Raw genomic sequence first — 129,877 nt, forward strand, 5'->3', positions numbered from 1 at the left:
CAGTGTCACAGGGCCACCCAGGGGAGGTTGCAGTGTCACTAGGCAACCCAGGGGAGGTGGCAGTGTCACGGGGCCACCCAGGAGACCCCTCTGGCTCTGCTCCCAGTGCAGGCAGGAGAGCTGCTGTGGGGTGACAGTGACATCAGCCAGTGACAGCGGGTGCTCTGGCTATGGGAGCAGAGAGCACAGGCCAAGCCAAGAGTGCCAAGCTGGGCCCTGTTGGACCTGCCCCCCCTGACAGAGCTGCTGTGACCCCCAACAGCCACAGTCTGGGATGTCCCCATGAGCCAGCAGCACAGGGCCACCACCCTCTAGCTGGCACACAGAGCCAAGCTGGGCCCTGTTGGATCTGCCCCCTGACAGAGCTGCTGTGACCCCCAACAGCCACAGTCTGGGATGTCCCCATGAGCCAGCAGCACAGGGCCACCACCCTCTGCTGGCACACAGGGCGTGGCTCTGTCCCCCTGAACGCTGTCATTGTCCTGCCACGTGCCAAAGCCACTCAGGGCCTGGATCCTTCACCCTGGCAGGGTCCTGCAGAGGCTGGGGGCGTTAATCTGGCTGACGGACACAAAGCAAAGGCCAGGCCGTGCCCCCATCACCTGATGGCAGAGCCCCTGTGACACCCACCCCAGTCCTTGGCTGGCACCAGGGGACCCTGCAGTGACACAGAGCTGAGTTAGTCTCACGCTGCCAGCAGCAGCTTCCACATGCACCAGGCACAAGAGAAACTGTGGAGAGACACAGGGGGTGAAGAGAGGAGCCCAGGAGCACCAACGCTGGGAGCAGCATGAGAACATTGCCCATGACAGGTGACCTGGGGCCTCAGGAGAGCCCCGAGCTCAGGCTCACGGCAATGGCTTTGCTCTGTGGCTGAATCTCTCTGCAAACTGGGTTTGCTGGGCCTCTACAGCCACTTCCAGTCATTATTAATGGGTTTGTGCTGTCCTGTTGCCACTCAGCCACTTTTCCTCATTGTGCCACGTGAAATTTTTTGGAAAATGGGCCAAGAGCGAAAAATTCAAAGTGCCCCAGGCTGAGCATCGTCTTTCCCACGGTACCCAACGGGAGCCAGGGATGCTCAGCAGCACGGAAAATGGAGTGCTGCAGGTGAGTAAGTCCAGGAGGAGCCACTGTCACTTGTCATGGCAAACAGCACCCGAGAGGCAAAGTGCAAAGAGAGTTGTTAGTAGCAAGAGAGAAACAGGGAGGATTAGTACAGTGGGAACAAAGTACAGGTTAGTAACAGAAGCAGGGCACTGGTCTGCCTTAGAGGACACACACACTGCAAGAGAAATGAAGAGAAAAGCAGCAATGGTTAGTTTGTTTAATTCAGTTCAGGAATGTGTTAGTAACAGAGATCTACTGGCTTAAAAAGGAACTGAAAAGCTTCTGCTGATAAAACCGTTTTAGGCTCCTAGTCAGCAACAGGCTCCACAGGCAGAGCTGGGCAGGGCGTGTGGGGAGAAACCCTCTCCTCGTGTCCTGGAGGCAGGGGCTGCTGTCCCCTCTCCTGACCAGGACAGAGACTGCTGTCCCCTCTCCTGCCCAGGGACCAGCATTCCCCTCTCCTGCCCTGGACAGGAGCTGCCTGCAGGGGCAGGAGCTGCCCAACACCACTCCTGCCCAGTGCTGGGCAGCCAGTCCTCTCTCTCTCTGCCTGTGCCTGCCTATCCCTGCCTGTGCAGCCTGGCACTGATGCCTGGCACTTCCAAAGCCTTTTTCCAGCTTTTCTGTTCCCCTTTAAAGGCAGCGCTGCTGCCGTGGTTAGTGGGCAGGAGGCAGGGCTGCTGTGGGTTAGTAGGGCATGCGCTGGGCTGGTTAGTGGGTTAGTCCGTGTGCCAGGGGCCGTGGCAGCCCCGGGGAGGGCACAGGGGTCCCAGCAGGTTAGTAGGTTAATGTTGGCAGCATGCAGAGCCAGGCCCAGCAGCAGCAGGGCTCTGGCTCACAAGAGCAGGAGGCGTTTTTGGGCTTTGGCATTTGGGGAGGTGTTAGTGGAGGGTTTAGCTGGTGTAACAGAACCTGTCTGAAAGAGATGCTCAGCAGGCATCTGCCCCTCTGATCCTGCCAGGGAGGTACCGGAGGCCCCTCACAACATGTACTTCCCACCCCTGGTGCTGGGAAAGGTGAGAGACAGGATGCATGGAGGACACAGCCCCAGCAGTGCCTAAAGGACTCTGAAGGAGCTGGAAGAAGCAGAGAAGGGGGTTGGGGGGTGAAAGAATCACTGGCAGTGTCTGGGGCAAGGCTCCAGCACAGACCACAGCAGCTGCTCCAGGACTGACCAAGCTCCCACTACACATGCAGGGAGGAGGAGATCCAGCAGGGAAAACCACCGTGGAGCAGAGGAAAGGTGACCCACAGCTTATCCCATCCCCTTTGGAAGCTGCCTCTCCATGGGGCTGAGCACTGCTCCAAGGGCTGCAGGAGCACTGTGCCCCGAGAAACAGGGCTGGGATGGGGCACCCAGGAAAGCCTCTGCCCCGAGTCCCTCTGGGTCACCTCCTCCCATGGCAGGAGCTCCTCTGGTCCCCAAGAGACACTTTTCCAGCTTGGACTTCAAGGCTGTAACACCTGCCATGAGCTGTGCCTGCCCCCAGCCCACTGCACCCCCGTCCTTCTGCCTGGGTGGGGACAAGGGCCCGAGTGGCTGCATGGTGAGGACAAGGTCCCACCCGCTTACAGGGCCACTGCAGGGGCCAGGGCAGGAGGATTCACTGCCCTTGCTCCTCCCCAAGCTCCAGGGTGCTCCAGAAACCAGGTGTTTCAGCAAGCATCAGCCAGAGGGAAGGGCAGGATCAGTGGGGACAAAGAGAGCCCCTTTGGGCTCTGGCCATCGTGTCACCTTGAGGAGCTGGCACTGCTCTGCCCCCACTCCCTGCTCCTACTCTGTGCTCAGGGAAGGGGACAGGCCTGGGGGGAGCAGAGGGAAGCAAGGACAGCCCAGCACCTTGCAGGAGAACCATGTGCACACGCAGCCCCGTGTCCTCAGGTGTCACCACCGCAGGCTCCTGGGCCGTGTCCCCCGCAGTGGCCGGGCTGGTGGCTCCACGCCATGGCAGAGGGTGCCAGGGTGCTCTGCTGGGGCCAGCCCGGCTCTGGCATCATGTTCTGGTGGTGATGGCAGCTCCTGGGCCTGGCTCCCCTCTGGGCACGGTCAGGGCAGGAGCTGGGCCGTGCCCCTGGGGTGGTGGCACTGAGGAGCAGAGATGCTGTGAGACCCTGGGCTGTGGCAACCACCCCCTCCCCACTGCTGGGCACACCTGGGGGGGACATCCTCTCATGCAGGTGGCCCTGGGGATGGTGTGAGCCCCTGCACCCTGCTGGGGCCTGGGGAGAACCCTCCAGGAGATGGGGCCCTGAGAAGGAAGGATGATCCCAACTTCCCAGCACCTCCCTGCACACGAGGGGTGGAAGAGCATGGGGCTGGCACTGCCTGTGTCCCCTCCCCAGAGTCCTACCTGTGGTCACCAGCTACGGGAGTGCTGTGCAATGTCCCCTGTTCCACGTGGCTCTGTGCCATGGAGGCAGCGAGGGGACTGTGTGAACAGACCTCAGGTCAGTCATTAGCAGCTGCAAAAGAAACAACCAGCGCAGCAAGGGGGACAAACAGGGCACCATCCTGAGGCACAGCCCAGCCAGGAGCCTGGCAGGAGGGTTGGGCACGCACCCCCCTGTCCCTGTCCCCTTGCAGGGTGAAGGAGCTGAACCAGGCACAGGGGGGCATCGGAACCACAACACCAGAAATGGTGGCAATGCCCCAAACTGCCCCTACCTCACTGGAGGCAGGGACTGATTGCCAAAGCCACTGCCACTTTTGCTGCCACCTCTACCCCTGCCGTGGGGTAAAGCTGAGTCTGGGAGCCTGGGTTCCACAGGCACTGGTTAAACTGGGGCAACTGGAGGTCACAGCCGCGCTGCAGAGGGTGCTGCTCCATCTCCTCGGGGATTTGGGGGCACGTGGCCGGTGCCAGCAGCCAGCCCATGTCTGTGCCCTGCCCTGCCCTGCCCTGCCCAGGACAGCAGCAGGTCCCGGGGCAGCGGGGCCGTGGTGACACCGCAGTTCAGCTGTGGAGCCGCTCCTGCTCCCCAGGGCTCATTGTCACCACAGCCACCGGCGCTGCGGGCAGGACAGTCCCTGCCCTGGGGACAGCGCTTGCAGCCCAGCTGCGGGAATGTGGAATGGCACCGAGCATCTGGCACACGGATCCCCGGCTGGATCCGAGCACAGGGAGGTGCCTGTGCTGGGGCAGGGTGGCCTCTGTGGCCTGGGAATGAAGCACATCCCAGGGGACAGGGAGGGAAAACAATTTTGTGCAGACGGGGCTGGCTTAAACGCTCATCTTGGGTGTGAGCTTGAGCTGCCTCTGCCACACTCGTGGGTGGCACATACAGCGGCCCTGGGGGCTGGACGCCCGAATTAAATGGGGCTAAACCCCCTCCTCGAGTGAGGAGAGAGGGAGGAAGAGGAGCACAAGCTCCACTGCGGGCAGGAGCAGGGAGATGAGGGCACAACAGGCCAGAGATCCCAGAGAGATGATCTGTGGGATGTGGCATCCGGGCACCCTGACCCCCCAGATCCCGGCAGGGTGGGCAGACACCCCGGCCCTGTGCCCTGCCAGCTCTGCCCGAGCCTTGCTGCCATCCAGCAGAGCCCAGGCTCTGGCACTGCCCAGGCTCCGGTGCTGCTGCAGGGGTGCCAGGCAATGCTGCCTTTGTCTGCAGCTCTGGGGCTGGGCAGCCCGGCAGAAAAGGGGGGTGAAAGGCTCCTTGCAAGCCCACAACCCCTGAAAATCTGATTATTTCTGGGCTCCTCCTGGCTCCCAGGGCAGGACCAACCCACACACACAAAAGGCTGGGAGACAATGAGGGAGAGAAAATGGCTCCGCAAGAAGAGCATCTGCCAGGTTAAGGCTGAGGAGGAGGAAGGGCTGGGCTGTGCCTGAGGCTGCCGGCCCCAGCCTCGCCTCTAACCCCGCCTGGGATCATCAGCTTTAGGAGAAAACGGGGGCTTCGAGACAAAGCAGTAAAACAGCATTTTGGCTACAAATCCTCCCAGGAGCATTGAAAATCAGGCAAGAATCCATTTACCTGGCAGGAGCCCTATTCTTGATGAGGATTCTGGAAAAAAAAAAAATACAAACAAGCAGTGCAGCAGTTAGTTCTGATTTGAGGGGGGGGCTGCAGGCAGTGTCCGGGGTGGGTGCCAGGCTGCCCAGGACCGGGATCACCGGGATGCGGCCGGGAACACGCTGCGGGATGCGCGGCTGCTCCTGCCCGAACAAAGGGAGGGGGCCCTGGCTGCTCCCCCCGGGGAAGGAGGGGGTCCTGCCGAGGGGGGCCTCTAGTGGGGTTATTTATAACCAGGGAATAATACATTGAGAAGGAGGGTGTTTTTTGGGCATGGAGAGGAGGGAGCGGCCGGCTCCGCACCTCCGGGAGCGGTGCCCGCAGGACCCCCCCGAATCCCGGCGCGACATCGCCCCCCGCTCCCGCCGGAGGTGGGGGCGGCCCCCGGGGCTCCCCGCGCCCCCAGACCCCACCGGCGCCCCATCCCGGCCCGCAGGGAGCGGAGCCATGCCCGCGGTGCGTTACCTGCTCCCGGGGGCCGGGCTGGGGCTGGGGGGCGCCGGTTCCGCTCGCTCCTGCCCGCCGCGCCGCTCCTTTGTGCTGGAGCTTTCCCAGAGCATCCCCGAGGAAGAGGCGGCCGAGCAAACTCCTCCTCCAGCAGCCCCCGGCCCCCCCGGCCCTACCTACGGCGCAGGAGGATGCTGCAACTCGCATTAAATTTTAATGCTGGAAATGCGGCCGAGTCACCTTTTCCCCGCACCGCTCCCGCTGCGGGAGACCCTGGGGACCCCTTTACCACGACAGCCGCTGCCAAGGCCACTGTCACCCTCTGCCAAGCATCGCTCACCGTGAAATCACGGGCTCCCCACAGCCATGGGTGTGACGCAGGGGACGCGGGACAAGCGGGGCAGGGGCTGTCGGGCACATCCCTGGGGACATGGTGGCACAGATGGGGTGGGGACGGATGGCAGACAGGCCAGCCCGGCCTGGGGACACATCCCTGTCCAAGGACAGCTCCCCTCCCGCGCGGGGGTGGTGACAGCCCCTCCGCAGCGCCGAGCAGCTGCTGGGCTCCCGCATTGTTCTCCGAGTCCCCGCCGGCTCCCCGGGGACCCCTGGTGTCGCCGCCAGCTGCCCACCGTGCCTGGCCATGTGCTGGCCCCGCTCCCGGCCCCCGCGTCCCCCCAGGGCTCTGGAGCTGCGCAGGGACAGGGGTACCCAGGGCAGGGGTGACAGGATCCGCTCCTCGGGTCTCTCTGGCTGCCGGCCCCGGATGGGTTTGCCCTGGGGCGCAGGAGGGTTTCATTCAGCCCATCCCACAACTTTTTGTTTCTGCTTCTATTTAGCCTTTTTAATTGTGATTTCCTGCGGAGTGAATCCCTTGCTGGGCAGCATTCCCTCCCCTGGTGGCCTTGCTGCTGCAAATGTCATGGATGGGACATTTTCACCACATAAAACATTTCCTCCAGAGCTCTTCTGAAATGAGGAATTTTTCCAGACCGGCCCTTCCCGGCTGCATTTCCAGCTTTGGCTGCACACTGGGTGTGCGGGAGTGAGGGATGGGTGCCGGGATGGGTGCAGGGGTGTGTACAGCTGGGTGAGAGTGCTGGGATGGGTACAGGGTGTGCATAGACACGGGGATAGGTGCACACTGCTTGATCCTGCAGCTCCTCTCAGCCCCTGGCAGGTGCTGGAGGAGCAGATGGTGTCTGTGTGGTGGTGGGGTGTGGGGGTCCTGCAGAACCCCTGCACCTCCGGGCAGAAAAATTCCCCTCCACCTCATCTCTGCCGGGCAGAAAAATTCCCCTCCGCCTCATCCCTGCCGCTGCAGAGCCCCTCTCTGCCTCCGGCAGTGTCACCACTCCCGGCCACGCACCCCCATGGCCCTTGTCCCCAACTGCCAGCGCCGCCTTGGACAACTGAGCCTTTATTGAGCTTTGTCCCCGCGGCTCACACGGCACCGCGCTCACTGCTGCACCCTGCGGATGGACTGGACCTGGCCCGTCTGCGCGTGGGACCCCCACTCCCGCACGTGTTTGTACTCGCCCGCGGGGCTGTCGCTCTCCAGGAGGTACTGAAAGCCCCGGTAGCCCGGGTACTGCGAGCAGACCCACCTGCGACAGAGCAGAGAGCGGCGCTGGCCCGGGGCTGGCGGCGCCGCGGAGCCCCCGCGGCTGCCAGAGCATCCCCGGCCCCGCTGCCCGAGCATCCTCAGCTCTCTGCCAGAGCATCCTCAGCTCTCTGCCAGAGCATCCTCAGCCCTGCAGCCCGAGCATCCCCGGCCCTGCTGCAAGAACATCCCCGGCCCTGCTGCCAGAGCATCTTCAGCTCTGTGCCCGAGCATCCCCGGCCCCGCTGCCCGAGCATCCTCATCCCTGCTGCCCGAGCATCCTCAGCTCTCTGCCAGAGCATCCCCAGCCCTGCTGCAAGCCCCGGGTACTCACGCGCCGGAGCGGACAAGGAAGGAGCCCACGGTGCTGCTGCCCCAGCCCAGGGCGGGCAGCGAGGGGCAGTCGTCGCTCATCTCCGCCCGCTTGCCCTGGAAGTTCTCCTCCTCAAAGAGCATCAGCCTGCTCCGTCCGTGGTCCTGCGGCCGAGACGGGCACGGCTTTGGCGCTGCCACCCTGGCCAGCGGTGGGCTCCGGGGGATGCCCCGCGGGGGGAGCCGGGGCGGGGGCACTCACGGCGCAGGCGATGGGGCGGAAGGAGCACATCCTCTCCACGTGGTAGGCGTTGCTGCCGCTCCACGCCTCCCAGCACGGGTACTCGCCGCGCTCCAGCACGAACTGCTGCCCCTGGAAGCCGCAGTGCTCGAAGCCTGCCCACCTGCCGGGGCGGGAGGGGTGAGACCCCCGGCGCGCCCACCGCCCCGCTGGCAGCCGGGCTGTGCTCGCTGCACCCAGCGCTGCCCACAGGAGGCAGCTCGGGTAGCAAAAGGCTCTGGAGGCCTCCATCCTCCAACCCCCCTGCTAGCCGGGGGTCCCGCAGCAGCGTGGGGTGGCCGTGCCCCGGGACCCCCCACTCACGCCCCGCTCTCGATCTTGCAGGAGCGGACGGTGCTGAAGCCGTGCTCCGGGGTGCTGTAGCAGTCGGTGGTGAACTCGTGCTTCTTGCCCTGGAAGAAAGGCTCATCCCACACCACCATCTGTGGGGGAATGGGGGGAGTCAGGGGCTCTGGGGGTGCAGAGGTTACAGCCCCATTCCCGGGTGTTCACAGGGCAGGGTGCTGGTCCTGCGGGGCTCCTGTACCTTCCAGAGACCAGAGGATTTCTTGCAGCGGTGCGTCATGGTGGCTCTGCCAGAGCACAGGGGAAGGGACAGTTAAAGCTGTCTCTCTGCCCAGATGAAAATGACCTCAGGAGCCCTTATTGTCACCCTTCACCAGCAGTTGGGGGACAACAAGGGGTTTGCTCCATGCTGGAGCGGATGAAGAGCTCTGTGGCTCTCCCTGCCCGGCTGCAGCTGCCACCAGGGCCATGTGGAGCAGCGGGCACCTGGCCCAGTGGGCACCTGGCCCTGGCAGACATCCCTGCCCGTGCCTGGGGAAACTCCTCCTCCCACTGGCAGCTCCCTGAGCCAAAGCCCCGGTGCTGGCAGGGCAGTGCTGAGCGGGGAGCACTGCAGAGTCAGCTGTGTGCCCACACTGACCATCAACACCTGCCCCTGCCACAGCCAGGGACAGCCCCCAACCCCCAGCCCCACCACAGCTCCTGGTGCCAAGGAGAGATCTAACCCTGGATCTTGGGTGTTCCCACAGCTGCTTGCTCCCAGGCCCTGCCGTGGGCATGGGGCAGCTGCCCCAGGCTCCAGCGCTTACCTGGGGTGAGGCACTGGTGCCCAGTGAGGTGACATGTCCAGCAGCCTCTGGCTGGGTTTTTATAGCCTCCAGATAGAGACAGAGCCCAGGGGAGCATTACTGAAACCCCTAACTCAGCACATGGCGGGGAGGAGGGACCGGCCGGAACAAAGGCGCCGTGTCAGAGACGCTGATGAGCCGGGACATGGAGCTGGCCCACCGGGCACAGGCTCTGACCCCCTCCCCACAGCTCCAGGGCTGGGGTATCAGCCCTGGGTACTGTCAGTGCTCCTGCCATGTGCCCTCCCTGGTGCAGGGCTGGGCTGGGCCATGTCCCAGCTCTGGCAGTGCTGCCTGCTCGGGGGCACAGAGAGGTTTCCTCACCCCTTTCTGGGAAGTGGGAGGAATGACACGTCTCCACTTGCTCTCCCTGCAAGGGCAGAGCAGCTCTACCCTAAATCCAGGGTGGCTCCTTGCAGGCTGGGCACACAACAACCATGGGCACCATAAGAACTGGGCACCAGGGGCATGGAAAGTGGTGGTGGGGGGTATAAAAGGCACGGGAAGGACTGGAGGTGCAGATCATGACTAGGGAAGAGCTGCAGCCACCTCCTGCCTCTTTGTGCTGGAAAGACTCTGCTGTCACCACATTTTGGGGACCTAAACACCTTCCAGCTTTGCTCACAGTGACCCACACACCTCACAAATCATCCCGGGGTAGTGCCAGGGCTCCACAAAGGCTGGGCAGAGGCACCCACCCAGCCTGCCCCTCGGAGCGGGCAGCAGGCAATGGAGGCTCTTGAGCCCAATGGGAAAACCCGTGTCCACAGGGAGTGCTGTGTTTTGGGACAGAACTTGCTAGAAAACTGCCAGGAGGCTGAGCCAGAGTCCCCCTGATGCAGCTGCAGCAGCCCTGTAAGCCCCGGGCACTCTGGGGGAGGCAGAGCAGGGCAGCTGGGGAGGCTCAGCACAACGGGTGCCCCAGGGCACAGCAGGGCTGCACGGGACCTGCAAGCCCAGCAAAAGCCCTCTTGGCACTGGCACAATTTGTCCCTGGCCTCTCGCTGTGGCCTGAGCTAAACCCAGCTTGCATGGCCACCAGCACAGTGACCACCACTCGCTCACTGTCCACGCCGTGTCCTGGCAGTGTGACACGGTCACTGGAGCCTGTGCCCCCACGGTGCCACTCATGCCTGGCAGGGATGCAGCAGCAGGAGATCCACGGGCAGCAGGACTCACCAGGGCAGAGCAAACCCTCGTGCCTGTGCCCTCCGTGCCCACACTGTGCCAGCTCTGGCCATCTGCTGCCAGGGCAGCTCTTTGCTGTGCTGGAATTGTGCATCTCTGTGCCAGGGAGGGATGGTGCAGTGAGGGCACAGGGTCCATGGCAGGGCTGAAATTTTGTGTCTGGGGGGCTCAGGGATGGCCAAGGATCAATCCCTACTGTCAGCCCTGCCACAGCACTGGCTCAGGGAAGCACACGGGGATGCTGGGTGCTCAGTAAGGAGCAAAGCACCATCAGGAGCAGGGCTCGGCCCCTCCGAGCTGCTTTTCCAATGCCCAGGTTCAAAGGTGCTGGAGATTGGGAGGGGAAGCAGAGTCAGGAGCAGGGGGTGGGGAGACCTGGTGATTAATGCCCAGGAGACAGCACAGGGAGAGCACCCATGCTGGTTCTAGGAGGAAGAGAGGGCAGGTTAAATTAGAAATCTGGGTAAAAACCATGGAAACGAGCGCAAATTGAGATCATGAATCATAAAACACTGCTCAGTGCCAAGGTGAGAACCAGACTGAGCCAGTGCCCAGGGTGATGGGGCAGCATACCTCACACCCAGCCACGTCACGGGCACAGCACACCCCCTGAAAAACCTCGGGAAAAGAAGGGATCAATCCATTCTTTTTGCTGGGGATTTTGCGCAGTGGCCCAGAGGGTGCAGCTGGACCCCACCACTGCTGGGTGACACATGAGAGGAACAAAAGAGGATGGCAGCACACGGGGCTCTGAGCCCTGTGCCCGCACAGCCCGGCTGAGGCACTGCTGGTGCTGGATGCTGCGGGAAGCTGGACAGGGGTGTGGAGATGCAGAAAAGCTGATCAGGGGCTCAGAAGGACCCAGGGGAAGGTCCCCCTGAGGTGCCATGGGGTGGGGGAGATGTGGCACCAGAGGCTGTGGTGCTGCAGGGACTGGTGCCAGTGTGTCCCCAACCAGCCACCCCACGACCCTCCTGCACCAGTCGGACAGAGCTGATGCCCCAAAACCATGAGTGTGGTGGTGGCAGAACCAGGGGTGGTACAGGGTGACCACAGCACGGGGAAAATGAGCTAAAAAGCAAAGGAAGAACCCTGCCAGTGAGCGGGGACGTTCCCAAGGGAGAACAAACACTGTTTTCAGGCACTCAGGTGGTTCGCAAAGTGTCAGCTTCCATTACACATCGTTTGGAAAACACCGGCTCCTGAAGCACTTCAGAACACTCAGGTCTCGCTCTCTGGCATCTCCAGGGCAGCGCTGCCGACACTCGCGGGCACGGGGCGATGTTCCAAGCGGGAGGTTCCGTGTTTGGAGGGGAGGAACGGGCACGGCGGGGCTGCGAGGACAGCGCGGTGTCGCCGCGGGCCCGGGCCCGGCTCGCTGGGCAGGGGAGCTGTTCCGTGCCGGTGCCGGCGCCGGCCGGGCCGTGCCAGGGCTATATATGCCCTGGCGGGGCGGCCGCACGCGGGGTGCCGGGCGCGCTGCAAAGTGGCACGGTCAGGTCTTCTGTTGTGCCGGGGGCACAAAGGAAAGTGCTGGGTTCAGCGGCTGGGCACGGGGCCGGGGAGAGGCTTCCAGCTCGCCCAGCGCTTTGCAGGATGTGATGACTGGGCGGCCGCGCAGACACTGATGAGCTGGCAGTTCCTTTGTGAGCCCGCCCGGGGGTCTGCCCTTGCCAGGCTATAAAGTGGGGGCCTCGCGGCGCCCCGAAACACAAGCCCGCTCACTCCAACAAGAAGCAGCAGCTGCCCAGGTAAGAGGACAAAGTCCCCGGACACCGGGCTGCAGCCGGACCCGAGGTGGGGAGAGGGAAACTCAGGGTCTAAGCCGTGGCCACCGCTGTGGTGGTCACGTCTGGGAGCACCTCTGTGCTCAGCATCCCACCGCCCTCCTCTCCCCGGGGAGCTGCTGCTGGCACTCACCTGCGGGGCCACAGCAGGGTGCCAGCTGCAGGGCCTCAGCAGACCAGGGCTGTCCCCTTCCCACCCCTCACACGCTGCCCGGTGCCCCCCGGGCTCCCAGGTGCACCCCGTGTGGGATGGCCCCAGTGCCTGGCACAGCATCAGGCCCCATCCCTGGGCACTCCTAAAGGGCTAGGACCATGCTCAGGGCTCTCCTGACCACAGAAGGAGAGTATGGACTTCAGGACATCCTGTGATCCCCCTGATGAAGGCAGGATCCTTGCTGGAGAACCTTCCAGCAGCTCCTCCCCTGGCCCTGCCCACCCACCCCACTGAGAGCCCCCATCCAGATGTCACCACTCCTGGGGTATGTTGTGGGTGCCCACATCCATTTCTCCCTCTAACCTGCTGCTGGTGCCCTGTGACAGACTTGAGCCCACCACCGCGATGTCTGAGACCACAAAACCCGCTGCTCCCGGCCAGGCTGTGGATGACAAGGAGAAGGCAGCTCCTGCTCCAACTCCATCCCTCGACCCTGCTCCTGTCGCAAACAGCAAGGGCGAGGAGCCCTCCCCAGAAGCCTTCAGGGTAAGCCCTGTGGCTCCCTGTGTCCCTCCGGGCTGAGGGACAAGGGCAGGAGGAGATTGTTCCAGGGGGAAGGACTGTGGAAGTGTGGGTGATGCCACCCCTGCTCTGCCCCTCTGACAGCAGGCACAGGATTTGGGCAGCAGGAGGAACAGTCTGAAGGTGCCTTGGCCAGGACAGCTTGTTGGGCACCACGGGCTTTGGAAGTGCTCTCCCCTGGGTTGTGGTGTCAGGGCTGGCTGCTATCACCTGCTCTCTCTGGTCACCCCCTGCATGCAGGGGTCCCGTGGGGAGGTGGAGGGGACACTAGGGGTGACAGGGCCACCACTGAAATGCCACAGTGATGCCAGCATGCCACTGAGGCACTGCAGCAGGGCTGGCATGGGGGGTGAGTGATGAGAGGGCTCCGGTGACACCGTGCCAGGCTGAGAAGGCCAAGGCAGACAGAGCACTGGAGAAGCAGCTCCTTCCCACCACTGTGGGCACCAGCAGCAGCACAACCAGGTGCAGGATGAGGCCATCCTGGAGCAGGAACAGCTGCTGGGGGGAGCCTTCCTGTGCTCAGCCCGTGCTGGGCATGCCCGTGCACAGAGCCCAGCTCAGCACGGGCGGGCACCAGGTCCGAGAAGCTGCAGGAAGGCTTGGAGAGCCGAGGGGGACACGTGGAGCAGTGAGCTCAGGCATGTTGGGTCACCCAGCACAAGCACACCCGTCCTCATCCAACCCTTTCCTTGCACCCCCAGATTGTTGTCTTCGACCAGGAGAACTTCCAGGGCAGGCAGATGGAGTTCACCGCCGAATGCCTGAACCTGGCTGACCGCGGCTTCGACCGGGTGCGCAGCGTCATTGTCACCTCCGGACCGTAAGTGACCCCAGCCACGGAGGGGGCTGTGACCCTGGGGATGTTCCTGGTGGGTGGGGACACGGCCCTGGAGGCACCCCGGGCACAGTGTGATGTTCAGGGACAGCAGGGACAACACAGGAGCAGAGCAGGCATCCGGGATCTCCTTCAAGGAGGACAAGAGGGCCAGGATGGGTGGGAGGGATGCCAGGGCCACACGCAAAGGGCACCAGAGGCAAAGCTAAGGGTTGAAGAAACGTGTCCATCATTTCAGGCACCTGGAGCTGTCCATGGAATACAAGGGACCTGCAGATTTTAGAGGAGCCAAGGTGAAATGAAGTGGGATCCTTGGGCCAGGCTGGAGCAGGCAGGGACGGGCAGGGACAAGCACCCGCCTGCACCCAGGCAGCAGAGCAGCAACAAGGGGGCTGGGCAGGTCTCGAAGCCGTGGGAACAGTTGACACAGGCAGGGACAAAAACGATCCCCAAAGCAGATAACTGAGCAGACAGATGATCTCCATGTTGAAAGAGCATCCCACCGTGCTGTGCTCGGCTGGAAACAGCGTGCCCAGGAATGCAGGGGGGCTGATAGAGCTGTGGGGAGGATGCACAGGACATGGCTTGTCCTGACAGCATCCCTGAGGAACCTGGAGGGCGACCTGGAATGACACCATGCAGCACCAATGACTTTTGTATTAGGAGCCTAGAATACCCAACTCCTCTTGAAACAAATGGGGGATGGAGCAGCCTGGGAGAAGCTCAGATATGATACCTGGGAAGCTGCACTAGACATAGAAAGGGTGAAATTGGGAGGAGAGGACTTGGGTGGCATTGTGGTCCTTAAAAGCTTCTTGAGAGCCACTGATGGAACTCTGCACCCAAAAATATGCTTAGAGGAAGATGAAAGCAAAACAACCAAGCTGAGCTTTAGCAGCCAGCTTGAGGCTGTGCAGCCTGGGGTACCTGAACACATCTCCTGCCAGAGGAAAACCCCTGCTGGCATCTGCAGGAAGAGCTGTTCTGCAGGGAAAGGAGAAGCAGCAAACGCAGGACTGTTGTGGCGCCGGGGGCTTCTGGAGCCCCACACCCATGACATTCCCAGCACCTCAACACCTTGTGGCTCTGCTGAGGGGGTGACACTGCAGCTGAGTGAGCCCCACTCCCAGCACTGGGATGGATGCCAGGCTGGGCTGGCGCTGGAGCAGTGAGGCGTGCGGGCATGCCAGGATTACACAGCCCAGGCAGGAGGGACAACAGAGCCCTGAGCTGACTCTGCAGTGTCACCAGCTGTGCGGGGGTCCTGCTGCTCCCCAGCTGAGGAAGAGGAGCACTGTGAGTGCTGGTGCCTGCTGCAGGTTTGGACACTACAACATTAGTGAGCTTCCAGCCCATGGATCAGCGCTGGCTCTGCACAGACCACAGTGCCTGGGCTGGGAGAAAGGTGGCAGCAGGGTGGTGGGGCCACAGCCTTTTTGGAGACCCCCTCCACTGTCCTGCAAGCTGGCTGAGCAGGAGGGGAACTTCTGCGTGGCACCTGACCCTCTCTTTGCCCATCTCTCTCCCCAGCTGGGTGGCCTACGAGCAGGCCAACATGCGTGGGGAGATGTTCATCCTGGAGAAGGGCGAGTACCCTCGCTGGGACACCTGGTCCAGCAGCTACCGGAGCGACTGCTTCATGTCCATGCGTCCCATCAAAATGGTGAGTGCTCGGGAGCAGAGAGCCCGGTGAGGTCTGCCCAGGGCTGCGTGCTCGATGCCTCGCTGCAGCACAGCTCCAGGGCTTCGGCCACACTGCCCAGCACCCTCCCTCTCGCTTCCCCAGGAGGCTGAGGACCACAAAATCTCCCTCTACGAGTCTGCTGACTTCAAGGGCAACAAGATGGAAATCCAGGAGGACGACGTGCCCAGCCTCTGGGCTTATGGCTTCTGCGACCGCGTGGGCAGCGTGCAGGTGCCCAGTGGAACGTAAGCTGGGCTGCAGTGGTGGCTGCCTCGTGCCAGGCTCCCTGTCCTTCCCAAATGGCTGCTGCGGGTTCTTAGGCAGCCAAAAAATGCTGCATGGCTGTTTCTGTTGGCATGGCAGTTTCTGGTGGCATGGCAGTTTTGGGTGGCATGGTTGTTTCTGTTGGCATGGCTATTTCTGGTGGCATGGCAGTTTTGGGTGCCAGGGCAGTTTTGGGTGGCGTGGCCTGTTCCCCAGAGGTTGGTGGCCAGCACAGGCAGGCCCTGCCGGCCCCCTGAGCACCCACCAGCCATGTGGCTGCTGCCTGGAGCTGCCAACCCCGCTCAGGTGCCCTGTGTTTGCTTTCCCCACAGCTGGGTCGGGTACCAGTACCCTGGCTACAGAGGCTACCAGTACCTCTTTGAGACCGGAGACTTCCGACACTGGAATGAGTGGTCTGCCTTCCAGCCCCAGATCCAGTCCATCCGCCGCATCCGGGACATGCAGTGGGACCAGAAGGGCACCTTTGTCACCCCCGACGCGCCCTCCGACTGAGCGTGCTGCCTGCTAGCTACGAGTCCCGGGCCCCGTGGGGCACCCCCGCCTCCCCTCGCGCTCGCCTGCCCAGCACTTTCCTTGTACATTGCACATTCCCTGGATGTACTCTACCTTGTGAGGCAAATTAAAAAAAAACCAGAAGATTAGAACCGCTCGGGGGTCGGTGGTGCGTGAACGCGGCTCGGCTTGCCCGGGATGTGCCAGCCTTGCGCTGGAGCCGGGTGGGACACGGGGAGGGGGGCTTTGCCGGGGAATTGGTCTCATGCAGGAGCTCCCCGCGCTGGGGCTGGGACACAGGAGACCCTCGGGGTGGGGAAAGGGGGTGGCAAAGGTCCTGCAGCCTGACCCCACCAGCGCCGGTGGGGACCCTCTCAGCTGGGGGACTCGGGGTGCCCTGGGAGCCGCGGAATCAGGGCGGGCTCCTGGATCCGTCCATGGAGTCAGGGAGGACTCCTGGCTCTGTCCATGGAGTCAGGGAGGGCTCCTGGCTCTGTCCACGGAATCCACGGTGGGCTCCTGGCTCCGTTCACTCCTGCGGGACCGGGGTGCTGCGAGGGGTCCAGGGTCCCTGACCGCGTGATCCACCTGGCCAATAATAGCCGAAATTGCAGTCAGTCAAAGACCGATTCACTTTCAAGGAGTTTTTTTTCCCCCCTCGGATGCTGTCCCTCCCCACCGGGCACTCCTTTGCGGCCTCATCCCCCTTCCCATCCCGCTGCCTCCCGGTGGGGCACCTCGGGTGGCATTCCCCTGCGCTCCCACGCCGCTAATTAGCGACGGCGGTGATTAACTACAGCGACAGCAGCGACGGCAGGGCGCTGCACAGAGGCAGCACCGGCAGCGGGGCGGGGACCGGGGGTAACGGCGAGGCCGCGGCGGCGCGGTGCGGAGCGCTGCCGGCAGCCCGCGGGGACGGTACCGGCACGGGCACGGGCGGGGACACGGGCTCGCTCCCCGGGGGGAGCGACCCGGCCCGGCCCCCGCGGCTGCCCTGCCGTTTGTCCCCACAGCCGCGCCGGCTGGCAGGTGACAGCGGCCGGGCTGCGCGGCGGGCGGTGCCCGGTACCGGCTCGGGGCTCGGTGGGCGGCGCGGGCGAAGCGAACGGGGCGCGGAGCGGCGGGGGATGCTCGGTGCGCAGTGCGGGGAGTGCGCGGTGCGCGGTGCTGGGGACACCGGGAGGTGATGCGTGATCGGAACGGTGCTGGGTGTTCGGTGCTGGGGACACCGGGAGGTGATGCGTGATCGGAACGGTGCTGCGGACACAGAGCGGTGCTAGGGACACCGGGAGGTGCTGGGTGTGCGGTGCTGGGGGCACAGGGCAGTCCTCGGTGCTCGGTGCAGGGTGCTCAGAGCAGCGCTGGGTGCCCAGGACAGGATGCTCGATGCAGGGTGCTTAGCACAGGATGCTCAGTGCTCGGTTCAGAGCGGTGCTGGGTGCAGGATGCTCAGGGCAGTGTGGGTGTGCTGAGGTGCCCACAGGGTGCTCAGTGCACAGAACACAGTGCAGGATGCACGGCAGGTGGGACAAGGTGCCCAGGGGTTCTCCTTGTACCTTTATCCTCTCATTCTGCTCTTTGGCTCATGGTCCCCTTTCCCGTGGCACCCCTCTGGCAGCCCAGCACCAACCTGTGCCCCCGTAACCTGACCAGTGCCATACACAGAGGCACCCATGGGTTGGGGCTGTCTGTCTGTCCAGGTGTCCAGAGCTCAGCCAGGGCTGGGACTGCCCTCCTGTACCAGGATGAGCCTGGTGGCCTGGGCAGGGTGGGTGCCCAGTGAGGGGCTGCACCTGCGGGTCTTGGGCAGCATCAGCCCCTGCTGAGGTTTGGGAGGTGTTGGCAGCACCGAGGTTGGGGTGGCTGTGGGATGTGGGTCCCTTGGCAGGGGGTGCAGATGGGCTCCTGAGCAGCTGCGTTGGCACCTTGCAGCCCACGCAAAGCACTGGCACTCTCCTGGCAGTGCCCATCTGTTACTGTGCCCTGCGTGGCAGGGATGTGACACCCACGCTTTGTCCAGCTCAAGTTCCTTGGGACCCATGGCTGGAGGTGCTGGCACTGGGGCCAGCAGCATGAGCTGGGCTGCCCTCCTCGGCAGGCAGGGGATGGTTTGCATCACAGAGGCCTTTGCTCTGTCCCTCTCTGTGTTTGTTTGCATGCTCAGGCTCTGTCCAAAAGTCATCCCACAGCTTGAAACCCCTTCAGACACCTCCCTGTTCCAGGCCCCGCTGGCTGCTTGGACTCGGTTTCGGGAGGGGAGTCCCCCCTGGGCACAGCCCTGCTGCTCCCTCCTGCTCAGGCACCGAGCAACGGTGAGTGGGGAGACCCGAATGATTGGTGCCAACAGGTTTCCAGCTTTGCTGTGTGTTTTGTGGGGGTGCTGCAGGGTGCTCGTGGGGAGCTGTCAAGTGCCAACGCGGGCGCCTGCGAGCGGGGTTTGCCATCTCGTGCAGTGGCAGCTGGTGCCCCAAGGCTGCTGCATGTGGCACCACAGGAGCAGCTGTGCTGCAGAGTCTGGGGGGAGCCCAGGGTCTGTGTGGAGTCACACGAGGGGGGCAGCCTGGAATTTGGGGGGCAGCAGCTGAACTGGGCACTGTGGCAGCACTGTGGGGGGGGATGTGGCAGGCTGAGGCCTGGACTCTCTGCAGGACACTGGTGGGCACACCAGCATGGGCAGGCTCATGCCACTGCTGTCCTCTGCCTGGAGGCTTTACAAAGTGTATTAGTAATTTCTGTCGCTATTTTAAGGAGATTTTTCCAAAGGCAGTTGGCATTACGGGTACGCTGAGCCTTTGGGGATGTGTGGGATGGCAGGAGCGCTGTTAAAATGCGGGGACTGTCAAGAAGATTTTTGGAGAGAGAAAACAAACCCCCAGCAGGTGGTTTTATTTGGCACTGTGCAGATGTGCCTTGTGATGATTTTGTGATGCCTTGAGGAACCTCAGCCTCACGCCTTGGCTGAGCACATTTCCCTCCAGATTCCACAGGCAGTGGGCACACGGAACCTGGGAGAAGCTTGCCCTGGTGCTGGCTGCCTGCTTTGGTTCACTCTGTTTTCCAAGCCTTTAGTGCCCTGTCTGCCTCCAGAATTCCTGCAGGAATTCTCTCAAAGATTTCCCCTCTCAAGGTGAACGATGGCTTTGTGCCCCCTTTTTGGCCCCAGTCCATGCTGTGGTGCCTCACGGTGTGGGTGCTGGCAGGAGGGTGACCAAGGCTGCCACAGGAGCCCCTTGTCCCCTCCCAGGGACATCAAACAAGGGCAGCAACAGGGGTTGCTCAACACACAGCACTCGGAAGTGAAGCAAGCGGCTGCTTCCCACCGTGCATTCCCAGGCAGTGACCCCAGACCGAGACTGGGGGCTCTGAAGGGGCTGAAGCATGCAGGTGCTTCTCCACGGAGGAATGGCCACGGGCATGTTGGCTCTGGAGCTGCAGGCTGGGGAAGCTTTTCCAACCCTCCTGTTCCTGCTCGGTGCTGGGAGGGATCCTGTGGTGCGAGCAGCTGTTGCCAGCAGTGGCTGAGCTGCAAGGAGGGTGGGAAAGCAGCCATCCCCCCTCAGGCAGCTGTGCTCACCGCTGGCCGTGAGCCAGCGTGGCCGGGTGGCACTCAGGGCATGGGCACAGGCCTTGGTGGCCCAGCGTTTGCAGATGCAAGTGGCAGCAGAGGAGGAGCAGGGCTCCAGCTGGGCTCGAGCAGACAGGAAGGCGCTCGGATGTGCTGTGCAGGCTGCTTTGGCTGACGAGGCAGCGGCAGCAGCGTAGGCTCGGAAGGACCCGGTTCCGTTTCTTCCTCCGGTGGTTTCACAAAGGTTTCAACCATGCCAGGGCTTGGGGATGGTCACTGCCTGTCCTTGCTGGGGCTGGGAGTGAGAGGCCACAAACACACATTGCTGAAGTGGGTGCTGGTGCTTCCCAATGTTTCTGGCTTTGTGGAGATGCCAAATGCTTGTCTTTATGGCATCCATTGTGCAGAGCATGGCTGGGCACTGCTGGAGATCCTGGGGCTGGGCTGTGCTTGGGTCTGTGCTCCTGAGGGAGCTGCAGGAAACAGGACAAGAATGAGCAGAGGAGCTGGGGAAGATGGGGAGCGGTGTCTCCTCTCCCCTCCCTGCCTGCAGGGTGAGCAGTGGCACCTCCATCCTTGCTGCCCTGCCCTGCCCTGCCCTGCCCTCAGGCAGTGCTTCCAGGACTGCTGCTGCTGCTGCTGCATGGAGAAATAAAACACTTTGATTTTGTTTCTTAAGCAAATTTGAGGTTTTGGGGTTTGTCTTGCAGAAACAATTTTTTATTTGCAGATCCTGATCTTTGTGCGTGCAAGAATGGAGCTTGTTGAGACTTAGGGTTTGGCGTGTGGATTGGGAAAATATTTTTTGAAGATACTTGGTGTTTTTTCTAGCAGTTCCTCTGACTTCTCTTCCTCCCTGTTGTATGGCAGGCTCTGACCACCCACATTCCTGCAAGGGAATATTTGTGCAGTTTTGTGAGGGAAGAGCTGTGTTTGCATCAAACGAGGTGAGTGAACAGGGGGCTGCAAACCTCGGTTCCCCTCGCCCAGTGCCCCTCTCCCATGGGGATCCCCAGGACATACCCTGGATGAGGGCTCAGAGTTGGAGGGACCTGATCAGAGTCATGGAGAGGAATCATAGAATTGTCACAGAATCATGGAATGGTTTGGGTTGGAAGGGATCTTAAAGATCTTCTAGTTCCAACCCCCTTCCATGGGCAGGGATGCCTTCCACTAGACTGGGTTGCTCAAAGCTCCATCCAGCCTGGCCTTGGACACTTCAGAAATGGGGCAGCCACAGCTCCCCTGGGCAAGAGGAGCTGGGGGAGAGCACAAAGCCAGTGCTTTCCCAGAGCTCCTTCCTCCAGCAGGAAAATGGAGTCACTGGTCAGGGCACAAGGGGAGCCAACATGGGATTGTCACCGTCAGTGGACCTGTGCTGGCTTTGCCTTTGGCCCCCTGAGGCAGCAACTGCAGAGTAATTAAGGAAGGCTGAAGCTCTGTGGGTTAATTAAAAGTCAGGAGCTCCCTCTGAAGTGCAGAGCTCGTGTCCCATTTCAGCACAAGCGTGTCTGACGTGCCTGAGCCTTGCTGTGGTGTGGGCACACAGTGCCAGGTGCTGGGGAGTGGGTAGGTGCCTCCATCCCTGTGTCCTGCCAGCAGCTTGCCCTTTGGGCATTCCATAATTAATCTGCCACTCTGAGCTGAAGGCCGTGTCCCTGTGAGCTTGGCAGGGTGAGTGCTGAGGTTTTCCATCTCCTGATGATAAAATGCTGTCGCCGTGCTCGGAACAAGGGATGGGTGAAGGGGACTTACTGTAAATTGTTGGGATTTGTATTGTTTGAGGAACACTGTACCACTGAGCAGGATAATAAAATGTTTTGCTAATCATAACAGCCTTGAGGCGATAAACCAGCAGTCTGTTTGTGCTGTGAAATGTCTGGGGATTCTCTGCTGATGTGATTTAGAGCCTGTTGGAGCTGGCTGGCACACAGTGCCCCTATCCCTGGCTGGGCTCTTTGGGATGCTCAGCTGGGATGATTGGTGTGGCTCAGGGCTCTCACCTTGCAGGCTCTTCTGAGCCAGAAAGTGTTTGAATCTGGCACACGCTGCCTTAACCCTTGGGACAGCAGGTTCTGCTGGTTTATTTTTCTAGCTGCTCAGCAGTGAGAATAAATTCCCCTTTGCCCCCTGAGCCTGTTGGGTGCTAAGACGCAGCTGGAGCAGCCTCTGTGTGGTTTGGGTGCTGAGGTGGCTGCTTGAACACTCATCTCTGAACTCTTTTGACTGTTATTTTTCCCTGGGATGATGGCGGAGGTGCAAGTGTAAACCACAGTGCTGTTTGGGGATTTTCCAAGCGACACAGAACTCCAAAGTGCTCCAGACCCCAGGTGTTTTTCTTGGGATTGGTTGTGTTTTCACTGCAGTTGGCCTCTGTTCCAGTGGATGCCTGGGTTCATGACCTGCAGTGCAGCTTCAGTTTTAGTCGCCAAACCCGTCCTGCTCTCGGTGGTGCCGCTCTCGCCACGTGGTGGCTGACAGCAGCTTCTTTTTTGTTGTGGGGTTTTTTTGGAGTGCTGCAGCTTCATTTTCATATCTTGTCTCCAAGGCTCAGGGCCGTGGCACACCTGCAGCAGAGCTGGGTGCAGAGTTCCTGTCCCACCGCTGGGGTGGGGGGGTTGGACTCTGTTCCCAGTGTCCCGTGGGATCAATCCTGGTCTGTGCAGTGCCGGGGTGGAGGAGCACAAGCTGCGGTTGTGCAACAGGGCTGACGCTGCACTGGTGACCACAGCCACCCCCGTGGTGCCTCTGTGTGCTCCTGGTGGAGACTGGGGCTGGCCCTATGCTCCGTGCTTGCTGCATTCCGGTCCTGCTGAGAGAGATACTTGGGAAGTTTTTGGAAATGTGCTGTACAAGTTGCCAGCAGGAGCATCCAGGAGGAGCAGAGCTGCCATCAGCAGTGCCAGTGCTGGACTGAGCTCAGGTTGGGATGAAGCAGTGGCCCTCAGGCAAGCTGTGTTTATTTTTGTAAATGAACTGGAGACTATCAATTCAGTAATTAAATATTGCTGATTTGTAAAGATGTGAGCTGGATATGTTGGGACATTTCTTGCTGACCACAGCTTCTGCTGCTGTTCTGCCACAAGGGTGCCTGCAGATCCTCATCCTTTTATTAAGCACCAGCAAATTGAGCTCAAATTTTCCAGGCCACACCTATGTGTTTTGGGGAGGCTGCTCTTAATGACACTCATTTCTGGGAATGGTTTAAAGAAAAAATGCAGCTTTTGATGATATGGGGCTTCTCATAGAAGCTGTTTCTGTGGTTGTTTGTAACACTTTAACAAATGGTGTTTCCTCACTGCTGAGGGTGCTGTGCCGGCTCTGGGGCTGTTCTGGGGTTTGTTTTTTACCCGTTCCCAGCACAGGTGCCAGGTTCAGGGGCTGTACTCAGTGCTTTTGGTTGGGGTTTCGGTCAGGACTGTTGGAGCCCAGCTGGTGGTGACGCCCTGCACAGCATCAGGAAGGAAGTCACAAACAAGTGTGTGTCTGTGTGTCTGTCCGTGTTTCTGTGCCCGGGCAGGAGCTGGAGCTGTTTCCGGAGCAGGGTGAGTCGGGTGGGCTGTTGAACCACCTCTGTCCCTGCCCCTCGGTGCTCGGGGCACTGCAGAAGCACATCCAGGGATGTGGGTGCTGCTTTGTGGAGCTGCAGCCTGGTCTGGAGCGGGAAGCCTGTAGTCCATGGAGGCCAGGCTGAGCAGGAAGCCTCGCAGGGAAGCGCCTGCGCTGCGGATAAGCCCTTGCAGAGCTCCTGCTGGGTGGAGTTTCCCTCTGGTTTCTCCTTAGTGCTGAGGCGGAGGGGCCGGTGACATTCGATGGCAGGAGGGGAGACCGGAATAGCCATTAGTGTCACTGCTGGAAGTGTTCTCAGGAACATCCTGCAAGGCCAGGACCTGCTGCACAGCCAGGGGGAGCTGACTGGGAATGTCCCATGATGTTCCCATGTCCATTCTGTGATCCTGGGAGCAGAGTGACATCTGGTGATCTGCCAGGTCCTGACCCCTCAGGGTGCTCTGCTGCAGCTCCGTGTCCCAGACTGTCCCCAGGAAGCTCTGTGCTTGCAGGAGGGCTTCAGCCAAGGCTGCTGGGCTCCCTGGCATGGAGCAGTCCTTGTGGGAAACCCAGTGTCCAAGGTTTGGTTCCCAGCCTGGAGGGATTTCCATGCTGTGCAGGGCTGGTGCTGCCTTGGCAGGTGGTGAGACTGGAGAGAGCTTTGTTCCTTGGGATGGAGCCAGGAGGTTCTGCCAGGCCTGCAGGTCCTCTGGGCTCTGTCTCCTTTCACTGTCACTGATGTGGGGGCTCTGGTCATTGTCTGAGGTGTGCAGATTTCAGCATTTCCAGCAGGCGAGTCTGGAGCTGCTTCCTCTGGTCAAGGCTGTTGTGCTGGTCAGTGTGTGCTGGAATTGTGCCCAGCTGGATTGTCATCCCCTGGGCTTTAAACATCCAGGCTGCTCGGGTCCCCCTGAGGCCTCTCCCTTCCAGGAGGCTTCATTTCCTAAAAGAGCAGCTGCCCTGCTGCTTCCCTCTGTGTGTCCTGGCTTGGTGTGCCCTGTGAACAGTGCTGGTGTCTCAGGGCGGGTGTGCCAAGTCCAGCTGCCAGCGCTGACCATCAGCTGGGGCTGAGGGCAAGTCCAGCTCCAGCAGGAACACCTTTCCCTGGGGTCAGAGGAGGCTGTGGGGAGGAGGGGAAGGTGCTGAGGAGGAGAGCAGATGCGTGTGCTAAATAAATAAATCAACGCTGTGGCTTCTCTTCCCCATCAGGTGTTTTGGTGGCCATGAGTTCACCATGAAGCTCAACTAGCAGCACAATGGCTGTACAGGGAAAAGGTAAGAGCAGCTGGATGTGTGGCTCCCCTGGGATGCTGGGTGGCTGCTGCACATCTGTCTGATCATGTTGCACATCTGTCCACACCACCACTGCTGCCCCATTGATCCTGTGTTGCTTCCACAAGCTGGCACGACACAGTGTTAGCCTTGCTCATGCTCAAGTCCCGTCTGCATGGGAATAGGGAAGACTTACTGCCTGTAGGACCTCTTGTCACTCTGCTGTCACATCCCCACTGGTTCCCATCCTCTGCCACGCTCTGGGTGCCAGCCTCACAAGGATGCTTTCACTGCCTAGGGTTAGGGTGCTGAAAACCACAAAGCCCAGAGCTCCAGGCACGCTGCAGCTGCAAAAGGCATCCCAAGAGAAACACAAAACTGCCACAACGTGGCTGCCTCCACAGCTTTATCCTTGGAACCAGCCTTAGCCCCCTGATGCTGGCCACGGTCAGAGCCCCTGGCCATGTGTCACATCCCTGTCCTGCCATGTCCAAGCTGCAATCAGGGGCTTCAAGCCCTGGATTGCTGCTGACATTTTGCTTTCTGCTCCCATGTCACCATTCCCTGCCAGAGTAGCCTCTGAGAGCTCCCTGATTCCTGGAGTGGGAAGCTCTCGGAGCCAGCTTGGGCATCTGAAAGGGTGTTGTCTCTGGAAGGGCTGTCTCTGCTCAGACAGCCCTGCACCTAATTACACCCTGATTCCAGCACAGTGTCTGCTGGGGAGGAAATGACCCATCCTTCTTCCCTCACAGACTAATGAGGCCCATAAATTTTAGGAAATTCTTGGTGGAGAATTGCACAAAAGAGCTGAGAACCAGCTGAGCCATTTGTGGTTGTCCCGGCCCGCAGCCAGACACGCTCTGGGTGTTGTTCAGCCCTCCCAGCACATTGGGGTGATCCCAGGATGATCCCAATGGAGAGGTTTGTCCCATTCCAGCCCTCCCAGGGGCTGCCATGCAGGGGCAGAGCCAGAATCCAGAGCTCAGCAGTGGGGAGAGGCCACGCTGCTGTGGGCACCTCACCCACGCAAGAGTGAGAGCTTCCCATGTTGGTGGCGTTGGGTAGGAGCAGTGAGGGCTCAGCTCCTGCCTGCTGGACAGGCAGGGTAGTCCCCAGGGACTCCCAGAATCCCAGGATCATTCAGATTGGAAAAGCCCTCGCAGACCATCCAGACTGAGTCCAACCTGTGCCCAGTCCCCACCTTGTCACCAGCTCAGAGCACTGAGTGCCACATCCAGGCATTCCATGGACACCTCCAGGGATGGGGACTCCACCACCTCCCTGGGCAGCCCCTCCCAAGGCCTGACCTCTCTTTCCATGAGGAAATTCCCCCTGATGTCAGACCTGAACCTCCCCTGGCACAGCTGGCAGCCCCTTCAAACACAATATGAGAGTCCCTTTGTTCCCTCCGGAGGTGCTGGAGCATCTCGGTGGGAACTGCTCTCTGTGAGCTGGTTCTCCTGGAGAACAGAGCACTTCTGTGCTCCAGCCTCCTTTCACGATGCAGCCTTTGCTGCTAATTAGCCTGTCTTGGTCTGCATCGCCCTAATTATTCCAGTTGGCCCTAAATCCTGCCTGCTCCTCTGCCATCCATTGAAATGGGTCTTGTGGCATTTGCAATTATTTTGGGGTGAATATTTGAATATATTTACATGACAGAAACAGATGAAGAGAGCAGGAAGCAGCAGCACTTGTCTTGTTAATGGCTCTGACTCTGCTTGGCTCTGCAAAAATGCCAGAACTGTTGGGTGTCCCTCTGATCTACATCCCAACAAATCCACCCACTTTATCTCATACCTGGGGATGCAGTTGGGGCTGTTTAGCTTCAGGTATGTTAGCAAGCAGCTGGTAAGGGTGGACCAGGGAGTAAAGAGCCACAAGAATACTTTTGGTGGTGATGTTGCTGTGCTGCTGGGATGTGGGAGGGCATCCCTGGGCTGGCAGAGAGGAGTGGATAAAAGCCAATGGGTGGAGTCCAGGATGGTGGAGTGGGCTGTCAGGGCCTGGAAGTGGGGAGCAGAGCGAGTCCCTAAGTGCCTGGCAGGAGGAGCAGGAAAGCTGCCCAGCTCCAGGCTCTGTCCTGCCTGTCCCTGCTCCGCATGTGCTGCTGCACAATGTATTCCTTCGTTGTGGGGGAAGCAATTTTCTGGAGCAGCTCTTTGGCCTGTCAGCAAAACAGAATCCATGGACAGCCCGTTCCTTCCACTCCATTCAGCTCCTGCCCCAGCCACATAATCACAAAGAACTGGAAATCCTGGGGTGAGCCCAGGGGAGGATTGCAAAACCTGCAACTGGGGCGGACTGGGGGAGGGGGTGGGAAGCGGTGCCAGCATTCCCGGGAGTCCCTCCGGGCACGCAGCTGAGCTGGGCACTTGCAGAGGCTGCAGCCTTCCTGCTGGATGTCCTGCCGAGCCGTGGAAAACCCCGAAAAGTCTCAGTGCCAGATGAAGTTTCACGGATTTCTCCGTCAGGTCAGTTCCCGAGGCAGGGCAGGGTGGTGAACGCTGCGTGTGGCTGTTCACTCTCAGGTGGTTGAATCTCTCAGTGTTTCATTCTAACGGTTTCTCCTGACTCAGACTCTTAAAGCTGGCATGAGAGGCTTTTGTTTTTCTCTTATTTCAGCTTCCCCCTCCCCTGTGGCCGCAGGGTTAAACTAAACAAAGTGTAGGGAGGATGCAGGTGGCTGGGAGGTGAGCAGTGCTGGAGTACTGACTTGGGTTTGGGAGGAAAAACCTCAGCTTGGGTCTGGGCTTCATCTGGGATGGAGCAGGCTCTCTGTAAAGATTTTGTTTTAAGGAGTCCCTGAGTATACAGTGCTCCTCCTCTCCAAAACGTTCCTGGAGCTTTGCTCCAGCTGTAAACCTGTGTTTCTGGGAGCACAATGCAGAAATTCTCTCTTTGGGTGTGCGCTGAGGCAGACTTTAATTACCTGCTGGGTGTAGGGCACCAAGCCTGGGAGGTGCTGATAAATGAATGAGGTGCTGATAAGTGAAGGAGGTGATGAAATCTGGAATGGTGTCAGCATCCCATCGCCGCTCTGACAGTGCTGTTCTCTTGCAGATGCCCATGGGGTTGGACACTCGCTAGCAGAGAGCTGAAGCCCCCAGCCTGTGCCCAGGAGAGCAGGATGCGGGTCACCACGCGCAGGGTGCTGCTGCTGGTGGGCTCGGTGGCGGCCCTGATGGTGACCCTGCACCTCGGGCAGCAGGTCCTGGAGTGCCAGCAGGTCCTGAGCGAGAGGAGGCACAGGCTGATGAGGCCGGAGAACGAGGAGCTGGTGATGGTGGACGCCAACCACGTGGAGTACCGCTACAGCAAGGACATGCCCCTGATCTTCATCGGCGGCGTCCCCCGCAGCGGCACCACGCTGATGAGGGCCATGCTGGACGCCCACCCCGAGGTGCGCTGCGGGGAGGAGACCCGCATCATCCCCCGCGTGCTGGCCATGCGCCAGGCCTGGTCCAAGTCCGGCCGCGAGAAGATGCGCCTGGACGAGGCGGGGGTGACGGACCAGGTGCTGGACGCGGCCATGCAGGCCTTCATCCTGGAGGTGATCGCCAAGCACGGCGAGCCCGCCAGGTACCTGTGCAACAAGGACCCCTTCACGCTCAAGTCCTCGGTGTACCTGTCCCGGCTGTTCCCCAACTCCAAGTTCCTGCTGATGGTGCGGGACGGGCGCGCCTCGGTGCACTCCATGATCACGCGCAAGGTGACGATCGCCGGCTTCGACCTGAACAGCTACCGGGACTGCCTGACCAAGTGGAACAAGGCCATCGAGGTGATGTATTCCCAGTGCCTGGAGATCGGCCGCGCCCGCTGCCTGCCCGTCTACTACGAGCAGCTGGTGCTGCACCCCGAGCAGTCCATGCACAACATCATGAGGTTCCTGGACATCTCCTGGAGCGACACGGTGCTGCACCACGAGGAGCTCATCGGGAAGCCCGGCGGGGTGTCGCTTTCCAAGTGAGTGTCGGCTCTTTCCTCAGCTGTTCACTGCACAAAGCAAGCTAGAATGGGACAGAGCCACGTTGCTGCTGTTTGTATGTGGTTTTGGGGAGGAGGGACAGCACGTTGTACTGCAGTGGGGTTTGTGTTCCTGAGTAAGAGATGGCTTTAATGTTCCCAATCTGTTGTACTCCCCAGAACAGCTTGTCAAGCGAGGATTTCAGGAGCAGGTGACTGTTTAATCTCTCTTGACACTGCAGAAATTATTTCAGTCTCTAATTTGCAAAGAATTGCTTGCTCTGAAACGTGAGCTCTTTAATGCTTCTTTCTCCACCCGTCCTCAGATGCCTCCTTGGTGTGATTAGTTGGCTGCTAATGATGATGAACTGCAGTTCAGCTGCCAGGTCTGGGGTTGGTATTGCAGAATAAAAGCAAAACCTGCTCAGTGGAGGCACACCCAGCACTCCCTCCTGCCCTCTGTGTGTGTAGGGGGTGTTTGCCTTCTCCCACTTTCTTTTCCTCTTCTAATGCTGTTTCTTTTCTAAATGGAGGCTTAAGTCAGGCTTAGCAAAATTTAATCAGCCGTGTAAGGGAATTATCCAAGTCTGTCTCAGTTGCTGGTGCCCTGGTGGTGAGGGCACAGGAGCCACGGGGGGATGTGCAGCTGCTCCAGTTTTCCAGGATGCCCTGGGAGAGCAGCCAGCTCTACTTCCCTGTTTGCTTAGTGTAAATTGGTGCAGCTTGCTTAGATCAGGTTTTGAATATTCATTGGGGTCACCTGGTGTATTTGTGCTACAGCCCACACATCTTACATTGTTTTCCTCTGATAAGCAGAGGTGTCCTGGTGAAACCCCCTGTCCCAGAGCAGGATGGATCCCTCCTGTGCAGGATAGATCCCTCCTCTAGGAAAAAAGGAAGCAGCCTCAAGTTGTGCCAGAGGAGGTTTAGGTTGGATAAAACAGCAAATTCCTTCCCTGACAGGGTAGTTAAGCATTGGAACAGAACAGTGGTAGAGTCACCATCCCTGAAGAAATTTAAAAGCTGTGTGGATGTGGCAGCTGGGGACATGGGTCATTGGTGGCCTTAGCAGTGCTGGGGGAATGGTTGGACTCACTGATCTTAGATGGTTTTTCCAGCCTTAATGATTCCATGATTCTAAACAGGAGAACCCAGCCACTGGGGCTGTGGAACCCCCTGCCAGGGTCTGCTTCCCCAGAGCAGGGCTGTGAGGGACAGAAACTCTGGCTGCCCCATCCAAGGAAGTGCCCAAGGCAAGATGGGACAGGATTTGGAGCAGCCTGGGATAGTGGAAGGTGTCCGTGCCCATGGCAGAGAGTGGGATGGGATGGGATGGGATGGAAGTCCTTGTCCTGTGGTTCTCTGTGGAGGTGACAGTGAGCTGTGTGTGAGCCCAGCACATGCGTGAAATCCAGCCATTTTACGTTTTGTTTTTTCCTTTGTTTTCCCCAGGATAGAGAGGTCGACAGACCAGGTGATCAAGCCGGTGAACATGGAGGCATTATCCAAGTGGATCGGGCACATCCCGGGGGATGTGCTGCAGGACATGGCCCACATCGCCCCCATGCTCGCCAGGCTGGGCTACGACCCCTACGCCAACCCCCCCAACTACGGCCAGCCCGACCCCCTGGTTGTCAACAACACGCACAGAGTGAGTGGCACTGCCACGGAGGGGACGGGCCAGGGGCTCGCCCAGCCCTCCGGAGCATGGGAAGCTCCTGAGCTGGATCAGGATGGAGCCGGGGGGAAACAGAAGCACAGAATTCCAGAGTCATTCAGGTTGGGAAAGGCCTCCCAGAACCATCGAGTCCAACCTGTGCCCGATCCCCAGCAGAGCACTGAGTGCCACATGGAACACTTTCCTTGGACCCCTCCAGGGAGGGGAATCCAAACCTCCCTGGGCAGCCCCTTCCAAGGCCTGAGGACCTTTTGCATGAGGAAATTCCTCCTGCTGTCCAACCTGACCCTCCCCTGGCACTGTTTGATGCAGTTTCCTCTCCTCCTGTCCCTGTTCCCTGGGAGCAGAGCCTGACCCTCTCCAGGCTGTCCCCTCCTGTCAGGAGCTGTGCAGAGCCACAAGGTCCCCCCTGAGCCTCCTTTTCTCCAGGCTGAGCCCCTTTCCCATCTCCCTCAGCTGCTTCTTGTGCTCCAGCCCCTTCCCCAACTCTGTTCCCTTCTCTGGACACGCTCCAGCCCTTCTGTGTCTGTTTTGGAAAGAGGGGCCCAGAGCACTTTTCCCTGGGAAGGCTGGGAATGGCTGACAGCAGTGACCCAGAGGGGATTCCACTGCCCCAGGGGGTCACTCCAGGTTCTCTTTCCCACAGGTTTTAAAGGGGGATTATAAAACACCGGCCAATCTCAAAGGTCACCTGCAGGTAAGAGCCAGGTGTGCCCTGAGGGTTTGGGACACACCAGGGTACCTGGTCCCTGCTGCCTTCCCTGAGGAATGCTGGCTCAGAGCTGACCCTTCTCTTTTGGGGCTCTTCCAGGTGACTCAGAACACGTCATCTTCTCATTAAGAAAATTAATGATTTCCAGGTAAGACCCTGTTTACTTAATTTTGGGATTTGGGCGAATCCTGCTTTGCTCCAGGACCAGCACTTGGTTTGTGTGATTTCTGTGGATCAGCTGGGGTTCCAGGCACACTCCTGGTGCCAGGGATCCTTCACAGTCGCCTCAGATCTTCCCACACAATGCTGCTGTGTGGGTCCATTTGTAAGGAATTCTTTTCCTGAGCTCTGGGAACGGGATTAAAGCTGCAAAATGAAACTCAGCCGCCTGGGTGGGTTATTGCAGCCCGTCCCTGTGGGCAGCAGGGACACATGGAATGCGTGGATGAGCTGAGCTGCTCCCCAGCTGCCTCCAAAGACGTGCCATGGACCTGAGGAAGGGGATAGAAAACAAAGGAAAACATGATGGAAAACAAAGCTGCTGCCTTGGGCTGCTACTCCAGAGACAACTGTTGATGTGTTGGATGTTCTTCCTCCATGCTAAAGCATAAAATACCATTCTTGGCACTAAAAATGATCCTTTAAGAGCAACTTTCTGGGTACAAGCAGATGGTTGGGCTAGGAAAAAATCAGAAGCAGTGAGGGAAGATCAGGAATTGTGTGTCCCCTTGTCCTGGGCTGAGAATTGGTTCCTTTCTGGCCATTTTTTGTGTCACAGGGGCTTTAAATCCGCAGTCGGGCATTGCTGTGATAGTCTGAGGGGATCCTGCTCCTGAGGGGATCCTTCCCCTTAGGGGATCCTGCTCCTGAGGGTATCTTGCCTGTGAGGAGATCCTGCTCCTTAGGGGATCCTGCCCCCGAGGGGATCCTCTTCCCTGAGGAGATCTTTCCCCAAGGGGATTCTGCTCCTAAGGGGATCCTGTTCCTAAGGGAATTCCACCCCTGAGGGGATCCTCTTCCCAAGGGGATCCTTCCTGAGGGGATCCTATTCCTGAGGGGATCCTGCTCCTGAGGGGATCCTCTTCCCAAGGGGATCCTGCCCCTGAGGGGATCCCGTTCCTGTGGGGATCCTGCTTCTGAAGGGATCCTGCCCCGTAGGAGATCCTGTCCCTGAGAGGATCCTGTTCCTAAGGGGATCCTGCTCCCTAGGAGATCCTGCCCCTGAGGGGATCCCTTTCCTATGGGGATCCTGCTTCTGAAAGGATCGTGCCCCTGAGGGGATCCTGCCCCTGAGAGGATCCTGTTCCTAAGGGAATCCTGCCCCTGAGGTTCTGTGTTTCGTCTCTTCCAGAACGCTGCCAATGGCCTGTTGTTGCCCGAGAAGGACGAGCGTGCAGTGGGCCCGTGGAAATCTGTTCTCCAAGCATATTGCTTGCTCCTACTGTTGCCAAATGACTGCGCTCCAGGAATGTATTTGCATTTATTTGCAAAGGCCAAACGTGCTCCACGGCGGGAACACGTCCCCGGCCGGTCCCGGCGCTCTGTGGGGAGCGGAGCTGTGGAGAGCCGGCCTGAGGGGGACGGGAGGAGATTCCCCGTGCCGTGGCTGGAGGACTCCGTACATCGCGTTTGTGTCTCGTGACCTGTTCCCCGTTCCCGGTGTGGGGAACAGCCCTCCCATCCCCGCTGTTCCGTGTCCCTGGGATCGGGAAGAGCCACCCTGGCCCTGCTGTTCCCAGTGCCCAGGGTCAGGAACAGCCCCCTGCCCCTGCAGAGCCTTTGTGGTGCGTGTGACCCCTCTACCCCTACCCCGACCCTGCAGAGGCTATTGCAGAGTTAATATATGCCTCCCCCCCCCCACCCGGTGTCGGACACCATTAAAGTGTTGATTTGATATTTAATATTTTAATTATTCATCGCGCGGGCTCCGCCCCCTCTACCCCGCCGGGCCACAAGGCGGCGCTGCGGGCGCGGCCGCTCCGCTCCTGGCGGTTCTATGGTTCAGGGTCGGGGCTTGCGCTGCAGGAGCGGACCGGAAGTGGATGGGGCGCATCCGGTGTGGCGGCGCGGCCGGGGCCGGCGCTGGGATCCGTGAGGGGGCCCGGGGGTCCCGGGTCAGGAATTCCTGAGGGGGCTTGGCGTCCCTGAGCGGGCCGGGGCATCCCGGCGGAGCCGCGATGTCGATGTCACACCTGTACGGCACGGACGGAGACGATGGCGTGGAGATGGAGAACTTCGAGGTGTCGGACTGGGACCTGCAGAACGAATTCAACCCGCACCGGCAGCGGCACCGCCAGACCAAGGAGGAGGCCACCTACGGCGTGTGGGCCGAGCGCGACTCGGACGAGGAGCGGCCCAGCTTCGGAGGGAAGCGGTACGGCCGGGCTGGGACCCCCGGCCCGCTCAGGGACCCCAGGAGCTGCCCCGTTGCCTGGATATTCTCCCCGTTCCCTGGATGTTATTCCCCCCATTCCCTGGATGTTATTCCCCCCATTCCCTGGATATTCTCCCCGTTCCCTAGAGCTCACCCCCGTTCTCTGGAGCGTCCCCCCCGTTCCCTGGGCGTTCCCCGGCTATGGATACCTGTGGTTGTGTTTGAGGGTGCCAGGATGTGGGAAGAGACGAGAATCTTGTCCCCCCACGTTCTCTGGAGCTTCCCCCTGTTCCCTGGGCGTTTCCCGGCTGTGGACACCTGTGGTTGTGTTTGAGGGCGCCAGGATGAGGGAAGAGACGAGAATCTTGACTCCATGTTTCAGAAGGCTGATTTATTATATTATGATATTATATTATATTAAAATACTATACGAAAAACTTTCCAGAAGGCTGGAAAGAACAGGAGAGGAATGGAATGATAACTAAAGTTCCTGTCTCTCAGAGAGGCCAACGCAGCTCCATCTTTGATTTGTTATTAAGTGGAAACAACTCACAGTAACTAATCCAAGATGCACCTGCTGGCAAACAATGTCCAGACCACATTCTGCAGGTATTAGAGAGTTAACGGTTTACATTTCTTTTCTGAGGCTTCTCAGCTAGAATAAGAGAAGAACCCTAGGAGAGGATTTCCATAAAATGCCATGGCTGCAGACCCCCACCCCAGCAGCCGTCCCTGCAGAGATTTCCCCCGTGCAGGGGAGGGAGGGTGGGGACTGCCTGGCAGGAGGAGGGTTAAGCAGCTGGAGAGCCTTTACCGTCCCATCTTTGGGGGGCGTGAGGCGCAGCAGCCCCAGGATGAGCAGGATTCCCTCTGGCTTTGCAGCTCCAGGGATTACTCGGCCCCCGTGAGCTTCGTGAGCGCGGGGCTCAGGAAGGCGGCGGCCGAGGAGCTCTCGGAGGAGGACTCGGAGGATGATGAGAAGCCTGTGAAGCAGGAGGACATTCCCAAGGAGTTTGTGCCCAAGAAGTTAAAAACAGTGAGTGCTCCAGGAAATTTCCTGTGCTGTGTTTCATGTTTATAAAACTCAGCCTGTGTTTGAGGGCAGTGACACTGTAATAGAGCACTAAAAATGTTTATAATTAAACCAGAGACCCAAGTGTGTCAGTAAGGGAAGTGTTTGCTCTGGGTTTTGTATCACTGATGCAGATACATTGATAAAACAAAAGTCAGGATAATAAATCATTGGTGCAACTGTACACTGATGTAATAACTGTGTGTCCTTGGGAATCAGTCCTTTCATTTTTCTCAATATTCCCTTTGGTCAGTGGAGGTTTAAAGTAGAGAATTCCTGTGGTTTCCTGCCTTCAGAGACTTTATTTTTCTGCTTTCACAGAACAGACAAATCCAGGCATGTTGTAGATTAGAACTCAAAAACCCTTATTTTCAATTAAAACCAGAAAGAATCAGGAATCAGCTTAATCTAAATCTGGTGGTGGACCCTGAGAAATGTCAGGTTGTCAGCCACAGTTTTTTCAGGATTTTCCTTTCCCATCTGAGGAATTTCAGGAATCTCCACAGGATGCACTGGCAAGGTTCCAGTGAGCTGGGCAGTGTGGGAAGAACCTTCTGAGGGGAATTTTGCACACTTTGGTTCTTTGAAGCCTCAGGGCTGCAAGTTTTTTTGTGTGTTTGTTTTTGACAGGGTGGAAATTTCAAGCCCAGCCAGAAAGGCTTCGTAGGGGGCTCCAAGTCCTTTGTGGATTTTGGCAGCTGGGAGAGACACACTAAAGGAATTGGGCAGAAGCTGCTCCAGAAGATGGGATATGTCCCTGGAAGGGGTCTGGGGAAGAATGCTCAAGGTACTGTCAGTGTGTTTGGTGTTTTTTATTATTAACTGGGGATTTGGGGGGGAGATTGGATTTCTTGTTTTCCTGCCAGTGATCCAGGCCCTGTGGTGAGAGTCAGGGGTGTTCAAACTGGCCTGTGGTCATGTGCAAGAGAAAAAGAGCAAGAAGAAAGGCAGTAAATTCCAAAGGGGGTCATCCCAGGGGACAGGAGATGCTGTTTTACGTGGCAGAATAAACAGGATAAGATGTGGTTGGGAGCAAGGCTGTGCTTTGGCACTTTGGGGTGTGCTGGGATGAAGTGATTTCACGGGGAATTGATGTTGGAAGTGCCAGGGAGGGTGTTGGTGCTGAGCTGGTAACTCACAGGGAAAGCCTGGCTGTTCAGCTCTCTCCCAGCACACAAACTGCTCCTGCTGACCCCATTCCCATCCTGCCAGGAATCATCAATCCCATCGAGGCCAAGCAGAGGAAAGGCAAAGGTGCTGTGGGCGCTTACGGCTCCGAGAGAACCACGCAGTCCTTGCAGGACTTCCCTGTGGTGGACTCAGAAGAGGAAGCTGAGGAGGTATTTCTGAGGTTCTTGATGTTTCCCTGCTCTGCTATGTGTACAAAATTCAGTTTTCTTAATTTCTTTGTCAGATAAAACTGTTAGGGCTCATTTGAGCTAAGAAGCCAAACACAGAGCATGTTGTTATCATTTAGGTGGATCTTCCTTGTCACTATATTGTTCTTTGTTGTTTCTGGCTCACTCTATTTCAGTAACTTTGCTAGAACCCCTCCTTTGAGGAGTCCCCCACATAAATAGTCTTTGTCTTTTGTTTTAATAAAAAAAAAAAAAGACCAGGAGCATCCTGTTCATTTAATCCATAGGGTGGGTGACTGGCCCACAGCATCAAGAGCTTTTCCACTTCCCATTTATTTCCTGTACAAATTCCTCATTGACCTGATGATTTTTTTCCCATAAAAAAGAGGCAGATTTGGGGTGTGACAAAGAGCAGCCACCTCAGTTCTGCTGTTTTTGTCCAGGAATTTCAGAAGGAGCTCAGCCAGTGGCGGAAGGACCCGAATGGAGGCAAGAAAAAGCCCAAGTACAGCTACAAAACAGTGGAAGAGCTGAAAGCCAAGGGCAGGATCAGCAAGCAGCTTGCAGCCCCTCAGAAGGAGCTGTCCCAGGTCAAGGTGAGGTTGATAAGCCAAGAGGTGACCCCTGAGGAACAGTTTGGGCCCTTTGGTGTCACCAGCACGTTTTAGGCACTGGTAACCTCAGTAAAGCCAGTCCTAGGAGCTGCCTGTGCAGCCTCATGGAGCTCATCCCTGAGCCACGTAATAGCTCTGGATGTGGTGACAAATTAGATTAAATGTGACTGTGTATAGAGGGTTAATTGCAATTTAAGTTTAATTGTTTCACGTTTGTCATAATCAACACTCACCCACTTCTGAAAGAACATTTGTCCTTTTTGGGATTGTTTGAACCATCTTCTACCTCCAAGGGACAGTAAGGGATTTGTCTGCTGTGCACTCAGTAAAATTATTAATCTGAAATTAAAGTACCTTTATAAAATTATAAAAGTTCTAAATGCAGTAACTAATGGCAAGATCACTGCTTGTAGAATCATTCAGTGAAACTGGGATGAGCTGAGGAGATTCTTCTGGCTCTGATTCCAGATTGTCTCTTATTTGTTCTGACTCCTTGTGTCTGGCGAAGGCCATTGTGGGGGCAATCCCCTTGTTCAAATACAGTATACATTAGCAGCCTCCTGGAATAATTAAGGTCCTCGGAAATCTCCAGATTTCAGTTTGGACTCAGGGCTTTCCTCCTTTTTTGAAGCTGAGAGTTTTTTGTTAGGGAATTTGTTCTGTGTGCTGGCAGGTGATCGACATGACGGGCCGGGAGCAGAAGGTTTATTACAGCTACAGCCAGATCAGCCACAAGCACAACATCCCAGATGACAGCCCCCAGCAGCCCCTGGGCAAGGACTCCAAGCCCCAGGGCTTTGCCCTGCCCGAGCTGGAGCACAACCTGCAGCTGCTCATCGACATCACGGAGCAGGAGATCATCCAGAGCGACCGGCAGCTGCAGTACGAGAGGGACATGGTGGTCAACCTCAGCCATGAGATCCAGAAGATGGCTGAGGTGCTGTCCCACGAGGAGAAGGCCATCAGCAACCTGAGCAAGGTGCTGGACATGGTGGAGGAGTGTGAGAGGCGGATGCAGCCGGGCTGTGAGAACCCCCTGACCCTGGATGAGTGTGCCAAGATCTTTGAGACCCTGCAGGACAAGTACTACGAGGAGTACAGGATGTCAGACAGGGTGGACCTGGCAGTGGCCATAGTTTATCCTCTCATGAAGGAATACTTCAAGAACTGGGATCCCCTCAAGGTGTGTGTTGGTTTGAGTTATCTGCAGTCCTCATTTGATGGCTCTAGTAATCTTTGTTACCTTGTCCCAGGTGTGGTCTAGTGGGAGGTGATTCTGCCCATGGCAGGGGGTGGAATGAGATGAGCTTTAAGGTCTCTTCAAATCCAAAGCAGTCTGGCATTCTGGGATTCTAAATTCCTAATTAGTCTGGAGAAAAAGAAAAGAGACAAAATGAAACTCTGTACTGTCCCCACTCTCAGATGTTTGCTGGGGAGAAATTTAGGAGTTTGTTAGGATAAAACAGATCTCTTTTATGAGTGTTGGGATGAAAAATTTGGTGAAAAATCTCTAGCTGTTGTTTTTTAGCAAAGACAGGAGAGGTTTATCTGTCAGGTATCAGAGATGCACAGTCTGTTCTCAGTGACATTTCAGCTGGGATAGAGTCTGGCTCTGTCAGTACACCTGCAAAAGTTCAGACTGTCCTCTCCCTGGAGGTGTGTTAATACTGTAAGGTGGGATTTTTCTCTGGCAGGACTTTACTAAAAGTCTTTTAAGAAATGACAGATGTGACACTCACTGCTCTGGGCTGGTGACAAGGTGGGGAGGGGTCACAGGTTGGGCTCAGTGGTCTGGGAGTTCTTTTCCAAATTCAGTGATTGTGGGATTCTGGAATTAAGACTGCAAGCTCCTGGCTTGCCCTGAGAGGAGGTGAAAAGGCTGGCTGTGCTCAGCACACCCTCAGCCTGCTCTGTGCAGATCCCAGCTGGAATTAATGGGAGAGGATATGGACTATTTGTGCCCTGTCATTCCCAGGACTGTACATATGGCACAGAGATCATAGCCAAGTGGAAGAGCCTTCTGGAAAATGATCAGCTGTTATCCCACAGTGGGCAGGACCTGTCAACAGATGCTTTCCACAGGTAAAGAACAAATGATCTGTACTTTGTGCAGCATCTTCCTGTGCTGCTTCCTCAGGGATGGAAAAGAGCAGATAACAAGGGAGCTTTTCCTGAGGATTCCCTTGCTAGACCTGTTAAAATCCAGTTTGCAGCTGTAGAAAAGAAGCAGCTTTAACTAACAGCTCCCATTTGGTTTATTTAGGCCAGGCTGTAGCTTTGAGCTTCACTTTGATTTATTTGGGGTTTCTTGCCAGACTGATGTGGGAGATCTGGATGCCATATGTCAGGAACATCGTGGCACGGTGGCAGCCGAGGAACTGTGGATCCATGGTGGATTTCTTGGATAGCTGGGTGAACGTTGTCCCTGTGTGGATACTGGATAACATTCTGGATCAGCTCATCTTCCCAAAGCTGCAAAAGGAGGTGAGAGAAGAGGGCAGGGGAGAGCAAAGCCATGCTCTGAACCAGTGTTTGAATTCCAGCTGGAACTCCCAAACACCAGTGCAGCCTCTGCCAATGGATTGAGGAGCCAGGAGTTGCATCAGAGCTCTTTGTGCTTCAAAAAAACTTGCTGCTGGTGGCTGGGCTTAGTTAATCTTTGCTGTTGTGCCCCTAGGTGGAGAGCTGGAATCCTCTGACGGACACGGTGCCGATCCACTCGTGGATCCACCCCTGGCTGCCGCTGATGCAGGCGCGCCTGGAGCCGCTGTACTCGCCCATCCGCAACAAGCTGGCCAACGCCCTGCAGAAGTGGCACCCCAGCGACTCCTCTGCCAAGCTCATCCTTCAGCCCTGGAAGGATGTGTTCACTCCTGGCTCCTGGGAGGCTTTCATGGTCAAGAACATCGTGCCTAAACTCGGTGAGGCAATAGAGAGTGCTGGCAGTGGCACCTTCCCCCTTGCTAATGTTACATCAGAGATTGTTGTTAGTGAGGTTAGACCAAGTTTGCCTGTGATTTTCTGCTACCAGTCCTGTGCAGAGGCAGAAAGATGAGAAAAATACAAGGAATTACTCTGGTTATTCTCTAGGTTTTCTGTCTTATTTTTTATAAATCATCCATCTCCAGCTGGTAGGAATATCTGAGAGCTGTCAGGTAGGACCAGGCTGTAAGATGTCTCTCTGTTACTCTTGAATTCCTTGGTCTGTTGTAATGTTTCACCATGAGTTTTGTAATGGAAAGAGGCTCAAAGGTTAAAAAATAGTCAAGTGCTTTTAGTTTCTCAGTTCTGGCTGCAAACTGTAATCACTGGAAGTGAAAATGCACCATTTTGTGGCAAGATCAGCCAAAGATCCCCACTGTCCTTTAGGATAACAAAAAGGTGCTCCTCAAGTTCTGTGTATTGGTAGTGAAAGACACCAAAGCACTGATAAAACTGAGTGAGGCTGTTTTCTAACTGTCCTCTCCTTTCCCAGGAATGTGTCTGAATGAGCTCATCATCAACCCTCACCAGCAGCACATGGATGCTTTTTACTGGGTGATCGACTGGGAGGGGATGATTTCTGTCTCCAGCCTCGTTGGGCTGCTGGAGAAACACTTCTTCCCAAAGTGGCTGCAGGTAAGACACTGAGGGCTGAGGAAAGAGGTTTGGTTAACTGGGGAGTGTTTTAGTGATTCCTATCCAGGAATTGCTGAGCTGGGCTGGTTCCCACTCACAGCTCAGTAGTCATTGGAACAGTTCCTCCTTTTACTGACAGTAATAAACCAAGTGGTAAATTATGCCATGGGAAATTCAGGTTGGACATCAGGAGGAATTTCCTCATGGAAAGAAAGGGTGGTCAGGCACTGGAGGGGGCTGCCCAGGGAGGGCTGGAGTTCCCATCCAGGGAGGTGTCCAAGGAGTGCCTGCATGTGGCACTCAGTGCTCTGGGCTGGTTAATAAGGGGCTCATTGGTCACACATTGGACTCCATATTCTTGGAGTCTTGTCCATGTTAAATGACTCTGGGATTCTGTGGCAGAGAGGCCTCTCCTGCACAGACATCCCTGTGCTGCCTTTGACCTGTCCCTTGCTCTGCAGGTGCTTTGCTCTTGGCTCAGTAACAGCCCCAACTACGAAGAGATCACCAAGTGGTACCTGGGCTGGAAGTCCATGTTCTCAGACCAGGTGCTGGCACATCCCTCCATCAAAGACAAGTTCAACGAAGCCCTTGACATCATGAACCGGGCCGTGTCCTCCAGCGTGGGTAGGTGGCTCCTGGGGGTGGCTCTGCTGCTCTGGGCTGGCAGCACTGGGAGGCTGACTGGGGCATGGCCCTGCTGGCACCATGGCAGGAGCTCCCACGAGTGAGAGTCAGTGGGCTCTGCCTTGTTCTGTCCTTAAAGAACATGTCTGAGGTGCTGCTCAATAGTTCTGGACTGCACTGAAGCAGAAACAGATTTTTAGTGGTTTCCTGAGCCATCGAACAACTGATCCTCTTCCAGCCTTGCTCTGTCAGTCAGAAATCATCCTTTAGGGCTTGACTTTTAAAGCTGTCATTACTGGGTTTTTGGTTTTTTTTTATGGTGAGGTGAAGGGAAGCAGCAGTTCCCTTCCACATGATTCTCCCTACTGCCTAAAAGTGGTAATTGGGAATTCACTGGGAGTTACATGGTATAAAAGCGAAGGACATGCCTGAGGGAGCAGCACCGAAATCTTGCTTGCTCTTTCCAAAACTGAGAACTCCCTTTCACAGCCCAAACTTGAACACCACCCTCCAACTCCTGTCCTGGATGGAGCTGCTTCCCTCTGGCAGCAGCTCAGGACCGTGTTGGGCCTTTCTCCCCACAGGTGGGTACATGCAGCCGGGCGCCCGGGAGAACATCGCGTACCTGACGCACACGGAGCGGCGCAAGGACTTCCAGTACGAGGCCATGCAGGAGCGGCGCGAGGCCGAGAACATGGCCCAGCGCGGCATCGGCGCCGCCGCCGGCTCCGTGCCCATGAACTTCAAGGACCTCATCCAGACCAAGGCCGAGGAGCACAACATCGTCTTCATGCCCGTCATCGGGAAGAGGCACGAGGGCAAGCAGCTCTACACCTTCGGCAGGATCGTCATCTACATCGACAGGGGCGTGGTGTTCGTGCAAGGGGAGAAGACCTGGGTGCCCACCTCGCTGCAGAGCCTCATCGACATGGCCAAGTGAGGTCTCTGAGCAAGGGCAGACCACTCTGGGTGCCCACTTCACCGCAGAGTCTCATAGACATGGCCAAGTGAGGCCTTTGTGCAAGGGGAGACCAGCCTGGGTGCCCACCTCGCTACAGTCTCATTGACATGACCAAGTGAGGCCTCTGTGCAAGGGAAGACCACCCTGGGTGCCCACCTCACTGTAGAGCCTCATCAACATGGCCAAGTGAGGCTGTGCTGGGGACTGAGTCACCAGCCAGGAACAGCCTCTGGGTAACCCTTAGAATAAAGTTCCAGGTTTGTAAATAGTGACAGTGGCGTTGGATGCCAGGATGGTTTTATTGGAAGAGCTGTTCAGGCAGTAGCAAGAGGATGGAGGGCCAGACTTCCCAACTCAGGAAGCCAGGCTAAGGGAGAACAAGCAGTGCTGACACTTGGAATTGCCACCTGGGACAGGTTTACCAGCAGGTTAGGAGGGAACACATTCCCTGCTCCAACAGCTCAGTGAGGGCTGGCCTAGCTGAGTCCCCTGAGTCTCTAGTGGCAAATGTCACAGCTTGTGCTGGCAGTGAGTTACTGTCCCCACAACATCCCTCACACAGTGGGCTCTTTGCTGCACACAGCCAGGACCTGTCCCAGCTCTCTCTGCTGTGGGGCTGCAGTGGGTAAGAGCACAGAGGTGAGGGAAGGAACACTGAGGCTTTTTCCTGGAGGGAGCCAACCTGATTGTTCTCAGGACTGATCAAGAGCTGATCTCAGCAGCAAAGAAAGCTGGGAGCTTTTTCCAAGCTTGCACTGGGAACCAGACCCCCACACCTCCCTCTGCAAACCCCTCTGATAATTTCCCCTTCCTGATGCTTTGCAATGTGTGTAGGACATGCAAAGGCCTTGAATTGTTATGGAAGGGGAGGGAATCAGAGCAGTCACTGCAGTGGGAATGGCTCCCAAGGCAGGCTTTGGTGGAATTAGTTTGCTGTGGTTCAGTGAGTATAAATCAAAGCTCAGCTTTACTTTTTTATTAAATAAAATACAAAAAATGTCCCATCACCTCAGCATTCAGGTGCTGCCACTTTGGACAGAGCCTGATGCCACAATTGCTCCTTGAGCTCCATCTGAGCTGCACAGAAGATTCCATGGGAACAGATGAGGATCCCAGCCCTGCCACCACAGGGATGGTCAGGACTTGGCAGTAGCTTCCTCCCCCTTCCTGATGATCTCCAGGTCCTCACAATCTTGGTACATCGGCTCCTCCACAAAGTCCCAGACCTCAGGGGAGAGCTCCTGCAGTTTATCCAAGGGAAACCAGTGCACGGAGGTGTCATTGAAGGTGTCCAGGTAGCGGGGGTGACTGGGGAGTGCCACTTCCTCCACTCCTTTCAAGACCTACAGATCGTTTGGGGAAAAAGTTACAGACAATGCAGCAGCCCCTTCCTGCAAAGCTGAGCCAGTGAGGATGAGAATGCTCTTCTATTACCCTCAGCCTCTGTGTGCAGGATGTTCTGCAGATGTTCAACAATCCTAAAGTGATTAGCTTTTATGTTACAGTGTCTAGGAAAAAGGTTTTGAAAATAACCCCCTCTTCTTTCCAACGGCAGTTCATTTCCATTTTCATTAAAAGGTGTGTTGTCAACATGAAGTAATAATGTTAAACTGTTGCCTCATACCTTTGCTATGTAAGAATAATCTCTCTCCAAGATTCTGGACAGCAATCTGCAGTAACAGAAGATGTCCACATTAGACAATGACATTCTTGGATTTAGACAGGTTTTCTGCATGCAGGTGGGACAGAGGGGGGAGAGGGCTCATGACTGAAAACTTTATGGCAACGACAGGCAAATTGCTGTCATAAGCAACAAAATCAAAGTGTGGGACAGAGAAGAGGAAATCAGGGTGGGAGGCACTAGAGCCTGTCCAGGCTGTGCCCTGACCTCTCCTCGATTCCTCGGAAGCTGTTCCCGATGATGACCAGCTTGGAGAGCGCCGCTGGGCTCCAGTTGCTCCACAGCAGGTTGTTGTACAGGGCCTTCCCGCAGTGCACCATGTAGAACAGCGTGGCCGCGCCCTCGATGCCGCGTTTCCCCTCCTGCCCGGCAACCACCGAGCCCGTCAGGGCCGAGCCCCGTCCGCGGGTCCCCGCGGTGTGACCCGGCGGTGTCCTCACCTCATTCTCGGGCAGCACGCACATCCCCAGCGCTCGCAGCGCCGCCGCCTCCCGCGCCGAGAAGGCCGGGTCGAACAACGCGCAGCGAGCGGGCGGCACCTGCGGGACACGGCGGCGTGAGCGGGGAGCGCTCCGCCGCCGCCCGCGCCGCTCCCCCCGGTGCCGGTGCTCACCCGCAGCTCGTCCAGCAGCAGCAGCAGGAAGGCGAGCTGGTAGCGGGCGGCGGGGCAGCGCCCGAAGCGGCCCAGCCCGTAGCAGACGCAGCGGGCGGGCGGCTCCGCGCCCAGCGGGGCCCGCACGGCTCCTGCGGGCGGCGGGGTCAGCGCGGCGGAGCCGCGGCTCGCTGTCCCCGCTGTCCCGCACCCCCCGCTCCCCGCACTCACCGGCGCTCGCCGCCCAGAAGCCGGAGCTCAGCAGATCGTCCCTGCGGGGAGAGCGCGGCGTTAGCGGGGCCCGGCGGGGAGAGAACACACACGGACCGGCGCCGGGCACTCACCGCGCCTCTCGCAGCCGCCGCAGCACCGCTTCTGTTCCGGGGCCGCCTTCCCCTTCCTCCTCCTCATCCTCCTCCTCCTGCTCACCGCGGCCCCGCCGCCGCCGCCGGGCGCGCCCCGCTCGCCACCCTCCCGCCGCCTCCGCCATGCGCACGGTCACGTGCGCGGTCACGGGACCGGGGGCGCGCCCGGAACCGGCGGCGGGAGCGAGCGGGGCGATCCCCGAGCATCCCGGAACCGTGCGGAGCATCCCCGAGCCGCCGCAGCCCCCGCACCATGGCCCGCCCCGCCGCGCCCGGCCCCGCGCCATGGTGAGCCCCTTCCCCGCCCCGAGCCCCGGGAAGCGCCCTCGGCCCTGCGCGGATCGCTGTCCCCGGTCCGGGCTGAGCTCTGGCAGCCCCCGGGGCTCAGCAGCTCGGTGCCGGGCCGCGGGTCCCCGCAGGACCGGGAGCGGATCCAGCCCCCCGCTCCTGGCCCGGCAGCAGCGCGGCTCCCTCTGAGCCAGCCTGTGCTCCGGACCTGGGCTGCTCCTGCGGGAAAACCCCCGCACCAAGCTCGCTCCGAGCTCGTGCTGGCTGACGGGACACGATGGGAAGTGTTACTGAATACGTGTGTTCGAGAAATTGTAATTTTCTCTTCGAGAAATTCTGAGCAGAATGATATCACATCGTCAGAGGGACCCTGCTGTCTCCTGCTCTCGGGAGCTCTTGGGTGCAGGCAGCACCCGGGAGCTGCTTGGGATACACATGGATAATAATTCTCGATAATTATAATAATTATTGTACTCTCTTAACTATGATTATCCCCTGTGCTGAGGGTGCAATGTCTCACAAATCCACTTTCTTTCCAGTTCTCCTTCCAGGTGTCTGAGAGTTGGAGTTATAGAACCTGTTTTAAACTCACAAAAGTGGTGAAATTTAGTCATGAGGGACCTTTTTGGTGCAAAGAATCATGTCTCTCCATTTGCAACAACTTTTTGTTGCACTTCTGAAGGTGAGGGACCTTTTTGGTGCTGCTTTTGGGTGTAAACTCGGTGTGATTGTGCAAAGAATCATGTCTCTCCATTTGCAATAACTTTTTGTTGCTCTTCTGAAGAAATAGAAAGGAGAGGGAGAAGGGTAACAGTTTTCAAATGCACAATCATTTCTGCCAATGTTTTTTAGGTGGAATTACTTTTTCCTTTATGATGGCTCAAAAGTGAAGGAGGAAGGGGATCCTACAAGTGCTGGCATCTGTTATTTTTACCCTCCCCAGGTAATGTCTGCTTTATTACCTGTAAAGGTTTGCTGATGGTTCTGGATCGGGAGGGGTCGGGCTTCCAGATGGTTTGGATTAATCCTTACTTAGTAGTCACAAAAGTTTTAGGAATTTTTTTAAGGAATCCCAGTTATCAATTAACTCCAGGTGGAGCAGGGCTGGGCTCTTGGGGGTTAAACTCTGCTCCCTCCCTGAGGAATGGGCCAGCACAGCCCAGCTCTGTCCTGGTGATGTCAATAAACACACACGAGGGATGAAAGTTCCTCTCCATAAGCCCCAGGCCCTTTTGCTGCCTGGAAAAACAATCCAATTATTTTTCTCCGAGAAATTTGCCTGTTCTACTGCGTTTGATTTATAGAATCCTAGAGTTGTCAAGGTTGGAATAAAATCAAGTCCAGCCATGAACCCAGCACTCTCTTCACCACTAAACCTTGTCCCCAAGTGCCACACCCACACACTTTCTGAACACTTGCAGGGATGGTGACTCCACCACTGCCCTGGGCAGCCTGTGCCAATTCCTGACAGCCCTCTCTGCAAACTGAGTTGAAATGATGATTACTTTTTATTTATACCTAAAAACAGCAGTGATTTTTTTTTTCTGAGTTCTTTTAATGGGAAGTTCAAGCCTTGTCTCCCTGGCAGACCATCCCGGAGCAGCAGGAGCTGCTGTGTGGGCAGATGGCCGGGGTTGTTCGCTGCCTCACCGAGATCTCCGGGGCCCCTCCCAGCCTCGTCCGCCTCAGGAAGCTCAAGTTTGCCGTGGTGGTGGATGGAGACTTTCTGTGGGTGAGTGCAGGAGCTCCGGAGCAGTCACAGAGTGAAAGCAGCCAGGGGCTGAAGGATGGCATCAGACAATGAGGGTTTGTTTTTCAGGGTGTGGGCTGCACCCAGGGAGAGCTGGGGAGGGTCCTTGCAGTGCACAAATTTAATTTCATTCGTAACTTAAATTCTGTTTTCTGAGGCCTGGCAGTCGCCTCAGCTTCCTGCAGGAAAATTTCAAGTACCTCAATTCTGTACCCACACCCAAAGGGATTTCTTAAGATGTTCCTGGCTGGAAACAGAATCCCAAAATCCCAGACTGGTTTGGGTTGGAAGGGACCTTAAAGCTCATCCAGTTCCACCCCGTGCCAGGGGCGCCTTCCACTGTCCCAGTCCAACCTGGACATTTCCAGGAATGGGGCATAACAGGATTCCATGTGCTGCAGTTTGTAAGGACACAGTCACTGTTTGATAGTCTGATTGTTCTTTCCTTCCAGCCCTCAGCATCCCCAGAGCTTTGTAAATGTCCACAGATATTTATATATAAAGAGCAGTGTATGGCAGTTGTGACAAAAGAGCCCCAAACCATCCCCTGGGAACTGGGCTGAGGCCAGTCAGCCCCATTTAATTGGCACTGCTGCTTCTGTTTCAGCAATTCAAAAACTAGATGGAGCATCACCATAACATTAATAATGAGTTAATTTGAATATTTTGAAGTACTTAGCTATTAAAGCACCAAGTTAGGTCATCTAACGTGGGAAGGGAGTGTGTCTGAAGCGCTGCATTTCTGATATTTATTTATCCTGTCTGTGCCAGGGCTCTTGTGTGGGTATGTTTGCATTTCCTTTTCCTGTGACTGTGATTCCAAAGGGTGTCTGCCTGCACAGAGCTGCCTGTCCTTGTGTGAAAGCGATGAGAGCTGTTCTCACTTGTCGTGCCCGAGTTCTGTCAGACAGACAACCTTCTCCATCCCTGCTGTGTCTGCTGCAGGTTCTGGGCTGTGCTGTGGAGCTGCCTGACGTGAGCTGCCGGCGGCTCCTGGAGCAGCTCATCGGCCTCTTCACCTTCTACCACGGCCCCGTGCGTGGTGCATACACGGTAACCAGGGGCTGGGGCCATGGGGACAGGGTGACAAGGGACTGGGGTGTGGTAACCAGGGACTGGGGGCATGGGGACAGGGTGACAAGGGACTGGGATGTGGTAACCAGGGACTGGGGGCATGGGGACAGGGTGATAAGAGACTGGGACATGGTAACGAGGGACTGGGACATGGTAACGAGGGACTGGGGATGGGGGGACATGGTAACAAGAGACTGGGACTTTGTAACGAGGGACTGGGACATGGTAACAAGGGACTGGGGACATGAGGACAATGGACTGGGACATTGTAGCAAGGGACTGGGGACATGGGGACACTCTAACAAGGGACTAGGGATGTGGGAACAAGGTAGCAAGAGACTGGGACATGGTAATGAGAGTCTGGGGACATGATAACGAGGGACTGGGACGTTGTAATGAGAGACTGGGACGTTGTAATGAGGGACTGGGGGGCATGGGAACATGGTAACAAGGGACCAGGGATGTGGGGACAGGGTGACAAGAGACTTGCACATGGTGACTGAGGACGTGGGGGTATAGTAACAAGGGACTGGGACATGTTAATGAGGGGCTGGGACATTGTGATGAGAGACTGAGGGCATGGGAGCATGGTAACAAGAGATTGGGACATGGTAATGAGGGACCTGGTAATGAGGGGCTGGGGACACAGTGACTTTTGGGGAGATTTAAACACTTCCCGTGCTGTCCCAGCTCTGCAGTGTTCCCTTGTGTTGCCTTCCTCCTGCCAAGGGTCACACATCCAAGAAGTCGGACCTGGAAAAGTGATCAGGTCATCCCCACCATTGCTCCAAGGTCCTGTGGGGCTCTGCTGGACCTTTCCCAGATGTTCACCCTAAAGAGGTTCCCCTCAGTATTGTCTCCCACCTTTTCCTGACCTTATCCTGTCAGGCCCTGTGGATTGCATCTCCCATCCTGAGTGCATGGACACTTTGCAGTGACAGTGTTTGTGGGGGTTTTGCCACCCACAGGTGTTTTCCCAGGAGGAGCTGAGCAGGGAGTGGGACAGGTACATTGAACACATCCAAAAAAACACCAGTGACCTCCACAGGATTTTCAATTCTCTCTGGCATCTGGACAAAACCAAGGTAAGAGCCTGTCCTCTGCAGTGCCCCAGTGCCACTGTGTTTGTTTGTTTGCTGCTTGGAGCTTTCCCAGGGTTCTGTGTCCTCACTGCCCTGCTTCTCCCTGGCCAGGTGGATCCCCTGCTTTTGCTGAAGGCAGCTCTCATCCTGCAGACGTGCCAGCGCTCTCCCCATGTCCTGGCAGGCTGCATCCTCTACAAAGGCTTGTAAGTAACCAGGTGTTTGTTCCCCAGAGGATGAAATCCACCTCTTTCTGGGGCTTGGATCCTGGAGTGCATCCTGGGAGCAGAGCAAGGGCTCAAAGGCTGAAAACCATCAGAGGTTCAGGCCAGGCAGTCCCTGGCTGTCTGTGGGTCACTGAGACTGAGTGGTTCGTGGAACTGTGGGATCATGGAATGGCTTGGATTGGAAGGGATCTTAAATCCCATCTAGTTCCACTCCCTGCCATGGGCAGGGACACCTTCCACTATCCCAGGTTACTCCAAACCTCATCCAACCTGGTCTTGGACACTTCCAGGGATTCAAGAGCAGCCACAGCTTCTCTGGGCACCCTGTGCCAGGCCTCACTGCCCTCATGGGAAGAATTTCTTCCTAATATCCCATCTAACCCTGCCCCCTGGCAGTTTGAATCCATTGCCCCCTGTCCTGTCACTCCAGGCCCTTGTGAACAGTCTCTCCAAGGTTATCTGTGCTCATCACCATGAGAGAGTTCAAGACTTGGGTTTTAGTAGAAATCTGCTGGTTTTGGTACTCAGCAGGATGTGAGCACTGAATTTCTGAGGCTTTTTAGGGGGAAGTCACCCAGGAAAAGGGAGATGAGTGGATGTTGTGCTTTCCCAGCAGCATTCCCTCTGCAGGTGTGCAGTTCAGTGCAGGTGTGTCCGTGTGTCCCGGGTTTGTCTGACCTGCTGGCCAGGAGCACTGTCTGTACTGACAGGAGGTCTGCAGGGGGATGAGCCAGGATTCCCCACAAGAAATTCCAGCTTCCTTCAATCAAAAATGACTGAATGACTTCAAGGAAAGCCTCCAAGGTGGCCCTGAAAGACAGGAGGTGGGGAATTCCGAGAATTCCTTGGCAGCAGTGCTCAAGTGCCATTTTTCTTTGGCATGAACTGTTCCAGTGACACCTTTTACGGGCACTGGAAATGTGCCACAAGGAGAGCATCTGCCAGAGAGTGACCTCATAGCTGCAGGCAGGACATTGGATTGAGTCACTGCTGCACCTGAGAGTGAAGGGACATGGACATTTGACCTGAGGAGGGACTTGGGAGCCTTGTCCTGTACCAGGGTGTGTCACCTTGTGTCTCTGGTCTGTCTGGTAGAGACATTTTGTCACCAAATGTCATCAGAGTTGACTGAACTGATGATCTCTAAGTTCCCTCTCAAGCCAAACCATTCTGTGTTTCTCTGACTTTGCTTTGTCCTTTCAGGATTGTGAGCACCCAGCTGCCACCTCCTCTCACTGCCAAAGTCCTCCTGCAGGGCAGCGAGTCCCCAGGCCAGGTATGGTACTGAACACATTCCCTGCAAGCAGATTCCTGGAAGGATGTGGTGTGGGAGCTCTTGTCACACAGATCTGGCATGTGTCACCAAGGGGAAGGACAAATATTGGTGATGATGCTTAAAGCTTTTATTGGTTATGATTTAAAAAGGTTCCAAGATTTCTGCACTAGAAATTAGCTTTTTTTTTTTCAGTCTTTAACTTACTGAATTCCTGAGTTCTCATTTATGTGGTGTTTTGACTTGCTTTTTACACAAGTTTTGCTATTTTCTGGGAAATCCATCAAATGAGTGTGTGACAAACAGCAGTTTTCATTTGCTTTAAAACTTGCCAAAAGTTAGCATGTGTGTGATCAAGATGTTCTATAAAAAAGCCATCAGTATGCAGATATGGAGGCAACCTTTGCTGTTCTTCTGCTTGAATGAAGGGAGTTTCTGTGCCCTGAGCAGGTGGTGATGATAAATCTGGGCTCTGTCCTGAATTTTAGGTGTATTTTGGTTCTTGGGAAGCTCCCCTTGGCTTTGAGAGCTCCCTAAGGACCAAAACCCTTCCCAGCACCGAACAATTCCAGCATTTGCTGGGGGGGTGGTGTGGGGTCTGCTGCAGCCTTGGGGGACTGGGAGGGTGACAGAGGTGTCCTGGTGTCCCTAATCCATGCACAGAGCTGATTTTTGGTTTGTGTTGCAGAGGGAGCCTGGAGCTGAGGAGCTGCAAGAGCCTGGTGAGCATCCAGCTGCATCCTTGGGCTGCCTTCCCTGCATGGGAGCACGGGCTGGTTCTTTGGGATTCACACCCAAGCTGAGCTGGGTGCTGGAGTAGCTCCAAAATATCCCAGAGGGTGTTGCTGCCACCAGCCAGCCTGTGCTGTGTGATCAGAACCAGCTCCTTCTGCTGGGTTTGCTCTTTTGGGTTTGATTCCAGTTCTGCAGATTCCCAGCCACGCCTGCCTTAATTCCAGTTCCCCATGTGGCCACTTGGCCACTGCCAGGCCCTGACAACAGATGGCTGGTGCTTGCAGTCCAAACCTCCAGCCATCCCCTCCCAGCATCAGCATGGAGATGATCTGGCAGGATGGAAACACTGAGGGGAAATTTAACTGTGTCAGGCATGAAGGGAATGAGCAGGATGGGAAAATGCTGGGAGGGTGGGAGCAGCTCAGCTGGAATGCAGCATCATGGCAGGCCTGCAGCTCCTGCAGAACCTTGGGGTTGGTCAGGTTTGGTTTGTGGTTTTAAGCCGGGACATGTCTGTTGAATCCTGCCCTGCTCTTGCAGAGCCCCTGCTGCCTCCCGGTGTCCGAGTCCTCCCGGTGTTCCTCACGGCTCAGGAGGTCTCTGCACTCCAGGACTTCCCTGTGGAGTGGAAGGCCAGGTAGGAAACCAGCCTGAGCCAGAGGCAGGAATTGCAGCAGGAGCTCACACAGGCACTGTGTCCCTGTTGCCATTGTCACTGTTTTCCCTGGAATTAACTCAGGCTCTGTCACTGCCTTTGGAGCTGCCTGAGGCCCCTCAGGCTGGGCAGAATTCCCGTGTCAAAACCCTGCTGTGAGCAGCCTGGAGCAGAGCTGCTTCCCCAGGCCAGCTGTGATCTCTTGTCCCTCAGCTCACAGCATTGCTTTGTGGACAGGGCAGGGACATTCCCAGGAGCCCGCAGTGTAAGATTCCCAGGATTTCACCTGTGTTAGGTGAAAGGCCCATCCTTTTCCCAGGTCTCTTTGATCAGCCATTGATCAGTGTCAGGAGCCACTGGGGTTAGCAGCTGTGGGATAACTCCACACAGATCCTGCGCAGTGTTTCATCCACTTGTCATCTCCCACTAGGTCACCCATGTCCCCAGCAGGCCCCAGAGGAGAGGAGAGTGCTCCCTGCTCCCAGGCAGTTCCAGAATCAACAGGAGCTCATAAAAACCAAGCCTTGGATGGAATCTCTGTGCAGGAGTCCCATGAGGACACATCAGGGACACCTGCCCCAGGAGATACTGTGCAGCTGGGCAGCCCTGCAAGTCCTCTGATGGACTTTTCTGGAACGGGAGCCAGCACAAGGAATTCTCCAGCTGCAAACCTGAGTGGAGCAGGCAGTGAAAACTCAGAGCTCGGCAGGAAAACATCCTTCCCCTCAGAGAGCGACACAGAGCAGCTCCCAAGCCCTTCCTCACTCCAGACTGAATGTACTTGCACTACAGGTCCATACCTGGAGGGCTTTTCCTTTCCCAACCCTTACTCCTGGGATCAGGAGAGCCAGGACAAGAGGGAATCCCTTGCAGATTCTGATGTTGGTCACTGTGCTTCCCAAAACTCGCTTTCAGTCAGCCACAGTCCAGCTGTTCCCTCTCCTGCCCGGGAGCTGAGCAGAAGAAAATCCAGTGAGCAGGACAAGGCATGGACTGTGAGCCAGGAGCGTGTGTCTGGAGGAAGTGACAGCACTGGTGACCACGGGTGGGGCTTGGATTGTCCAGGCCCTGCTGGACACACACAGCTCCTCAGCAGGAGGCAGCCACTGGTCTCAGAGCTTCAGGAGGCTCTGCCCAGTGCCCCTGCAGGGGACAGACCGTGTCCCAGCAGCAGGGAAGGCAGCTGGGACAGGCTGGGTGGCAGAGAGGGTGAGCCAGCCCAGCTGAGCCTCTACGTTCACTGCATCCAGGGCTTGGTGCTGTCGCTGCTGGCTGAGGAGCGGCTGCGCCGGGACCGCAGCGCCCTGGAGGACGTGGTGAGTGGGAAAGCTCTGCCCCACTGCAGCCGCACTGGTGGGGAGCACAGGGCTCGCAGCTGAGCAGGGAGTGCTGAATCGTGCTCCCCGTGCCTCCGTCACCTGCTCCGAGCTGTGGCAGCCGCGGCTGCGTGGGAGCTGCCGGAGCGGAGCGGGGACAGCCGCGTCTCACAGGCAGCTCCCGGTGCTGCTGTTGTCTGGCACTGCCGGCACCGGAGCAGAGCGTGGGGGTGTGCCAGACACCCGCGGGCTGCCGGGGGCCTGTGCTGGAGCTGGGATTCGCTGGGGATCCCCGTCAGTTCCGTGCGTTTTGGGAAGGGAGGTTGGTTGTGTCGAAGCCCCAGCCCGCACGTCACCGCCTCTCCCTCGGGGAGCACCGCAGACGTGGCTGGCAGCAGGTCCCAGGGAGGTTCCCTTGGCTGTGGGAGCCTCCAGGCTGCTCCTTGGGGATGCCATGTGGGCACTGCACCCAGGTGACACCAGAGCAATCCCAAATCTCCCCGTGGTGGGATTTGGGTGCCCAGACTCCTCAGTGAGCACAGCTAATGGGGCTGCAGGGGCAGGATGTGCTGGCCCCCCATCTTTCCTGGGAAGCATCAGCTGCAGAGCTGCTGCCTGGCCTCTGCCTCCCTACCAGGAGCTGAGTCAAAGCTGCAGAGCCCTGTTTGATATGCCAGTTGCCATAGGAACAACCTAATTTCCTTCCCCAGCCAGACTGGAAGGTGGAGGGAAGCTCAGACTAATGCAGAGCCTCAGGGTTGCTCCTTCCCCTCGGAGCTGTGGGACACCTGGGGCCCTGGGAGCTGGGGAATGTCTGCTCTGCACAGCAGGGCTGATGTGCCTGGCTTGGGATTGCTGCCAAATCAGCTGAGCCCAGAGGTGCAGGCAGGCCCCTCTGCACCAGACATGGCACTTTGTCCCCCTTCTGCTCGTCTGGATCAGCAGGGGGACACAGGCAGGTGGGAATTGTCACGCTGGAGAGCGGAATCCCTATTGCACAGGGATTGCACACTCCATCTGCCTTGGTGTCTTGCCCTGGCGCTGACAAGCTCTCATTCCATTCAGATTCCTCTTTTCCTAAATATCTGCTTCCATCTCACGTACCCTTGTTTTGGATCTCACCAAAACTGCACTGTCACACAGCCTGGAATTCAGCTGTGGCTGGGCTCTTCTGCTGCACCCTCCCGTGGGTGCAGGTGTGTTATCCCTTGGCAGAGGTGCCCTGCATGTCCCATGGTCCCAGGAGGAGGGGCGGTGTCTCAGGAGGTGCAGCTGAGCTCTGCTGCTGGTGCCTTTGAGGCACAACCCCAGCTTGTCTATCCCTTTGTTTATCTGTAGGTTAAAAATGACCCTCAGCTCTCAGGGATGTCAAAGCTTAGTTGTAATTAATGTTTTTTTGAATGCTTTGAGGCCCCCAAATGACACCAAAGAAGGGTAAAATATGCTACTTGTGCAGCTGTGAACCTCTGGGAGGGCGGGTTCCATCCCAGACTTTCCCTGTGGAGTGGGAGGCTCTTGGCCTCGCCTCCTGCTTCTCTTTAGGTCTTATCCCTTCATTTCACTGCACAGAAAGGAAAATCTGTGCCGTGACAGGGGTCAAGGATAGGCCAGGCACTGGCATCCTGCTGAACAAAAGCTTGATCCTCTCCCCAGTAGGGGAAAGCTCATTGGCAGGGTGAGGATTATGGAGTTAATCTTCCCAGGAGTGGTGGAGGACTCCTGCCTGTGCCCTGCCTGTGCCCAGGGAACCTCAGCATGATCAGGGCCTCTGGGCTGCTGAAAATCCATCCAGAATATCAGTTTGGCATTCATTCAGTGCTTTGTTGTGTGTGTTTGTACTGCCCGGTGTAAGCAAAGGAATGTCCCTTGCTGGGGCTGTAAATCATGTGAAATGAGCCCTGGAGAGTAATGGTTGGTGGTAAATTAATGGGGCCTTGCATTTTCCTGTAATTAGTAGCATCAGGTGGCTTAATGGCTGATTTTCAGGTTGGAGGGCCCTTTTCTGAGTCATAGAACCCCAGACTGGTTTGGGTTGGGAGGGACCTTAAAGCCCATCCCATTCCACCCCCTGCCATGGGCAGGGACAGCTCCCACTGGACCAGGTTTTCCAGAGCCCATCACTGCCTTGGGAGCTCTGTAACTTACCTGTTCCCTCCATGCCAAAATTTCCCAGCCATTTTAGGTGGGACAGCAAAGCAAGGAAGGATCTGGTCCTTCTGTCACCTGAACTCCTTCCAGAACCTCCTTGAGGCTCAGGTGAGGCTCTGAGTTTTTCCTTTCCCTCTTCCTGCAGTACCACAGCAGCCTGGCCTCCCTAAATGGCCTCGAGGTTCACCTGAGGGAGACCCTGCCCAAGGACTCCTCGGCCTCAGCCAGGACCAACTACAGCTTCACACACTATGACTGTGTCCAGAACGTCCTCACGGGTGAGCCTTCTTCTTCTGGGCCTGCAGGAGGGAGCAGTGAGGAGAATGGGGTTTATGGGAGCCTTTTCTCACGCCTCAGACACCATTTCTCAGCAGAGCTCCCACCACAGAGCCCAGATCAAAGGCCCTGTTGGGGGAGCTTTGTCTGCTGGGATTCAGGGTGTCCCCAGTCTGTCCAGGGTGTGTGGTGAGCTCCAGAGCCTTTTCCTGCACAGGGAACAGGGGCACAATGCAGGGTGGGTTTTTAACCCCCTCTCTCCTTTGTGCAGCCAACTTGCCCCACACCCCCGGGCCCCTGGAGCGGCACTTCCTGAGGGCAGCCACACTCATCCACTCCGACTTCAGCCAGCTCCCCACGGCCTCAGAAGTGATCATCAGGTAAGAGGTGCTCACAACCCTCCTGCCCCAGGCTGTCACAGAAAGGCAGAAGCCCTTTGCAAGGCTGGCTGGGTTTTGATCAGGTTGTCACCACACTCAAGGACCGGTCACATTGCTTTATTCCCTAAGTTTGCTTTGATTTGTGGGTTCCTGGATGCTGAGAGGCTGCAGTGGCACCAGGAGGGTGGACTGAGGGCACAGCTGAGTGGTGCCATGGCTGGGATTAAGATGCAACACTGACACAATTGCCAGTTCCTGGCACCGTAAGGTTCTAAGACGCAGTTTTAAATTTAGCTGTTCCTAATAAATTTGTGTCTCGGCAGGGAGCCAAAGGCGCCCAGAATTGGCAACCTAGATATTGTTTTCTTGCACGGCTTGTTGGGTTGGAAACACACTGTGATGTGCATGACAAACTCAATTGTGATGCGCCAGGCAGGATGGTCTTATCACAGCCAGAGCCCTTCCCAAAACCCAGAGCTTTTCCTGACATCCAGAGCCCTTTCCCAGGCCATGGCTGAAGTGGACACCCCTTTGCTCAGCTGAGCTGGGAGTGCACAGATTCCACCCACCTGGTCCTGCTTGTTTGTCCAAAACATGATGAAATAAAGGTGCTCCTGGGAATTACACAGTAACTCTGGCACCGCTTGCCAAGGGAATGTGAATCACACACGTCATGCTGGAGAATTCCTTGTTTAGCATGAGCTTCACTGGCTCCTTCAATCCAATCCTAAACTGACTGGCTAAGCTGGCATGTTCCCTGTTACCCCGAAAAAAGAAACTCCATGTGTGAATCAGCCTGAGTAACAAGATGACTAAAACTGCTTTATTTTATGAAGAGTTGTCACAGAAGGGTGTCAGCAAACATAGCAGTTGCTGCTTTCCTCCTTCGAGGATGAATCCAGGGTCCTTGGCTTTGCTCCCTGCCAGCCCTCCTGCAGGAAATACTCTGGGAGGGGGGATTCTTAGTCTTAATTAATGTTATTAATTACAGCTTTGGTGGTGACTGAATCTGGCTCTTGTCTGAGCCTCATCACACCTGTGAGTGAACATGTGGTTCCTGCTGCGAGGTGTGTGCTGGGATTTGGTTGTGGCCAGCAGCAGTGGCAGAGGAGGAATGTCAGGCACGAGGAGTGTTCCAGGCTCGTGGTGTGCTGGGCTGGGCTGGCAGCAAGGGGAGTCTTTGGAGTGTGGCCACACACAGAATCCCAGAATCATTAAGTTTGGAAAAGCCCTTCCAGACCATCGTGTCCAGCCTGTGACCAATCCCCACCTTGTCACCTCCAGAGCACTGAGCTGGACTCGGTCACAAGTTGGACTCGATGACCTTGGAGGTCTTTCCCAAACTAAATTATTTTGAGATATCTCACCTTCCCTTTTAAGGATGCCAGGACCCTTTAGAAGGAGGATTTGGTTCCCTATGGCCTTCAGGGGTTTGGTGCCTGTTCAGCTCCATGCTGAGACACCTGAAAGTCCCTCCCAAAACCTGGGAGCCCAGTGCCCAGCTGTGAATCTTGCCCAAAGCTGTCAGTCTGACCCCTGCCTCTCCCTGCCCCTCCAGGAACGCCTCCACAGCCGTGTATGCCTGCCGGAATCCTGTCCAGGAGACCTACTTCCAGCAGCTGGGAGCTCCACTCCGCAACTCAGGCGTCCCCAACCCACACGACAGCGCCTTCAGCCTGCCCAGCAAGGCCAAGCAGAAGCTGCTGAAGCATGGGGTGAACCTGCTGTGAGCTGCTGTGCTCAGACAACGGCTCAGCCCTGTGCAATGTTCATCTCCAGTGAGGAAAATCTCAGCTGTTTATGCCCACAGAGGCACAAGGCCCTGCCCTGCCTCTGTGGGGTCTCCAGCCTGCCAGGCCCTGAGGAAGGGACAATCCTTGCCCTGTCCTGCAGCACGTTTTGGGCTGGTGCAGGTGTCATTGACAGCATTTACCAAAGACTGAGGGCAGAAGGCAGCATCTCAAGGCTCTTGGTTTACATGGACTTCACAGGGACTCTCTTGGTGCTCTGCAGACTCCTCACGTGCCTTGAGCTGAGGTAAAGCCTCACTTGCTCTGAGTTACACAGCCCCTGGGCACTGCTGGCTTTCAGAGATGTCAGTCAGCCACTGTCTGTGCCTGCACTTGCCCTGGTCAGACTTTGGCTTTATTTCTGTCCCTTAATCCTTGGGAATGATCCTTCCAAGACATTGTGCCTTACCTTGGTTAGCAGTGCCTGCCTGTTGTCACACGGGAGCAGAACAAGAGCTGCAGAGCTCACAGTCCCCCTTTGGGTGCTCTCAGGAGGTTTTTATGCCACAGGTGACTCTGGAGAGATGTCCCTGTCCCTCCACACCTCCCTGGTCAGTGATGGTCCAGCCCAGCCCTGCCCTCCTTGTGCCCACCTGGCCATGCAGCCTCCCAGGGTGATGGTGGTGTGAGTGTCCCTCAGCCTGTGCTCCTTCTTGCTGCTGCAGGACCTCACTTCACTGCTCTGTTTGCCCACACTCTGCAGACCCCAAAGTTGCCTCTTAGCTGATGGGACCAAAGAGGTTTTGTATCCCCTCAGCAGCTGTCCCCTTCCTGCTCTCACAGTGTCCCCAGTCCGTGGTGCCTGGGGAGGCCCTTGGTGGTGGCTGCTTACACTGAGGGGTGGATAGCTGAGTTTGGCTGGGCTTGGAACCTGCTGCTGGTGCAGACACACCTCTCAGTGTGACTGTGGAAATAAAGGAGTCTCCAAGGCTCATCCCAGCACTGTGTGTCAGCAGCCAGAGTCACGTTGTTGTTGTGTTTGTGCTTCCTGGTGTGATGGGCTGGGCTGTGGGAGCTGTTCCCTGTTTACCTCCTCCAAGGGTGGTTCCTGCAGTGCTGGGGTTGAACAGGCAGAGCCTGTTGGTTCAATCAGTCCTGCAGAGCAGCTGCTGGAAGCTTCCTGATGGATAGATGTGTGGCTGGTGTCACCAAGAGATGCTGAGCAGAGACATGAACGTGGGGAGGTGCTGAGCAGGCTCGTGCTAGACTCAGAGCTGGGCATGGGCAGGTACCACTGCCACAGCTTCTGCTCCCACTCCAGCACAGATGGTTCCCAAGGTCACTCTGCCATCCCAGGGCTGCTCTGCAGACATTGCTAGGAAGTTCAGAGGACTCCAGAGGATGAGCCAGCTGCTTGCTCTCAGGGGTGGCTGGGCATAGATGCCACCTGGCTGACAGCCCTGGCAGCTGAGAAGGTGTTTCAGCAGGAGCAGAGTCGTGTGGCACTGCTTCCATCCTGGGCATGCAAGGACTGTCAGGAGCCTGTTGGCAGCGTAGGAGTGAAAACTCCCTGGGAAGCCTGAGCTGGAGTCACCCTGGTGATCTCCCGTTTCAGTGGCATCCATGTGGAAGATGGCACAAGGTAAAGTGCTGCTTCCCTGGTGACTTCCCTGCACAAATCCACTGGGTGATGGACAAACTGATCTGGTTCTGGAGGGAGCTCAGGGAACATCGTGAGGACGAACATCAGGGTGGGAGAAGGCAGGAGGGATGAGGGTTGTGTGCTCTGGGATCCCTGCTCAGCTGAGCCAAGTGACTCCTCTGGGAGGTGCTGCTGTGCCTGTCCCTTCTGTGCCCTCAGCAGATTTGGATTCCCTCTGCAATTCCCAGGAGAGGAAGCCTTGGAGCACAAGGAGCAGCTCCAGCCTGCTCTGCTCCTCAGGGAGATCCACTTGGATCCTGCCTGAGCTCTTGGGAAGTGGTTGTGTGCTCTAGCAGGAAACACAGAGAAGTGGAAGGAAAAGCCTGAGAGGGACAGGAGGGAGATTTGGCACAGCACAGACCGGGTGGATTCTCCTGCCTGCTGCCGTCAGGGATCCTGCGCTGCAATCTGCTGAGCCGTCTGCCAGCCAGGAACAGCTGGGCTGGCTCTGCTCCTTCAGCTGCTCGGGCTCAGTCTGCCCACCCAGCCCTGTGCTGGTCAGGAGGGAGCAGCACACAAAGCTCCCATCCCGCAGGGCTATGGCTGTGCTGGAGAGGATGCTTAAAAATGGGGCGTTTTGAGCATCAGGGGATGAGGAGCAGCTGGGCCTGTCTGAGTGCTGCCAGGGGGGCTCATGGGGAGCAATTCTGCCCTGCCAAGCTGGGTTTGTGCTTAAGGGGTGAGGCATTGGTTTGCAGGCAGTTGGGTGGGGTTTGAGCAGCACCCTCTGCCCTGGAGCTGCTCCTGGGAAGCTGCTGCCTTTGATGAATCAGCGCAGGCAGCTGGAAGCAATTCCTGAAATGGTTTGTGGATGCTCTGGCAAGGCTGATGGCTGCTGTGGGGAATTTCAGGCCTGCAGCTGCTCCTGGGGATGGCTGGGGACAGTCTCTGCTGCCCTGGGCCAGGCAGCAGGGCTGGAACCCACAGCTGTCCCCCACCAGCAGGCTCTGGGAGATGCTCCCTGTGCTCCTTGGCAGCCTGGGCTCCACTGACATCACAGAATCCCAGGATGGTTTGGGCTGGAAAGGACCTCAAATACCCATTTGCAATCCCTGCCATGGGCAAGGATTCACCCACTAGACCAGGTTGCTCAGAGCTCCATCCAACCTGGCCAATCCAGGCCTGGGAGGCTGTGACTGGTCAGGACAGAGTTTCCGTAGGCTGGGTATTTTTGAGCACTAGCCATGCTCACTGTATCCCTGGCAAACAGGCCCATGCCCCCTCCTACACTGCAGCTCCTGCTTCTTCCAGGCCACTTCTCCCACCAGCAGCCAGATAAGCAGGACCCAACCCCTCAGTGTTTGCTTGACCCTGGACTCGTTAGAGCAGCAGGCAAAGCCCATTCTGTTTTCAGCACAACTGTTTATTGATAATCTTTGCTTATCCACTGTATGAATGTTACCAACCTTTGGACAGAGCCAGCCTGCTTCCCCAGGGCCTGTGTCCAGGTAGCCAATGCGTGTAGAAATCATGCACTTCAGGTAGTCTGTAACAAGACGGGTGTAAAAAATATCTCAGATGTATTTGAAATCTCTGCCTTCTCTTGCAATCGAACCACTGAAAAGTCTGTAAAGAAGTTGTTGGGGGACAGGGCACAGAGGCAAAGGGTCCCCAGCCAGAGCTGTGAGCATCCACCACACACTGTGCTTTGGGGGGGTGTTATAAACCAGCCCCCAGACCCCACACAGACCCTGGTGCTGGGGGACTTCAGGAAAAGCGTGGTGGTCCCTGGGTGGGCAGGACCTCAGGGTGAGGCCTCATTACTCAGGCTGCAGAATTAACCCCCCTTGGGAAGCTGTCCTGTGGTGTCAGGTCCATGGGAGCTGCCGCTGTGTGTGCCTGCCCTGGCTTGAGGAAAGGAGAAGATGGAGCAGCAGAAGGAATGGTGACCTCCTTTCTTCCTACAGACAGACAAAACCCCCATTCTCTGTTTCCAAACAGCATCCCTGCCCCTGCAGGGCCTCCCAGCTGGGAGCTGGGAAAACTGAGGGTTGCAGATAGAGCAAGGAAGAGATTTGGGCAATTGCTAACGCCCTTGGTCAGACTGAAGAACACGACTGTGTGTGCTGTTCCCTCAGCAGGGTGGAGGTCAGGGCTCCTGCCTTGCTGGGCTGGCAATGGACTCTGCTCCCTGCCTGGGTGACAAAAGGGGTTTCTGAGGGCAGGAGAGCTGGGGAGGCCCAGCTGGCACATGGAGGAAGAAGCAGGAGCCCCAGGAGGGTTCTTTGTGAGCAGAGCTGTGCCCTGCCCAGCCCATCAGACCCAGCCTGGGGGGAGCACAGTGCCTGTGGCAGCCCCCAGTGTCCATCTGTCCGTCCATCCGGGGCCACAGCTGGGCAGGGCAGGCTGGTTGGCTGTTATGGTGGGTGTGTGTTGTTCCTTTGATGACCACGAGAAAAATTTTACATTACATTCAAACGAGCACCCTTGGGTTTGTTACTCTACTTCTGAACACCGCAAAACACAGTAGCAACAGAACACGACGGAGCAGGGGGGCAGCGAGCCCCGGCGGGGCCGAGGCGCCGGCGCTTGGAAAAGAATCCCTGAAGCCAACGATGGAGGAAGGAGATGGGCGCGGATACACGTCACAGTTTCCATTTACAAGACCCCCGGGAGGGAGCACCGAGGCCGTGTGCCGGGAGAGGCCCCGGCCGAGCTGCCCTGAACCCACCAGGCCGGGCAGCGCCGTCATCGTCCCGGCGCGAAGATGAAGTCGAGGGCTTGGCGCTCGGCCGCGGCCACGTTGGGGTGCCACAGGTCCACCATGAACACCACGCGGGGACCCTCCTCCGGGGCACCTGGGGGAGTGGAAACGCACAGTGAGGGTGGGGAGGCACCTCCCCAGTGCAATCCCAGTAAAGAGCTGCTTACTGGGAACTCAGGGACATGGAGCAGGCTCTGGGTGCTTTGGGATTTGAGGATTCCTGAGGCAGGGCCTCCTTGCAGCTGCGTGCTGGGTCTGTGCAGGGAGCAGCTGCTGCGCCACTCCGGCCTTCCTGGCCCTGCACGGAGCTGTGCTTCCCAATCCCACAGCAGGTTTGATGTGGAAGCAACAGCTTTTGTTCTCCCACTCTCTCCGCACGCTCCCCTGCGTAGAACAGCTCTGCCTGATGCTTTTATGCCATGGGCGACTAATGCCGGGTAATCTGGGAGAGCTGGAGCGGAACAGCCTCCGTCAGCGGTGGAGGGAGGGACAATCCAACAATCCAGCGGGCGTGAGGCTGCTCCCCTGCTGGCCTGTCAGCGCCGAGCTGCAGCAGGGCCGGAGGAGGCCGAGGCTGAGCTGCAGCAGGACCAGAGGAGGCCGAGGCTGAGCTGCAGCAGGGCCAGAGGAGGCTGGGGCCGAGCTGCAGCAGGGCCAGAGGAGGCCGGGGCCATGGCACCGCAGCCGGAGCCGCCCTGCAGAGCTCGGCAATGAAGGACGCTGAGCTGCCTTGAGGGGAGAGGGTCAGCAGGCCCTGGGCTGGGCTGGCGCTGCTGTGAAAGCACCACAAGCAAGTCGGGATGGGAGCGAGCCACAGGCTGCTGGGGGGCTCCAGGGGTGTGCCAGGAAAGGGGTGCCAGGATGCCCCAGCACCCTGAGGCAGAGCGAGTGTGTTCATGGGGAGCCCTGCCATGCCAGGGACAGGAATGCTCCCACCTGAGGCCGGCCAGGGCCCTGAGCCCCCAGGATGGACACAGGGACCCCAGCCCTGCTGGGGCAGCAGAACAGACTGAGTGTGAGTGCCCCCCAACTCATCTCCACTCCCCAACACAAAGGGGACACCACGAGGCCCCCCACACTGAACTCACCTTCGTGGAACGCCGTGTGCAGGAAGGAGTCATCGAAGAGCAGGCACCGACCCTCAGCCCAGCACTGGGGCTCGCCCCCCACCACCAGTTCACAGTTGCTGGGCGTCTTCAGACCTTCAGGCACAAAGAGAGAGGACAGGGAGGTCAGGCCGTGCCGAGTTCCCTGTGGTGGGGCAGCAGGGAGCAAACCGAGCTCTGTGTGAGCCCCACGCTGCTGCTGAGGGGCTGCTCCCCTGCAGGGAGTGACCTGAACCCCAAGCCTGGAGCAGATCAGCCCCTGCCCCACTCCCTGTCTGCTCCTTCCTGCCTTTTCACTGTCACCAGCAAGCTCAGCACTGCAGGCACTACTTTCATATCTGGAACAGCTTCCCAGTCCCCAGAGCCCATGGCCCCGAGGTGTGCACAGGGAGCCAGGCTCCCGGGATATTTTCCAACTTCAGGACCAAAGGCAGATCCTGCCTGCTCCTTCCTCCAGCCCTGCAGTGATGACCCTGTCCCAGGCAAGGCTGGGGGAGCAGGAATTGTACTGGGGCTGGAAAATGTGCTCGGCTGTGGCTCTGCCACAAGCTCCCCAGGGACCTGGCCCATCCCTCAGTCCCCATCCAAGGTGCTGCCTCAGGGTGACCCATGGGGCTGCAAGGACAGAAATCTGGGGGAGTCACAAAACGCTTATGGGGAAGCAGCTCTGTGAGGGCCACATGAAGGACAATCTTAGAAATAAAATGGGTCTTTTCTTAAAATACCAGCACAAGCCAAAGCAGTTTGACAGGGGTTGATCCCGTCACCTCCTGCACCAGGACTGTCACCCTCCACAGTGCTGGGGACACTGGAGCTGCTGCAGAGCCATCCTGCCCCAAAGATGAGGCCGTAGTGGAGAAAGGGGTCAGGGCTCACGTGGCTCCTGAACGGTAACGATGCAGCAAACGAGCAGGATGAATCCAAGAGTGATGCCAAACCCAGCGAGCGCAGCAGGGACTCCCAGCTGCCCGGCAAAGCTGGGACTACAAAGCTGCTGTTTCAAAGGCTGCAAAACCCAAAGTCATTTCCCTGCACAACAGCCTCGGCTGGAGATGCTGGAACAGGGAAGCTGAGCTGCTGGGGGGATGCAGGGAGGGAGCAGCCTGCAGCCCTTCCATCCCACCTGCACCCTCAGGATGCTGCCCTGGCCCATGGAAGCTGCCTGTGCCTGGAGTAAATCCTCGGGACTGACTTGCCCCATGGATGGCTGTGCTGGCTTTGCAGATCCAGCTGCCTGAAAAGGCAGGTTGTGTTTTACACACATCCATGGCCTGGGCACAGCAAGAGCAGCATTCCCAGCACCAGGGTGGGGGTGCCAGTGTGCCCCCGGCCCAGTGCAGAGTCCCAGCAGAAGGACAAGTCAATGACCCGTGTCATTCCTCTGCCCAGGGCGTGTGTGCTCCAGGTGTGCTCACCTGAGCCCACTCAGACATCACTGGCTCCTCCCAGGAACCTCTCCCAGCCCCTCATGAGGAGAACGCATCCCCCAGTGCCCCAGAGAGAGGCGTCAGTGACAGAGGCTTCCTCCTGGCACCAGCGAGGGCAGCTCCTGGGACCAGCTCTGAAAACAATTCCCATTCCAAACAAATGGCCAGCACTGCCTGGGTGTGTTTACCCGAGCTGTTGGCTGAACAGGCGCGGTTGGTGTTTGCCAGCCGGGCCCGTGCGGTGCCTCCCCCGGCACGGTCGGTGCTGTGCCAGCCCAGCCATCTGTGCCGTGTGGGCTCTCCCCATCCCTGCCCGCCGAGCAGGGAGCGCTGTGCCACCAACCCAGCGCCTGACCCGCCACAGGGGACACCCCAGGACCCCTCTACCCTCACCTGCAGCTTTGCAAGCCCCAAAGCAGCATCTCTGCTTCCATCCACCCATATCGAGTGCGGAGCACTGTGCCACCAACCCAGCGCCTGACTCGCAGCAGGGGACACCCCAGGGGACACCCTGCCCTCACCTGCAGCTTTGCAAGCCCCAAAGCAGCATCTCTGCTCCCATCCACCCATGTCCCATGCAAAGCACCCAGGAGATTCCAGGAAAGAGGAGCTGCCAGTGGCACGACACAGTCCTGGAGCAGCGCCCCAGGCTGCCCCACATCCCGGGATGGGAAAGGGACCTGCCTGCAGAGAGGGGGACGTTCAGAGACCCCTATGTAAAATCAGCCCTGTATCACACACCAGCAAGAGTCCACGGCCCTGGATCAGCAGGAGGAGGAGGTGAAACCCTCCTGCTGCTGATCTGGAGATTCTGTGGATGTCAGGTACCCAGGGACTGTCACCACCAAAGCCCCCAAAACCTCCCTCATGCCAAAGCAGAGCAGAGCCCCAGGAGCACGGGGTGCCAGAGACTTTTCTGGGGCTCCTGCACCCAGGCCTGGCTGCCACCCTCCACACCCTCCCAACACACGAACCATGGCGCTGGACACTCACCGAGGTGGCAGCGGATGCGGATGTTGGTGGGCCCGTAGTGCTCGGCGATGACGGTGCCTGGGCTCAGCACAGAGATGCAGGCGTTCCCAAAGACATTGTTGCCAATGCAGGTACGGAGGCTCCCGAGCAAGCGGTACGTCCGTGGGCATCTCCGGCAGTTCCTGGGCACGCACATGCCCTGGTTCACCAGGTAGAAGGTGAACCACTCCCCGCTGGGCGTGCTGTTCATTTTCCATCCTTGAGGGAGGCTGCAGTTTGAGAACGCCTTGTACAGGGTCTCAAACTCGCACAGGATGGTCTGGAAGTTGCGCTCCAGCAACTCCACGTCGTGCTTTTGAGCGTCCCGGGAGAAGTAGGGCGTGGTGGGCAAGTCGGGCAGGAAAAAGACTTCTGGCTTCTGGATGGAGGGCCGGCTGTTGAGGTAGCGGCCCTGCTCGCGGATGCCCTTGTGGATCCTGCCCATGCCGGACCAGGAGTAGCGCTTGGCGTACTCCTGCAGGTTGTGGTAGAGTTTCTGGTTGAGGCCGTCGTGGTGCGAGCAGCGCACGCACTCGGGCGACTGGCAGTACACGAACCCGTTCTGCACCCCGTTGGCCTCGGCACTCTGCATCAGCGCGTTCACCGTGGCGTAGGCGCGGGGCTGCTCCCGCCCCACGTGGTAGCAGTACCACACGAACAGGACCAGCAGGCAGGCGACGGCCACCAGGGCCGTGGCGTCGCAGTCGCGGAAAGACTGGATGCCCGTGGCAATGAAATCCCGGAGTCCGTCCAGAGACCAGCTCCAGTCCATCAGCCACTCCAAAGACATGGTGGTGGTGCTGGGAGCGCGCAGCGGGGCCCGGCGGTCACTGCTCGTGGGGCTCAGGGGCACCCACACCATGCAGCCGGGCCGGGGCGCGGCGGGAAGGGGCTGCCATGGGCGAGCGGAGCGGCGGCTCTGCCCTGCGCTCCCCGGAGCTCTGCATTGGCCCCCGGGTCAGCAGCCACGTGGCTGGAGGGTCCCTGCCAGTGTTCCTGGGCCCATCATCCTGAAAGGCAGTGCTGGAGGGAGGTTCTGGGGAGAGAAACCCAGAGGCGTTAGGGAGAGGGCTGCCCCATGAGGTCCCTGCTGGGGTCAGTGCACAGGATACAGCTGGAGCTGTGTGCTGGGAGTGTGTAGGGCACTGGCTCCTCAGGGAGGGGATGGTGGATAAGGAGCTAGCATCAGCCCATGCTGAGTAAATCCCCTGTGCTCTCAACAGCATCTTCCACAAATACCCAAATAAAAGGCCCAGATCCAGGCCCCATCTCCCACTGCCCCAGTGACCATCTCCCCTCCTGCTCATCCGCCAGTTCCTCTCCTAAACTGCTGCCTTATCATGTCTGAAATCTGGCTGCTAAGTGAATATACACTGAGAGTACACACTTCACTGCCCTATCTGGCAGCATATCAGCTTATCCCCTCCATCTGATGGTTCTGAAGTGACTCTCCCTCCAGAGACTGAGCTGTGGGAGAGTCCAGAGCTCAGCCAGCACATGGCCACAGGGCCAGCACATGGCCATGGGAGCAGGTCAGGGTGGTGGCAACAGAGGCAGCTCAGGCTGGTTTGTTTGATTTCACCAGCTCACCAGTAAGAGCACTGACTCTAAGTAGCAAGACGGGTTTATGAGCCAGGAAAGCCATCCAAACCCTCCCCAGCCCTTCCTGCCAAGGTCCTGCAGACTCTCAACGTGCATTTCCTTATCAATGGTGATGGAGACGGGCTGCAGATGGGATCTGACCCTACAGTAGGGATGTGCTGCAGGGCTGGAGACCTGGGATTCAGGCAGTGTTACACCCCAGGGAGGAACATCCACCTCCCTCCACCCTACTTCCTTGTAGCGTGCTGCCTGCGTGCCCCATCCTGGGATCTGCAGTCCACGTGGCATGTCACAGCCTCCCGGGAATCTCAAGATAACTTTCCTCCATCTCCACGGCTGGCATCCCTCCAGACACTCCCGCTTCTCCCGCCCAGGCCTCCCTTCCCGAGGTGCAAGCACAGAGTCGGTGCCGGGGATGTCCCCCGAGGCCAGCACAGCCCCCGTGCTACCTGCAGGACTGGAGCACGTTAGGGAAGGAGCAGAGCCCTGGGTGAGGTGCATTCAGGGTGGCTCCTGCCCTACAAAGGGAACTGCTCAGGCACAGCAGCCACCCTCGGTCAGAGCTGATGGCAATGCAAAGGGGAACAGAGCTGGGGGACTCCGACAGCTTCGGAGTGCCCAGGTCAGAGTCACAGCCTGCAAGGGCAGCACAGCACAAACACGGCCACAGTGCTGCCCCAGGGATGCAGGAAACACCTCAGATCAGGGGGAAACCATCAGAGCAGCAAGAAATCCAAGCCCCCGTGCCCACACACTGCCTCACCCCAGAGAGCCCGGGAGCCTCAGGCTGCAGAGCCCTGGGGTTCTCTGGGCACAATCTCTGTGGGACCAGCCCAGGAGCTGCCTCCTGTGCCAGCACAGCCACCCCACTGCAAACCTGACCAAACCCACCCCCACAGGGGCTGTGCCAGCGCTGGGGCAGGGCCCCAAACATCAGCACTGCTCCCAACACACACCACGTAGCTGGGGTGGCACAGGGCACCCCGTGGGTGCTGTCACCTCCCAGAGATGGCCCTGCACCCAGACGGGTCACATCCAGCACCCCTGGCCTGAGACGCCAGAAAAGGCTCTTCAGCTAATGATAACAGCAGAGCCATTCCAGGGAGGGGAGAGCAATTCCACGTTGCACCGAAGTTGTGCAGGACGTGGAGGCGAGCACCGTGCCAGCAGCAGCCGTGTTACATAAGGAAGGCAGAGGCTCCGATGCAGCACAAAGTTGCATCTCGGTGACTCCGTGGTGGCCACGGCATCTCCTGGAGGCAGCGGGTTCAGCTCAGCCCAGCCAGGGTCCCCGGGCCACGGGCCTGCAGTGGCGGGGATGTCCTCGGCTCCGCACGGCTGGTGTCGCCTTTGGGAGCAGCACGAGGAGCAGGAGCCTTGGGATGAGGCGGGATGCCCGCTGCCACTCCGGAACAGGAGCAGTGGGTGCTCCCTTCACCCTCTCCTGAGCACGCCACCCCGCCGGTGCCACCAGAGTAAGTGTCACCCGCGCGCTGCTCTCACCCAGTGTGACGGTGTCACCCGGCGTGGCGGCGTCAGCGGGTGTCACCGCTGTGGCCGCATCACCCGGCGTGGCGATGGCACGGCCGTGCCGGTGTCCCATCACCCGGCGCGCCGCTGGCACCTGCCGCCGCGCTGTCCCCCGGCGCGGCCGCCCCACGCCGAGCCCCTGCCCCGGCGGGAGGAGGCGGCGATGGTCCCGGGGGAGCGCCCGTCCCGGCCGCGGGCGCCCCGGGACGCGGGGACACGGCCGCGGGGACGCGGGGGCTGGGTGGCCCCGGGAGGTGCGGGGGCACCGGGGGTGCAGCGGGACGCGCAGCGACAGTGGCTGCAAGGATTCAGGCGCTGGGGGCTGCAGCAGTCTGGGGATGCTGGTCCCAGGGGTGGGAGCACGCAGGGATGCAGCCACCGAGGGAATGGGGACTGGCTCCAGGGACACAGGCTGTTAGGGATGCAGCAGTCGGGATGTGCAGGGTTCTGGCTCCAGGGATGCAGGAACACACGCATTCAGGGAGCGAGTACTGGCTCCGGGGATTCCGGCCCCTTGTGCCGCAGCCCTCGGGTTGCAGGGATTGCTTGTCTCCAATAATAAATGCATAAATGCATCTGGCATGCAGGGGACAGGAGCTCCCAGCGAGGCAATGCAATGCCCAAGGTGCAGGCAGCCAGGGAATGTCTCAGCGAGGATGTGAGGGTGTGCTGCGGCACCAGGGATGGGGGGAGACTGTTCCCAGCTTGGGGCGTCCCTTTACAACTCTTTACTGCTAGTGGAGAAACTGTCGTGAGTCCTCCTGCTTGCCTTTTTCCTCCCCAACCCATTTCCTGTTCCCCTAAGCCAATGCTGTCAGTTCCGGGAGCCCCAGGGGATCCAGAGCTCCACTCCTTCCTGCTCCATCGCCCAGGTGCCGGGTGAGCGGCTGAGCTGAGCTGCCCGCGGGCAAATCCCTGGTCCAGACAGATCCTGGGTCCAGGCAGAGCCCTGGTAGTGCTGCCCTGCCCTGCCCTGCCCTGCCCTGCCCTGTGGCAGTGCCACGTCGAGCCGTGTGGGACACGTGTCACCGCCACAGGGCACAAGAAAAACCCTGCCTTGTTTTGCAGATTTTGCCATCCCGTGCCCACGCATCCTCCCCTGGCACTGCTCAGGGCTGTGGAAGTGGAAGCAGAGCTGTCCTGCACAGCCCCTTCAGGTGTGCTTGTGCTTGCTCTGAGCAGCTTCGTCCCTGGCAGTGCTAAAACGCACCTTGTTTTCCATCCTGGCACAGTTTCTGCCTCCTGCTTGGTCCTGCCGTGCCCCCACCGGCACATTCCCCAGCCCGGTGTGCTGCTGCAGGCCCCTGGCAGCGTTGTGTGCTGCAGGGTGAAAGGAATGGGAGTTTTTTTCCAGCTTGCTCCTTCCCAGACCCTCCAGCCTCAGGCACAGCTCCTGCTCCCGGCAGACAGTGCGGCTCTGGGCTCTCCCCTCCTTTCTCCCCTGCCTCTGCCTTCTGAGCTCTCTGCTGCCTCTGGACCAGCCCCTGGTCCCCAGATCCACCACTCATCTCTTCCCTGAAGACCAACCTGGCTTTCCTGCAGGCTCCAAGAGAGCTGGAGAGGGAGTTTGGATGAGGGTGTGGAGTGATAGGGCAAGGACTGGCTTGAAACTGATAATAGGTTTAGATAGAATATTGAAAAGAAATTCTTCATGGGAGTAGTGAGACTCACTGCTGCCCATAGAGCTGTGGCTGCTCCGTCCCTGGAATTGTTCAAGGCCAGGTTGGATAGGGCTTGGAGCAACCTGGGATGGTGGAAGGTGTCCCTGCTCATGGCAAGGGGTTGGAACAAGAGGCGCTTTAGAGGTCCTTTCCAACCCAAACAAATGATTCCATGATTCTGTGATTCCTCAGCACAGGGAAGGCCCCTCCAGGAGCACTGTCCCAGCTCCAGCCTAAACATTCCAGGAAATCCCAGCTCTGGCAGAACACAAGCACAGTTTTGGCAACAGCTGAGAGGAGGACACTGGCAGTGTCTGCCCCAGGAGGACAGCTCAGGAAAAGGGAGAAGGAACCACTGGAGCCAGGAGGCTGCCCACAGACTGGGCTCCTGCCAGGGTGTCACTGGCAGAGCTGTGCCAAGTGCATCCCAGGGCTTTTCCAGCCTTCTTAGCTGGGCAGAGATGCTGTGCCTGACATGGAATGGGCAGGGATTCTGTGCCTGACACAGGCTCTGCAGGGATGCTGTGCCTGACACAGGCTGGGCAGGGATGCTGTGCCTGGTACAGGCTGGGCAGGGATGCTGTGCCTGGTACAGGCTGGGCAGGGATGCTGTGCCTGACACGGGCTGTGCAGGGATGCTGTGCCTGACACAGGCTGTGCAGGGATGCTGTGCCTGACACGGGCTGTGCAGGGATGCTGTGCCTGACATGGAATGGGCAGGGATTCTGTGCCTGACACAGGCTGGGCAGGGATGCTGTTGCCTCACCAGCCTCCAGTGCAGCTTGCAGGGAATCAAGGGGTCCCTGCTGCTCCATGCCTGCCTCGGGGGTCCCTCGGCCGTGTGGCTGCCGTGGCACGGCCCCGCTGTGCCCCCACCCGGCCCCAGGGAGGGGGAGGCCGCTGTGGCCGAGGCTGCTGGGCCCAGACAAAGCTCCATCCGCAGCACAACGCCTGAGGCCAGAGATTGGCTCCGGCTTTACGTCACCGAGGAGGAACGGCAGCATGAAGGGCTTTTTTTTTTTCCCCTTCATTTTAATTCTCTTGCAATCTCTGTCCAAAAATAACCCAATCTCCCTCCCCCAGGAATGCTCTGCATCAGAGCCTTGGCTCCCTCGCCCCCTGTGCATTAGCCTGGCAGCTGCTGAGCAAAGCCATTATCGATGTCACAGCGTAACCTTGGTTAGAGGCACGCCTGGGGAGGCAGCGCTGTTGCATTGTTTTGGGTGCGGAGGGGCAGGGACAGAGGGGAGCCCCAGGTTTCCTCGGCCGGGCATTTCTCGGGGTGTGGGGTGGGGTGGGCTGAGCATCCCCCTCCCTCCCCGCCGCCAGGGACACCTGGGGCTGCTGGCATCAGGGAATGCTATCCCAGCTGGGGTGTCCCGGTGGCGCTGCTCCTTGGCGAGGTGACAAGTCACTGTGACAGAGCAGAGCCGTGCTCAGGGTCCCGTGGTGCCCCCGCAGGACCTTGCCCTGCCCACACTTGAGGAAAACCTCTCAGGGGCTCGTTTCTTCTCCCACCGGGGCAGTTCAGCCCGGAGAGGCTCCCAGGGAGCAGGGGGGGACTTTTCTTTTCCCACCCAGCCCCGGGCTCCTCCCAAGCTGTGCCTGCCTGTGTGGGATGCAGCCCCGTGCATACCGGGGGTGGGTGAGGCAGCCCCCTCCTGTCCCCACAATGGTCTCCCTGTAGTTTTGGGGAGCTGCCAGGTGACAGCCACAGGTTGTTGGGCAGCTGATGGGTGAGCAGGGCACAGGCAGGATGGACCCCTGCCCAATGGGGTTGGGCTACCAGGGCTCCCCAAAACTTTCTACATGTCCTTTGTGACATGGCCAAGGGTGTCCAGTGGGGTCCCAGTGCCTCAGGGCAGCACCCACCCACTCTGTGGACATCACTGGGCTGGGCTGGCATGGGAAGGGGCAATGCTGAATTCAAGGGGTACAGGGAGAGCCAGCACTGGCTCCTGTGGGGTGGCACAGAGAGGGGAGATGTCCCCAGGGCCATGCCAGGTCACCTCATGTCCCAGCAGGGCTCAGGTGCCTCCATCCCACAGGAGCAGGGGGCACTGTGGGGCTGCACCAGGGCAGGACCTGGCACTCAGAGCCAAGGCAGTGGCTTTGGGCCACCATCCCACAGCAGGGCATGCAGCGTGCCCGGCCCTCACCCTGCCCTGCATGGCTGCAGCCTGCGGCCAGAGTGTCTGCAAGATGATTTCAGACATTTAAAAATACAGAACAATTGTTATCAAGGTTATACTGAATGCTAGAGCTTCCCACGGAACTACTTGATCATGTTCAAAAATATTTAATCCCAGCAATTTTCACATTGTTCTTATAAAAACAGACATGTATGAAGGGAAATGAAATGCTTCGTACATTTTTTGGCACTTTTTTTTTTCTCTTTTTTTTTCCTCTTTTTTTTTTTTTAACCATTACAAATTACAAACACACATTCGTTGTTTTGAAAGGAAAACCCCTAAATCCCAGCTGTACACCGCAGAGCTGCACCAACCACCCCGAGCTCACCCAGCCTCCCGCACTTGCCATTCTTCTACAAGGACAAAAGAAGGACACCAGCAGCCAAGGACGTGGCCCTGCCTTCGCTGCCCTCCCCAGGGGCTGGCTGGGGGACAGCAGGGACAGTGGTGGCCCTTTGGGGTCCGTGTCCCCACCACTGTGTGGCTCTGGCAGGGGTGATGCAGTGAAGGAGTGCAGGGATGGCGAGGGTGGGACTGAGGATGATTTCTGCCTGCTCTGCTCCCCACAGAGTTCCTGTGCTGAAGCCTCCACACATCCCACCTGCCTCTCCTTGCCAACAGCTCCACCTTCATCCCCTGCCCGCCTGGGGGACCCAGCCAGGTGTGGATGCACAGCACAGCCCGCCAGGGCCCCTCCTGCAGCAGGAGCCAGGGAGCCCAGCCCATCCTGCTTACCCTGAGATGCTGCCAGGGGCAGAGAGCGACCCTCGGGGTCGGGGTGATCCTGGCAGGGTGACGGGAAGTGCTGCTGGAGAGGAACAACGGGCAGAGAGCAGAGGGGCACCAGCTGGGAGCTCTGCTCGCTCCAGGGTGGCTTCCAGGGCTCCCAGCTGTGCTGGGCTGGTGGCTGGGTGGCACTGGTTGGTGTTTCTCCACAGAGCATCACCCCAGAGTCCTGGCTCGCTGCCTCTCCACATCCAAAGCGAAGTGGGAAAAGAAAGCAGCACGTACCTCGTGTGTGCCAGGCTGTCCCTGAGCCCTGCAGCGAGGACAGTCCCTGTGCCAGTGCCCCCCGAGCCCCCCGGGGGAGGGTCCCACTGTGGGAGCCGGGAGCTGCGGGGTGGGACCCTGGGGGGGACCCTGCGCTAGCTCAGCTCCCAGCAATCAACCGCAGGCTCTTGCAATGGAGACATCTTTAATTTTTAACAACATCAGAACCGCAAAAATCCCCCTGCGTCTGTGTGGGCAGTGCCGAGGGACGCTCCGCCATGGAGGGGGACATTCTGCCATGGAGGGGGACACAGCAGTGCCCCCGTGCCCCCCTGGCCTCACCAGGACCCAGCTCTGCCCCGGCTCCAGCTGCTGCCTGTGCCCAGGGCTGGGCAGCACACCTATCGCAGTTTAAATAGAATAAATACAGTGAAGAAAACAGTAAAATCTTCAATAGAGAGGCAAAAGGAAAGACAACAGCAGGTCCGGGGGTCCAACCAAACTCCACGTGGTCTCTGGATTAGTTACTGAGGAAGTTCTATGAGAGCACATTAAGTTCGCTGCTGGAGACTCTCTTACCGCTGTCCTTATATCGAAACCTCGTATTCTCGTGTTTCCTGCAAGCAAGGAGAAGCCAGTTGAGGGCAGCAGCTGCATTTCAGGATCATCTCCCCATTCCCAGGCAGCAAGAGAGATCCTGGGTGTTGTTTTGTTCCTAGGGGAGTGATGCCCTCGCAGCCAGTACCCCTCAGCCCCCTGTGCCTCCCCAGCCACACGGAGGGACTCGTGTCCCATTGCTCCCACAGAGCCTGGCTGGACTCATCCCGTGGCTGCCCAACCAGCCAAGCTCCTCAGGAGTGTCCCTAGAGAGGACAGGCAGAGCAGGACTCACCCCTGTCTCATAAATCGGGTTGTCAAACTCCGTTTCTACCGTGATCTGGCTGTAGGGGTGGGAGTACATGAGGGGCAGGCGGAGGCTGGAGTAGTACCGACACCTGCGGGGAGAGCCGGAGTCACTGGGCTGCTCAGACTGATTCCAGAGCCACATCCCCCCAGCCCAGCTCCTCCCAGCACCCCAGAGCGCTCCCAGCACCGTGCCCGGGGCTGTGGCTGGTGAGGGCGATGCTGAGCCAGCCCTGGCCGTGTCCCCGCCCTGTGGAGCCCCACCTGGTGAGATAGATGTACGCTCCTCCCAGCAGCAGGGAGATGATCAGCACCGGGATGAAGATGGCCAAGGCCATATTTCCCCCCTCGAGCGACGTCTCTGCAGCAGCTTCTGCTACTGAAAAGACGAGATCTATTATGTTGGCATTTGCAGGCACCGGGTGATCCCCTCTCTGCCTCTCCCCCTCCTCCCAGGCTCCACCAGGATCCTGCACATCCAGGAAAGCCGCGTCACTCACCTTCGAGAGCGTGTTCAAAGCTGTCTTGGTTCACTGGAAGAGAGATGGAGAGTTACTGGTCTCTAGCTGGGTTTGACTGGGTGCTGGCAGCTGTTGCCTGCTGGAAACCCCAAACCGGGGATCTCCTGGGATCTCCTGTCCCAAACCACACTGTGAACTCCCAGTTTTTAATAAGCGTATTAAAACGCTTATTAAAGCGTTTGGTGTCTGTAAGCATGTGGCCAGGACTGAGCAGGCTGGGCTGAGCAGAGCCCAGATCTAGAGAAGCTCCAGCTCTCAGCTGAGTTCAGCTCCCAGCTGAGCTGCAGCCAGACCACAGCTGTCTCAGGCTGGGGACAGAGGTGTTGGCTGTCCCCTTGCCCCCTCCCCTTCCCTGTTACCTTTGCAGATGGGCAGGGGGCCACTCCAGTGGGATGGCTGGCCCAGGATGCATTTGATGGTCACCTCCCCCATCAGTTCAAAGCCCTCATAGCACATGAAGGTCAGGGACTCTCCTGGCAGGTAGAGGCGCTTGTAAAGAATTTGGTACCCATTTTCTGGCAGCCCTGGGTTATCACAGGCCAGCGACTCCTCAGCTGAAAGGGAATGAAACACATCCAGGGTGAGCACGAGGGAGACAAGGAGCCTGGGGGCAGTGAGGAAACACCCAAGCTCTCACTCCCCTCTGCTTCCAGGTAGCTCAAGGATCTGCACCACCCCCAGAGCTGGGCAGGGTCCTGGCTGCAGGAAGATCACCCAGGACCCCCAGAGAGGAGCTGGACTGCAGGGGAGCAGGAGAGAGCACCCAGACTTACAGACACAGTGCGGGAGCCGCGAGGTCCAGATGGGGGTGCCGGTCTCGCGGCTGTAGCAGGTGAGCAGGGAGCTGCCCTCCAGCACGAAGCCGGGGTTGCAGGTGTACTGGATGGTGGTGCCCACCAGCAGCACCGGGTCCGAGATGAGGCGGGTGGAGTGCTCCACCTCCCCCGGGTCCGTGCAGTACATAACTGGGGAGAGAGGATGGCTGAGGGGAGCCCCTCGGAGCTGGGGCCCCTCAGAGCTGGGAGCACCTTGGATCTGGGGCCCCTTGGAGCTGGGATCCCCTCAGAGCTGGGAACATCTTGGAGTAGGAGCCCCTCAGAGCTGGGGCCCCTTGGAACTGGGAGCCCCTCAGAGCTGGGAGCACCTTGGAACTGGGAGCCCCTTGGACCTGGGAGCCCCTCAGAGCTGGGGCCCCTTGGAACTGGGAGCACCTTGGAGCTGGGAGCCCCTTGGAGCTATGAAAACCTTGGAGCTGGGAGCTCCTCAGAGCTGGGAGCACCTTGGACCTGGGAGCACCTTGGAACTGGGAGCCCCTTGGACCTGGGAGCCCCTCAGAGCTGGGGCCCCTTGGAACTGGGAGCACCTCAGAGCTGGGAGCACCTTGGAACTGGGAGCCCCTGGGAGCAGGACCAGTGCTGTTACAGGGTGTGGGACAGGGACAGCAGCACCTTCCCATGGGGCACTTACTCTTTTCACAGAAGGGAGGGTCACTGCTCCAGCTGAGGTCCCACTGGCAGGTGAGGGTGTCACTGCCCACGATGTCATAGCCCGGGTCACACTGGTAGGTGATCTTGGCCCCTCTCACCAGCTCTGTGTGTGAAGTGGTCTTCCAGCCGTTCTGGATCTCAGGCAGGTCAGAGCAGGAGTCGTTGCGGGACACCTCTGCAGCCCAGAGGGGTTCTGGCTGTCACCAACCGAGCAGGACCCACGGCACAGCCCTCCCCAGAGCCACCCCAGCTGGACACACGGCTCTTCCCGAGGGCCTGTCCCTCCCCACAGCTCACAAATGGCACAGCTGGTGTGCAGGCAGCATCCCCTGGGCACAGGGAAGGGCAGCAGGGGGGGACAGGGGCTCTGTGAAGCCTCCCCAGCCCTGACCCTACAGGCAGAGAGAGGGCTGGGCTGGTGAAAATGGGACAGGGTCTGCGCTGGGGTCAGGATAAGCTGGGAGCACCAGGCTCAGCTCCAGCTGTGGGTGCAGGAGAGGTGCCAGCACCACGGTCACAGCACAGCTGGTTTGCTCACAGCAGGATTTGTTCCCTGCTTCCCCCAGGCTGGTTTGCTCAGGTGAGGGGCTGTGCCCTGCCCTCCCCAGCCCCGTGTGCTGCAGAGCACCGAGCAGGGCCCTGCAGCCTCCCAGTGCTCTGCATTGCAGCTCGCTCTGTTTGTCACAGCCAGGGCTGTCAGCAGCACAAGGAAAACATGCCTGAAGGAGTCTGGCACGGGAAGCAGGGTGGGGAAGAGGCAGCCATGGGGATGGAATGCCCCTCACAGTCCTTGTCTCTGCCGTGGGCACACACAGCCCCAGCCTGGCAGGCACAGCTGCCCCGAAGGACAATGGAACAGATGTGTGCAGCCTGAGCTGCTCTGGAGCACAGAGATGGGGACATCCACCTCAGGAGCCCACCCAGCGACTGGCTTCAGTGAGCACCCCTGCCTGACAGGGTGTCTGTGGGGGACCTACATCCCTGTTCCCAGCAGTTTCTTTCCCTCTGGGCCAGAGCAGGGCTAACAGGGACCAAACCTGCCTTGCTGCCAGCCTGAAGGAGGGGACACATAGAGGGACACGCCAGAAGTGACTGACCCAGAGACCTGCACTGGGCTGGGGGTCCTGCAGGAGGTTCAGGGTGGGATGAGAAGGGGGTGCTGCTGCCACAGTGACTCTCCCTGCTGCCAGACCCTGCACCTGGACATTCTGGGCTGGCTTTGTTTCACCTCCTCACACCAGCACCCTGCTCTTGTACCTATGTAGTTCATGATGAATCCTTGTCCCTTGCCAAAGATGAGCCCAGCGGGGTCCGAGTGGAACTGGATGGTGAGGTCGGGGCTGGAGGAGTAGAGCTTCTGGGGGCCGCTGCTGCCCACGTACTGCCCCAGGATGCGGGAGGAGAGCTCGTCCCCGTCGTAGATGGTCAGGATGTCGCTGTTGGTGATGTTCAGGCTGAGAGGAGAGTTTGGTTAGAGAGCAGCGTGTGCCGGGAGCCCAGGCAGGACACAGCGGTGCAGGGCTCAAGGGACAGCCAGGTGACCTCCCTCTGGGTCACCTCCCTCCGGGTCACCTCCTTCTGGGTCACCTCCGTCCCGGTCACTCCCTCCGGGGGGTTCGAGGCTGGGTTCCCCGGTCCCCGCCGCTCCACAAGAGCCGCGCTTGTCCCCGCGGCCACCAGAGCGCAGTGGCGGCCCGCGGATGGCGGGGACAGACGGGGACAGCGGGCAGGGATGGCTGCAGCCTCTGTCCACGCCGGGAATGCGGCTGCCCTGGAGCCGAAGGGGACGGGGGGGCTCGCAGCTCTTCCTCCCGCTCCGAGGCCAGGGCAGGGGATGGATGCACACGCCGGGGACACAGCTTTGGTGTCGGGAGGGTTCAGGGGATGGATGCACACACCAGGGACACAGTTCTGGTGTCGGGAGGGTTCTCTGCATGCCGGGGCTGGCAGTGTGAGTGGGTGGGCAGTGACACCCCTTCCCTGCTGGCTGTCCTGCCGTGTCCACGCCCCAGAAAGGCTCCCCAGGGCTGGGAGCACAGCCGGCACCGGGGCCCCGCTGCCGGTGGCACGGGAGGGACAGGGGCAGGGACAAACCTCCTCCTTTCCCGGGAGAGGAGAGCACCAGGATGCTCCCAGCCACACGGGAGATGCCTGAGCTGATCCCCAAATGTTTTATTAGGAATGTTCTTGGAGGGAGCCCAGCTAATCCCCGTGGCAAGCTGACATTTGTAGTAAATCTCTGCTTTCTGTCAAACACGATTTTCTCAGTGACATTTATGCCTGATGACTTCAAATCACTTGGCCTCCAGTTCTGCTCAGCCCCAGCACCCACAGAGCTGGGAGAGGTGTGCTGGGAGCTTCAACTTGGGATTTTATGGGGAGCTTTAAAATCTTTATGACTCTAAGCCTCTACTTGAAACACGTCCTCCTCTTGAAAACCCAAAATAGCATCAAAGGAGGCTCCCGCTGCAGCAGCAGCGTTTCCATGCCAAGAACTCTCAGCCTGGCATTGGATCCCATTCCCCTCTGACCCCAGCACATTCAGCCTGGGCCTGCTGAGTGGCTCTGCTCCCTTAGTGCCTGTGTTTCACATTCAGCCCAAAGATTGAGCTGTTTCCATCCCATGGATGCCCCCAGGCTCTCCTAACCCCACATGACCCAGCTGCTGACGTGCTGGGTGCCACCCCAGGAGCACATGGCTGTGTGCTGCTGTGGCACTGCTCCCTGTGGAGAATTCCAGAGCTGTTGGAGCAGCAGTTCACTGCTGCTATGGATTGTGTAATGGTGCTTTGAACTCAGGGAGCAACACTCAGTCCTGCCCAGGGTGCCAAGTGCTTCAAAGGGAATTATGGAAGCTCTGAGGGGGAGAACAGGGCATGGCAAGACTCTTCCCTGTTAGGGAGTTGAGGCTCTGGCACAGATTGTCCAGAGAAGCTGTGGCTGCCTCATCAATGGAAATGTCCAAGGCCAGGTTGGAAGGGACTTGGAGGAACTTGGGATAATGGAAGGTGTCCTTGCCCATGGGAAATCAGATTTTAGGTCCCTCCCACCCAAACTGTTCTGGAATTCTGTGATTCCACGGTGGAGGCGAGGGGAGCAGGATACTGCAGCAAAATGAGACGAGCACTTCTGGGGCAGAGACAGACACCGAGCTCCTGGGCTACTCACAGCTGGATGTCCAGGAAGAGCCGCTTCTCCTCGCCCACGTGGATCCTCCAGATGCAATCCTCCCCCTCCGTGTAGGGCTCCGGCCAGTTGGGGGACAGGATCACCCCGGCCACAGCAGTCAGCTCCCCTCCACACGTGGCTGTGGGGGCAAGGGGTGGGCAGGGCTCAGCGGGGACCCCGGGGTGTCACCCCACACCCCGCAGTGCCCACGGGCAGGGCAGGGCAGGGCTGACCTCGGCACAGCGGCTCCGTGTCGTTCCAGTAGGGGTCCCGCATGTTGATGCACTCGATGACGGCAGGGCCCTGCTCCAGGGAGTGCCCGGGGTCACAGGTGAACTCCACAGTGGTGCCCAGGTTGTAGGTGGGGTCGGAAGTGGTGAAGTTCCCGTTCTGGATGTAGGGCTCGTAGCAGTGGCCCCGCTCAAAGGCTGGAAGAGATCCTTGTTAGCTTTAGGGACACGGAGCCTCTCCCTTCTCACTGAGCTTCCCCAGGCCCTGCTGCTGTCCCATGAGAACCTGACCCCGCATCCCCACCTGCATGGATGGCCTCTTCCAGGGAGCATTTACAGCTAGGATTAACAACAATTTATCCATTCTGAGCCACACAGGCCTCACCAAACCCCACTGCCATGGTGGTTCAGCACTAGGGGTGTGCTCAGGGCACTGCCAGGCACTGTGTTTCCTGTGGATGCCATGGGACAGAGAGACACGGCAAGTGTTTCTCACAGCGGCTTGTGAGAATTTTTAGGGAGCTGTAAGGATGTGATAACTGTTCAGTGTAAACAATCTGCAGGTGGCATTTTTCTACTTTGCCTTTCTGTTCCTCTCAAGGACAGTGTGTGAGGAAGATGTTTTTGTTAGTTAGCCAATCAAATGGAATCTATTGTATCACTCTATATAAACTGTGTGGTTCTCTTGAATAAAGCCTTCTTTGCTCTTTCTACAATCCTGCCTGTTCCTGTGTTATTATCGGTGCAAGAGTGACAGTTTCCCAAGCTGGGGATGCCAAGCCATCCATCATGGGATTGCTCAGGGCTCCATCCTGCAGTGGGACTCGATGACAACAGCAGCTACAGAGGGTCACCAGCCCTGCCCGCGCTGGGGACAGCCAGCACCCTTCCCACTGCCCCTGGGTGTCCTGGCTGAGCCAGGCACTGCTCCCGGTCCCTGCACGGGGACACAGCACCTTCGAAGCGGATGTTGAAGGCGGTGGCGGCGGCGGGCTCCTCGGCGAGGAAGTCGATCCTGATGGAGGAGCCGTCGCTGATGACGCCCTCGAAGGGAACGCTGTCGGCGCGCAGCGAGTCGTAGAGCACGGCCGAGCGGTTGGTGTCCCCGCTGTACACCACCATCCTGTGGGGACACGGGCCGTGGCACACGGGACAGCGCCCCCGAGTCCCTCCCGGACACAAGGGGGGTGAGCTGCAGCAGCTGGGGCAAGCTGGGACCTTCCAGGTTTTGGTGTGTTCTGGGGTTTTCTCTCCGAGATGGATAGGGAGGGGCTGGAGCGTGTCCAGGGATGGGAATGGAGCTGGGGAAGGGGCTGGAGCACCAGGAGCAGCTGAGGGAGCTGGGAAAGGGGCTCAGCCTGGGGAAAAGGAGGCTCAGGGGGGACCTTCTGGCTCTGCACAACTCCTGACAGGAGGGGACAGCCTGGGGGTCATGCTCTGCTCCCAGGGAACAAGGGATAGGATGAGAGGAAATGGCTTGTGTCAAGGAAGGTTTAGACTGGATAACAAGGATATCAGGGAAAATTTCTTTCCCAAAAGGGCTGACAAGCATTGAAACAGGCAGCCAGGGGCAGTGGTGGAGTTCCCATCCCTGGGGGGTTTAACAGTCATGTAAATGTGGAGACATGGTTTAGTGGTGGCCTTGGCAGTGCTGGGGGACAGTTGAACTCAATGATCTCAGAGGGCTTTCCCAACCCAAATAATTCCATTTTTCTGTATTTAGTGCCCAGGAACAGGCCCTGCTCCTCACCCCGTGCAGAAGAAGCCCCCTGGGTGCCAGGGCTGTGAGGAAACAGCTCCTGGAGCCTCACCTGTCCTTCTCAGTCAGCAGGAGCTTCTCAAAGTGCAGGTGCAGCTTCTGGCCCGGGGGGGCCCCGATGGCCCACACGCAGTACATGCTGCCAGAGTGGTTCCCGCTGTAGCTGGGGGACAGCACGCGGCCGATGGTGGCATTGTGCACTGTCCCTCCGCAGGGAGCTGCAACACAGAGCACAGCCCCGCTGCGATGGGCACGGTGCCATCTGTGCTGCCCTCTGCCCAGCTCTGCTCACAGTGCCCAGGGCACAAACCTCTCGCCTGGCTCTGCTTTGCTCTGTCTGTACATATTAATACTCACAAATGTATATTTATACTCACAGCAGACATAAAATCTTAATTTCCTTTGCTGCCTAACGAGGGGACAGATTCTGCTGTCAGACCACCTGTGGCACCTCAGGCCATGCCCTGTGCAGAGCTGGGCATTGCTCCACACCCCCTTAAAACAACATTCATCTCATGGGGCAAAGACAAGCACTCATATTTTCTCTGTGGGGCCCAGCTTCCCACCACGGGGCTGGCACGTGCAGGTACCTGAGCAGATGGGCTCGGGGCTGCTCCAGTGGGGCCGGGATGCATTGATGCAGGTCAGCATGCGGGGGCCCTGCAGCTCGTAGCCCAGGTGACAGTGGAAGTGAGCGATGCCACCCGAGTGCAGATCCATCACCGTCACCTCTCCGAAGTCAGGCCTCCGTGGGAAGTTGCAGCTCAGCATAAACACTGGAACAGGCACACGTTGGGAGCTCAGGGCTCAGCTGCTCCCAGCCGCCCCGTGGGGACGTGCTGGATGTGCCCACGTGTCACACAGAGCAGCAGCAGAGCACCACCAACCCCCCACTGCCGCTGCTTCCCCACCTGTTACTGCTCCTGCCCAGACCCAGTTTCTATTTTAAAAATAATTTGCTGAAACTCATTTATTTTTTAAAGCTCTTCGAGGTAAAAAATAGACTGGCAGTGTGAGTGTGTGCAGGAGGAGCTGCTGCACGGGGACAGAAACGGGGCAAGGCGGGTGCGAGAGGCACAGCCAGCACTGGGGTTGGGGACACCAGGGCACACTGAACCCTCTACCCTGGGCACAACACCTCAACCCACCCCAGCCCGTGCTCTGGGGGTGAAACAGGAGCGTGGCTTCTCTGTGGGGGCACAGCCCACTGGTTTGACCCTGCAGCCAAGTGGGACTGACCCCAAACCCCCCTGCCCACGCTGGGGACACACCCACCCTGGTAGTGGAGCTGGAAGGTCCCCACCACGTCGTCCTGGAAGGTGCGGAAGTAGACGGAGATGGTGTTGGTGGGGCTGCGGATCACCTGGCCCTCCACCAGAAGGGTCTGGTTGGCCAAGACCACCAGGGCGTCGCCGTCCACGCCACGGATGGACAGGACCTCCCCATCTGACAGGTTCACGCTCTTCACCTGCGGGGAGCAGAGACCTGAGAGCTGTGGGGACCCCAGTGGTCACATCCCAGCCCAGCACAGTGCTGCAACAAAACCAGGGCACTCCTCAGGGTCTGGTGCTCACCACCCACCCCGTGCACCAGGAAACCTCCCCAGGATCCCTCACCCCACTGGGGAACGCTTGGGGAGCCACTCAGCAAGTGCATCTAATGAGTAGTTCCAAAAGGCTTTAATTATTATTTGGAAATAGCTGAGCAGTAACCTCACATTTACATTTCACGTCCATTTAGCTTAATAAATGGGCTCATATTTCAGCAGAAAGATGCTCATCAGACCGTTTGTTTCCCTGAGTGTGTGAGGCCCGGGGCTCTATATTTAGCACCAGCCCAGCCGTGATTGGGAGCGCTCCCGACGATGTTGTGACTGCAGGGATTTGTGGCTGTTGTCACCGCCGTGCCCACCTCCCCCTGGCACACAGGGCTGGCATGTGCCCTACGCCAAGGGCACTGCATGCAGCCACCCCCAGCCCTCAGCATCCTGAGCCTGCTCCTGAAGGAAATCCCTGGAAAAGTTTGTTCCTCGCTGCAAAGCTGGATTAACAACCCCAGGCTGGTTCGGGGCATGCCTGGGCTCACCCCAGCCCATGTTTCAATCCAAGAGGAGCTGATTTGGCCTTATTTTTCCAGCTGGTCCTGGCAGGGAAAAGCATTGTCTGGAGCACGTACAACTCTGACCCCCAGCCTGCCCTGGGTCATTTCTTCTTTTCCAGATATTGCCTCAAAAACGTGCCCCATCCCAGCATGGCCAGCACACACTGTGCCTGGTGGGATGGCTCAGATCTGGTTATTAATAAATGGGATGAACTAGGTGTTATTTGGGTGAATTATTTGGAGTCCAAGGATCCAAGCAAGCTCCATATGATGCCTGAAATTTCCCCCAGCTCCCACTGGGACAGAGTTTTGCTTCTCCAGCTGGGTCTGGCTCCCTGCAAAGATTTTTCCAAGGTGTTTCTAACAGATTTTGCTCTGCAATCGCTTGAAGCCAAACCTGTTCCCCAGCTGGGTCCCTCCAGTGCTGGTGGCACCACGCACATGACACAGAGCCAAATCACTCTGGGAAATTGGGAAGGGGATTCGGGGGAGCAGCTGGAGCAGGCAGAGCTCTGCGGAAGGGAGGAAGCTGGGGAGCAGTGCTGGGTGTCACGGGACACACACTCAGTTCCACCAGCAGCCTCCCCCCGGTGAAGCCAGGGGAGCAGGGTGCCACCACAAGTGCCATTCCCTGTGCCAGCAGCAGGCTGGCATTCCCAGAGGAGCCTGGAGTAAGCAGGGAGTGCAGACACTGCCGTGGCCCTGTGCCAGGGACCGTCAGCCCTGCGAGAGGGACCATATGTGCGAGCTCCTGCCAGGGCTGGGAGCACGGGCTCTGACTTCAATCACTGCCTGCACCCACAGCAGCTCCTGCAGAGCCTTGGGAAGGCAGCAGGGATCCTCGAGCCAGCCTGCCAGCCTCGCTCACCCACTGGAAAAACCTCTTTAGGGAAATTCTATCTCCTGCCAAGAAGATTCAAGGATTTTAAAAATAAATGTAAGTTCACGAAGCATTCGGAGAGCTGGCTGCTCCCAGCTGCCAGGGCTGGCACAGGCAGGGACACAGCTCTCCCTGGAATGCTGAGAGGGGTGCAAGGAGGGGCAGTGAGCTGAGCAGGGACCCCGAGCTCTCACACAGCCGAGGGCAGCTCCCAGCCTTTCCCAGGACCATGCCCGACATCCAGGCTTTGTGTCCTCCCTGCACCGAGTGAGGTCTGGCTCCAAAGGAAGTGGAGTGTCCCCGTGTCCTCCTGCATGGCTCCCAGTGCCTGCAGGAGCAGTTTTGGGCAGGGCTGGAATGCCACAGGCATTTCTGTCACCCCCTGGCTGTCTCACAGCCCTGCAGGGAGAGGTGACTGCCCATGCAGGGGCTCCTGTCCCGGGGCTTCTCTCTGCTCTGCAGATGCCTTTAATGAGATCCCCAGGGTAAGAGGCAGCACTTCCCCTGCCACAGGAGCTGGGAATCCAACCCAAACCCCTCTGATGGGACCCCACAGCCCAGGTTATCCAGTGCCTTCCCTTTGGAATTCACCCCCAGCCCTGAGCCGGTGGTGCTGCAGCACAGGGCACTGCCAGCTGCAGAGGAGGCCATGCTCCAGCAGCACCGACCTGCTGTTGTGATTTAATTTGTCTGAAACGCTCCAAAGCATCAGCAAAGCAAAATGCAAAGCTTGGGGGGGTGAAGAGGCCAATTTTATGCTCCATTAAAACCTCAGCTCGCAACGCAGTGAGGTCAGGAGTGGTGTCACCTGATGGATTACGGACAGAGGCGAATTTACAGCAGAGCAGCCTGTCCTCACCACCCTGTGGATCTCAGGAGACAGCTGCTGTGTCCAGCTCCTTCTCCACTGCCATGGAGAAGTGGCTGAGCTGCTCAGGCCCTGCAGTGCTCAGCCTGTACCACTGCTGCTCCCAGGGCCACCTCCCCACCAGGGCTGGCAGCCACGGTGGCCTCGTGGCCAGCCCCTGCCTGTGCCCACCTGGAGGACAGCAGGGACAGCCCCGCTGGAACTCCAGCTCCTTTTAATGCACGCTTTTAATTACACAAATTCAAAGTGAAGGGATTTAAATTGGATGCAAATGGTGACAGGGGGAAATCACAAGAAAGGATTGCAGGCAGCATGGAGACCCTGGGCTGGATTCACCTGGAGAGGGTTTGGAATGGGCAGAGACCCCTGCCCTGCTTGCAGCCTCACCAGGCTGAGGGATGCTCATTTTGTGGGGAGCTGATGGTGCAGTGGTGCTCATCAGCTTGGGTGAGACCCCCTGCTCTGACGGGTGGGCATTTGCTGGGCACCTGCCCCAGCCAGAGCAGGAACCTGGGCTGCCCTCCTGGGCTTCCTCACCCCAGAGCCACCCAAACCCTCCCAGCAAAGAGGGGGTGCAGAGGGCAGGGAGCTGGTGGCCCTATCCCACCAAGTGCCTTTTTAACAACCTGCTGCCAGCGCCTCTTGGTTAAATTAATTGCGTGACATTTAAAGAGTTTGATCATCGCTGACATTCAGGATGTTCCAGCTCCCTCATTGAGTTAATTTATTTCAAAGCCTCAGAAAAAAATCTATTTTTTCCCCAGAAAGAGCTGTTTTATCAAGGGAAGGTGCCCAGGGCAGAGGTGCCCAAGGCTTGGCACCATTTGCTGCAGTGAGCATTTGTGGTATTCACATTCTCTGGAAAAATCCCTTTGCCCAGGATTTTTCTCCTGGGAAGCTGAGAAGCCTCAGAGAAAAAGGAAAATATTATCTCATTTGCGTCTCCTATGTTTTGCTGCTTTGGAATGTGGTTGGAGATTGTTTACCAACAAGTGATTGTTTCATTGGGCTTCTGATGTGAATTGTTTTAACTTATTGGCCAATTGGGGCCAAGCTGTGTTGAGACTCTGGAAAGAGTCACGAGTTTTCATTATTATCTTTTTAGCATTCTGTAAGTATCCTTTCTGTATTCTTTAGTATAGTATAGTTTAGTATTCTTTAATATAATATAGCATCATAAAATAATAAATTAGCCTTCTGAGAACACGAAGTCAAATTCATCATTCCTTCCTTGCTCTGGGGGCAACGCAAGTACAATAACCAATTGTATTGTTAAAAATATGATCAAGAATATACAATAAAACAAATAAACAATCTGGCAGTGGGCAGAGCCCCGGGCAGGGCTCACCTGGAGCTCGACGCCGTAGCCGGTGTAGACGGTGACGTTGTAGGTGCACTGCAGGTACCCGTGCAGGGGCAGCGGCGGGTAATCCGTGGAGTCGATGTAGCCCTCGGGGTCGTGGAAGCTCATGCTGCAGAGCACTGAGGGGACACACGGCGGGGTCACACCCAGGGCACGTCACTCTCACCCCCCAAAACCCAGCAATCCCTGCCCCATCAGTGATCCCACGGAATTACAGAACACAGAGTGGTTTGGGTTGGAAGGGACACTAAAGCCCAGCCCTTGTCATGGGCAGGGACACCTTCCACTAAGCCAGGGTGCTCTAAGCTCCATCCAACCTGGCCTTGGACACTTCCAGGGATCCAGGGGCAGCCACAGCTTCTCTGGGCAACCTCTTCCAGGGCCTCACCACCCATACAGGGAGGAATTTCTCCCCAATATCCCATCTAACCCTTCCCTCTGGAAGTGGGAAGCCATTCCCCCTTCTCCTGACACTCCAGCCCCTTGTCTAAATTCCCTCTCCAGCTCTCTTGAAGCCCCTTTAGGAACTGGAAAGAGCTCTGAGCTCTTCCTGAAGCTCTTCCTGAAGCTCTCCCAGCTCTCCCAGGCAGGACAAGTGTTTCCTCCCTCCAATCACAAAATGCATGAAGAGCAGATTTTAGGCAGCCCCCAAACCCGGGTGGTGTCCTGATTTTGGAGGGGGGCTGCCTAAACACAGGCGTGCTGCACTCCCCACCAGTGCCACAGCCCTGTGCCCAGCTCAGCTCACCCGGGGTGGGCTCCGTGGTGGTGACAGTGGTGGTGACGATGGTGGACGTGGTGGTTTCCTGGCTCTCCTCTGGCGCAGAGCCGTGCGCGTCCCTCTCCGCGCCCTTGGTTGGGATGACGGCAGCGCCAGCGGGAGCCGCGGTCGGAGCCTCCCCAGCATCCCCCGTGCTGTCAGGGAAGGGCTGGGGGACAGCTGGGGGCAGGGTGGAAGGGGAGATCTGCAGAGTAGGGCGGCTGGTGGTGGCCTGCTCCACCCAGGGCAGCTCTGGGGGGCTCTGCTCCGTGTCCTCTGCTGGCACCCGCAGCCCTGGGGCGGCCGTGGGGAGCCTGGAGCTCCGTGGGCTGGAGGGGGAGGCAGTCCCAGGGGGCCCTGCCGGGGTGGGCTTCAGCCTTGGGTGTTTCCTTCCCGTGTTTACTTGCTTTAGAGTCGGTGGCTTTTTCTTGACAGGGGAAGTTTGCTTGGCATCAGGTCTGGGGGCAGCAGCGGCCGTGGGCAGGGGCGGTGTGGTCTCCTCTGGGGCTGGCAGGAGGTTGAGGGCAGTGCCCTTCCCCTGCTCCCCAGCTCCAGGGTCTGAACCCAGGGCATGCCCAAAATCCTCAGCTCCACCAGTCAAAGCCGTGCTGTGTCCCAGCTCTGCAGCTCCACCTCCCATCTTCTCCACAGGTTCATCCTCAGCCAGAGGGTCCGGGCTGGCCGGCGCCAGCGCTGCCCCCGATCCGCTGTCTGCAAAAAACAGGGAGAAGTGGGACTTGGGCAAAAATGGGCATGAAATTAGAAATTTCGTGTGCTGCTGGTGTGAAATCAGCCCCCTGGGAAGCTGCAGGAACACCCACCACTTCCCAAAGAAGGAACAAGCGGCCCCCACAGCACAACACACCCCGGCACCGCCGTGCTGGGCAAACCCAACCCAACATTTGTTGGGAACAGGGATGGGCAGGAAAGAGGGAGTGACCAAAGCCACCCAGCACCGCTCTGGCCAGGGGGTAATTGCATAAATACAGATTTATCCCTGCTGTGGGGTGACCTGGCTGTGATCCACGGGCTGGAATTCGCCGGGAGCTCTGCGAGATGCCGCAAAGCGCCCGAGAGTCAACGCTTTCCATGGAAACAGCAGTTGCCAGGGAAAGCACTTAATGCACGGTACTTAAAGACCATAATTCCAGCCCCCTCATGTCCCCTGGGAGGGTTTGGAGCCTATGGAACGCAGGGTCTCCGTCCCTCTGTGGGCACAGGGGGTCTCAATCCCCCAGCCCCACTGCTGGCCTGGGGCTGCCAGGCACCAGCTGAGCCCTAAAGCAGCTCCAGCTGCTGTGACATGCCTGCTGTGACATGCCTGCTGTGACATGCCTGTGGTGGCAGCCAGGACACGTGGCCACCACAGCACCAGCTCTCCACGGGATGGGGGCTGGAGCAGCAGTCAGGGTTTCCTTCCCAAGCAGACTCCAGGTAAACCTCGGCTCACCTCGGTAGTTCAGGTGCTTTAAACAGAAGCACAACTCCTGGGTTGCATTTAACTTGAGGTTTTCTGTCTCAAATTCTGCTAATTAAGGTAGGACTGGAATGAAAAGGAGGGAAAAAATGGAGCTTTTGTATGTGAATCCTGAAACATTGTGGGTGCCACTGCCCAGAGGGCCCGAGGGAGGGCACAAGCAGCCTGTGCAGAGGGACTGAGCAGCGCTGAAAACTGACTTTGCTCCATCTCCTGGAAAACAGAAGCAGTTTCTGGCAAGAACCAAAGATAAGGAACGCAACAGGGAAAGGCAAAAGCTGGGGAATTAGCCTGAAGGATGGAGCTGCCAAAACTCTGGCAGTCCCTACACTGCTCCTCAGTCCAGGAGAGTCCTTGGACACTCTGCTGGTGCCTGGGCAGCTCCTTTGCCCCTGGGACAGAGCTGTGCCTGCCCCAAGCCCCTTCACCCTGCTGCAGCCACCAGCAAACCTGTCCCGGCCCCCGAGGGCTTCCTGGCCTCTCCTGCTGTTTGCCACAAGTTAAAGCATTAATTCCTTAATTAGGAAGTGGTTCAGCAAATCCATCACCCATTCCCTGAGCGCATCAGGAGACATTTCACACACATCATCTGCAACCACCAGCTTGTGTCAGCTCTGAATAATCTCCCCGCAGGAAGGCTGGGTGCCTCAGTGTCCCCACACTTCTGGGGAGGACCAGAAGGTTCCACACCAGGAGCTTTCAGACCCTCTGCTTGTTTCTTGGTGCGTCTGCTTCCCTCTCCATCTCAGCCTCCATGGGCTGATGGGGGGAATGTCCCCAAGGCTGTGCCAGTGGCAGCTCTCCTTCCCTGAGAGTTTTGCAGGGTTCTTCTCTTCCTCCCCCACGCCAAGCCCGGGAGGAGCAGTCGGTGGCTGCTCTCCCATGGCCCCGGTGACAGTTTTAGCACTCTGCAGCAAAAGGTTTTGTCCATGATGGGAGAGGATGAGGCTCTCAGACACAGGGGAGGAAGCACAGCCCTGGGAGAGGAGGGGGCTTGCTGGCTGGCAGGACATGGTGGGACATGGTGGGACATTCTGGGACATTCTGGGACATTCTGGGACATTCTGGGGCACTGGCTCACAGCAGGACAGTCAAAGATCCTGAGTCCTTAAAGCCGACACATTCCCAAAAACACCAACCCTGCATCCCCGGGTTATTTGTCATGTGAACCCTAATTCTGAATGGATTGTGCCTTTAAACCATATTTTATGCTTTTGGAAAGCTGACTAATTCCTTATTAGATCCTTTGCCAGGATGCATTTACTCGATTCTGTCTTTAACAAAGCATGAAATAAAACACTCTGTAAAGCGACTCCTTAATGAGACACTAAACATGCCGGGGTTTGTAAAGGGCAAACGCATTCCAGGGAAGGGAGAGGGCGGAACACAGCCGGGCTGGAGCAGGGGAGGGGCAGGCACGGGCATCCGGGATCGATAAGGGCTTGTTCCACATTATCAGGGAGAGAATTGATTGTGGATCTCAGCTCCTGACTGATCGCCACCCCCAAAGCCGAGCTGTGCTCTGGGTGCTGCCCCAGAGCCCCCAGAGCCCCCTGCCCACCCATTCCTGCCTGGAGCCTGTTTGGGGAGCAGAACTGAGCATCCCCAGCCTTAAGGAAGGGTTGCAGAGGGTTTCCATGTTTGCAGGGCCAGGGTGGGATTTGGGGAGACCCTTCCCACTGATCTGAATTCCAGCTGCCATCCCACCACCTCCGAGGTCCATGGGGTGATCGTGGCCACACAGGATCCTCCCCAGCTGCCAAAACTCATCCTGCTCTGTGCAAGTGATCAATCCAGAGCTGCTGGAAGAGAAATGGTCACCCTGAATGGTCTGACCTTGATCTAATCTGGAGGAAATAAACACTATTGAGATGCACAAGGGGTTTATCTTGTACCTCCATCAGGAGCTCTCCAAGGGCAGTTTGGCACTGGGAATCCTTCTCCAAACCCATGGAAAGCTCCCTGGTGGCCCTGCATGCCTCGCTACCCCCGAGGGTGGCACGGGGGGCTCTGTGCTGTGCCCAGCAGCGTGGTGGGCACAGCAGCTGCTCCTGCAGGATGGGCCAGGCAGGGCCGGGACAGTTTGGGGCACAAAGTGACCTTAACACAGAAGGACAGCTGGCGTCCAGGTCTATTCTGGGCCGTGCCTGGGTGTGTGCAAACACTGCAGGAAGCTGGGCTCCGGGGAGGGAGGATGTCTCCATCCAGCCTCAGCCCCCACAGTTTATACTTAGCCACGGCGGAAGCGGCGGTGCCGAGCCTGGGAGGTGTGTGGGAGCTGCCAGAGGGGCACAGCCCCATCCCCGGGCTGGGCTGGTGGCACCAGGCTCTGGAGAGGCAGCAGGACAGGAGGGGTGGCAGGGCAGCAGCTCCCAGAGCATCTCCTCTCACACAGACACAGCACTGGGTGTTGGCAGGGAACCAAACACCCACCCACCTGCAGCAACAGCACAGAGGCACCAAAATCCTCCTCCCCAGCCCCAAAGCTTCATCCCCATGCGAGAGGGTCCCCAGGACGCCCAGCCAGGCCCGTGTCCCGTGGGCAGCTGTGCCCAACACGCCGCTGCTGCTCCAGAGGTGCCGTGGCACCAGGAGAACCTGACTGCCAAGATACCTCAGCCAGAGGGGTTTAGAGGAATTAGAGAGCTGCAAATGCCTGATAAAAGGCTGCTGGAATAATCACAAAGGCCTCGTTTCGCTGCTGTGCTCCTGAAAGAGGCAAAGCAGGAGTAGCCCTATCACAGCTCCCATTACTAATGCCGATGGAATCGCCTGAGCACTGCTCCAGGGAGGGCAGCGCGATTGCTCCAGCTCAGGAGTCACTGTCCGGAAGGGTTTAGGATCTGATTGCAGCAGAAATGAATAAAGCTGATCCAGGCACTATTAGCGGTGATGTTCAGCTCTGCCTGTGTCAGGCTCAGACGCATTCAGGGGTGCTGGGCTGGGATAATCCTGCCCAGAGATGCTGCTGGCATCGTACCCAAGCCCTTGTGGAGAGCTGGGGTTTATCCTGCACTGCCCAGCACCCTCTGCCCGCAGGCTGAGCCCCTGGAGTTCCCCATTCCACGTGGCTGATGCAGCAGGGTTGGCAGGAGCTGCCGTGCACGCCTGTGGAGGAGCAGGATCACCCCAGCTGGGGACGAGTTCATCCGGATCTTGGATAAATCAGGGATATTGAGGCAGGTCCTGGTGTAATCCTTCTTCCTCAGAGGGCTGGGGGTGGGAAGGGGCACCCTGGGCACCTTCTGCTCTCCTACTCCTTCCCATGCCAACCCCCAGCGTGTGCCACACGCTTCATCCTCAGGGAGGAAAAAGAGAGTTTGGGTGGGAAGAGAAAAAGCAGATTGTGTCCACCAAAACACTTGGCTGTGATTGGTTTGGTTTCGGATTTTAAAAGCTTTTGGCCTTGAATCCTGAAGAGCAGAAAACCCTTAATTGAAACCATCTTTCACTTCCCGAGCGTCCCCGCAGGCGGATGCAGCCTCTGCCTGCGAGCAGCAGATGCGAATCCCAGGTTTCCCCGCAGCCACAGTTTCAGCAGAACAAGTTTTTTCCAACAGGAAAGGAAAAAAACCAACCGTTTTCCTCAAGAGCATCCTGTCGGCTCCCCCTCTAAGCAAATAAAGCCGTGGCAATCCGGTGTGGGTGAGTCATGCCCGTGGGAGCTCCGGGAGCCGGCGCTGCCCGCGGCACGGAGCCGCTCCCGGCAAAGGTGAGACGGGGACGGGAGTGTTAAAAATAGGTTAGAAAACTGCCGTAAAATAGTTGATGGATCGTTAAGCATGTACTGTTAGTTGTGTGAAAAACGCGTGTTTTGTGATTGGCTTTTCGCAAATATTAAAATGAATATGGTATGTGTTATGTCAGAAAGTTGTGCTGTGTTAATTTTCTTAAGTAGTGTGGTAAACACAATTTTAGGTTAAACATAATGTTAAAATAGAAACTATGCTAGGTAGGATACTTTTTTTTCCTAAAGAAAGGACTTGCACTGAGATAGCAGCCACAGGACACCTGCATCTTTCAGAGAAAGAGAATTTATCAGAATTTATCAGAATTTATCTCATTATCAGAAGAAACAAACTTCTTCCCACCGTGCTCAGCCCTGAAGACGCCATTAGGATTAAGAGGAAGAAGTTGACACTGACCAGACAGAATCCTGTGTTTGAATGGAATTTATGCATCATATATGAAGTGTATGACTATGCAACAGGCTGTTGCTTTTATGGGTGAATCCTCTGTTAATGTGGGTCTTTTTGGGGGTAATTTTGCCCAAAAAAGTACCTGGACTGTCCGTAACTCTTTGTTTTTATTGTCTCGTATTGTCCAAATCTCAATTGTTCAAATTTTTGTTACTTTAATTATATTACTATTTTTATAACCATTTTATTACAATTAAACTTTAAAAAATTTAAAAACAAGTGATTGGCATTTTTCACAGCTGGGTTATTATACTGTAAAAGGGGGTTAAAAGGGTAGTTGTGAGAAATAGGGGTTTCAACTTGCCATAACACACCTGAGCAAAGTGCACCACGAGCCTGGACAGAACTGTAATGGCCAATCAAACGCCTTAAACCTTCATGCAAATGAAGGATCCAAAAAGAAACCAATCCAGAGGGACAAAAAACAGGATAAAAAGGGGCTTCTGACCCACTGAACTTGGCCTCTCCACCTGGAACATCGGGGGCATTGCTGCTGAAGCAGCCCCAGCAATGGTGCTGCAGCATCCTCGGTGGGAATGCTCCTGCTGGGCCAGGCCCCCTTCCTTTAGGCCTTCCTTTTATTATAATAAATGCTGAAATCACTTCAGCACCGGGAGCCTGCTCTCGTTTTTGGCAGGAGGGCTGTGGATGGACTGCAGTGAACATTCCCCTCGCTGCTGGAGAAAACAGAGAGCTGCTCTCCTCTCTGGCACAGGGTGAAGGTGCCTCTCCCAGCGTGGGTGGCAGCCTGGAAATGCTGGGAGCCTCCAGTGGGAAAACCTGGACTGTTCCACGGAGTAATTAACAGGAGACAATCCAGAAGAAAAAAGATGCCCAGGTTTTGCTCAGGAAGACAGTGCAGCAGAGGCCAAGAAAGTTTGGAGCTGCTTTCCTCCCACTCCAGGGGACACCTGGCTGTCCCTGCTGGGCTGTCCCTCTGTGCCACATCCTCTGCAGGGCAGGCGTGACCAACACCTCGTTGATTTGCTGCTGCTCTGGACTCAGGCTGGGGTGCAGCTGGGATTCCTGGGGCAGAAAGAGGTCAGGACACTTTTCTTTCCATTGCCATGAGTTTCCCAATGCCACAGAGACCATGCCGGCCCTGGGGAGTCCTGGATCTGCTTTAAAATGCTGTTAAATTGCCCATGTGCAGGGGTTTATTTATGCTCACAGGACTGTGGTCTGAATATTTCATTTTAAAATTTACATCTGTGTCACTCGAGATGCTCAAATAAGGTTGCCATGGAAACCCCTCATTACTGGGTGAGGATGCTGGCAGTGGTGCCCAGCCCGAGGAGCCGTGGCCAGGAAGGACCAGGCTCTGCTCCCACTGCCCACCCAGCTCCCGCTCCCAGCAGCAAACCCATCTCTGCTGGGAAGGGCAGAGAGGAGAGAAACGTGGAATCACCAAATTCTGGAATGGTTTGAGCTGGAAGGGACCTCAAACATCACCTCACCCACGCCCTGTGCCATGGCAGGGACACCAGCCAGTAATCTGAGCCACTCCAAGCCCTGTCCAGCCTGGCCCTGGGCACTTCCAGGGATGGGAGGGAGGATTTTCACCAGCTCCAGCTGCCTGAGCTGAGGGGCTCAGGGACCTGCTGTGCTGGCAGGGGACGCAGAGCTGGGACAGTCCAGGGGACACCAGAAACCCACACCCACACCTGGTCCCAGCCCTGGGATGAGATGGGGAAATCTCCCCAAACTGGCCATGGGAGAGAAGGCTCCTGGGCCAGGGGGTTTGGGCTCCACATGGGGACTGCTGCAGCTGGGGGCAACATTCCCCCAGCAAAACCCTCCTGGAAACCTGCTTCAGTGGCAAATCCATCCTGTTTGTGCCTGCCTGGAGAATCCACGCTGCCTGTGGGCTCGGGAGCAAGGACACCACAAGGAGTACAGGAATTAAACTCACAAACCTCTCCCCCCTCTGCCCGTGCTCCCGAGGAGCTGTAACTGCTCTAACGATCCACACAGCCCTGACAGATGCCGGGAAATTACACACTTCTCCGAGCTGGGAGGAAAATGGATTTTCCTCCTCACTGCTGCTTGGTGGAGCTGGAATCAATGAGACTTTGACTCCCAGGCGTCTGTTGTGGCCACGCCAGCCTGCACGGGCACCTGTGGCTTTGGGGGACCTGCCCGTGGTGCCCTGGCTCCGCAGACCGTGTGTCCCCAGCCCTGGCACCCAAACCCCCAGGGATGAGGCTGGAATTGCCCAGCTCCTTCCGAAGGAATGTGGGAGGAGCAGCAGCAGATAAAGAGGAAGAGGAATTTAAGAGGCTCTCCAGTTCTGGAGGAATCAGGAGATTTGCAGCATCTCTGTCCTGTCCTGGCTGGATCCCACTGTGCCCCCAGCTCATGGGGCAGGAATTATCCTGATATTCCTGACTGGTAGGGACCGGGGAGCAGCAAAGCCATCGGAAAGAGAGGAACTCTTGCAGATGATAATTTGGGTTTATCACAGGGTTTTATGGTACCAAGTGTAAGAAAGGCACATCTGCAGACAGACCTGGCTGAAAGGAATTAACAGGCTGGGTTCAAGGGGGAAATAATTGTAAAGATTATCCAGTGCCACCCTGTTCCAGGGGCAGGGACACCTTCCACTGTCCCAGGTTGCTCCAAGCCCCGTCCATCCTGGCCCTCGGCACTTCCAGGGATCCAGGGGCAGCCAGAGGAATGAAGGAGCAGAAGAAGATCCCTCCTGTGCCTCTCCTGGGCTCCCCAGCTGGAATGTTCACTCCTCAGGGCCCACCTGGGGAGAGGAAATCGAGTGTTTTGGCAGCTTTTCAGGCTAAAAATTGAAGAGGGGGAAGAGAAGCTCCTTCTTTCTTTGCCAATCATCCAGCCCAGCCGTCTACATCAGGGCATAAAATTAAATGGGTTCCTAAAGAGAGAGTATATTTAGCTACAAAACCCCGTTCTAGTCAGCTCTCTGCAGCTAAAATAATTAATCTCCCATCACTGTTAAGATGCAGCGGAGCAGATCTGGAGGAGCGAGTGCTGGGATTAACCCTTTGGGAGCAGGTCAGCCCTGGGAGAGCAGCTCCTGCTGCCATCCTGGGAGATCCTGGCAGATCCTGGGGGTCCTGCCTGGCTGGCTCTGCCCAGCTGTGTCCCCTGCTGTTGTGTTCGCAGGGATCCCCGTGGCAGGGAGGAAGGAATGAATCTGACTCTGTGTTCTCAGAAAGCTAATTTATTATTTTGTGATGCTATATTATATTAAAGAATGCTAAATTAACTAGCTAAAGAATACAGAAAGGATACTTACAGAAGGCTAAAAAGATAATAATGAAAACTTGTGACTCTTTCCAGAGTCTGACACGGCTTGGCACTGATTGGCCAAAGAGTGAAAACAACTCACAGCAGAATCCAGTGAAACAATCACCTGTTGGTGAACAATCTCCCACCACATTCCACATGAGCACAGCACAGGAGAAGCAAATGAGATAAAATTGTTTTCCTTTTCTCTGAGGCTTCTGAGCTTCCCAGGAGAAAAATCCTGAGTGAAGGGATTTTTTCAGAGAATGTGAATGGCACACTGTGCCATGCCAGCCCCTCTCAGTGCCAGTGCTGCACGAGCCAAGGGCTGGGCAGGGTTCTGTGCCCTGGCACGGCCTCTGGGCTGGTGGAGGGGACCCAGGAGGGATGCAGGAGCCCTGACAGGGATGCAGGAGTGGGTTCAGCCAAACTCCCTGCTCCTGGGGGCACTGGGAAGCACTTCCTGGACACACAGCCCTGAAACATCTGCAGAGACAAAGTTTAGCCTGGTTACAATCTCTGACTGTTCCTGTGTCTGGCCACAAATAATTCCCACTCCCAGGCAACCACAGCCATGGAATATGGGACTATTCCCAACCTCCCCCGCTGTCCCAGCTCTCTGCAGAGCTGGGTTTGATGGGATTTCGAGGTGACAGTGTGACATTCGAGGTGACAGTGTGACATTTGAGGTGACAATGTGACATTCGAGGTGACAGTGTGACATTCGAGGTGCAGGTGAGCAGATCACAGCCCGGCTCTCCCTGGCTGGGGCAGCTCCAGGGTTCAGCTCCTGCCTGAGCTGCCCCTGCAGCAGCTGGGGGAGAGCTGAGCTGCCTCTGCTCAATCTGTTTGGCAGCTCTTTATATTTCTTTCACAGGATGTAACAGGAATCACAGCGTGGCTCCAGTCCAGGCTCTGAGAGAGGAGCAGGGGCTGGCAGCACCTCAGGGCTGTCACTTGTCCCCAGTGGCTCAGCACTGCTGCCCATGGCTGCTCTCCTCCGTGGGTTTGTGCAGGGATACCCCAAAAGATTTACCCTAAAGCTGCCCTGGGGCATCTCAAGGCAGGATTTGGAGCCCATCAGGTCCTGGCCACCTTGCCAAGGTGGAGAGGTGCCTCAGAGCCACGAGGGTGGCACAGGTGACATCTGGCACAGGGCACACACGGAGTTTTCTGCTCTTCCCACCGTGGGATGCAGCTGCTGGGATCACACAGAGGCAGCAGAGCTGGAGCTGCTCAGGATGAGGGGCTGGAGCAGTCTGGGGATTCCCAGTCCCCTGCACCTCCCAGCCCTGTGCTGACCCCGTTTATCCCTCCTGGGGACCAAGCAGGGTCAGGACAGGCACTGGCATTAGTGTGTCCCAGCTTGCAGGGGGAATCTGCTTTCCAGGCCAAATGATTTTCTTTGCATTTTCTCCCTTCAGATTTCACATTTGCTCACTACTGACTGTGCAATAACAGTCATTCCCTTTCCTATTACAACAATTTTTATGTGTTTTAGAAGATTTTCAACCCCAAAATGTGTGTTTTCATGTTCCCTCTGGGCTAGCTCCCAAAGGATCAGGGGTGAGGCTACAGCCTGGTTTACGGGTGTGACAGCCCATCCCCTTTCTGTGATCCCAGCCTTAAGGAACTTAATTCATTTGTGGTCTGCTTGGTCATAACTGGGGGTGAACTCTAACAAATCAACCTCTTTTTGTGGAATTACTGCAGGAATCCCTTTTGCTGCTTTATCATTTCCCAGTTCTGGAGTGGTTTTCCCTTTTTGGCCACGCAGGAGCTGGTGCTGCCCGGTGCCCTTGAAAGGACCCTGCTGCCTGCTCTGAAGCGCTGCAGCTCGGGTGCCTAATGACTCCTGACAGCCGGGGAGGGGCCTGGGCTGGCCATGGGGAGGGCAGGGCAGGCAGGGTCACTGATGGCCGTGCTTGCTGCAGTTATTGGGCTCCATCGATCGGGGGCTGTGCAGCGAGGCTGGCAGGAGCTGGGGCACAGCCCAGCATCCCCCGTTCCCATTCCTGCTGCCAGCCCCACGGGAACAGCTCAGAGCTGCCCAGGATGGCTGGGAGATGGGGCACAGTGGGCTCCCAAATGCTCCTCCACAGCCTGGAGCGGTGCGAGGTGTGATCAGAATCCAGAAGGGTTTGGGTTTGGGTTGGATGGGTCCTAAATCCATCCAGCTCCTCCCCGTGCCGTGGGCAGGGACACCTTGCACAGCTTGCTCCAAGCCCTGTCCAGCCTGGCCCTGGTGCAGCTGTCACCAGCTTGGTGTCACTCCTTTCCTTGGTTTTTCCTTCTAAAAAAGCAATATCCTGCCTTTTGCCGCTGGCCAGTTTGGGGGTGGCAGCAGAGCAGCTCCTCTGGCACATCCTGCCAGCAGCTCCAAGTGGGAACTGCAACCCCAGCACATCCCAGTGCTCAGATGTGCCCTGCACGGGCTCACTCCTTCAGAAACAAACCCCTTTTGAGGCAAGATATGGCTGAAATTCAATTTTTATCGCTTTAAAATTGTTCTCACTGGAAGCAGAGTCATTCTGGGGGGCAGAGCAGCACTTTGGGGCTAGCACAGGCTTCACCCCCTCCATGTCCCAAACGCTGAGAGCACCCAACCCCCCCGAGCCCATCCCTTGGCTGCTGCTGCTGCTGCTCAGCCCTCACCTCGTTCCCAGTGCCACTGGTTTTTATATAATTAATTATCAGCTGTATCAGCCATCAGTGATTTGTGTTTTAGAGATGGCCTGGCAGAACTAATTCCATCGCTGCACAATGCTGTGCTGGATGATGATAACCCATGTACAGCTTCTCCCACGGAGCCTCATGACGAGCTGCTGCACTTTATTTTAATTAATACAGATAGCAAATGTATTTTCATTAGCCATCAGGATGTCAGGAGAGAAGCAGGGTGCTCCTGCGTGGTGAGCAGCAGCTTTGGTGCTGGGTGCCGTGCCCAGCCCTGCTGGGTCTGCTGCTCCAGCCACCTCCTCACCCTTCTGCATCCCTTCAGATCCTCCTGCATCCCTCCTCATCCTGTTGCATCCCTTCTCACCCTCCTGCTTCCCTCCTCATCCTCCTGTTTCCCTCATCATCCTCCTGCATCCTTCCACATCCATCTCCATCCCTCCTCATCCTCCTGCATCCCTCCCCATCCTCCTGCATCCCTCCCCATCCTCCTGCATCCTTCCTCATCCTGTTGCATCCTTCCTCATCCTCTGTATCCCTCCTCATCCTCTGCATCCCTCCTCATCCTCCTCCATCCCTCCTCCTCCCACCCAGCACCAGCTGGGCTGGCACAGGCAGAGTTTCCTCCCAGCCCAGGCCATCCCTCCTCATCCTCCTCCATCCTTCCTCATCCTCCTCCATCCCTCTTCCTCCCACCCAGCACCAGCTGGGCTGGCACAGGCAGAGTTTCCTCCCAGCCCAGGATGGGTGGCACCACCAGCCCTTGAAAACCAGTTTTTTTGGGCATTAAAAGCTGATTTAGCCCCGCTGCTCCATGCTCCCATCCAAAGCTCTCCTCCCTCTCCAGCGCAGGAGGACACACAATTATCAGGCACGTTCATAATTTCTCAGATTTGGAACAATTAAGCTGGCTCCCCGGCACTTCTGACGAAAGCAGCTCCTTGTTCCCCGGGGAAGGAACAGCCTTCCTTGACCTCTGCTCTATTATTCTGTTTGATTGATCTGGGTTCTATCAGAAAGGACAATGACAGGCTGTGCTGGGGGCTGCAGGAGCACTGGGAACAGAGAGGACAACGCTTTGCTGAGGGTGCTGTGCCCAGCTGGTGATTCTGAGGGGCTGTGGGACACCCAGACCCCTCCCTGTGCCCAGAGCAGCACCCACAAAACCCCTGGATTCCCCAAAAGTGAGGAACAGAAGGCTAAAAGGGTATCATAAACAAACCAAGGGGACTTGGTGGCCAGCAGGGAATGTCCCTCCTGTGTCACCTTCCCCTGTGCCCATGGGGCATTGCTGCCACCACCTTCACCTTGGGAACAGCTCCAAGGATGCTGAGGGAAAGGCATCTCCCTTGTAAGGCACTAGGCAACGTCACCTTCCTCTACCCCCAAAAATCCCCTGAACATCAACATCAGAAAGCCATGGAAGGGATGGGCTGGCTGTTCCTGAAGCACAGCTGGGCTGAGTTAAGAGAAAACCTTTAAATCTCACCCCTGGAGGTGGTTTGTACCCCCAGCCCTGCCTCAGGGGGTTTTGGGGAGAGGCTTGGGGAGCATTGCACTCCCTCGTGGGCAGCCCTTTGGTCTCCTGTTGCTGCTGGCCGGGCAGATTTCCTCCTGATGTCATTTTTGAGCCACCCTGGTGATGGGAAAATGTGGTGAGGAAGGACCTGGCTCTTCTCCCCAGCAGGTAATGAATTGTCCAATTACACAAAGGCGTGTGCCACCCGCCTGGGACCAGGGCTTTGTCACTGCTGCCATTGTTTATGCTCCTGGAGGGTAATCATCATTTTTAATGTCCTTTTGATAGCACTGTAGTATGATTAAAACAGGCACATCTGAGACATAAATCTGGGTTTAAGCACTGCCTTTTTGACACACAATGTTGAGCGCTCAGGGATTGGGCTGAAGGGTTCCTGGGCTGTGCCACCACCACCTGCCCCTGGCAAAAACCACCCTGGACATTGTCCTGCAGGGACAGCCACATTCCTGGGCAGGAACCCCGCGGGGCAGCAGAGCCAGGAGCAGCTGGATGGAGGCAGGAGGCCCCAGGTGGGGCTGTTGGCTCAGGGTAAACACAACACCCCATCTCTGAGCACCAGGAGGTCAACACAAATCAATGGAAAATCCAAAAACTTGGATTTTCCATGAGGCAAAGCTCTGGGCTGTAGCTGGGGATGGTGCTGGGGGGCTGGGGAAGGAATTTTCAGAGCTGACCCCCTGTTTGAGGTGACTGGCTCTGGGCAGGCTCGGTTTCTGCATCGGTTTCTCCTTGGAGCAGAGATGTAACACTGTATAATTCAAGAAAGACTTTGCTCCTGAGGCTGGTTGGGTGCACGTGGAGTGGAAATGTGGAAAAATCCAACCCTCCCCCATGAGCGGATACCTGAGCCACTGAAGGGAGGAGATGATGTCTGTGTGACTCAGTTCAGGCTGTGCCCTCGGGGACAATGTGCCCCTGGGGACAAGGAGCCAGGTCACCCTGTGGATGCCGGGCTGGAGCCAGGCTGGGGGAGCTGGGGGTGCTCCCCTGGAGAGGAGAAGGCTCCAGGGAGAGCTCAGAGCCCCTGGCAGGGCCTAAAGGGGCTCCAGGAGAGCTCAAAAGTGACTTGGGACAAGGGATGGAGTGACAGGACACAAGGAATGGTTTCCCACTGCCAGAGGGCAGGGATGGATGGGATATTGGGAAGGAATCGTTCCCTGGGAGGGTGGTGAGGCCCTGGCACAGAGAAGCTGTGGCTGTCCCATCCCTGGAAGTGTCCAAGGCCAGGTTGAACAGGGCTTGGAGCAACCTGGGCTAGTGGAAGGTGTCCCTGCCCATGGCAGGGGGTGGAAAAAAAATGAGCTTTAAGGTGCCTTCCAACCCAAACCATTCCATGCTGAGCTCTAGCAGAGCTGTCCAGGATACACGGGATGGGTCTGAGGGGGCTCCTGCTGGGAACAGAGCCTGGTGATGCTGGGGAACAACTGCAGGGTGGGCCCCTTCCCCTTCCCCTTCCCCTTCCCCTTCCCCTTCCCCTTCCTCCCCACTCTCGCAGGTGAGCCCCGCTGGAGGAACAGAACCACTTTCCAATTTAATGTTGCAAAAAGACGTTTTGCAGTGGAAAAACTGAAAAGCTCTTCCCCTGGGGAGCGGCAAGGACTCTTGTTTTGCTGCACCCTTCCCTCCCTACCTTTCCTAATGAATTCCAAGAAAGCCTCAATGCATTCCTAAATGGGAACACAGCCTGTGTCCTTCACAGTCATCTCCACAACAAAGCCAGCATCTCTGCCGCTGGCAGCCACGGGCTCCTCTGCGAGCTGCAAACAAAAGCTGAAAAGGAGCCTTTCTACTTGTGATTAGAAAGCTGGAGAAGTTTGGCTTTTACTGCTTTTTGCCTCGCTGATTCCATCTCGGTGGCAGCCCGGAGCCCCTCAGGGGGCAGCAGAGCAGCCCCTCGCACCCGTCCCGCTGGGGGATGAGCCCGGGAGAACAGGAATTGGGGATTTCTGTGCCTTTAGGGCGCTGGGCTGGGTTTGGACGCGGTTTGTGCTCGGTCCCTAAGGAAGGAGCAGCGCCGTGGCCCAGCAGGTGCCAGAGCTCGGCTTCCCCAGGAAAGGACCGCAGCACCAGCAGCATCCCCTGAGCCTGGGGACATCGCTGATCCCTGCGCCCAAATGGCCCCAAAAGTGCCAGTTATTGTCCCAAATCCGTCCCCCAGCCACATCCAACCCGCGGGGACATTCAGCCTTCCGGGGCTTCTCCAGCCAGGGAGGAGGAACGGAATTAATTTTTTTTTTCTTTTTTTTTTATTTTTTTTTCTTTTTTTTTCTTTTTTTTTAAAGGACCACATGAGGAAGAGCGATTATCGGGGAGATTTTCTTCGGGCGAAATTCTGGCACAAAGACAAACTGCAATATCTCAGCGCAGGCTGGGCGCTGAGTCTTGGATAAAAATAAAGCAGGAGGCGGCAGCACCTTCCCGATGACATTAACTCCATTCATCTCCCGCTGCTGCCGCCGCCAGCGTGCTCAGGCATTAGGAGTTACGTTTTCCTCCACTATTTCTCAAATATATTTATGCTGGGAGATGTTTGTGGAGGTACATCCTGTGCCTGGGGCAGAGGATTAATTCCAAACTGTCACCTCGCTTTTTTGATGGGTTTGTAAATTCTGTTCTGTTGATTTGCACTCGCAGTAAATTGATAAAATCCTCTTTCCAAAAACCTAATTCACCATTTAGGGCTCACCAGGGTTTTAGACCTCATTGGCTCACATATTTATGTAAATATAGTGTCCAGCAGCAATTTAAAAACTGCTGCGTGGATAATGGGGATGGATAAGGAGGGAAGGCAGACACATTGTCTGGTGGGGGCTGTGTGCCCTGGAAAGGAGCCTTTCCTTGCCTTGGGGCCCCAGATTTTGGGATGGCTTTGCTGTGGGTGGCTGCTTTGGGCAGTGTTTCTCCAGAATCTGGTCCCTGCACCAGAAGAGATTAACCCTGACAATGCTGGGAATAGTCTGAGCTCTGCAAGGATGGCACTGGATGTGTCCAAGAGGACTTTGCCAAGCACTCCTGCAGTGGGCAGGGATGTGCTGGGAGCACTGGGAGCTCTCAGGGCTCATGCCAGAGTGGTCTGTCAATTTAGGGACTTGGTATCTTTGCAAATGGAATTTCAGGACTGTCAGGAAAAGCCTGGTTTTCACTGAAATTGCATTTAAATCAGCATCAGGAGATGCAAGCCCCGTTCCTGTGCAGCCCCATCGTCATGGAACAGATGCAGGGTGGCAGAGGGGACATCAGCAGCGATGTCCTCAGAATTGTCCCCCAGCCACCACTCTGCCCGAGATGAAGCATCTCATCCACAAAATGTTGCCATGCTCCATTAATCCACCCAAAAACGTCAGATGGAGATTCTCCCTTGAATTTTAAATATTTCCAGCCGTTCTGACTAGCTCCGAACCTGCCCCGAGATGACCGCTTTCCAGAACATTCCCTCACCCGCCACGCTGCTCCTGAGCCTGCTGTGCCCCACGTGGCAGTGCCAGCTGAGTGTCCCCTGGGGGCCACTTCGTGCTGGTCCCCCTGCACAGCCACCCTCCCCAGGGGTGCTCCTGGCCCCTCAGCTCCCGGGTTTGGCACATCCCAGCCCAGCGTGCAAGACAGAGAGACGGGGCCGAGGGTGAGAATCCTCCTTGCCGAGCAGATGACGCCGCTCTGGGATCCATCCCACAGCTACCCCTTCTGTCGTGCTCGAGTTTTTTGGATGCCTTCGCGTTTGGCACCAAATTTCCTTCCTAGACTAAAGCTTTGCACTTGGAATGGTGCCTTGGGAGCTGGGCTGAGTGGCCAGGCTGCTCATCCCATCCCTCTGCGCCGCCAGCAGCTTGGATTGAGCTTCCCTGAAGTCTCCTTGCACCTTCCTGCTGCAGCCATCTGTCCTGGGGTGCCAATGCCTTGGAGCAGGCACAGAGCCAGGCCCCTGCCCAGCCTCCTGGGCTTCCTGGGGGTTGAAAATTTACTGCAGTCCATGGGCTCCTGGGGCCAGGAAAAGGGAGGAAAATCTGGGCAAATCCGTGCTTGCCCCTGCTGGAGGCAGAGCTGGGAATCCAGGCAGAGCCTCCTCGCTGGGCAGCAGGAGAGCTCCAGGCTCAGCCGTGCTCAGGGCTGGTCAGCTGCTGCTCTGGCCTCTTCCCAGAGAAAGGAAAAGGAGGAAAAAGGAATAAAAGAGATGTCTGAGTCGGGGCTGTGCCCTGGGAGCCGGCCAGCTGCAGCTGCACCACTGGTGGGAGCTCCAGCAAGCAAAAAGATGGAACAGAGGGGAAATCAGCTCCTCAGCACCCTGGGAACATCATCCCCTGACTGGGGACAGCCCGGAGCCACCACAGCACTGCAGCCAAGGGTCCCCATCCCAGGGCTGGATCCAGGTGCCCCTGCTGGCTCCCCAGGAGCAGGAGCCTGGCTGGATCCCTGCTTTGGAGCTCAGTGCAGCTGAGCAGTGTGACACTCGCTCCCAGCAGTGACACCCAGCAATGACACCGGGGCAGGAATGGTGACCTCCCCACAGCGCCAGAGAAACGCTCCCCACAGACACAGCCTCCACCTTTACAGCTCCTGGCAGATCCTCCCTGACATCCCCTGGGTTTTGGGGGGTCCTGGGGTGTCCCAGGTCACATGCACTGGTTGTGGCTGCTCAAGAATCCCCCAACCTCAGGGACTGGGGGTGCAGATCCAAGGCAGAGATAACCAACACTTGCACTTGGTTCTGAGCCAATGCCAGGGCTCTGCTGGACACCCACAGCACATCCCTCTCTGGGATGGAAGATGAGCCTCCCCTGCTCCCAGCTTTGCCCTTCACTCCCAGACTCCTGTTGGCTCCTCCAGCAACCCAGCTCCATGGTTGTCCTCTGATTTTGGAAATCCTTATGGATGAAATCCTTACAGATGAAATCCAAGATGTAACAGAGCTGAGCAGCAGAGGTTGATTTGTTTTCCATCTTCCCAGCAGCGCAGCTGACCCTGTGGAGGTGCTGGGTTGACACTGGATGGATGCTGGGTGCCCACCAAAGTGACATTGCTCCATGAACTTCCCACCCTGAGTCCTTCTCACAGTTCTCCATGGACTTCTCCAGCGTGGGTCCTTTCCACAGGGTCTGTCCTTCAGGAATAGGATACTCCAGCCTGGATCCCTTCCACGGGCTCACGAGTCCTGCCAGCAAACCTGCTCCAGCGTGGGTTCCTCTCTGCATGGCCACACAAATCCTGCCAGGATCCTGCTCCAGCACGGGCTCCTCCAGGCCTGCAGGTGGATCTCAGCTTCCCTGTGGATCCCCATGGGCTGCAGGGACGCAGCTGCCTCAGCCTGGGCTGCACCACGGGCACCTCCTCCTCCTCCTCCTCCTCCTTCAGTGACCTTGGTGTCTGCAGGGCTGCTCCTCTCGCAGCTTCACTCCTCTCTCTGGCTGCCTTTTCCATTGTGCAGGTATTTTTATCCGTGGGTAGAGCAGGATGTGGATAGAGCAGGATGTGGATAGAGAGGGGCCGGCCCCGTGGGACAGAGCGAGAACATCCTTAACAACTTGTCGGTTAACAAGCTGTGAAAGGAGACAGACAGGCAGGAGCTGGCAGCCTGTCCCCTGGAATGAAGGACACCTTCCCTGCCTGAGCACCTCGGCAGGAAGGGCTCCTGCTGCAGAGCCCTTCTCCTTCCCTTCCTGCTGCAGGCTGAGCTCCCTGCCACTGCATCAGGGCTGCAGCTGAGGCACCTGCACCAGGCAGATCTGCGCCCTGCATCCCATCAATCCAGCACCACTCACTCGTGCAGCAGCAGGAAAAGCCATCTCGTGGAGCAGCTCCTTTTGGGAAGGGCTCTGGAAAGCCATGGAACACAGCTCTGAGCAGCAGCTGAAGGGCAGCAGCCTGAGCCAGAGTGATGCCAAAGCTTCTCTCACCCCACGAGCCTCCCTCACTCTGCCTTTGGCCCCTGGTTTGGGGTGCACCAGCTGGGGGTGGCAGCTCCCCTTCCCCACTGCCAGGGGCTGGCACCAGCTGCACCCCGAGGTTTCTGCTGGCTTTGGCCCCACATTCTGCCCTGCCAGAAGGGGCCTGGCAGGTGTTGCCCTTGGTCCCCAGGGTGGCTCATCCTGGTGCTCATCCTGCCCTGGCAAGGGCAGAGGGCTGGGTGCTGTTGGGGTGTCCCCTTGCCCCTCCTGTGGCAGGGACCAGAGCAGGGACAGGCACGTCCCCACCTCGCAGAGCCTGGGCGAGTCAAGTGGTGAAAGACACACAACTCTCAGCACCACATCCAGCAATTTCATACCCCTGACAAGAGTGTAAATCCATCCTGATGGACTGGAAAATTGGAAAGCCGGTGCTCATGCCGTGTTTCCTACAGACATCTCCGAGCTCCTGAAAGATGCACTCGGTGGCAGCCCCGGTTCCAGCCGTGTCGCTCACGTCATGCTAATTAAAATAGAGCCTGTGTTTTGTAACAGGATTTCCTTGGAGCCTATTTTACTGCTCAGTAACCACTTTCAAATATTTGAGAAATAAAATCGCATCAAGTAAATAACTTTCGGATTGCTCACAGAAGGTTACTCTGGTTTCATTTTTTTTGTTCCCAAAGCCCACTGGAAGCAGCTGTGCTCATCACAGTGACAGAGGATGGAAAATACACAGATTTCTGAGGCTGCTTGTAGTCTACATCAAAAGCTGTGTGTTATTTAATCAGACAAAGCCTATTTCATTAAAAAAACAACTGTCTGTACAAAATGGGATAACAAAGCACCCCGGCACTCGGCACTGACCTGGAATACCCAGGGAACATCCCTGCCTGCTGGCAGGATGGGCCACGCTCACACCAGCCCGTTTGGATGCCCACGTTGCCTTTCCAGAAATGCCCTGGCACTCGTCTGCCTCATCCATCACTTATTACCCATTAACTTCCGATCCCAGCACCACCTGACTTCCAAGGGATGGATCACACACTTCCCTTTTTCCACGGTTTGCTATTCCAAGATCTCTGCTGCCGTTCTGGATGCCAAGGGAGCACATTCAGCTGACTCGGCGCAGCCTGGCTCCTCAGCCCTAAATCCTGCTCCCAGATTCCTCAGTGAAGGAGAAGTTAAAAATGTACAGAAGGAAATGTCTGTGACACTGTGACATCCACAAAACTGCGCTTGAAATGGCATCTTTGTATATTCATAACGTCAAAAAATACCGGAGAAGCAGAGGGCTGAGAGAGACTAATTTCATTTCCTCCTGATCCAGGCTCTCCTCGTCCTTTCTGCCAAGGAGGAGAGAAGGAAGAGGAGCCATTTGCCATGGCCTTTGATAGCTCTCCATCAGACAATCCCCACTGCTGTTATCTGTGCTGGCAGCCAGGCTCGGTGCTGTTATCTCGTTGCTCGGGGTGCTGCCGCGAGAGCTCACCGCGCACTTGTTGCAGCCCTCGCCGAGTTCACGCTCTGTTTTCCTTCCTGCCGGACACACCTGATCCTCTGGAAACACCCCCCGTGGTGCCGTGCTCGCCACAGAGCCAGGGGCATCTCTGTCCTTGCTGCTGGCCTGTGACAGCCACCGCAGGAGTGCCTCGAAGAAGAGAAGGGAGGGTGCAGACTTTGGGGGTGCAGAGGAGCCCAAAGTTCAGCATTTCTGCTCCCAGCACTGCAGCCTCAGCAGGGTTTGCTGCTCTCATCACAGCCTGTATTGGACATCCCAAATGTATTTAGAAACCCTGGATCTCCCAGGGGTTCAGCTGTTCATCCCCAGTGCCCGCATGGGCAGCACGGGCAGCACTGCCCTGTCTGCACTCTGCTGCCCACAAACCCCCCCTGTCTGCCCACTGCACCATTCCAGGGTACAAATAGATGCCCCGGTTGGTGCCCACGTTCCCGGGATGCTGCTGCTCCAGCACAGGCTGCCCGGAGCCTCCTGGCACGGGTCCCTATGCAGGGACGTGCCTCTGCTGCCTGCTCTGCGCCGGTGGGTGGGTGTGAGCGGATGCTGGGAGCAGAGGAGAGGCTTTCACACCTCCTCTCTGGTGATCTAAATGGCTTCACCGGTGCAGAGCACCCAAAGCCACCAGCCAAGCACCCGATGGGTGCGAGTCATGTGAAAATGTTTTTTTTCCTTGGACGCGTGAACAGAAAGAGCAGCAGATGGAGCAGAGCAATCTCTCTCTGCGGGGTCTGATCCTGCTCCTCCCCAGCTGGAGAACAGCAGGATTCGCTGCTCTGGGCCCTTGGCTGTGTCCCCCTGCACACAGATGGACAAGACTCCCCCCAGGCACGGGCAGAGCTGCCACGTCGCCACAGGCTCCAGGCTGCGTAGGCAGGAGTTGGGATTTTACTGCAATAATTCACCAAACCTTGTAAAGGGTCAACAATTTATCAGCTCCCTCTCTCTGCCAAGGAAAGAGGAGTTCAGCACACTGTGTTCTTCCACCATGAGATTTATGGCAGATTGTGCCAAATCCTGTTCCCGGGAGCTGGACTGCCTGCTGATGCTCCCAGTGGGACTGGGGCAGCCCTCCTGCCTCAGCACACGAGGCCGTGAGGGAGCTGAGAGCCCTCACTGGGCCTGTGCTTGCTGGCTTTGCTTCCCAGCTCTGCCGGGAGCCCGGGATGGTTGCTGCTCTCACACAGAGCCCCGGCAGCCCGGAGCAGAGCATTTGTGTAACACCCCAGAGGAACGTGCCTCTCTGCGTGTCCCCTGGCTGGAACAGGATGCCAGAACTGGCAGGGACTTTGCATCTGATTCCTCCACACGTACACAGAGCACAGACCCGTGCAGGTGAGGGAGAAATGCCACCCTCTGCATCCATTGCTGTTTTGCTGCCCAGAAAGGAAGGATTCTGTAATACAGTCCCTGTCTGGAGAGCCAGGATTCAGACGGAAAAGTCAAAGTCATTTAACGCCATCTGAGCACGAGAGCAGGGGCTGGAGCACCGCGCAGCTCTCCTGACACCAGGAGCTGGCTGTGTCTGCTACAAACACCCTGCCAGCCCCGGAGGGCAGCCTCAGGCCCCAGCACACTGCAGCGCCGGCACACACTGGCCTCTCCTTCTCCCACCGAACAATCCACACTGGGAACCCCACCCAGAGCACACCCGAGCCCGGCCGCCTCCTCCTGGCATCCCTGAGTGCCAAGGGACTGGGCACAGGCGCCGGTCCAGTCGTCCCCAAGCCCCACGCGAGTTTGCGGTGACTTTGCCAAGTCACCCGCGGGCGCATCCCGGAGCCCGTTCGTGGGGCTGGCATCGCGGCAGTGGGAGAGGGAGCGGGTCTGCGTGGGGACGGGGGGCACGTGGGACGAACAGACAGCCCCTGAATAAACACTCACCCCCCACGGACACCCCCTGACCGAGACGGTGGGGCGGGAACACCGGTGGGGACATGGAAGTGGGGGCTGGAGGGGCACCGGGGGCTGGGGGCACACGGAGGGCTGGGGACACACGGGGCTGCTCTCCCTGCGGGAGGGAGGGTCCGGCAGGGTTCCCGGGAGGCCGCGGCCCCGCTGGCGCTCGGTTCCCGGCGAGGACGCGGCTCCCGGGGCGCTCCGGGCGGCGGGAGCTGTCCGCCCCGCGGTGCTGAGCTCCGCGCTCCGCCGGGCCCCGCTCCCGCCGCCGCTCCCGCCGCCGCTGCGCTTCCCCGCAATGCCAGAAGTTTCATCCCGGCCCGGGGAGCGGCAGAAGCGGGGGGTCCCCCATCGGGAATGGCACGGCCGCTTCCAGCAGCCCTTCCCGCTCCCGCCGCCCCCTCCCCGGTCCCGGCTGCATCCCCCCGCGCCGGGCGGTGCCCCCTCCCCGCAGCCGGGAGCCGGCGGGCCCCGGGGAGCCCCGGGGAGCCCCCAGCCGCGCTCCTCCCCGCTTACCTGGGCGCGGGGCCGCGGGGGTGCCCAGCAGCAGCAGGGCGAGCAGGCAGAGCCCGCGGGGCCCCGGCATCCTGCGGCGGGCGCGGCGGAGCTGGCCCCGCCCGCAGCTCCCCCCGCTCGCCCCGGCCCCACCGAGCGGCCCCGGTGGGGCTCCCGCAGCAGCTCCCGGCACACGGCTGCCCGCGGTTTCCTCCGTCCTGCTCGGCTCCTTCCCGCTCCGGGTGCCCCCCCAGCCTGGGCAGTGCTCCCACTGCGGGGCCCCATCAGCCTGGCTCTTGTCCCATCTCGCTGCCCCTTGTCCCCAAGCCCCCTATAGCAGCCAAAGCCCCCTCAGCGCTCCAAGCCCTTCTCACTCCCTCCTCAAGGCAGATGTACCCTCCTTCCCTCTCCTCCAGCCCCCCAAAGCAGGCTGTGAATAGGGCAGGGGTGCTGTGGGGAGGCTCCCATGGCTCCCTTGGGATCAGGGGTGCTCCAGGGCTTCTGGCCCTGCTGCTGCAGGGAGCTGCAGCTCTGACCTGCCTGACCTCAGTGGGGTGGGGGCACTGAGCACACAGAAGCCCCCAGTTTGTGGGTGCTGCTTAGGGCACCCCGTAGTGCTGGGCTGGCCATGGGTGAGCACTGGGGTACCCTCAGTCCTGTGGCAAAAGAAGCAGCACACAGGCAGTCCCTGCTCAGGACCCAGCCCCAGAGCTCCTCATGTTCCTCGCCTGCAGGGGAAGTGTGGCCTGGATGGCTCCCAGGACCCCCTTGCCCATCCCACCAGCCCAGGGCTCCCAGCAGGCCCCTCTGAGCCCGCAGAGCACACGGTGTAATCACACTGACTTTGAGAAGAACAGAAACAGAGGCTTGGCTCTCCTGAAATCCCAGATCCTGCCCTGAAATGTTTACTGTGAATCACGTCCCTGTGAGAGCGCCTGGTCCTCTGCCTGTCAGCTCAAATAGCCAGAGCGATGTCACGAGTGCACAACACCAGTGTCAAACAGCCACGAGACACACCCCAGCCTCTTCCCTAAAGAGCCAGTTTGTTTGCTGCCATCTGAGAAGTCCCCGCTACCTTTGCGGGAGCAATTACACTGATCCCGTTACCTCAGCAACAACCATCGCGCTCTGGTGTCACCACCGGTGCCACCAGGCAGAACGCACCGAGGCAAGGAGCTGTCCAAGCACGGGCACTGATCCTGCTGCGTTTTCTGTGCTGAGCTCCCTCCTGCCCCGGGGGTGCTGGGGAGAGGCCGGCAGGTCATTTGCATTCCCGGTGTCACTCCCAGCCGCTGCCAGCTGGGAGCAGTTGGGCAGCAGGCTCGAGAAGAACAAAATAAGAAAGGGAGAGAAAGCAGCGAGAGGTGCAGCGTGTTATTTAACGCTGTTACTCTCATACCCAACCGGGACTCGCCTGCTCAGAGGTTTAATTTGGTCGAACAAAGCTTGTGGCACAGCGAGCCCAGGCTGCACTGCTCCCCCTCGGCTCCAGCCTCGCTTCCCTCCCGACCTGCCGGTGCTAAAGATAAGAGTTGTCTCTCATTTAGCAGTTCTCCTTGAGTGATTTTTATTGTGCTCATCTGCATTGTAGTAAACTCCTAAGATAGCCAGATAATAACAGCAGTGCCATGGAAACAGGCAGGAAAAGAGACCAAATATTGTATTTGTGATGCAGAAATGCCCACGAAGTGGCAAAAGTTGTTAGTGATGGAGAGGGAATGGTGAAACCCAAGCTTCAGCTGCTCAGCCGGGCTTAGGGGGTGCAGGTGAGCCCAGCCTGCACCCCACGGGCATCACATCACTGACTCCAGGGCATCACACCTGCGGAAGGGACTTGCTGCTGGGAATTGTGCTGCCTGGGCTCCTCCTGTCCCTCCACAGCTTTGCTGGGGGCTCAGGTGAGCTGGGAGGCTGGAGTGTGTGTAGGGATACTGGCTGGGATGAACCACAGGATGCACCGCGGGATGCACTCCCCAGAGCTGCTGTGATTTGAATCATTTCCCTCCCGCAGCCGGCGCCTAATGGGCTGTGAAATCTCACCCGGAGAAACAGCGGGGTGGGTGTGGAGCCTCGGTGCTCCCGGGATCTCCGTGCTCCTGCTGCTTCCCGAAAAACCAGGGCCCTTCTGCCTGCAGCTGGGACCTGCCACCCTGACACCCCTGCAGCTGGAGCAGCTCCTGCTGCCCTGGAACACCTTCCACCCTGAAATCCCTGCAGCTGGAGCAGCTCCTGGAGCCCTGGAACACCTTCCACCCTGAAATCCCTGCAGCTGGAGCAGCTCCTGCTGCCCTGGAACACCTTCCACCCTGACACCCCTGCAGCTGGAGCAGCTCCTGCAGCCCTAGCACGGCTGGGCACGGCTGCATGCACAGCCCAGCTCCACAGCAGCATCAGCACCAACAGGAGCGGGCAAAAAGTGGCCTCTTGAGCTCCTTCAGCAGCTCTCAGGGCCATGTCTGTGTGGTCAGAAACCTGAGGTATTCCATGAAATAAGACAAACATCTCCCGAGGCCACTTTATGGGCATTGCTCTAATTAGCACCGTGTTCATCGGCCATTACCTCAGACCTTTGATTAACAGTGGAGAAAATCAATAACTGCTCTAAAAACTCAGATAAGTTTCACAGCTAATTTTAATTTCACATTTTAATCTTGTATTAATGTCAATCTTAATTACCATAATTAAGTCAGATGTGACTTAGCAAGAGCAGCTTGGAGATAAGATGTTAAAGGCAGTCGGTGCCTTTCTGGTGCTGCTCGCTGGGGTTTGGGAAGGGGCTGATGACAGGGAGCAGGGAGGTCCCACAGGAGGACAGGCCACCCACTTTCCTGTCCTTCCCAATGTCCCCAGCCTTGCCAGCTCCCTGCCTGGGGTCTGTCCCCTGGAGCCACTCAGATTTGCTTTGCCTTTTAGCAAAGAGTTCCTTTCATTTTGGGTGCCCCCAGCCCCTCACCGGGAAGCACAGCGAGGTGACAGCCCCACGGTGCCAGCCATGCCCGCAGTCCCTTTGTCACGGCAGCTGAGATCCACGGGACCCGGGCTGCCCAGAAAATCAATCTCTCATTTATTCTGGCGCCGCTGCCGCAGCCGCCGCTGCCGCCGCGCTCGCTCTGCAGTTGTGCCCATCGATCCATCGACCGCCGCCCCCTCGCCGCTCCCCGGGGCTGCCGGGGGCTCCGAGCAGCCTGTGGGACCCCGGGCACATCCAGCCTGTGGGATCCTGCAGCGTGTGCCCGTCAGCAGGGTGGGACAGACCCCACGGGCAGCTCCTGTCCCCCCGCACTGCTGCAGCCCCAGGGGGGAGATGGCGACACAGGTGCTTTGGGGACAGAGCCCAGCAGGACAGACCCCACTCCCCTGACTCTGCGTGAGCCATCCCAAACACTCTGGGGGTTATTTTGGGGATGCAGCTCCCGTGAGGGCACGCACGGGGTGCCAGGCTGCTGCCCCTCCTGCCCCCTGCTCACACAGGGGAGCAGCCTCCTCCCTGCAGCTCCTTGGGAAGCTTTCACCCCTCCTCCACAGCGCCCGGGGGGCTTCAATGGCACAAGGAAGCGGAAAAATAACCTCAGCTTTGGACTTGGAAGCAGAGGTGCCCCGTAGTGCAGCTGAAAGGCGGCTCTGAGGAGCCGTGCCCAGGCTGGGGGCACTGCTGCTGAGTGGCAATATTGTCCCAGGGCAGAAAAGGCCTTTGTCCCTCCGAGATGGCAGAGCCACTCCAGCCTTTGGCTTTGGGAACGGGGCTGATTCCCTTCTTTGCCTTCCAAACACGGCGCTGAATGGGGGGTTTGAGCTGGAGGCCAGGCTGGCATCCAGCCCCTCTGAGCCAGTGCCAGCGGGCACAGCTGGGGGCCCGCTCAGGAGGGAAGTCCTTGTTCCTTGTCAACAGAAGAAGACTTTGCACAGCTTGAAAATAGGCTCCCTGTTGCCCACGGGGGTTTGGAGGGGGCTGAGGGAAGCAAACCCGCTGAGGGGAAGGCAGGCAGCAGAGCAGCATCCCTGTGGAACTGGAGGGAAGGGACAGCCTGCCCAGGGTGCTGTGTGCCCAGGGGCACCTCTGCACCCCTCTGTGTCCCTGTGTGGGCCACCCCAGCATGGCTCCACAGTCCTTTTTCCCTCCATGGAGCAAAAGCTCTCCTTGTGCCCCAGGGCTGAAGGCTGGGAGCACCCACCTGAGCCCGTGGCTCCTCAATTCCCCAGCAGAAATCAGGACATTGTTTTATGCTCCATGCATAATTCATCATTCAGTGCTTAATTAACTAAAGCTCCTCATGGCAATGCCTGGAGAGGCTCCCTCCAGCTCCAGGCACTTCCAGCCACTCCAGTCCATGGCTGCCAGGCTCCTTCCCAAGGCAATGGTGCTGCTCTGGTTGCTGTATCCATATTTCACTGCTGGGCTGTGATGTCCCAAAAGTTTTCAAGACTTTTCTGCTGTGATTTTCAGTTCTTTGCTCCAGCAGGGTTTGCATCAGTCACAGAGCAGCCAGTGCTCCATGGTTCCCCCATCCTGACCATCCCCACAAATCCTGGAGAAATCTGCCTTCTACAAATTTGCCTTTCAGATGGAAAATACCTGCTCTGGGGAGGCTTTCCTACCTTGTCCTCCATTCTCTGCATCCATTCCCCAGTCAGTATTCCTGCCAGGACTGCTGGTGTTTACTCATTGCATCCCATATAAATTGCAAGAGAGATTACACTGATACATAAAACAGCATTTGTAAATCCAGGAGTGCACAGAACTGTTGTCCTCTCTTGCAATTCCTCCTTGAGGAATAACAAGAAGTTTTTATGAAGTGAGGCAGAGTGCAGCATGATTTTACTGCCATCCCACTGCCTCTGGAGAGAGGGATTTCTTTGCCTCTGCATTACTCCACACTCTGTAATCCATTAATTGTGTTCAGGAAAATGCTCTGGCTTTCGCCCTCACACCAGTGCCTCCCCGAGCATTTCAGAGTCCCCTGATCCAGGCAGGAGGGCTCAGCACCAGTGCTCAGCACCCTGAGCCAGGCAGGAATGCCCAGCAAGGCTGGAGGTGTCTGCAGGACAGGATGAGCTGGATGCAGACCTTGGCCCTCAGCTCCAACCACAGGTAAATATTTTTCATTTGTCTGGCTCAAATAATTTCCCCATGGGAACCATAAAAGCATTCTGTGAGGAACTGATGCAATCAGCATTCCTCAGTGATGCTGATTGGGAATAATCCCTGAGTTGTTGGAGCCACTGGAGAGAGGGGGTGAGCACCAATGGGTGGGAGGGAAAGGAACAGGAAATAAGGGAAAAGAAGGAAATCACAGATTCCAGTCGGCACCAGTAACCATGGCACTGTGAAAGGCAGGCTTTGTCCAACAGCTGATTGTGATCTTTGAGGGGATGATGCATTGGAGGGAGGGAGGGATCCGATGGCTGCCGTGGGCTGCTGTGATGGATTGGATGTGGCAGCAGGCACATTCTCCTGGAATCAGTGTGATGCAGTATCAGCACAGCGCTGCCTAAGTGGGAATGAACTGGCTCATTGACAGATCCGGGGAGCAGACAGACGAGGAGAATCATCCTCACAAGGAGGAATTAGTAACGAGCCCGCTCAGACCTGGTTTGCTCTGTCAGGCTCCCAGGGCCTGCAGGCCAGCACCAAATCCCTGGAGGGGCTGCACAGGCTGGGATCAGTGGTTACCTGAGTGAGGACCTGCAGCCACACAGCACAGCCCTGAGCACAGCACAGAGTCAGTTATTCTGCCAAAGCAGTGCAGCCACTCGCTTCAAATCATCCTGTGCCATGAAATGGGGGTTGGAGTGTCCCAGGGACTGGAGGGTCCCTCTGCAGTGCCTAAAGCAGATGGCATCGCTCAGGTCCCAGAAAGCCCCTGCAGCTGGAGCAGGGAGCGGTGCTTTGCTCCCCCCCAGCTCTGCAGAGGCAGTGGCAGCCCCCAGAGCCCCTGCTGATGGTGTCTGTGGCAGGGCCACACCTGCACCTCCCCTGCCTTGGCACCACCCAGGGACCAGAATCATGAACTGGGTGGCACAAGGAGCAGGACAGTGGCACTAACTGTGGCTGTGCCTCACAGGGGAGGTGACAGCCCCCTCCCAGCCCACCCCTGCGTCCTCCCTGGTGCCCCAAGCTTGGCTTTCTCTGCAGAGGCTGCTTGCACTCTTTGTGGGAGGGGGGGGAAAGGGATTTGTACTAAAGCTCTTTGCATGAAAAAATAAAATCCATACTGTGCTGCTTTGCTCTGCCCCGGCTCCCAAGCTGTGATGTTTCATTGATTAGCTTGTAAGAGCTTGGAGCAGAGCCCGTGCTTTGCTGGGAGCATTTCCGCAGCTCCCGCAGGTGGAAAGCCATTAACCGCCTCCAGCCTGTCCCTCTGCCTCCCGGGAGACTTTGGGTGGAGGATTTGGGCTTGTTTAAAGAGGAAAAGCCCTAAAGCACAGCCCCCACACCATGACTGGGGTCCTCATGCTCTACCCTGGGCTGGGGATTTTTGGGGGGTCCCCACGCCGAGTGTCACCCCTGGGGCAGAGCCACTGCCCATCCTGCAGCTCTGTGAGCTCCCAGGGATGATAACTCCCAGAGATCCCAACAAAAGAACAACATTTCACTTGTGCAGGGCTGTGAAGGAGCTCGCTGGAACTTCCTGCTGCTGTGTGTGTGTGTCAGCGTGACGAGAGGCCGGCAGTAACCCCGGCTCTCCCTGGGTGCTGCTGGATAAATTCCTCTCTGCACAGCCCTGCCCTGGCTCCCAGCCCCTGCCCCGGGGTTTGTGGGGGTGGCAGGGCTAACGTGGCTCCTGACGCTCTATCCAGGCATTTCCTGGAGGGGCTCGTCCCTGGGTGTCCCCTGAGCTCCAGGCCATGGCTCTACCCGGGGGTTGCTCTATTTTGGAAGCGTGGGCAGAGACCCCAGCACGGTGCCAAGGTGTCACCGTGATATTTTTATGAAAAATCTTTCACCAGGGTTTTTTCTCCTGAGAAGCTGAGAGGCTTCAGAGGGAAAGAAAAACAATAATTATCTGCTGCTGTGGAGTGCAACAGGTGCATCTTTGATGGGTCCGTGTGAGTTGTTTCTACTTAAAGACCAACCATGGTCCAGCTGTGTGGACTCTCATGGAGTCAAGACTCTCATCTCTTCCATCGTCCTGGGGACCCTCGAACACAACCACACCAAGGGATCTGCAGGGATCCGGGCAGGACTCGGAGAGGTGGGAGGGAGGCTGGGGAGGAGGAGGAGGAGGAAGCAGCACGTGTGGAAATCTGGCAGAGCTGCAGCGTGTGCGTGCATGCGGTGGGAGATGCAGCACAAGCTGCATTTAGGGATTTAGGGAATGCACTGCAGGAACACTGACCTCGCTGCTCAGGGATGTGGCTGCTGCTGCCCATCCCTCTGCAGGGGCTGTGGTGATCACTCCTTTGGTGGGAGAACCCACGGATTCCTGAGGCTGCAGCACGTTGAGAGCAGTGCCTGTGCCTCCCAGGAAGGTCCTGCCTCTCCATGGCACGGGACACGGAGCTGTCACCCATCCTCTGCCCGCCTGTCCCGCCTGGCACAGACTGAGGCAGCACCCTGTCACCGTCATATTTTCTGGAAAAATCCCCTTGCCCAGGATTCTTCTCCTGGGAAGCCTAGAGAAAAAGGAAAACAATTTTATCTCGCTTGCTTCTCCTGTGTTTTGCTGCTTTAGGGTGTGGTTGGAGATTGTTTATCCAACATGTGAATTGTTTTTACTTATTGGCCAATGACGGCCAAGCTGTGACTCTGAGGAGAGAGTCATGAGTTTTTCATCAGTATTTTTAGCCTTCTGTCTGTATCCTTCCTTTATTCTTTAGTACAGTTTAGTATGGTTTTAATATAATATAATATAATATAATATAATATAATATAATAGCCTTCTAAGGACATGAAGCCAGATTCATCATTTCCTCGCCTTTGTCAGGGGTTCTCAAAAAACACAAGAGCATCCCAGGATGGTTCTGAGCACTTTTCCCATCCCATCCCATCCCATCCCATCCCATCCCATCCCATCCCACCCCAATTCCAGCCCTGTGGAGACATTTCCAGCTGCAGATGATGAGTGTGTGAGGCACCGAGCTGCTGTGTGTGTCAGCTGAGTGACACAGCGTGTCCCGGGGCAGCTCAGCTCTCTGTGACCCCCGGGAGATGCCCCTGTCCCCGTCCTGTCACCCGGAGGTGGCACCAGAGCTCAGATCTGCTCAGGCTGTGGCTCAGGCGGGGCTGGGAGAGTGGGAAGGAGGCTGCAGGTTAAAGGAGGTCACTGTACTGCTGTCAGCACTGCTGAGATCCCTGAGCAGCCACGGGGTTAATGGAATAAACCAGGGAAATTTGTAAATCTCTCCCCAGCACCCAGGAGATCAGTTTTTGTTTTGTGTTTGGCAACGGAAGCAAATCCTGCTCCACTCTCCCTGACCTGGCCATTGGGGTGACAGAGTGAGGACTGGTTTTGATTCCAATGAGGTTTTTGTTGGTTTATTTACTGGTTTTTGATTCCCAGCACCTGGGAAAACTCCTTGGGAAAGGTGCTGCACCAGCCCCAAGTCCCCAAACCCTTGGTGGCCCTGAGGCCAGCATGTGCCAGGGCTGGAGGGACAAGGGACACAGAGTCCAGCTGAGGGCAGGGAGGGCACAACATTGTGGGGGATTTAATGGGGAAGAAGCCTCCTGACAGCCCACGTGTAGGTCTAATAATTTACTATAACTGCTTTTATGGCAGAGCATAAAAATCTAAAATAAGGCTGGGAATTGTCAGAGAATCCCACACGGAGCAGAATTTTTGCTTAATCAGAAATTCTGGAGCCACAGTTTTTAGACTCCAGTGCCTTCCTCTGGAATCTGAGGTGCTCACAGTCCTGGTGATGGGGGATGACAGGATGTGGTCCTGTCCCACCTCAGTGATTTTGGGAGCCAGAGATCCCTTCTCTGCTCTGACTCTGGAGAGCAGCTCCCAGCCCTGCACCCTCCTGACCCCCTCTGCAGGGCCCAGCATCCCAGGGAATGCACTGAGGGGTTTTGTTTCCTGGGTCCCAGCTCTCCAGCCCCCTCCACGTGGCACAGGTCTGTCCCTGGAGGGTGACATTAAGGTCTGTCCCTGGAGGGTGGCATTAAGCACCGAGGTAATTCTGCCTCCAGTGCTAACCCCAGCCGTTATCACAATTACTCCCAGGGCCGCTGGATGATACTTGGTAATTACGTGGCTCTTTCATCTGGGGTCTCAGAGCACTTACTGATCAATTAATTACACTTTCAGCAGGCTTTGGCCCCGGTGCCAGCTGCAGATCAATAATCCCTCTCCTGAGAGAGGCTGGCTCTGAGTGACACGGCCCTGCCAGCCAGGGCTCACCCTGCAGGATGGTGGCCAGGCTCTGGGGTGCCCAGGCTGCCCAGGGAAGGTACAGGATGAGGGCATGGAAAGCTCATGGGTGAGAATCTCAGAATTTTGTTTGGATAAAACCTCTGAAATCTTCGAGCCCAAGCCTTAACCAAGCTCAGGAGGGTCCTGAGCACTGCCAGCTCTTCCCCACCCTCCACAGGCTTTGTTCCCCTGCTGTTGGAGACAGATGGGAGAAGGGAAGTGCCAGCAGCTCCTCCTGGTCCTCACAGCCCCAGGACAAGCTGTTGACTTGTTGGACACAGCACCATTGGGAGGAGTCCTGGCAGGAGCCACAGGAGCACAGGTGATAAATCTCCTCCCAGAGGGGAGCCTGGCTGCACCCACGGCTGGATTTATGAGTATAAATAAGATGGAAAGCAGGAATTGCCCTCAGGGCATGCAGGGGTGGAAAATGCTCAGTCTCCTGCCAAAAACTCTTCAGGGTTTTTCATTGGTTACTGCAGGAGGAGAAAACTCACAGGGCTGGGGAGGTGCTGGAGGAGGGAAGGACCAGCAGGAGGATTTGGTGGGAGACTGGGAGGGCAGAAAACTGCCAAAAGCTGCAGGTCCATGGCAGCCCATCCCTCCTGGCAGCAGGGGAAGGATGGGGTCAGGTGAGGACTGTGGCAGGGTCGAGGATTAAGCCCAGCTGGATCTGGGGGTTTCTGGGGTGTCAGGATCCAGCCAAGGGCCAGCCACGCTGAGAGCCCAGAGAGCTTCTCACTTCTCATCAAAACAACCTTTCCCTCGCAGACTTGTCCTTGCTCTAAATGACACAGCTGGGGAGAGTTATTGCTCTTATAAAAGATTTTCCATTGCATTTCCCCAGTATTGACCCTCCAGAGTGGAAATCGAGGCTGTGGGGGCTGTCCCTGTCAGAGCCACCTCACAGCTTGGAGCAAATCTGCAGCGTTGCAGCCTGGCCCTGCCAGAGAGCAGCAGGCTGCACCCTCCCTGTCCCAGCTCAGGCTGAAAATCACCAGCCACAAGAGAAGAAATCCTTCCCTTCCTCCCCCTCCATCACTGCAGCCTCACATCCTGTCCGTGTCCTCCCCGTGTCACCCGGCTGCCACCACCGGGGCTCCCAGTCCCTCTTCCCAGCACTGGTGGGGGCAGTGGCACCCGGGAACGGGGTTTTGGACAGGTTTTGTCGCCCTGGGACAGTGGTGTGCACTCTTGGCTGTCCTTCCTTCCTTGCAGGCAGCCTCCCAGCCCAGATGGAGAGCGCCATACGGAGTTTGGTTTCCTTCCCAAAACACGCGGCACGTTCCCTGCCTGTCTAACGAGGCGCCCGTGCCAGGCTGTGTGACACGGTGACAGGCACAACCAGGGATCATCCGCGTCCCTGAGCACGGCGGGAGGGGGACACAGGGCAGCTCTGCCCCCTCCACGCCCCACATCCACCCGCTCCTTGTCACAGGGCAGCAGGGAGGGGGTTTGGGGGCTGAGGGCAGCTGTGGGACACAGCCAGGGTGGGGATTCTTGCTTCCACCTGGGGTTTGTCACTGGGAGCTGCTAAAAAAGGGTTTTTAGCAACTGCAGGGCTGCCCCTTGCAGGGCTGCTGCTGTGCAGGAGGGTGAGTCTTTCACAAGGGTGTGCAGTGCCAGGGTGAGTGAGAGTGGCTTTTAGCTGAAGGAGGGTATGTTTAGATTAAATATTAGGAGGAAATTATTATCTGTGGCAGCTCTGGAGGCTGTGGGTGAGGGGGTGGCTGTGGGGATGTCCGGGCATTGGGATGAAGCGGTGCCAGCGCAGGGATAGAGGGATGAGCCATCAGCTGGGATTTCTCCAGAGCTTAAAAGCCTCCTTCACATTCTGTGCCATGAAACACAGCCGTGATTTTTGCTTTACAAGTGTGATTGCTTAGAACAGCATGAAATTACAGCCAGAGCTGGTCAGCCTGGCAGCAGATAAGTGGAGCTGGGAGTGTGGCACTGTGGTGGGACTTGGGGAGGGAGGGAGGGTGGCAGCCTCTGGTGAGCCACATCTCTGGAATATCCCAGTGGGGAGCCCAGAGGAGATGGATGGGCAGGAAGGACGAGTCAAGGGGCTCAAACTGGGAATAAACACGAGGCTGCCCTGTCCAGGGCGTGCTCAGCCTCTCATGTGGGGGGACTCCAGCTCTGAGCACCCTGGCTGCTGCTTCAACACTGCTCTGTCCCACACCTCCCTAAATCCCTGTCATTCCTGACATTTTCCTCACTTCCATAAGCTTTTTTACCACTCTGGAGAAAAAGGTCTCCATTTACTCATCACTGCTCTAATTCCATTTGCGAGCTGTGGGTGCCAGCCAGAGGTGGGCCAGCAGGACCTGGGAAGGATTCCTGGCAGACCCAGCCTGTGTGTGCTGGGTGGGATTGATTTCATGGGGCAGAACCACTCAGCAGCAGCCCCTGCCTGTCCTCCTGCCATGCACAGCACTGTGGAAAATGCATTTATTTGCATATTAGACTGATTTTCTGAAGTTCAAGCCTTGCAGGTATTTCTGGTCCCTCCCAGCATTGCCATCTGCTTTCATCCCCTTTCATCCCACTGCCCCTGGTTCTGCTCTGCTTCCCGTGTTTGTCAGAGGGCAAATAAATCAGCTGGGGGCTGGCCCAGGGCTGGGGGCTGGGAGCCTTTTCCTGGCGACTGCGCTCTGCCAGCCTGACCTTTCCAGGGAGCAGCCCAGGACTGCTGCACATGGCATTCCCTGTGCCACAGCAGCGCCAGCAGCAGAGCCAGGAAAGGCCCTTCCCAGTGCCTGGATGTGCCCAGAAAGCCTCAAGCAGCATGGCATGGCAGCAGAGGCCTTTGTGGGGTCTGGGCTCGGGGGTCAGGGCAGTGCTGCTCTGGGAGGCAGCGAGTGCCTCTGCCCATTCCTCAGGCCCTGACACATCCCCGTGGCTGATGGCTGAGTCTTTCAGCCTGAACCGAGCTGACAGCTTCCAAAAATCCTGTTGATGGATGATCTCATTAAGCAGGGGTGCACTGTGAGGGAGGGAGGGGAGCAAATGACTTATTGCCTTCACTGGGGGCTCTGCTGGCAGCACGAGGATGGCTCATTCCCTTTCCCCAAAGCCAGGGAGCAGAAGGTGTGTTCATCACTGCAGCACGGCCTGGCAGCTCCCTGAGGCACTGGAGCAGATGCCAGACAGAGGTTGGGGTGCTCCTTGCTGGTCCCCATCCTGCTGCAGCCCCAAGCAAGGATCCACTTCCAGCCAGTGAGGTGACCCAAAGCAGCCAAGAAATGTGCCTGCAGCCAGGGAAGGCACCTCAGGGTGCTGGAGAGCCATTGCCATGCTCAGCACTCATGCTTAGGTCATCCCTGTGCTCACAGCGTGGATATCCAACAGGGGGATGATCCAGCACAGGAGTGGGAGGGACTGGGATTCTTTTCTTTGAGGGATCATGTTTATTTTCTTGGCACGCTTCAAGGAGTCGTCTGGAGGATGAACAGGCTCTCCCCAGGGGTGCCTGGGTGCAGTTTTGGCAGGGGATCAGGAATGCAGGGAGATGGACTCTGCCCCTCAGCATGCTGAAGATGCTGACATGCTCTGGGGCTCGTGGCCCAGGGGGACACAATTTGGTTTACCCAAGTTTGTCTGCTCTCAAAGTGAACAGTTAGAGGGAAAATGAGAGTTTGAGCAGGGGAGGGCTCCTGGCTCTGTTGGAGGGAAGATTTGCAGCGCTGGCTGTGGAATCAAGGACTGCATCAGTATTGACCTCGGGTGTGGTGAGAGTTCCTAACTCAGCACAAGGCTGTGCTGGACTCTGAACCTCACGGAGTACTGGGCAGAGATAGCCCCTGCCTTGCAGGAGCCTTTGGGGTCTTGATTCATCCTCAACACCCCATTCCCAGAGGGGAAGGATGCCCTGGCAGTGCCACCCCCAGTCCTGGCTGCTGGCTGTGCATCAGGCACTCATGTGGCACCTGAAGCCAAGCGTGGTGCTGAGCAGGATCCCAGCTCCAGCCTCAGGGAGGGAGGGAGGTGATTGAGGCAGGCTGGGGGAATAAAGCTCCCCTCTCCCTCACCCTCCTGCTGCAGCTCTGCCCTGGCACAGCAGAAAGGCCTCATGCTGGGCTTCAGGCTGAAAGAGCAGGTGATGGCTGTAAAGTCTGGTGTGGCTTGCAGGAATGAGTTATCCCAGGAAAAATGCAGGTTCTCTCCCCCTGTGAGCTCCTGAAGCTTTGATATGCTCCTTCTGCAAGCGAGAGAGCCAAAGTGAACATGGAATCAGCACCATCTTCCCCCTGGAGTTCTTCTTCAGGCTTCACTTGGTGTCATAATGATCCAATCAATCCCAGGAGGCTCCGAATAATTATTAATTAAGGCAATGATTGGGTGATTTGGCCGTCATTGCAGCTGTCTTTCACAGGGAGAGAGAAAAGCCTGTTCCTTTCTTATTTTTCCCTAAAGCCTGACTCTGATGGCACGCGGCTGCTCTGCAGAACACAATGTAATAGCAGGGTGAGTCACAGCCAAGGATTTGTATTCAATATCAGTTCGGATTACATTAGCTTTGCCTAATGCCTGAGCAATAAAGTGCCTCTTCATTGTATAGCTGCAATTTATTTCGGCTCCTGGGTTGGTACAGAGCAAACATCCATCATGCAGCAACACGTGTGCCCTGCCAGGGGAGCAGGCTGGGGGATGCCGGCTCTGCCTCTCCTCCTGCTCCCGCCAGGAGCTCCCATTGTCATGGAATGAGTTCCTATTGTCATGGAATGAGTTCCTATTGTCATGGAATAAGTTCCTATTGTCATGGAATGAGTTCCTATTGTCATGGAATGAGATCCTATTGTCATGGAGTCCTGGAACGGTTTGGGTTGGAAGGGACTTCAAAGCCCATCATGTCCCACTCCCTGCCATGGAGAGGAGAACTTTCCACTGGAGCACGTGTCTCCAGCCTGGGATGGGGAATCATCCATTTGAAGGTTGGAATGGGGAATCATCCACTTGCTCAGCCCTAAAACCTGCCTGGGTGTCCCACCAGAGCCCAGCTGAACCCCACGCTGGCCTGTTCCCCCAGCAGGGTGTTGTTGCTTCACTCCAGGAGCAGATCCCTGAATCCCTGTAGCAATCCGCATGTCCTGGAGCAGCATCCCAGCCCCCTGCCATGCTCCCTGCAGGCTGCAGCTGCTGTCTCTCAGCACTGACATGGGGATTTGGATCCCCCTGAGCCTCTGTGGGCCCGGCAGGTCGGAGCTGGTGCCGTTCTGGTCCCATCCCTGCCTCGCACGCTGCTCCCCCCTCTGCCAGCCTCCCCTCGCTGCCTTTCCCACCCGTGCCATTCCCCTGGGTGTGGATGCTTTGGCACAGGAGGAGAGATGCAGGAGAGCAGCGGAGGCAGCAGGAGCACAGCCCGGGCTCTGCTCTGCTGCAGCTGCTTGGCAAAGGCTCCGTGCCACAGGCACAGCCCAGAGCAAGGGCGAGGGGACAGCCAGCGCTGCTTTTTTTAGTTTGCAGAGGTCTGGGAAAACGGAGCGTTTTCCTTGGCTGCCCTAACGGGGTGATTCACGTGGGCAGCGGTGAGTAAGAGCCTTATCTTTATTTACTCGGTGGTTTCTGTGGAAGACCTGGGAGGAGGAGGGGCAGGTCCGCAAGGAGCATCCGTGAGCGCTTCCAGCCTGGTGAGAGCAGAGCTGAGCAAGTCACTGGTGATTTATGGATTCTCCTGTGCAGGGCAGAGGTCCCTTTTTGCCTGGCACAGAGGCACTGGGCTTGCTGAAGGAGGGAACCGGCCCCAGCTTTGCTCAGAGAAGCTGCCAGAGATTTTTATATCCTGGGAAATGCCCCCGCATCTCCTCCTGCCGTGGGTGTCGTGTGGTCCCTCCCTGTTTGTCACCCTCCCAGGAGGGATGTGGCCACAAGGAGGGATCCATGAGTGTCCCCAGGGAGCTCTCTGCAGTGTCCCCAGGGGGTGGACAGATCAAAAAGCCACCACCAAACTGGGACCTGGCGCTGTGACCCTCCCCAGGTGGTGACACAAAGTCCTGCAAAATGTGGGGATGAAGGAAGTGGCTCCAGGGCTGTGCTGGGAGAGAGGAATGCCCCTGGGATGGGGTCCTTGGGGCTGAGTGATGCCATCATCATTGATTAGCCCGTGTGCTCGTGGTGTCCCCGGGGCTGGACACCGCCGGTGTCACTGCCCTGGGACAATGAGAGCTGTCCTGCGGAGCTGCCAGCTGGGGACGTGGTTAGAGGTGACATCTGATTGCTGAGAACACCTCAGCCTGTGACTGCCAGCAGGGCTGGGCCAGTGCCAGAGCTGGGCCAGTGCCAGAGCTGGGCTCTGCAGCCACCGTGGGCGCATGCCCGGCTCGGGATGGGGCTGCTCCGGTGCCCGTGCTGGGACATCCACCTGCAGGGCACCTCCAGCACCCTCTGCTTGCCCACCTGCATTTCCCAGGAGCCAACAGCTCTCCCAGGGCCTCTCTGGGAGGGTTTGCTGCTGGATAACCCAGGAGCAGCACCGTGTGGTGCAGCACCACCTCGCTGTGCTCTGGTGGCCGAGCCAGAGCCCTGCAGGGTGCATTGTCACCCTCTTGCTCCTCACATGGCAGGCTGTGCTGGTGGCACGGCTATGGCAGCAGATGTGGGAGAGCCACGAGGCCTGAACAGCGCAGGGAATTCCTTCAGTGCTTCCCAGGCTGCTGGGATGGGAAGGGAGATCCCTGAGCCCTGATCTTCCCACAAAGCCAGCACTGCTCCCTCTAAGGAGCTTAACCCGTGGGGCTGGTGCTAAACCTGTTAGTGCTGGCAGCAGCGCCAGGAGCTGGTGGCTCCATGCCCAGGGTGGCTCTCTGGGATGAAGAAACAGCTCCCATCCCACAAAGTTGGGGTAGAAAGCCCTGTTTTCTGGGTCTGCTGGCGAGACGGTGTCCTGCGGGAGCAGGGGAATCTGGATTCCTTGGTAAATCTGCTGCCATCCAAGAAAAAACACATTTTAATCAAATCCGAGGCAATGCTGCTATCTAGACACAGGAAATATAGGCCATGCTCGCAAACTGGGAGGCTGCGTCCCAGAAAACATCAAATGTGAAAATAATTTGGAGGCTGGAGGAGCAAAAGCAGCTCCAGGGGCACTCTCAGAGCTCTGACACCCTCCGAGGCTGGAGGCAGCAGCCCCAGCACAGCCCTGGTGAGGTTCAGGGGGTTGCTGTGGTCCTGGCACGCTCCAGATGCACCTGTGGGACCAAGGGCAATATTCCAACAGGGCTGGGAAATGTGGTTCGTTAAAGAGGGGATTGGCAAACAGGAGAGGGTGAATAAAAGAGGGAGGAGAATTCTCTGAGGACTGAAAAAACACCACTGAAAGGCAAGGGAAGAGTGAGGTCCCCGGGGTTTAGCCAAAGGAGGATCCAGAGGTGCCTTGAATCCGCTCTGCAAAAATGTTCCTGGGATGGAGCAAGCTCTGAAAGGGCCTTTTAATCCAGCAGGGAAAGCACAAGAGAGCCAACAACTGGAAGCTGGAGCCAGACACATTTAAATTAGAACAAAAGACACATTTCTAATAGCGAGGTAATTAACCACTGGAACGAATTATCAAGGGGAAGTGATGCTTTCTCAGTCTCTTGAAGTTTTCAAATTAAGTCAGGATGTTTTTTTCTGAGGGAAAAGCTTCACTTGAGCAAAAAACAACTGGAGGAATTTACTGCCCGTGCTCCAGTGTCAGCCCAGACCCTGCAGAACACTCTGGCCTCAAAATCAGCTTTTTTGATAAAACCGGTGGAATTTTTAAGGCAAACCCAGATTCAGGTAATTGCCATGGAAGGGGAAGAAGAGACATTTCCCAGCTCCCCGTGCATCTGGTCCTGCCACAAGCCATGCTCTTACCCTTGTCACCCTTGGGGCAATTCCTTTACCCTCTGCTAAGTGGTGTCTGTACAAAATTTGGAATTTGGAGAGTGCTCTGGATGCATCCCCAGGGACCTGCTCTGGGTTATGGGGCTGCAGCTCCCTGGTGCAAAACCACCCTGGAAGGAAAGCTCTGTCTGAGCTGGGGCTGTCCTTGCAGAACACTATAAATATATGCACAGATATACATAGATATAGATATATATATAGATATAGATGATATAGATATAGATAGATATAGATATAGATATAGACATGCAGATATAAATATAGATATGCATGTGTATATATATTTATGTTTATGTTTATGTTTATATTTATATTTATATTTATATTTATATTTATATTTATATCTTATATATTTGTATTTATATCTATATTTATATTTTTATATTTATCTTTATCATTTTATATTTATGTTTTATATTATTATATTTACATTTGTCTATTTACATTTCTGTGGCACACTGAGCAGTGGCACCACTGCAGTGGCCATGCCAGGGCTGAGGTGGTCCCTGTGTGTTTGGTGTCAGGCAGTTTGGCCCTTCCTGTGAGCTGGGGCTGAGCTGGGAAGTCAATCACAGCTGCTCCATAGAGCTCTGGTCCTGTAATTACTCCGTGATTAAATAAAAACGTAATTCCTTCAACACCTCCGCACTCCTGCTTTATTGCAGGAGAGCCCACACAAGGAATTAATGTTTAAATAATGGCTTTCCTCCCCAGGAGCAGGCTCTGAGACAGGCAGGAACACGTGAATGCTCTGGGTGGAAGGAGCAGCACCCTGCTGGGGGCCACAGAGGTGACAGCGCAGCATCCCCCGGGATTTTCCCACTGATCTCTCTCCACGTCTTCTGGGCACAGCCCAGGGTCCCTGGGGCAGAGTCCTGAGTCCCTTTGAGGGGTGCAGCACCCCAAATCCCCACCCCAGCTGGCACGAGCAGCCTTCCTTGGCAGGGCCTGGAAATTTCCTGGTGATTCCTGCGGTTGGGATGGAATTTGGTGCCTGGAGGAGTGCAGGGAATTCCAGCTGCTGGCTGCTCTGGTTTCTGAGCTGTCCGTCTTTCCCTATCAGCAGATGCCAGCTGGGACATCAGTGCCTGGTGAAGAATTGTCTCTGCCTGCAAAGGGCGACGCTGTTTCCACCTCTTTATTAAACCAAGCACAATCCTGTGCGCCAGCAGAGATGAAGAAAAGCTCCTGATAAGTGGGACTGGCCATTTCCCCGAGTTCCCAGTCTCCTTGGTTACAGTACACCACACAAATGCTTTTCTCAGAGAGCCGGCTGTGAGTTTGAATCCCACATTGAGGGGTTCTCCTTCTCCCTGCCTCGTACCTGGTGCTGCTGAGAGGATGCTCAGCACAGGAGGGGGTGGGGAAGGGGCCCCTGCTGCTCCTGCAGAGGTGTCTGAGTGATGCAGTCGGAGCAGATCCAGTGCAATCCAAATCCCAGAGCCCAGACGAGCTGCTCCCAGCTATTAACAGGACTGAATGGAGGATGTGCTGCCTGTTGTAACTGGTGTGAGGGTATGGGCACCAGTGTGGGGCTCAGAGAGCCTCAGCCCTCAGCCAGCACCTCCAAGGAAGCCCAGGAGGGTGCTGGTCCCATATTTAATGCACAGGAAGGTTCTGATCCCATATTTAATGCACAGGAGGGTGCTGGTCCCATATTTAATGCACAGGAAGGTTCTGATCCCATATTTTATGCACAGGAAGGTTCTGGTCCCATATTTAATGCACAGGAAGGTTCTGATCCCATATCCAGGGGCAGGAAGGTACTGGTCCAATATTCAATGCACAGGAGGGTGCTGGTGTCATATCCAAGGCACAGGAAGGTTCTCATCCCATATTTAATGCACAGAAAGGTGCTCATCCCATATTAAATGCACAGGAAGGTGCTGGTCCCATATCCAAGGCACAGGAGAGTGCTGGTCCCATATCCAGTGACAGCAGGGTGCTGGTCCCAGCCCTAGAGCACAGGCAGGAGTGGCTTCCACACAAATTTGCCACGCTGACCCCACACCCATGCTGTGCCACGTGCTGCAATGCCACCCCTGGGGTGTCACCCAGGGCACGGCAGTCCCAAGGGATCTCTGTCACCACAGCCAACCTGTGACAGCCATTAGTAACCTGATCCCCTGGCTGGTCAGAGCCTCCTGTAGCTATGGTAATGGACTACCATAATTCACAATTATAATGTCAGATTTAAACCCAGGGCTTGTGCAAAAGGATAAAAATATCTCTTTGCTCGTGGGATCTCAGTATTATTTGCTTTGCTATATTGGAAGCTAAATGCTCTCATGAACATCAAGTGATTGTGCCGAGATTAAACACTTTTCCTCTGTTTATGCACGTTTCACCCTTTTATAGTTTTATTAAAATGCTGGCTGCACTCTCAATTAAGCGAAATCCTTCTGCAGTTGTAAGCACATTTCACAGGAATAAATAATTTAATCTGAAGGGTGTTTTGGGCTCAAAACCACAATGCCAAGATATTGAGGGGCGCAGAGCTGGGGCAGGGGAGTGGGCACTGCCACCTCACTGTGCTCCAGCAGGGATCAGGGCACGGAGCCCTCCAGGTGTGCCCTGGCTGTGCCCCCCTCACACACCTGGTTTGCACCTCCAGCCCATCCCACAACCCACAGGGCAAACGGGGCTGATGGCAGAGCCCACGCTGCCCTTCCTGCACCCCATCCCTCCTGCCTTGTCCCCAGCCACCCCTCACAGCAATGCCACCGACACCTTCCATCTGAGGGGCCCAAAGCCCCCTGTATATACCATAAATACTAATGAATTAATCACCCAAACTGCACAGCTTGGGCTCCGCCAAACTCGCAGTCGGCGTTTCTCCGAATTTCGCATGGAAAAATCTGTCTGTTTTCTGCCA

The 129,877-nt window shown here is 57.4% G+C and overlaps 8 protein-coding genes across 15 annotated transcripts; 4 read left to right on the forward strand and 4 right to left on the reverse strand.

The window, feature by feature from the left end:
• Window positions 1–1,313: 1,313 nt before the first annotated feature.
• On the reverse strand, window positions 1,314–8,358 carry CRYBA4 (crystallin beta A4). Its single transcript, XM_039724864.1, has 7 exons — window positions 8,320–8,358; window positions 8,097–8,215; window positions 7,755–7,896; window positions 7,515–7,657; window positions 5,596–7,184; window positions 3,462–5,121; window positions 1,314–3,196 (listed from the first exon to the last, which is right to left on the reverse strand). The coding sequence occupies exons 1-5, from the start codon at window positions 8,356–8,358 to the stop codon at window positions 7,037–7,039; spliced, it is 591 nt and encodes a 196-aa protein (XP_039580798.1). The 3' UTR covers window positions 1,314–3,196; window positions 3,462–5,121; window positions 5,596–7,036.
• A 4,089-nt stretch (window positions 8,359–12,447) lies between these two features.
• CRYBB1 (crystallin beta B1) lies at window positions 12,448–15,936 on the forward strand. The gene is made up of 5 exons (XM_039724604.1): window positions 12,448–12,601; window positions 13,342–13,460; window positions 15,006–15,138; window positions 15,262–15,404; window positions 15,756–15,936. Exons 1-5 carry the CDS (start codon window positions 12,461–12,463, stop codon window positions 15,934–15,936), a joined length of 717 nt encoding a protein of 238 aa, XP_039580538.1. The 5' UTR covers window positions 12,448–12,460.
• A 1,115-nt stretch (window positions 15,937–17,051) lies between these two features.
• Window positions 17,052–32,576, forward strand: TPST2 (tyrosylprotein sulfotransferase 2). Of its 7 annotated transcripts, XM_039724418.1 has the most exons (9): window positions 18,113–18,248; window positions 20,372–20,448; window positions 24,260–24,325; window positions 26,701–26,793; window positions 27,383–28,285; window positions 29,738–29,936; window positions 30,610–30,660; window positions 30,775–30,823; window positions 32,027–32,576. In XM_039724418.1, exons 5-8 carry the CDS (start codon window positions 27,450–27,452, stop codon window positions 30,802–30,804), a joined length of 1,116 nt encoding a protein of 371 aa, XP_039580352.1. In that variant the 5' UTR covers window positions 18,113–18,248; window positions 20,372–20,448; window positions 24,260–24,325; window positions 26,701–26,793; window positions 27,383–27,449; the 3' UTR covers window positions 30,805–30,823; window positions 32,027–32,576. The 7 variants fall into 7 exon arrangements, with proteins under 7 accessions (XP_039580348.1, XP_039580350.1, XP_039580354.1 ...); XM_039724414.1 differs by lacking the exons at window positions 18,113–18,248; window positions 26,701–26,793 and adding an exon at window positions 17,052–17,070; XM_039724420.1 differs by lacking the exon at window positions 20,372–20,448 and having other exon boundaries at window positions 18,111–18,248.
• A 122-nt stretch (window positions 32,577–32,698) lies between these two features.
• On the forward strand, window positions 32,699–41,571 carry TFIP11 (tuftelin interacting protein 11). The gene is made up of 12 exons (XM_039724411.1): window positions 32,699–33,049; window positions 33,932–34,085; window positions 34,752–34,908; window positions 35,334–35,461; window positions 35,923–36,075; window positions 36,767–37,276; window positions 38,069–38,175; window positions 38,409–38,577; window positions 38,771–39,014; window positions 39,569–39,711; window positions 40,173–40,338; window positions 40,923–41,571. The coding sequence occupies exons 1-12, from the start codon at window positions 32,853–32,855 to the stop codon at window positions 41,276–41,278; spliced, it is 2,484 nt and encodes an 827-aa protein (XP_039580345.1). The 5' UTR covers window positions 32,699–32,852; the 3' UTR covers window positions 41,279–41,571.
• A 689-nt stretch (window positions 41,572–42,260) lies between these two features.
• On the reverse strand, window positions 42,261–44,083 carry SRRD (SRR1 domain containing). Its single transcript, XM_039724421.1, has 7 exons — window positions 43,917–44,083; window positions 43,804–43,844; window positions 43,594–43,724; window positions 43,421–43,519; window positions 43,188–43,342; window positions 42,924–42,969; window positions 42,261–42,642 (listed from the first exon to the last, which is right to left on the reverse strand). The coding sequence occupies exons 1-7, from the start codon at window positions 44,060–44,062 to the stop codon at window positions 42,436–42,438; spliced, it is 825 nt and encodes a 274-aa protein (XP_039580355.1). The 5' UTR covers window positions 44,063–44,083; the 3' UTR covers window positions 42,261–42,435.
• A 25-nt stretch (window positions 44,084–44,108) lies between these two features.
• Window positions 44,109–57,892, forward strand: HPS4 (HPS4 biogenesis of lysosomal organelles complex 3 subunit 2). Its single transcript, XM_039724412.1, has 13 exons — window positions 44,109–44,225; window positions 45,078–45,168; window positions 45,814–45,957; window positions 46,921–47,028; window positions 48,018–48,134; window positions 48,243–48,337; window positions 49,562–49,634; window positions 50,320–50,353; window positions 50,907–51,003; window positions 51,452–52,337; window positions 54,631–54,763; window positions 55,033–55,141; window positions 56,700–57,892. The coding sequence occupies exons 1-13, from the start codon at window positions 44,191–44,193 to the stop codon at window positions 56,869–56,871; spliced, it is 2,094 nt and encodes a 697-aa protein (XP_039580346.1). The 5' UTR covers window positions 44,109–44,190; the 3' UTR covers window positions 56,872–57,892.
• A 2,040-nt stretch (window positions 57,893–59,932) lies between these two features.
• On the reverse strand, window positions 59,933–66,047 carry ASPHD2 (aspartate beta-hydroxylase domain containing 2). Its single transcript, XM_039724527.1, has 3 exons — window positions 64,804–66,047; window positions 62,366–62,479; window positions 59,933–61,371 (listed from the first exon to the last, which is right to left on the reverse strand). The coding sequence occupies exons 1-3, from the start codon at window positions 65,681–65,683 to the stop codon at window positions 61,262–61,264; spliced, it is 1,104 nt and encodes a 367-aa protein (XP_039580461.1). The 5' UTR covers window positions 65,684–66,047; the 3' UTR covers window positions 59,933–61,261.
• A 5,850-nt stretch (window positions 66,048–71,897) lies between these two features.
• On the reverse strand, window positions 71,898–109,889 carry SEZ6L (seizure related 6 homolog like). 2 transcript variants are annotated; one of them, XM_039724834.1, is made up of 17 exons: window positions 109,796–109,889; window positions 86,824–87,546; window positions 86,061–86,194; window positions 82,140–82,332; window positions 81,455–81,640; window positions 80,917–81,082; window positions 80,062–80,228; window positions 79,109–79,303; window positions 78,876–79,014; window positions 76,965–77,161; window positions 75,688–75,882; window positions 74,994–75,185; window positions 74,580–74,774; window positions 74,200–74,232; window positions 73,964–74,075; window positions 73,689–73,791; window positions 71,898–73,413 (listed from the first exon to the last, which is right to left on the reverse strand). In XM_039724834.1, the coding sequence occupies exons 1-17, from the start codon at window positions 109,863–109,865 to the stop codon at window positions 73,384–73,386; spliced, it is 3,030 nt and encodes a 1,009-aa protein (XP_039580768.1). In that variant the 5' UTR covers window positions 109,866–109,889; the 3' UTR covers window positions 71,898–73,383. The 2 variants fall into 2 exon arrangements, with proteins under 2 accessions (XP_039580768.1, XP_039580767.1); XM_039724833.1 differs by having other exon boundaries at window positions 73,964–74,078.
• Between the last annotated feature and the right edge of the window lie 19,988 nt (window positions 109,890–129,877).

This window comes from Passer montanus, unplaced genomic scaffold (genome assembly GCF_014805655.1).
Source record: "Passer montanus isolate IOZ18808 unplaced genomic scaffold, ASM1480565v1 scaffold53, whole genome shotgun sequence".
Lineage (NCBI taxonomy): Eukaryota > Metazoa > Chordata > Aves > Passeriformes > Passeridae > Passer > Passer montanus.

Excerpts from the sequence above, each read along its gene's own strand:
- ASPHD2 (XM_039724527.1), bottom strand. The coding sequence starts at position 65,683 with ATGGTGTGGGTGCCCCTGAGCCCCACGAGCAGTGACCGCCGGGCCCCG. Across the intron at positions 62,480-64,803 it reads CCGCATCCGCTGCCACCTCG|GTCTGAAGACGCCCAGCAAC; the intron begins GTGAGTGTCCAG and ends TTGTGCCTGAAG. Across the intron at positions 61,372-62,365 it reads GCACACGGCGTTCCACGAAG|GTGCCCCGGAGGAGGGTCCC; the intron begins GTGAGTTCAGTG and ends CCACTCCCCCAG.
- HPS4 (XM_039724412.1), top strand. The coding sequence starts at position 44,191 with ATGGCCCGCCCCGCCGCGCCCGGCCCCGCGCCATG. Across the intron at positions 47,029-48,017 it reads CCGTGCGTGGTGCATACACG|GTGTTTTCCCAGGAGGAGCT; the intron begins GTAACCAGGGGC and ends TGCCACCCACAG. Across the intron at positions 48,135-48,242 it reads GGCATCTGGACAAAACCAAG|GTGGATCCCCTGCTTTTGCT; the intron begins GTAAGAGCCTGT and ends CTCCCTGGCCAG.
- CRYBA4 (XM_039724864.1), bottom strand. The coding sequence starts at position 8,358 with ATGACGCACCGCTGCAAGAAATCCTCTGGTCTCTGGAAG. Across the intron at positions 7,658-7,754 it reads TCCGCCCCATCGCCTGCGCC|GACCACGGACGGAGCAGGCT; the intron begins GTGAGTGCCCCC and ends TCTCGGCCGCAG. Across the intron at positions 7,185-7,514 it reads TTCCTTGTCCGCTCCGGCGC|GTGGGTCTGCTCGCAGTACC; the intron begins GTGAGTACCCGG and ends GCTCTGTCGCAG.
- TFIP11 (XM_039724411.1), top strand. The coding sequence starts at position 32,853 with ATGTCGATGTCACACCTGTACGGCACGGACGGAGACGATGGCGTGGAG. Across the intron at positions 39,015-39,568 it reads GAACATCGTGCCTAAACTCG|GAATGTGTCTGAATGAGCTC; the intron begins GTGAGGCAATAG and ends CTCCTTTCCCAG. Across the intron at positions 40,339-40,922 it reads GGCCGTGTCCTCCAGCGTGG|GTGGGTACATGCAGCCGGGC; the intron begins GTAGGTGGCTCC and ends TTCTCCCCACAG.
- CRYBB1 (XM_039724604.1), top strand. The coding sequence starts at position 12,461 with ATGTCTGAGACCACAAAACCCGCTGCTCCCGGCCAGGCTGTGGATGAC. Across the intron at positions 12,602-13,341 it reads CCTCCCCAGAAGCCTTCAGG|ATTGTTGTCTTCGACCAGGA; the intron begins GTAAGCCCTGTG and ends TTGCACCCCCAG. Across the intron at positions 15,139-15,261 it reads CCATGCGTCCCATCAAAATG|GAGGCTGAGGACCACAAAAT; the intron begins GTGAGTGCTCGG and ends TCGCTTCCCCAG.
- SRRD (XM_039724421.1), bottom strand. The coding sequence starts at position 44,062 with ATGGCGGAGGCGGCGGGAGGGTGGCGAGCGGGGCGCGCCCGGCGGCGG. Across the intron at positions 43,725-43,803 it reads CTTCTGGGCGGCGAGCGCCG|GAGCCGTGCGGGCCCCGCTG; the intron begins GTGAGTGCGGGG and ends CGCCGCCCGCAG. Across the intron at positions 43,520-43,593 it reads TGCTGCTGGACGAGCTGCGG|GTGCCGCCCGCTCGCTGCGC; the intron begins GTGAGCACCGGC and ends CGTGTCCCGCAG.
- TPST2 (XM_039724414.1), top strand. The coding sequence starts at position 27,450 with ATGCGGGTCACCACGCGCAGGGTGCTGCTGCTGGTGGGCTCGGTGGCG. Across the intron at positions 28,286-29,737 it reads GGCGGGGTGTCGCTTTCCAA|GATAGAGAGGTCGACAGACC; the intron begins GTGAGTGTCGGC and ends TGTTTTCCCCAG. Across the intron at positions 30,661-30,774 it reads ATCTCAAAGGTCACCTGCAG|GTGACTCAGAACACGTCATC; the intron begins GTAAGAGCCAGG and ends GGGCTCTTCCAG.
- SEZ6L (XM_039724833.1), bottom strand. The coding sequence starts at position 109,865 with ATGCCGGGGCCCCGCGGGCTCTGCCTGCTCGCCCTGCTGCTGCTGGGC. Across the intron at positions 87,547-109,795 it reads CCCCGCGGCCCCGCGCCCAG|ACAGCGGATCGGGGGCAGCG; the intron begins GTAAGCGGGGAG and ends TGTTTTTTGCAG. Across the intron at positions 79,304-80,061 it reads CTTCAACATCCGCTTCGAAG|CCTTTGAGCGGGGCCACTGC; the intron begins GTGCTGTGTCCC and ends GATCTCTTCCAG.